At 39.5% G+C, this 144,179-nt stretch overlaps 2 protein-coding genes across 6 annotated transcripts; both read right to left on the bottom strand.

Annotated features, from left to right (window-relative positions):
• Positions 1-39,327: 39,327 nt before the first annotated feature.
• Positions 39,328-78,573, bottom strand: LOC148898836 (uncharacterized). Of its 3 annotated transcripts, XM_088993743.1 has the most exons (17): positions 78,143-78,573; positions 57,855-57,910; positions 57,607-57,719; positions 55,341-55,415; positions 51,510-51,647; positions 50,140-50,217; positions 49,882-50,033; positions 49,741-49,795; positions 49,574-49,648; positions 48,582-48,690; positions 46,464-46,985; positions 44,928-45,341; positions 44,739-44,846; positions 44,521-44,648; positions 42,871-42,922; positions 42,599-42,748; positions 39,328-40,698 (listed from the first exon to the last, which is right to left on the bottom strand). In XM_088993743.1, the coding sequence occupies exons 1-16, from the start codon at positions 78,232-78,234 to the stop codon at positions 42,612-42,614; spliced, it is 2,304 nt and encodes a 767-aa protein (XP_088849869.1). In that variant the 5' UTR covers positions 78,235-78,573; the 3' UTR covers positions 39,328-40,698; positions 42,599-42,611. The 3 variants fall into 3 exon arrangements, with proteins under 3 accessions (XP_088849869.1, XP_088849868.1, XP_088849871.1); XM_088993742.1 differs by lacking the exon at positions 39,328-40,698 and having other exon boundaries at positions 40,752-42,748; positions 78,143-78,569; XM_088993745.1 differs by lacking the exon at positions 39,328-40,698 and having other exon boundaries at positions 40,752-42,748; positions 44,739-44,828; positions 78,143-78,559.
• A 10,923-nt stretch (positions 78,574-89,496) lies between these two features.
• rhobtb4 (Rho related BTB domain containing 4) lies at positions 89,497-141,913 on the bottom strand. 3 transcript variants are annotated; one of them, XM_088993736.1, is made up of 12 exons: positions 141,688-141,913; positions 141,205-141,303; positions 112,458-112,659; positions 112,258-112,361; positions 107,507-107,692; positions 106,546-107,365; positions 105,430-105,649; positions 103,380-103,498; positions 99,716-99,866; positions 99,545-99,633; positions 98,451-98,556; positions 89,497-97,485 (listed from the first exon to the last, which is right to left on the bottom strand). In XM_088993736.1, the coding sequence occupies exons 3-12, from the start codon at positions 112,647-112,649 to the stop codon at positions 97,307-97,309; spliced, it is 2,166 nt and encodes a 721-aa protein (XP_088849862.1). In that variant the 5' UTR covers positions 112,650-112,659; positions 141,205-141,303; positions 141,688-141,913; the 3' UTR covers positions 89,497-97,306. The 3 variants fall into 3 exon arrangements, with proteins under 3 accessions (XP_088849862.1, XP_088849860.1, XP_088849861.1); XM_088993734.1 differs by lacking the exons at positions 141,205-141,303; positions 141,688-141,913 and adding an exon at positions 123,880-124,209; XM_088993735.1 differs by lacking the exons at positions 141,205-141,303; positions 141,688-141,913 and adding an exon at positions 123,648-123,806.
• Between the last annotated feature and the right edge of the window lie 2,266 nt (positions 141,914-144,179).

Raw genomic sequence — 144,179 nt, 5'->3', positions numbered from 1 at the left:
GGGAATGGAGGAATAAAAGCAGTCGGCTGCCATTTTGTTGTTAGAAGAACGCACGACATCACTCATTGAGGTAGCTCCGTGTGTATCCTAAAAAAAGTTTGTATGCCAAGGTGAAATTTTCATAAATTTAACGTTCATAAACGAAAGTTCGTAAGCCAAGGGGTTCGTAAATCGAGGTATCACTGTACTATGAAAGCAAACTGTAATATTTTCATCAATTTTAACCTCAAAATTAACATTGGAAAATAAAACACCTATCGCTCTGTCTGTCACGGGGCATGTTGGACAGTAGGTGGGGGACGAGAACCAAGACCGCGGTTTGACTCTATCATGTTGACAGAAATTGTCTTTGCACGACACATTTTTATCGTGTATCTATTGATATGGGATATTGTGTCACAGCCCTCATGCAAACTCAAGAGATGGAATTGTTCAATTTGTTTATGTTTATTTTTTCAGCTGCCTTTCTCATAAACCGAACATTTGTGGAACTTCATTCAGCATTGCTGTTGATACCCTAGAAAATGCGAAGAGAGTTTCATCACATCGGACCAGAGATGGAAGAAATGAATCGAACTTTATTATTTATCACCAGATTGGCTTTGCGAAATCGTGAACACAATATATCCATTTGCATGCTTCTAACATCTCCGTCATCTGTCATTGCCGACATTAAGAATTGAGCGCTGTCCCAGTCAACACCTTTTGAATCCCAGTAGCCTCGAAGGCAGAATGGATTCATTTTATACTGACTTGAGTCAGTAAATATAATTAGTTATTCCATCGAAGAAGTTTACCACTATAAGTTTTCAAAAATAAATTAGCTTAGTCACAAATGCGAGAAAATGGTGGTTTGATTTCCAGAATAATAACGTTCAAACAGACCATGTCAGTGAGATTAAAAATATTTCTATTCCTACAGATGAGTAAATCATAAACATTGGGTGTCATAACTGGTAAACCCGCGATGAAGTCGACGAGGAATGGAGTGAAGACATGCCAGACTTCTGATTGGCCTGAAGGCCATTTTCATCTGGCATCTGAAACTCATGACTTACAAGTTGACAGAAATGAATCACAGACCTTCGGAGTTTGGTACGTTTAAATTAAAATATAATTATGCCCTCAATTTTTGACAAGAAGCAGCGTGTAGCTGCGATAAATAAATAATGACGAGCAATAAATGTGTTCCATGCCATTCCTATAAGAGAAACAGTAGGACTTGGCGCAGGATGCATGGATGGATAGATGGATAGCAAGATAGCTCGCAAGGTAGCTAGCAATGTAGCTGGCAAGGTAGCTTGATGGATATCTAGGTATCGAGCGAGATGGATAGCTAGGGATCTAGCTAGCAGGATAGCTAGGTATTTAGCCATCCTGCTAGCTTTATTATTTATCACCAGATTAGCATCGCGAAATAGTGAACACAATATACCCATTTGCATGCTTCTAACATCTCCGTCATCTGTCATTGCCGACATTCAACACCTTTTGCCACCTCTACCGAGCAAGATAGCTAGGTATTTAGCTATCCTGCTAGCTAGATATCTAGCGAGGTAGATAGCTAGGTATCTAGCTAGGTATCTAGAGCTAGGTGGATAGCTAGGGATCCATCTAGGCATCTATCTAGGTATCTAGCTAGGTCGCTAGCTACGTTTCGAGCTAGCTTGCTATCTAGGTAGATAGGTAGCTAACTAGCTAGATCTAGCTATTTAGCTACATATCTACCTAGCTATACTACCATAGCTCGGTAGATAGGTAGCTAACTAGCTAGATATCTAGCTAGTTAGCTACCTATCTAGCTAACTAGCTACTATACTACCTGCCCAGCAAGCTAGCTAGCTACATAGCTAGCTAGCTAGATATATATTTTTAATCGGTGGCTAACGATATACAAGGACGAGCTTTGGTGTACAGAGAAAGGAGTAGAATAAGTGGTTAGCGTGCCAAGGAACCCTGAGTGCCAACATTTCTAATTGCAGTTTCCCTAGAGAACACAAGAGTCTTAAAACCTAATACAACAACGCAATCCATTTTTATTTCTAGCGACATCGGATATGTCATGCTATCACCCACCAGAAAACACATCGTGACATTGGGAAAAAAAACTAGACCAACTGCCGAGCCAAAGTAGGACATAATGCGAAAACCGTTGGCCCGACTGCAATGGGTTCTAAGTGGGACGCGGCCGGACTTAAATTAAAGAGAGGGATAGCAGTCGCATGCATGCACCAAACATTGAGGCCGGTTGCCTAGTCACAACGGAACAAAGTGCTGCATCCTGGTACCGCAGAGATGCTGAGTCAGCCAAATCCCTCAATAGCAGCCTGCAGTTGGCCTCCAGGAACACAGTGTGACCCACGTAGAATTCCATTGGAGGTAGGGTTCAGCCGCTTAAGCGCAAGACCTTACTTCAAGTCCAACCAAAAACAATTGTAGACATGGTAGCTCCAAAAGACGCAACATCATTCGGCTATACAGTGACACCTCGGTTTACGAACCCCTTGGCTTACGAACTTTTTGGTTTACGAACGTGACATTTATGAAATTTTTACCTTGGCATCCAAACTTTTTTCGGGATACACACGGAGCTGCCTCAGTGAGTGATGTGTCGTTCGTGAACGAGCCCGTTCTTCTAACAACAAAATGGCAGCCAAGTGTTTTTGTCCTCTATTCCCCGCCCCCAGTCTTCGGTTAAAGCCACATGATTGGTCAAGAACGCAGCAGTGAGGCGAGGTGGTTTAAACATTAAAGAGACAGGCAGACGACAGTGAGAGTTTCAACATTGATAGTTCAAAGGCAGAGTGTAGACAGCAAGGTTCAAATATGCCATCAATCAGGCTCCATAAACAACCCGCACAAGCCATCTGTACACTTGATGCAACCCAGCTAAACAGAACACAATTGATGGACCTTTATTATACATGAAATAAGGTATATTTTGTGTAGTTTTAAGGCTTCGAAAATTAGAAAGTAGAAAATTATGTTTTATGAGGACCTGGGAACGGATTATTCTCATTTTAATGGTTTCCTATGGGAAATGAATTTTTGGGCTACACACTTTTTGCCTTACACACTCTGTCTGGGAACTAATTAAGTTCAGAAGCCAAGGTATCACTGTAACAACAATACTTTTTGGGCCTAAAAGGAGATTTTAAGGCGACTCTGTTTGTATGAGCCATGTAGTTCCAAATCATCTCATTTAAACAGAATCATTTTAATTTGTCTTAGGTTGGCGGGTCTTTGAAGCTTGCTATTAATTGAGTAAATTGCCTTACCCCGAGACAACTGTATGTTCATCTGCAAGACGCTACTCGGACAATAGGGAGGAATTGGCGTGTTGCCTCAGGCTTTTTTCGCCTGTGGCAAGTAAACACGTAACAATCACTACCAGTTAACCGGTTCCAAACAGGAAAAAATACTGCAAACAGACAAGGGCTGGATATGTTATATTTAGAGGCGTACATGCAAGGCTGTGATGGGAACCTTCTCCATTCAGGTTCAGCATCCTGGCAAGAGGTTAGGCACACTTAATGTGTTCTTCTATTAAGAAAATATTTGCCCGCGGAGCATGGTTCAGGTAAGCTGCATCGTGGGGAAAATGGTTGAAATTGCCTTCAACTGGAGAGGAGAAAGAAGGAGGGGGGGTGGTGCAGATCAACCCTGGAGTGAAAGGCTTGTTAGAGCTCCAGATTGCCATCAAGAAGAATCCGAAGGAAGTCCTTGCAAGAAAAGTTCTGCTTGATCAGGAAAAATTTGCTCACATTTTTTTTTTCTGGCTATGATCATTTATGGCTAATTTCAGGGCGAACTGTTAGGACTCAACCGCAGAATATTGTTTTTGTGTGTTAATTGTGAGGATTGTGACTAAAGGTGCACCAAAAATGATCGTTCGATGAAAAGTTATCTTCAGCCGTCATCTGTACTTCTTTGAAGGTGTCGTACGTTTCGCTTCTCATCCGAGAAGCTTCGTCACCAAACTAAAATTTGCTGGTGGCTCTGGCCCTAGATATATCTCTAATGTCCAGAGGTGGCGCTCTGCTCCCGCCAACCTTAGAGCAGGGACCTATCAAATCAGAGGTATATATATACACACACATATATACACACACACATATACATATGCATATGCATATACATATACATATACATCAGTGACGTGCGGTGAGGTTCATGGCTGGTGAGGCACTGACGTCATCAATGACGTCACCGCTCGTCTCTACTTAGTATTTGAACGGTAAATTCAGCGATTTTGAAAAAATTCCTAAAACAGTGAAGTTAAATGGACAAGAACTTTAAAGTACAAATCACTAAATACATCTAACTGTTTAATTTATTTTTTTCATTTGCTATTTCCATGACAGCTTTCCATGATGACAGGTGAGGCACTGCCTCACCTGCCTCCAATGACTGCACGTCACTGATATACATATACAGTAAAGTCTCGTTATATCGATATTCAAGGGAGTCCGAAAAAATATCGATATAACCGGGACTATCGATATATCCGACCCTGTTTGCATGTAATTTCCCCTGTGCGTGCATAGAAATAGTATCGATATAACCGGGACTATCGATATATCCGATATCTATATAACGAGACTTTATGTACATATACATATACATATACATATACATATACATATACATATATAGGGCCAGAGCTACCAGCAAATTTTAGTTCGCTGACGAAGCTTCTCGGATGACAAGCAAAAAGGTCCGACACCTTCAAAGAAGTATAGATGACGGCTGAAGAAACGTTTTCATCGATGGACCACACCTGTACGATTGTAAGCTTACACAGACAAATTAAAATTCTCACCTGGAACAAAAAAAAAAACACATCTTAAAGCCCAAACAAAAAAAAAAGTTCAAAAATTGAATTAAAAAAACAACCCTTGGCTGTATCCTTTTTTTTTTTTGCAATTCTTCCTACGCTTTCACCTCACATCAAGAAGCAGTCCTCACCAACCAAGCAAGTCTCTCACGCCTGGGCCATCCACCTCCACTCTGTTCAGCAGCCGGCAGTACATGCAAGGCTGACCAACGTGGACCGTGGGCGGCCATGATACCATCATACACCGCTATCAATGTTTTTCTTTTGAATTGAATCTTACCCTGTGATCCAAGGTAACTCACCCTGCGACCTGAACAGTAACAACAAAGTTTGGGCAAATTCTCACATTAAATGTTTTCACAAAAAGGTTCTGACATCTTGTGGGACAGCATTCCGTTTTTTGTTTTGTTTTGTTTTTGCAGGCCATGATATGACGGTGATATAGGACAAAAATAAAGCAAATGGAAGCTTCTCTGTTTTAATTGTGGCTTTTTCATCTTGCTTCAAATGTTGTCATTTATCCCCCGATTGCTCGCTAGTTCAATGTTTCCCAATCATGAATGAGCCAAGGCGCCTTATTTGCCATAAAAAAAAACCTCTTGGTACATCAACAAACAAAAACGTGACTCAAGTACAGTAAAGTCTCGTTATATCGATATCGGATATATCGATAGTCCCGGTTATATCGATACTATTTCTATGCACGCACGGAGAAAATTACATGCAAACAGGGTCGGATATATCGATAGTCCCGGTTATATCGATATTTTTTTGGACTCCCTTGAATATCGATATAACGAGACTTTACTGTATGTCCCATAATTTTCGGATTATAATGCGCAATTTCAATGCATGACAGTTTTCCATATACAGTAAAGTCTCGTTATATCGATATTCAAGGGAGTCCGAAAAAATATCGATATAACCGGGACTATCGATATATCCGACCCTGTCTGCATGTAATTTTCTCCGTGCGTGCATAGAAATAGTATCGATATAACCGGGACTATCGATATATCCGATATCGATATAATGAGACTTTACTGTATAAGATGCACCACATTATAAGGTTTTAATGAATGACATATTTTTCAAGGAATTACATATTTAAAAATGTTTTCCATATGTAAGGCGCCTTGGATTATAAGGCACATCATCAGCTTTTGAAAAAAAAGAAAACTTTTAGGTGTGCCTTATAGTGCGGAAAATACGGTACAAAAACAACAATATTTACTGCATTCACTTATATATATAAAAGCACATATTGAGTCATTTAATGAAAAAATATATTCATGATAAATGAGCGTCAGCGCAGAGCGCCAATTCGTATGCAGAACTGTCGCGGCTTGGAATTGAAGCAGATTTACGTGGGACGGGAGATGTGAGACATTTTTTTTCGGCAATGGATACTATACAGCTAGCATTTGCTTTCAATATTTAGCTTGTAGCAGATGTGCACATGATCCACTGGTGAAAAGGATGCTTTGATCCTCTCTTCTGTCATCTAGAACTGCTTCATACAATAAAGATGGTGCAGAAAGTGCTTAAGAAAGAATAACTGTGTCTTTTGTGTTATGTTACATTATTTGTTATTTCGTTTTTGTTGTTGTTTTGACTTCAAAATGGTGCCGCGAGAGTGGATGCCTTTTACAGCAGCTTTGTATTTTGTTTTCTACTTCTACCTTTCCTTTACTCTTCCTTGCATAACTTTGCCACTGTGAAATGTGAATTTCTCCACTGCGAGACTAATAAAGGCTAATCCAATCCAATCAGGCACACTTATCTATCATTCTTCCAAAAAATGGCGAAGGCTAGGAGCGAACATATAACAAGGCAATTAATTGATGACAATGTTGTCGTTACTTCCGAAGAAGCCTTCTGTGAGTAATATTGCTCTGAAGGATAACTGTCATCGTTCAGATCAATAATTCAAGGTGTTGTTTGAGCAGTGAGTAAACAGGATCTAGCTCTAATTGGATAACTTGACCTCCATTATGTCATCACGAAGGTCATCGATTGATGGCGGACCATCGGCATCTGCCAAGTACAAGCGGCAGCGGCGGCTCATTTTAATAAGCACCAGACATAGATAGATGGATTCTATTTCAAGCTCGTTTAGAGACAGCTACACGGCTAATGCAAAACATCAAACAGGTAATGAGTGACATCATATAAACACGCAAGCTAAGACGACATTCGCTGTTTTATTTCTTCGTCTTAAGCGTGGAAGCTTATGTGTACTTTTCCATGCCAGCTTTAATCAGAGTCCTCGAGGAAAAAGTGTCATCTGGACTCTGTAAGGAAAACGGGTCTTAATTGTTAAAACTAACACTAACAACCTGCGCTGTGTTCTACGCGGTGAGCACATCAGCCGTCTGCTTCATTTTGTTGTCTCGTGCGGGACGACGCCAAGGAGGGAAAAAAAAACATGAATTTGTATCAAAGAAAAAAAGAGCATACAGTGATACCTTTACTTACAAACTTAATTGGTTCCCAGACAGAGTGTGTAAGGCGAAAAGCGTGTACCCCAAAAATTAATTTCGCATAGGAAACCATTAAAATGAGATTAATCCGTTCCCAGGTCCCCATAAAACTATTTACTACTTTTTAATTTCTAAGCCTTAAAACTGCACAAAATATACCTTATTTCATGTATAATAAATGTGCTATGGTATTATAATTAAAGAAATAAACTGTACTATATAATAAAGTCATTTTATTTACCTTTGTGATGGTTGTTGATGGCTTGATGGAATGGATAGCTTTTTGCATAAGGTGTCTCAAGGAGCTCTGGGTTGTACATCTTGGAAGTTGTGACATTGCAACCGCAACATATACTGGCAGACACACGAGAAACGTCATTAATAGCCTGTTCCCTTGCTTGTCTTTTCATTTCAAATTGAACTGATAGCTAGTGCGGGTTATTTATGGAGCCTGATTGATGGGAATTTTAACCTTGCAGTCTACACTCTGCCGTTGAACTATCAAAGTTGAAACGGGTCCAAATGTCAATGTTTTCTATCCATTTTGTCACACTCTCTCTGTTGTCTTCTTGTCTCTTTAATGTTTAAACCACCTCCGCTCATTGCTGCGTTCTTGACCAATCACGTGGCTTTCAACGAAGACTGGGGGCGGGGAATAGAGGACCAAAAAAAATGTCTGCAGCCATTTTATTTTTGTGTGAATGTCTTCACTCTCGCTGTCTGTACCCCCCCCCCCCCCCGCCCCCTCACTGCTGCGTTCTTGACCAATCACGTGGCTTTAACCGACGACTGGGGCCGGGGAATAGAGGACAAAAACACTTGGCTGCCATTTTGTTGTTAGAAGAACGGGCTCGTTCACAAACGACACATCACTCATTGTGGCAGCTCCGTGCGTATCCCAAAAAATAGTCCGTATGCCAAGGTAAAATGTTTATAGATTTAACATTCGTAAACCGAAAAGTTTGTAAGCCAAGGGGTTCGTAACCCGAGGTATCACTGTACTCTGTATTGTTAAGCATTGCAAACCCATGACAGTGAACAGAGGAGTCTGTGTGAGCTGCCTTTTATTCCCTCCACTACCCCCCCATCCATATAATGTTCCTCCTACCCCTGAATCCTATGAAATATGTACAAGGCAAACAGAGGTGGGGTTGATGCGCGGACCTTGCTTCTTCTATGACTAACCGCTACATGTCCAGTACTATTACTTATTCATAAGGCATGCCGTGTAAGTGCCGGAGTGGCCTCGCTTGCTTCCCTCCATGCCATAAGGGCACTTTCATCACATCCCTGTTTACATTTCAACCACCATGAGAGAAGTGATAACAAAAAAAAAATACAAAAAAGTTTAAAAAAAAAAAAGAAGATCTGCAATTAGTTACAGTGTCCAGAGTACTGGCGAGACAGTGATCACAGTGGAGCCAGTGAGAAATAGCAGTTGTCCAAGTCGTTGGCCCTGTGCTGGTCATCATCCAACGTTATTGGAGAAGATTAGCTGAATATTTGTTCATCGGGTCTCCCCGGTGGTTGTAAAATTCACAGAGCGAGAGAACCGCATGAATGGTTTACTTGGATTAAATACCCATTAAAAGGCCAAACTGTGTGATTTCATTGTACTGTAACAAAGTACAGTGGGACCTTTGGTTAAATATTTAATTTCTACTGGCGACTCGGTTAGCAAACTAAAATGTTTGCGAACTGAGGGAACATTTCTCATTGAAATGAACGCAATTGCGATTAATCCATTCCAGCCATGGTATGTTTTTTTTATGTTGGGCTTGGAAGTCAACCAACAGAATGTGACAGATTGCATTCAACTTTTGAGTTACAATCCAACAATATACAGTATTCAATAAATGAAATATAACCAAATATATATCACAAAATAACCCTATGACGATTTTTAGCCACACTTCAAAAACAAAAATGAATAGATTTATTCAGATTGTATATTCAGATTGCGGGTCTACATTTTAATTAACTAATTCACTGCCAGACGTGCAAAAATGTGTCCAGTCCAGTGCCAGGGTTTTTGTCATTGTCACTTGTAGTCCAGGACTCACAGAATATTGAGATTTAGGACTAAATAAATATTTAATACAGTGTAAGAAATCTTAGACTCTCTTTTTTCATCAGAAAAAAAATTAATTCCTAAATTATATGGGTTTGGAGTTACATAAACTTGAAATGAGGGCGGATGACAACACATTAATGAAAAGGTGGTTTTCAAATTTGTAGTCAAAAATAACTGTTATTATGGTTGACATGGGACAATTTGAAATTTTTGGTCGGACTTTAGCATCATGGACTTTAGCATCATGGAATTTCACAAGTTTGATTTGCTTTTGCAGACCGAATAAAATGGTGTGGCGGGCCAAATTTGGCCCCTGGGCCTTGACTTTGACACCAGTAATTTAGAGTCTTCAGTTCACCTCAAACAAATGTGGCCGAGAGCGACTAAGCTGTGACGCAGCGTCTAAGGGTTGGCAGCTAGTTTTCCGGTTGGCTTTGCTGCATTTCAAAATCCGGGGTTTAGCGACATAACATCGCGATTGTAAAAGCCAAACAAAAACGAGCTGCCAGAAGGAAATAAAAACAAATTATAAGTTTCCTAGTTTTAAAATTAAGCGAGATCCAGGAAGCCAGTGTGGCCAACGTTCTCACTCGTCTCTCTCTTTGTGGCAATCCGTTCCTTCCTTTACAATCAAGCCATGTTTTTGTGGTTCAATAAAAATGTTTTGGGAACTCGAGTGGAAGCTGGAGTCCACATATAAAACCCACGCTAAGGGGGGGGGGGGGGGGGGGACTGGCCAGCTCTATATAGGACGGCCTGAGCTGAGATGAGAACCTTGTCGACTGTGGCTGGTGGCGTGTACGAAGGCAGACAAATGCAGACACTGCAACCACGGCTCCACCCTGCTGCCTACATGACTTCACTCTTTATGTGAAACATGGATTTCAAATTCAACCAACTGAAGTCAACAGAAAAAAACCACATTTTTCCACCTACATTATTTCCCACACAGGGTGTGTTTGACAAATTGTATTAAATAAAGTCAGCAGGAACAAAATCTCAAACAACAAAGTCATCAGAAGAAAACGTCCAAAGTAGTAAACAAAACCATGAGTAAAACATGACAAGAATAAACAAATCTGACAGTATGAAACAAACATTGAACGGTCGGGAGCCCTTTTAACTCATTCACTGCCAGACATGCGCAAAAATGTGTTCAGTCCAGTGCCAGCGTTTTTGTCATTGTCACTTGAATTCCAAGACCCACAGAATATTGGGGTTTACTACATAAAAGTTCCATACAGCATTAGAAACCTTAGACTCTCTTTTTTCACCATAGAAAAAAGTTACTTCCTAAATTATATGGGTCTGGAGTTATATGAGCTTGACATAAGGGTGGCGAGACAAAATACAAATACATACATATTGTTAAATATATATAATAATAATACATTTAATTTAAAAGTGCCTTTCAAAACTCTCAAGGACACTTTACAGTCACAGGATATTTTTTCTGCGGGTGAGCAGAAGCAGCCACACGCGCCAGCGCTCACTCAACCCGGAAGTGAATCAAATAGATAGAAATTTAGCCAGCTAGCTAATAGATACAGTAATAATAATAATACATTCCATTTATAAGCGGCTTTCAAAACTCTCAAGGACACTTTACAGTCACAGGATATTTTTTCTGCAGGTGAGCAGCGGCAGCCACATGCGCCAGAATTCACTCAATCCGGAAATAACTCAAATAGATAGAAAGCTAGCCAGCTAGCTAATAAATACAGTAATAATAATAATAATAATAATACATTTCATTTACATGCGCCTTTCAAAACACTCAAGGACTCTTTACAGTCACAGGATATTTTTTCTGCAGGTGAGCAGCGGCAGCCAGATGCGCCAGCGTTCACTCAACCCGGAAGTGACTCAAATAGATAGAATATATAGCATTTTAACAACACCTGAAGCTGGAACAAAACGCTAACATGGAAAGAAAGGGAAATGCTGCCCCCCTTGTGGAAAAAAAATATTACCAGTGGCCATGACCAGTGCTTTATCGGCACCCAAGTATGAAAAAATAAAACCCGTAAAAATTCGGGAATGCCGTACGACGTCATATTTTCAATTCCCGAATAAATTCGTGAATAGCAGTGAATGAGTTAAAATTGTTTTGGAATTACTTGGAAGTCAAAGATAGCCTCTCCCAGAAGAGACATAATTGAGTTCTACAAAATTATGAAGCTTCCCTGCTGCCCAAATGTTCTCCTGCATTTCTCCTATAGGGTAATTAATGTAGGTCACATTTTCCTCAAACTCGGTCTCTAGGGTCTCACTACGAGGCGAGCCTGGCCCAATCTCTGAATGCCGCTAAACCCAGAGCTTGCACTACCTCATGGGGCACCATACATGCACTCTGACAGAAGTTGAGCCAGGGAAGCTTCAGACATGTTAGCGCGCTGCATCACTGTCTGGGACCTCCATTGCCGTTGTATCCCCAAACCGCTACACATAAGTCCTGCCTCAAGCCAGAACAGGCCTGTGATCTCGCCCAGACCTGGCTGACACGTCTACCCGCTTTCCTCATCAACTGCTGGAGTTCTCGTTCAACCCGAAGCTTTCGTTTCGCTAGCGACTACAGCCTGACAGCAGGCTTTGCTGCCTTCGCCATCTGCCGAAGCAAAGAGAGACAAACGGCCGTGTTCATCTGCCAGTCACCTAGCAAAAGACAGCGGTGTCCAAAAACACCACACATCCTGAACACACCGTCGCTGTGCCGTCCGGCGTGATTGATTTGAGCTATTTATTTGAAGCAACCGAGGCTGGAGGAGGCCTGGTCATTCGTCGGCCCTTCCGCTGCCCTCTCATTACAGTCGTTGGGACTTCCCCGGTCAAAAAGTGCCAGCTGGCCCAGAGTCCTTACATGCCGATCTATTTTGGTGATTCAAGCCTTAAATGACTGCACGGCTCATCTTCGGCGGTGATTCTTTTGATTAAACAAACATTTTAGAAACACGACTCACGGAAGAGACATTTTTGAGATGTTTGTACAGTGATACCTCGGTTTACAAACCCCTTGGCTTACAAACTTTTCGGTTCACGAACGTTCAATTTATGAAAATTTTACCTTGGCATCCGAACTTTTTTCGTACACAGAGCTGCCTCAATGAGTGATGTGTCGTTCGCGAACGAGCACGTTCTAACGACAAAATGGTAGCCAACTGTTTTTGTCCTCTATTCCCCACCCCCAGTCTTCGGTTAAAGCCATGTGATTGGTCAAGAACGCAGCAGTGAGGGGAGGTATTTAAGCATTAAAGAGACAGGCAGATGACAGTGAGAGTTTCAACTTTGATAGTTCAAAGGCAGAGTGTAGACTGCAAGGTTAAAATATCTAATCAATCACGCTCCACAAACAACCCGCACAAGCCATCTGTACACTTGATGCAAAAAGCTATCAACCAAGCTAAACAGAACACAATTGATTAAGAACTAGATAAAATTATCACGGAGAAAGCACCTACAAGGGATCATTCCTCAAGATGGTGAAAGAAGAAGGTTACGTTCATCATCAAGTGTTTAATGCTGAGGAAACCGGCCACTCCATTCCATCAAGCCATCAACGACCATTACAAAGGTAAATAAAATGACTTTATCATACAGTAGTTTATTTTTTTAATCATAATACCATAGCACATTTATTATACATAAAATAACGTATATTATGTGTAATTTTAAGGCTTAGAAAATTAGAAAGTAGAAAATTATGTTTTATGGGGACCTGGGAACGGATTATTCTCATTTTAATGGTTTCCTATGGGAAATTAATTTTTGGGATACACACTTTTCGCCTTACACACTCTGTCTGGGAACCAATTAAGTTCTGTAGCCAAGGTACCACTGTAAAGCAGACAAAGCTATCTGCATACTGCAAACATCTTGCATGCTAGCTAAAAGCGATATGATTGAGGTGAAACCGGCTGGCGTCTTCAGAGTAGCCAAGTCATTTAAGGTCGACGTGATTTGTTGTCATAGATGTGACGTTAAGCCGAAACATTGCTTTCAAGCTTTAACCGTGAACCAAAGTGGCATACCTTTTAGTTCCCAGTCCACCATTGAGAGGAGAAATTGGTAAGCTGAGTGGTTGTTAGGAAAGTTGCGTGTCCTCATACTTCAATATTTAAAAAGACCAGAGCGTTTTCTCTCGAACTTTCAAAGCACCTTTCCGGACACTTTGAATCTTTTTTTTTAAACTTATATAAGAACGCTCGCCCATCTCACTCACATCATTTGTCCAGTTTCTGCAGTTAAAAGCTGAAACATCTATCTATCTATCTATCTATCTACATAGATAGATAGATAGATAGATAGATAGATAGATAGATAGATAGATAGATAGATAGATAGATAGATAGATAGATAGATAGATAGATAGATAGATAGATAGATAGATAGATAGATAGATAGATAGATAGATAGATAGACAGACAGACAGACAGACAGACAGACAGACAGACAGACAGACAGACAGACAGACAGACAGATAGACAGATAGACAGATAGATAGATAGATAGATAGATAGATAGATAGATAGATAGATAGATAGATAGATAGATAGATAGATAGATAGATAGATAGAATGTCTGACACCTTCAAAGAAGGACAGATGATGGCTCAAGAAACCTTTTCATCGATGGACCACTCCAGCTTACACAGACAAGGCATAAAAAATGACATTTTTGGTTGAAAACCGAATTGGTCGACAACCGAGACGTTCAGAAACCAAGGTTTGACTGTATATCAGATCATCAAAAATATAGACTTGACAGACGAAAAAAAATGTCATTGTACTGAGATTTATTGTCATTGTATTTTCCCGCTATCCTTACCGGATCCCGGCACGGCAGTGTGACAAGCAAAGCAAACTCTTTATCTGGCCGAGGAAGTTGGAACGTGTGTCTATGTGAGCCGTCCAAGGACCACCACCATGGGAATATTTGACGCGAAGGTTTGGCTCGGAGGATTGTGGGAGCGCAGTGACAGTTGGGGGACTTTTCTCATGTGAAAACGACCCAGTCATGCCATAGAAAAACACAGCACTCCAAACAAAGAGCAACCGTGACCTGATAACAAGGCACTCAAAGTTTGATCATTTTAAAAAAGTAACGGCAGAGTCCAACCCCCCTGTGACCTTTTTTCATGCCTACTCCTGATTAATTTTTTTTCACGTCCAAATTCCCCTAAATATGAACCGCGTCTGTTATACAAGCGGCAAGGTAACACGAGCTGATATTTTGCTTCGCTGATACTAACCATACCGCAAAGTAAGTTTGAAGCGTGTCTCCAACAATGACATCTCATCACAGCACAGTATAAAAAATGATCTTGAAAGTTGAATGAGACTCAAACAAAAGCAGGAGGGAATTAGCGCATGCGAGGCACATTTCCAGAAAGTGTTTATGTTCCTCTTAAAGCCTTTCTCTGGCAGAAGCGATTACATGAACGTCTCCCTACTTATTTGTTTTCATCTGAACATTTGGCTGAGGGGTTTATCCATCTTGACAAGCACATAATATGGCTTTTGGTGCTGTGAGGGAGAAATGAGCAAGATTGGAGAAGAGAGAGAGAGAAAAAAAGGGGGGGTGTGAATGTTTAAACAGTGGCTCCATGGTGTGGTTCTATCACTTTTTTGTACTCTTCCCTTCCTCTCTTTAACACAATGCAAAAGATGCGTTGAAAGATGGCAATAATCCCCCCTCAAAATGACACGAGTCCCTTCCTCACTTTCCTCTTTTGAGTAGGTGGAATGTATCCCGAGCCAAATGAGTGAAGACACTCTAGGGTGTTGGGAGCAAGGCGATAAACGCAAAGTTCCCAATGTAATTTGATTAAGTCGAAAAAAAGTATACATATGGCATCGGTTTCGGGATGTCGTGCTAAGCCAATTACAGGGGACCACAAGTAACTGAATTTGGGCTCACAGGATACTTTCTAAGTCGTCACAATGGTAGTTTTCAACATATTACCAAAGGAGCGTCAGCGCAGAGCGCCGATGCGTATGTGCAACTGTCGCGGCTTGGAATTGAAGCGGATTTATGTGGGACAGGAGATGTGAGACAATGTCTTTTCGTCAATGGATGCTACAGCTTCGTGTTTGCTTTCAACATTTAGTTTGTTTTTAGACGTTCCAATTCCACCATGACGTCCCTGATCCACTGCTGAAATGGATGCTTTGATCCTCTCCTCTTTCATCTAGAACTGCTTCGTTTCATACATACAAAGAGGGTACAGCAAGTTCTGAAGAATGAATGACTCTGTCTTTGTGTTGTCATATTATTTGTTCTTTTTGTTTTTTTTTTTTCCCAAGATGGCGGCACGTGAACGCGCAGCGGCTTCCCTCTCCCGGCAAATTGCCGTTTTCATGTTTATTATGTTTGTTAAAGTCATTTTAAGTGCCTTACGTGCTGAGTCCGAGAGGACAGAAATTTCATTTGTGCTGTATGTCATGCATGTTAGCATATTTGACAATAAAGCTGACTTTGACTTGCCGGTGTATAAACAGTGTCTGAAACTCATGACAAAAAGTTAGCGGACACCCGGGCAGACAACTCTGAAAAGTTGCCTGCCCGACCATAAAGTTGCCTGCCCCATTTTTCACAACTTGAAATACAATAAGACGACTAATCACAAAAAAAAAAACATTGTTGCGAAGTATAAAGGATTTTTTTAAATTAAGGAAGTACCTACTACAAATGCTCCCTTGCTTAATTTATGGTAAATATCCCTTGCTGAAGATTTTGCTCCAGTTGTCGTTTGTCGTCATAGTGCACAATGCAATGTTTGCATTGCGTTTTCTGCTAAAAGCCACGTTGACTCCTCTTTCTAAGCGCCTCTCAAAACTTTCAAGTACACTTTACAGTCACGGTATAGTCCGAAGCACGGATCAGGCTTCTGATTGGCTGCCGTGCCGAGTCTGCAAATACTTGAAAGTTTTGAAAGGTGTTTAGAAAGAGGAGTCCATGTGGCTTGTAGCGGTTCGTTTGTAGCTTTTGCTTTATTGAATAAAACAAACGTTTGATTTTTAAAAAATGTTTTTTTTCTTGAAGTTGTCGGCCACCTGGGCCGAGATGTTTTGAAAGTTGTACACCTGACGTAAAAGTTGTACGCCCCCGGGCCTCCAGGCAGACGTTATTTCAAACACTGGTATAGGGCGCACCGGAGTATAAGGCGCACCCCCTATGAATGATGTATGACAAAAAAAATCCAAATATAATATGTACAATTTTCCAAATATCAGGCGCTACAGTCGAGCCTGGGGAACTTCTTCTACCGGGGGAAATGGAGTCGTCGCGGCTGACAGTAGTTGCGAGACCTGTTGTGGCTTTATATTACTTCACATATAAAGCGCACCGGCATATAAGGCGCAGAGTCATCTGGTGAAGAAAATCAAGACTTTTGGGGTGTCCCTTATATACTGGAAAATACGGTAACTTTGGTACACGCTTAACTCATTCACTGCCAGACATGTGCAAAAATGTGTCCACTCCGGTGCCAGGGTTTTTGTCATTGTCACTTAAATTCCAGGACCCACAGAAGATTGAGTTTTAGGATTACATAAACATTCAATACGGCGTTGGAAACCTTCGAGCATTGTTGTCAAAGTCAAGGCCCGGGGGCTAAATCCGGCCTGCCACATCATTTTTTTCGGCCCGCGAAAGCAAATGAAACGTGTGAAATTCCATAATACTTGCTAAATTCCTAACCAAAATGTCATATTCTTGGATGTAAACCACAATAACAGTCATTATTCTTGACTTCAAATTTGACTACTAGTTATTCATTCATTTGTTGTGCGCTCTATATGTAATATGTGAAGGGGATTAAACATTCTAATGGCTTCCCCAAATTCATAACGGCCCTCGAGAGGAAACCATAACATACAATGTGGCCCGCGGCAAAAAATGACTGTGACACCCCTGCCCAAGGTATCAAAGTCAAGGCCCGGGGGCCAGATCCGGCCACACCACATCATTTTATCCGGTCCGCGGAAGCCAATCATGGGTGTCAACTTTCATAATCCTTGCTAAAAACCAAACCGAAATGTCAACTTGTCATGGGTAATTAATAACAATGAGATTTTGCATCTGCCGAACCGAGAGAAGCCGTAACTCCGAATCGGCCCGGGACAAAAATGTGTTTGACGCCCCTGACTTAGGATCTCTTCTTTTATCAGTTAATTCTTCAATTATATGGGTCTGGAGTTATATGAGCTTGAAATGAGGGCAGCTGTCCAAAATACAATGCAATATATGCTTATTGGTTTATATAGCAGTTTACCAACAGCTGAAGCTGGAACAAAGCGCTAATATGGAAACAAAGGGAAATGCTGCCCACTTGTGGAAAAGAAAAAAACATTGCCAGGGGCCATGGCCAGTGCTTTATCGGCACCCAAGCATTAAACAAACTAAACCGAAAAAAAAATCGGGAATAGCATTCTACGTCATATTATCAATTACCGAATACATTCGTGATTGGAAGTGAATGAGTTGAAATGGGCTGGCAAGACTTTAAGTCCTAGCAAGGCTACTTTTCATGGCCTTATACTGGACTAGAACTCCTAATAGATACGTCAGGCAGAATTTCATTTTGCAGTTTGGCACTGAAGTCGAAATCTTTTTGCCTGGACCACTTGACCGTGACTTGAAAAACTGTTTTAAAAAAAAAGTAGACTTTTCCCTCCCAGCAACTGAGCCATCTTTTTTTACTCGTTCAAATGGGGAACCAGCCTGGCTGGAGAATTCAGTTACTCAAAATAATAGACCGCTGACTTCTATTTTTTTTTTCTTTTACCGAGTTACCTGCCTAGTTTGCACCTCCTGCGCCTTCTGACACAGCTCTAGCAACAAGGCCAGCACAGGTTTGTATGAGTGTTGCTTTTGTGTGAGCTCATCCACTTCTCATGACATGTTGGATAATTAGCCCCCTTATCAGCCGAGGGGACACAGCCATTGTCCTCTCTCCTGACAGGTCATGCAGCCCAGGACCAGCAGGAGCTAAGAAACGAGGGAGGTGTTCTGATGATAAGGCCACACCAGGAGTGACAAGCAGCAAAGAGAGAGAGTGAGAGAGAGAAAGAGAAAGAGTGAGAGAGAGAAAGAGAGAGCGAGAAGCCGAATAGTGCTCAGGAGGAAGGAAACAGATCCAAAAATGGGATGGGATGATGGGGGGGGGGGGGGCAGACGGAGGTGAAGATGTAGACATGGAGCAGTTAAAAAGGGGGAGACAGTTAGGCCCCGCAAGGACAGGGCAGCTGCCCTGGCCTATCAGCTCCACTATGAGATGTTGGCACTCATTAGCATAAATTCAAATGACAAATGTGGCTCGCTTTGGCAAAGACTAATTAATTCACTAAATGGGGGATGAGTTGGCAGACTAAGAATTCAAATCATTCAATGCCACGGGCGTGAACAAGTATTAGAAGAGAGATGGTTTTGGACCACTATTGTGTTTTGAAATTAGGACAGACCCCAAACATGGCCGATTTATATTTTCATTTCAGTATTTACAAGTTTGTAACATAAATTCAGCAGTGAGTTGTGCTAAAGTGTTGCTCTTAAGACAATACTCGTCCCCTGTGTGATGTGACGAGTGGTCCAGCTTTATTTTATTGAGTGACTTCCGTATTTCCTCACACGGAGACACACTCGTGACTATGATGATTTAAAAGTGGAACAATAGGCGAGAAAAGATTGCTTTACTCGACGGTGACAGGCTCCTGTGAAACGGCAGGGATAGGATAAGTGCGCCCCCTTGTGTTCACAAATCGAAGTACTTATTTTTGCCCCTTTACTGCATGGCGGTTTCAATTTCACCGTTCATGACAAACCGAAACAAGCCCTTCGTCACACGCAAAATAAAACGAGGAAAAGTATAATTTGTTCATAATTTAGTGTTAAACGTAATTTTAACCAAGAGTCACCAATTCTTAATAATAATAATAATAAATTTTATTTCTAAGTGTACCGTTCCGGGATAAAACCCGCAACCCAGAAGTGACGTCATCGTATGAAACATCAACCTTCAACGTTAACAGTTTAAAATTGGGGCTCAATATGAAAAAAAATAGCACCATAATTCACTGGAATGTGGAAAAAACGACAAAATATTAAAGTCACAAATAATAATGAGCACTTTGAATGACTTTTGAACAATAAATTACATTTGTGGGGGACTTACAAAGCTACTGATACAAACAGAATAAGATTGACCAGAAAGCAGCCCACGGTGGAATGTTTACAGCATAAGTAGCATACCTGTCAACGTATACGTTTTTCGCCGTATTTTATGTTTTTTTTTATCGTTTTCAAAAAAGGTAAGCATACATGTTAAGTTTCAAAAATCATAAATTGGGAGATTTTCATACTTGCGACTTTGTGGTGCGTGTTAAAATAATGTGAGCGTTACAAAAGTGTGAATGAGAAGTAAATAAAACACATAAATGCTTTCATTGTTTATTCATACATTCTGTAATTAGTTACAAAAGTAAAATAAAACACAAATGCTTTCATTGTTTATTCATACATTCAATTAATAGAAAATGTATTTTGTTTTTTTTCATATTTCTTTTATTTCACAAATGAACTGTCTGTATTACGTCAATAATTGCTTTATAAAGTATTGTGGTCAAAATCGTGAAACTTAACTTTATATGGGTATGGTGTACGACAAGTTTTATGCAGGAAAAAAAATACAGAAATAAATTTGAAAAATGTGAACCGGTCTTCCAAAGACCCATTTTGGCGGAAATCCAGTTGGTCTCAACTGCTGGTAGCCAACGACAATGCTGCCGTCGATCCGTGCTTCAGTCACGGCAAACCAGCCAAAGTAATCCTAAATTGTATATATAGATTTTTTTGCAGCATACGTAGAATTGATAAAAGCATCACGTACACATGTGTGGTAAGCTGTCTGCATTTTCACTTGTGTTAGTTTTTTTTTTTTTTTTTTTTTTAGCATTTCAAATAATGAACGGCGTACTACAACTTTTATATTAGCTTAAAGTTGACAGGTATGAAGTAGCAAAGAAATGTCATGAATCTGACAAAAAGAGTCTTTGTCTATATATGCAAACTCAGCCTTTTAATATTTCCTCAAGTTTTCATGCGAATCCCTTTGTTGGCGAAGTCTTGTTGCTTGGGGGAAGGGGCGACAAAAGAACCAAAGGTGCGTTTTCTTGTCAAACGTGTCGATTTAGACGCCACGTTCAATCACAGCATGCCGGTAAGTACGTGACAAATGTCATTGCCATGGCAGCGCTGGTCTTAAATAAATAAATGACTCTGTCTGCAGTGTAATTGCCCATCAGCGCTTGGAACTTTGCATGATTTTGTGATCTGCGCAACAAGGAACACGCTGTATTTTTGAACAGAGACCGTTTTTTTTTTCTTTTTCGTCTGGAAATTATCCAGAAGATATGAATAGTGGCTCTATAATAGTTGCGGCTTTTGAAACAGCAGTTGGTTATGGGGGTTGCTTTCAAATCCCTTAAACTGTCCACTGCTGTCAAGACCAGAAGCGCCCTGCGTACGTCCAGTAATGCCTTTTTCAGGCCGTAAAGGAGTCCAGGGATAATTGGTGATAGTCAGTGGCAGCAGGCACCCCTCACGCCACCTGGAGAATCACACTAGTCCATGCTAACCGCTGCCTCTTTAGTCCTTATGCACACACATACGACACGGAAAGATGTTCCTTGGAAACAGAAGCAGCGAAAGCTGGCTCTCGGGATGGGGATGTAAAAATACTCCTCACACTGCACAACATGTTCTGTTTTGATGTAATTATGGTGCGGGAAAAGCCTCGGTTTAAGGAGGGGGGCTCTCGAGCAACTGTTAAGCTCTTTAACGAGAGTGGGGGGAGTGCAAACGGTTGCACCTGGCCTTCCGTGATGTGCTTTAGGACCACGGAAGATGAGGCGACTGACATAAAGACGTACATAAAGCAAGTGATGAGAGACAGGAGCACCTGAACTCGATGTGGGCCAGATGTAGGAACTTCACTGCAAAGAGGTGACAAAGGGGATTGCACAAGTTGGGTCAAGGGGAATAGAGTTTTGAGATCTATGGAGACCATTTGGACCCTCGACGTAAATTATGGTCTCTGTTATAGTGATAAGCATTTTCTCGAAAGTGATTTTGCATCTCTGTTTGGGAGGAGAAATCGGCAAATGTCCTACTGTAACTTGTTCCAATTGCTGGTGCTAAACACACTCAAGACGGTAGGCATGATCATGGACTTAAGCGGACTTATGGAAATATCCATCACCACAGCTGCCCTTCACACTATCCAACTGCCTTATGTCAACCGTCGAGACCTTCAAGTTCCTGGGAATCACAGTCTCCCAGGACATGAAGTGGGAGATAAACACCAACTCCATCCTGAGAAAAGGCCCAACAGAGGATGTACTTCCTGAGGCTGCTGAAGAAGCATGGCCTACCACAGGAGGTGATACGACATTTCTACACAGCTGTCATCGAGTCCAACCTGTGTTCTTCCATCGCCGCCTGGGTCAAATGGACAAAATCCGACTTAAACGGACTGTTAGGACGGTGGAAAAAAAAATCATGAGCACCGCCCTACCCTCTCTGGAGGACATGTACACTGCAAGAATCCAAACAAGGGCGCGGAAAATCCTACTGCCTTCTTACCTGCCAACTTCTGAATTTGATTGGATGATACTGACCTCGGTTGGTGGAAAGTGCAATTTTGATTGGATGATACTGGCCATCCATGTTGAAACAGGTAAACACCCCTTTTAAATAAGTCTGACGAGTAAAAAAATGACAAGTATCGTACACATCAGGTTGAATGGACCTAAGGATTCGCCTTTGTGGAGAGAAAAGGTTCTGATTCTAATTTGCAATGAAACAATAGCATCGATGAAACAGTTGAATGTCGGTGGCACTTTGACAAGCCCCATGCTAATGCTAGCATCAATATACTTGTGTGATAAGTGCTGATCGCCTGTTCTCGTGTTTTGAATTGAAGTTGAGTATGGTACTTAATATTTCGACAATTTTGGATTTATTGTTTTTATTAACCCGTAACATGCTGTCACGGTTTGCGAGGTGGTGATGGTGGGTGCGGATCCCAAGAAGCAGGCAGGAGGGAGCAGGAGGTTGTTTGACAAATTGTATTAAAATAAAGGTCAGCAGGAACAAAATGTAAAACCTCAAAATGATCTGAACAGAAAAAAGTATCAAAAGAAAACCAAGTGTAAAAATCCACCAAGTTTAAACAAACACATGCACAGCATACAATGCATGCAACAAACATGCAGCAAACAATGAACCGACACCGGATGGTCGTGCCGGGTGTCCTTTTAAGTGTCAGTGATTAAAACGACCAGGACCTGTGAGGCTGCAGGGAGGGGTGACGTCGCTACCCGTTGGTCGCCAATCTGATCGGGACGACCAGCACCTGTGCAGGTGCAGGCTCGGCCGACAGCGCCCCCCCCCGTTGGTCGCCACCAGATCATGACACATACAATGGGATAATGAAAATCGTAATTTTTACGGAAAAACTGGTGTAGTTGGCAGGTATGTATATGGCCTGCGAAAAGCAAATCAAGCCTGTTAAATTCCATGTTACTTGCTGAAGTTCGAACCAAACATTTTGATTTGTCATATGTAATATGCGGCTGTCCTAACAGTAAAACTCAGAATAAAACAAAATGTGGCCTCCTCAGATGAAGGAAATATCCTGCTATCGCACACACACACATAGAAAGGGAGTCAAGGAATCAAGGGAGGGAATGATTCTATGGCTATGCTGACTGTTTGGATTTGTCTATTGGCAATGGGCATCGTCTGCTATCACTCTGACATGGTGTTGCTCTTGCCTTTGGCATGCATCCATCCCTTCAGAATGACACCCCCTTATACTCACACACACACACACACACACACACACACACACACACACACACACACACACACACACACACACACACACACACACACACACACACACATATATATTTTGCATTGAACTTGCCGTCCTGCGACCTCGCCGTTGTGTCTGACACGCCACCCATGATCCCTTTTGCCTGGCGGGCTGTGAGCTGTCAGACCGACAGGGATATGAGGAGGCTGACATGTGACTGCGCCAGACTGAGGATCAAATGTGTCATCGTCTTCTCAAACAAAGGAAGGAAGAAATGAGACATCCTCTTTTCCAAACAGTGTGCGAACGTATGCTTGGAACATCCTTACCAGGTCGGTGTTTTTCTACCTGTTTAAATTACTTTCACAATTGACATGTTTTTTTTTTGTTTTTTTTTTACATATTTTCCAGAGTATAAGTCGCACCGGAGTATAAGGCGCACCCCTAGAAAATGGTGTATTTTCAAACTTTTTCCATATATAAAGGCGCAACGGACTGTAAGGCACACCTTCAATGAATGACAAAAAGTTTTCCCCATGTAATATCTAAAGATATAATGTTAATTAATGTTTGGAAGACACTCTTTTCGCCTTACATACACTTTCTGGGAACCAATTAAGTGCGTAAGCTGAGGTATCACAGTATTTAATAACAATTCATGGACAAAATGTAATTAACATCAGTCTGTGATTCTGATTTTTTTAGGCCTGCAGAGAAGGCTTTGCAAGTCTTAACAAGTCATTAGTATTCTAGTGAACTGTAATGTATGAATTTTGCGTAACTATGTCTTGGTCCACCCCTCACCTAAAATTTTACATGACGTCCATATTTATTTTGTTTTAAATTCAAGTTCCACTTGAAATGCGTTACAGTGACACCTCGGTTTACGAACCCCTTGGCTTACAAACTTTTTGGTTTACAACCGTTAAATTTATGAAAATTTTACCTTGGCATACGAACTTTTTTCGGGATACACAGGAAGCTGCCTCAATGAGTGATGTGTCCTTCGCGAACTAGCCCGTTCTTTTAACAACAAAATGGCAGAGGACTGTATTTATCCTCTATTCCCCGCCCCCAGTCTTTGGTTAAAGTCACATGATTGGTCAAGAACGCAGCAGTAAGGGGGGTGTGGTTTACAGATAGAGAGAGAGTGAAGACATTCTCCAAAAAAATAAAATGGCTGCCGACATTTTTTTTCCTATATTCCCCGACCCCAGTCTTCGGTTAAAGCCACGTGATTGGTCAAGAACACAGCAGTGAGGGGAGGTGGTTTGAACATTAAAGAGACAGGCAGACGACAGTGAGAGTTTCAACTTTGATAGTTCAAAGGCAGAGTGTAGACTGCAAGGTTAAAATATCCCATCAATCAGGCTCCACAAATAACCCGCTCAAGCCCACTAGATGCAAAAAGCTATCAACACAGCTAAACAGAACACAATTGATGAGGAACTAGATACAATTATTGCAGAGAAAGCACCTACAAGGGATCATTCCTCAAGATGGTGAAAGAAGAAGGTTACGTTCCTCATCAAGTGTTTAATGCTGAGGAAACCGGCCACTCCATTCTATCAAGCCATTAACGACCATCACAAAGGTGAATAAAACAACTTTATTATATAGTACAGTTTTTTTTCTTTAATTATAATACAATAGCACATTTATTATACATAAAATAAGGTATATTTTGTGTAGTTTTAAGGCTTAGAAAATTAAAGTACAAAATTCTGTTTTATGGGGACCTAGGAACAGATTATTCTCATTTTAATGGTTTCCGATGGGAAATTAATTTTGGGGATACACTTTTCGCCTTACACACTGTCTGGGAACCAATTAAGTTCATAAGCCAAGGTATAATCAAACATAACACACCTACCATTCATTCCTTAAAAAAAAGTCATTTGAACAAATAGGGCCTCCCTCTAAGTCGGCATTCTGCCATGTGCTGTTGAATAAATAAATGCCACCATTTCGGGTAATTTAGCATACTCAAAGTGTGGACGTTCCAGTAGCATCGTCCAATCTGTCCTTTCGTGTCCAGGTCTCTGCTCTGCGAGAAGACCACACATCCACACATCAGTTCTTTATTGTTCCTTCCACTGTGGTAATGGAAACAGTCAATGTGGCATGGAGGAAAGGAAGCGCAAGCCAAGGAGCTGCATGGTTCCTCCACGGTTGGCATCTCATTACACTCTTTTACTCAGACACAACCTGTCTCTCTCTCTCTTGCTCTCACACACACATCGCCAAACAGGCCATTATGAGTTAGGAAAACCGCACAGTAGTGAAAACACACATCGCCCCTGCATCCTTTCAAAATGCGAGGAAATCCTGGACATGTCGAGCACATTTAGACGCATACTTGAGGTTTGTGAGAAGTTGGGATCACCTCATCTGAGAGTAACACGATGCTGCTTATATTAAAAAGAGGAGGGGTGTCCATATGGAAGCCATTGCGGACACATTCAAATCAAAGCAACTCCTGACTGGGCGCTAATGAGGGTGACTATGGCGTTTTCTTTACATTGTTATCCCATCTTAGGTAGAGAGTGAGGTGGCTTCTTTCACGCACACGCAGGGGGTCCGGGGGTGGTATTTTTTACAGCCTAATCACATTTTATGCTCCTTTTCGCTTTTGAATCAGGGGTATCAGTTGTGTACAAGGTAATGTGGATTTGTCAGTTTTCCCTGCTTGATTTTTTTTACCTGAGATGTTGATGTAGAATAGACAGAATAGAAATTATCACATTTAAAAGTTTCATGCTTAGAAGGCCCGCAATGGAAGCACAGAAAAGCTGGGGTCAATTTGAGGTGAATAGACAGCCTGTTTAACTGTCATCTTCATGTTGGAGATCTGGTAGCCTTGGACTAATTTACGACTTGGTAAACTCCTTCACAGGAAGAGCTCATTAGCCAGGTTACAAATCCATCGGTTCACGGAAAGGACAACCAATTAAAATGTCTACGTTCTGTTGTTTTATGGATGTTGGAGGTCCAGGGGTGTGGTATTCAAATCAAGAAGACTATATTTTACTAATGTGTCCCTTAAATTTGCATATACAGTGATACCTTGGCTTACGAACTTAATTGGTTCCCAGAAAGTCTGTGTAAGGCGAAGTGTGTATTCCAAACATTAATTTCCCATAGGAAGCCATCAAAATGACAATAATCCGTTCCCAGATCCCCGCAAAACATAATTTTCAACTAAATAAGCCTTAATACTCCACACAATATACCTTGCTTTATGTATAATAAATGTGCTATGGTATTGTAATTAAAGAAATAAACTGTACTGTATCATAAAGTCGTTTTATTTACCTTTGTGACACTCGTTGATGGCTTGATGAAATGTATAGCTTTTTGCATAAAGTGTCTCAAGGAGCTCTGGGTTGCACATCTTAGAAGTAGTGATATTGCAACAGCAACAGATGCCGGCAGACACACAAGAAACTTCATTCATAGCTGGTTCCCTTGCTTGAATGTTCTCTTCAAATTGTACAAATGCCTTGTGCAGGTTATTTGTGGAGCCTGATTGATGGGATATTTTAACCTTGCAGTCTACACTCTGCCTTTGGACTATCAATAAAGTTGAAACAAGTCCAAATTTCACTGTTTTCAATCCATTTTCTCATCATTCCACTTTTGTTTTTTGTCCACTTTTGTTTTTTGTTTCAAGCGCTGTCGTCTCTCTTTCGTGCGTGTGTGTGCGCGTTTGTTTCTCCAACCCCTTCCCCCACTCAATGCTGCGTGTGTCCCCTCCCTCCTCTAACACGGATCTTGACCAATCACATACGGCTTTAACCAAAGACTGGGGGCGGGGAATAGAGGAAAAAAAAGCCGGCTGCCATTTTCAGAACCGGCTTGTTCGGGAACGACACATCACTCTCTCATTGTGGGGGTTTATGTGTTTCCCGAAAAATAGTTTGTATGCCCAGATTATATTCTCTCGAATTTAACGTTCGTTAGGCAAAAAGTTCGTTAGCTAGAGCGTTCGTACGCCGAGGTATCACTGTACTCTCAATAAATAGCTTGGCAGAGGGCTGCAGAAGTTGGCCGTCGGTCATGAATAGCTGCGTCGCCTGCCGGCAGTAAAAGACAGTCTTTCTGTGTTCGAGCCTTTGTTCACAGTGTCCGACCGAACATCTCTGACGGCGCTAGCACACTGTGTTTACTGTGAAAATTCAAACAACATTCCATAACCACACATCAACAAACAATAGGCAAGTGTTTATTGCGCCATGTTCCACTTTCATATTACCTAACGGTGGGAATGTAGCCGTCACGGCAATAATTGTGTGAGCGCTGCACTCGACTGCTTTCAGAAAGTGTGTGTTTGTGCATCTGTGTGTTTACTTGAATTCTCCTGCATTATCAGTCTTGCTCAGGTCCCCACCCGGCCGTGCGGAGGTTTGTCTTCCCGTGTTGATGCAGCCTGTGTAATCAGGGTATTAATTATTAGATTTTTGCTCTCCATCATCCGACTCCCCAGGGGCGGGGCAGCGTGCCAAGGCCTTGCCTCGTGTGTCTTATCCACCATAAATCTGCACGATTAACATCTATATCACCACCACGGCAGCTTAAAACCCATGCACGGCTCTTAACACAATTACAATTGATTGAACTATAAAATGCAACGTGTGAAATTGTGTGCAAAAAGTGAGAGATGAAGATGAATGAACAATAGGGCTAATTCGGGTTCGTATGTCGCCGAAAAAGCAAAGCAATCCGAAGATTAATGTACCTTTTAAGGCAATGATTCTTAAAGTGAGGTAAGGTATGCAACATAAAAAAAAATCCAGAGTTTAGTTGCATTTGCACATATTGTTGAATTTTTTGATTTGTTTTGCCCCTTTACTTTTTTATTCAACTTTAAAATGAATTTATTTTAACCAGATCAGTATTTAAGTACATTTTTCTATCGTTTCCAACATTTACTTGATTTCTGTGAGACCAATTATGTCTTAAAAGACAACCGACGTCTCCGGACAAGTTGTGTACATAATTTGTAAAATGGCTTCAAATTACTTCTACTGAGCGTTTTTTCCACCGCATATAGCTATATTTTACGTTTTAAGACTCGCGCTGAATATTCAGGAAGTCTTGTTTTGAGTTGGTGACGAGTCCGTACGTGACGTCACTAAAGGACCCTCCTTGACCGTAAAAAAAGACGCATTGTAGCGGTCTTTCCATCACGTCAAGGTATTTTGCTGTACTTGTTTGGTCTGGGGACCTCGTGTTGCACCCAAAAGCCGCCAGAAGGCCAGAAGAGGGCGTCCAAGCGCCATATAAGGAATTTATCAGCCTGTGTAAACGGAGGTGGCTACAGGATGTCGCCATTTTGTGCCTCTTTTTTTTGGGTGAGAGATTTTCCCCAATGTTGCCTCAAAATGGCACAAATAAATTCTTTAATCGATTGCAAACATGTATGCTTTCCTCTTCAGAACTATTTAAATCATATTCATAACTGGCTGTGGAACAAGAAAGCATATTCTCCGAATCTGAAGCCATTGTTTTGATTCACAAGCAATGCAAGACGTCCTGGCGTGACGTCACGAACGGGGGGCGGGACTTTCTGAAAATGCCCAATTCGCAGCTCAATTTTTTGCAGATTTTGGACACTTTACGTCATTTTTTTGCATTTGACTAAAAATATCATACTGCGTGTTTTGGGTATTTTAGATGCTATCAAACGTTTTTCTGGTGTCAGTTAAAAAAAGAAAAAAGTGACGTCGGTTGTCCTTTAAAACATCTGCGCAAGCAAGCTTTGAGGTAACATTATCCAAAGGGGTGTTAAATGATCTTAACCATCTCCATATCTTCACAATAAAACATTCTTTAAACCCTCTCGTGACTTTACAGACAATTGTCGAGGACATAGTAAAAGTCGGTGGTAATAAAACACTAGCTTTGATAACAAGCGAAGGCAAGTATGGGCAGCTGGGCAGTCGACAGCTAGTTAGCTGGCAGTTAGCCCAAAAGGCCAACATTAGCAATCCACTATCTTTTTTTCTTCTGTTCAGGGTGGGCTTTCTTTTGGGAATGAAAAACATTTTAAAAAATACGCGACCACAAAGAAAAAAGGCAATGAATACGTTTAGTTTAAATGACTTTTCTGCTGAATGTGTGGCTTGAAGTGGACCAGGTTCTATTTAGCCGCATTTTTCATTGGTACATTCATTTACAACTTTAGCGTCGCTGCATGATTTGCAGAGCAGACTGTTATCACTCAAAAAAAGAAAACAGCTTACCCTGTTTTAATGCTTCTTCTTATATTTGCGCGGACTCCGACAGCCATTTCAACTAAAAAGTACCGAAGTTGATTCTTATTTTTCGGTTTGGGGAGTATAGTGTTCAACGCCGGTCGTTTTGCATTAGCGTCATTTTAATGGAGCAGGAACGTGCGAAAGTACTGTCAATGCCGTGATTGACTGATTGTCAATACATCCTCTCAGGTGATTGGCTAGACAACCTGTCACTCACCAATATAAACAGGAAATTGACACAGAAAAAAGGTAATGCTGTACCTATATAGCTTAGTTAGCATTGTATCAGATGATTGACGAGAAAACCTGTCACTCACCGAAATAAACAGGAAATGGATACAGGGAAAAAAGTTATATGTTTAATTCAATTGCAGTGCGTTCCTTGCACTGGATGTTTTCTTCTACGCTGAGAGTATGCGATTAGAGGGGACATTTGTTCAATGCATGGTTGCGTTTAGAGGGAACATTGGTTCTGTTACATCTCACGTGAAAGTAAATCTAAATGAAACATACCTTTCGTTGGATTGCCTCGGGCCGGAAACTTGTCTCGAAGGAAAAGGCAGTTAGCTATCTGCTACTGCTCCCTAGCGGTATGGAGAAGTACTACACGATTACACGAGTACTACGCGATTACACGATGTGTTTGTTTCGATATTTATTTATGTACATCTGTTGTGTTTGATAAGTAAGCAGGCAGTCAAGAGGGAGGGAGAACATAATTTTAGCGTTTGCTCAAGATGTGGTTGGTATTTTGAAAATAATAGATCATAAGAACAAATAACATGAATATATTTTATAAAATATATTCATCTGAAAACGCACAATAAACATGTTTCTTTATTTTATGTTTCTGAGAGCTCACTTTTATTTGGTACACACAATTATATTTTACTTTCCAAAACATATGTACTCAGACTATATACAACCTGAGGTCACTTAATTTCACTCATAAAAAATATATAATAATAAAATAAAACTGCGTCCCCATAGGCGTCGCTTAAATGGTGTGAGAAAAGATGTCTCACATTATTGACGCATCCGCAGGCAAGGCTGTGAATGAGACTCAACTCAACCTGATCCCAAGTGTGTCCTTTTCCCACACCGCCGGTGGCGCATGGCCATCATTCACTATACGCGCGCCTGTTTGTGTTTATTTGTCTCCTTGGAATGCCACCGCCGGCATCGCCCCTTTGGATGTACTTGTGAAATGAATTGTCGAAGCGAAAGTCACAGCATCGGCCGGTGATTGTGATGCTGCAGGCTGTACGTGTGAGGCTTGGTTGGTTTGTCACAATGATGACATGGCACTGATTAACCCGGGTGGTCTTTTACAATTGATGTCCCTCCCCTGTGACTGTACTCATATTCATGTATGGATTTTTACTTTAACCTGAAATTCATTTCCCTGTATACAAAATACAGTGATATTGTGCCTTATGAACTTAATTGGCTCCCAGACAGAGTGTGTAAAGTGAAAAGTGTGCATCCCAAAAAATAATTTCCCATAGGAAACCATTAAAATGAGAATAATCCGTTCCCAGGTCCCCATAAATTTCTACTTTCTAATTTTCTAAGCCTTAAAACTACATGAAATATACCTTATTTCATGTATAATAAATATGCTATCGTATTTTAATAAAAAAAAATAAACTGCACTATATAATAGTCATTTTATTTACCTTTGTGATGGTCATTGATGGCTTGATGGGATGGAGTGGCCGGTTTCATCAGCATTAAACACTTGATGAGGAACGTAGCCTTCTTCTTTCTTTCTAATTTTACCTTGATCCTAATCAATTGTGTTCTGTTTAGCTGGGTTGATAGCTTTTTGCATCAAGTGTGAAAATGGCTTGTGCGGATTATTTGTGGAGCCTGATTGATGGGAATTTTAACCTTGCAGTCTACAGTCTGCCTTTGAACTATCAAAGTTGAAACAAGTCCAAATTTCTATCAATTTTGTCACATTCTCTCTGTCGTCTGACTGTCTCTTTAAGGTTTAAACCACCTCCCCTCACTGCTTCGTTCTTGACCAATCACGTGGCTTTAACTGATGACTGGGGGCGGGGAATAGAGGACCAAAACAAGCCGGCTGCCATTTTCTTTTTAGGAGAATGGGCTCGTTCGCGAACGACACATCACTCATTGTGGCAGCTCCATATGTATCCCGAAAAATAGTTCGTATGCCAAGGTAAAATTTTCATAAATGTAACGTTCGTAAACCAAAAAGTTCGTAAGCCAAGGGGTTCGTAAATCGAGGTATCACTGTATTTTGGCAGGGTCCTGGAAATGATTGCTATGAACAAAAACTAAATCAAATCCAGTCACTCCCAAACAGTCGTTTTTGTTGTTGTTTTGTGGAACCACAACTGAGTCTTCTCAAAGGAGCAAAATTACACCATCCAGGATAAAGGCGAATGTCGATGATTCAATGCAAAAAAAAACCGTTTGTTTTCATCAGGAAAAATAAATCACTTGTACAGAGTCTGTTGTATTAATTAACAACTCCCAATGGTTCCCAACTGCTTTGAAGATTCCTCCACAATAGAAGAAGCGACTTAACCATGTAAGCACGAAATGGAGGGGGGGGGGGGGGGGGTTGAAATCCTGTGATTGGATCACAATGGCACATGTTGGTTGATTTGCAAGAGCAGCAATTGTATCGTAAAAAGAGAGAGAGATAAAAAAAAAAGCCTCTCGGGAATCTGGAGAGGAAAATACTACCAAACAATGTTCACCGTGGACTACTAAAAAGGAGATTTTTTTTCTTCTCCGCTTGAAGATAGCGAGATGTTCTCATCCTCTCTTCATTGTCAGAGTTATGTGAGACTGGCCGAGGATAATAACGTGTTTGATGGCGATGGAGGGTGTAAAAAGGGAGGTTTGCCAAAGAGGGCTTAAGTTAATGGGCCACGTTCTATAATCATAATAATAATAATAATGTATTTCATTTCTAAGCGCCTTTCAAAACTCTAAACGTCACTTTACAGTCGCAGGGCAGGGTGAGCAGCGGCAGCACACGCGCCAGCGTTCACTCAACCCGGAAGCTAGCTAGCTAATAGCTAGTTAATATGTAGCTATCTAGATAGCTAGCTAGACAGATAGCGAATAGATAGCTATTTAAATAACCAGCTAATTAGTCAGATAGCTAATAGACAGCAAATAGATAGCTAGCTAGATAGCCAGTTAGATAGCTAATAGACAGCAAATAGATAGCTAGCTAGATAGACAGCTAGTTAGCTAGATAGCTAATAGACAGCAAATAGATAGCTCGCTAGGTTGCCAACTAGTTAGATAGATAGCTAATAGACAGCAAACAGATAGCTAGATAGCCAGCTAGTTAGATAGGTAATAGACAGCAAATAGATAGCCAGCTAGATAGCCAGCTTGTTAGTTAGATAGCTAATAGACAGCAAATAGATAGCTAGCTAGGTAGCCAGTTAGATAGTTAGATAGCTAATAGACAGCAAATAGATAGCTAGCTGGTCAGCTAGTTAGTTAGATAGCTAATAGACAGCAAATAGATAGCTAGCTGGTTAGCCAGCTAGATAGTTAGATAGCTAATAGACAGCTAGCTAGATAGCCATCTAGTTAGTTAAATAGCTAATAGACAGCAAATAGATAGCTCGCTAGATAGCTAGCCAGTTAGTTAGGTAGCTAATAGACAGGAAATAGATAACCAGCTAGTTAGTTAGATAGCTAATAGAAAGCAAATAGCTAGCTAGCTAGATAGCCAGTTAGATAGCCAATAGACAGGAAATAGCTAGCTGGCTAAATAGCCAGTTAGATAGCCAATAGACAGCAAATAGATAGCTAGCAAGCTATTTAGTTAGATAGCTAATAGACAGCAAATAGATAGCTAGATAGCCAGTTAGTTAGATAGCTAATAGATTGCTAGATAGCCAGCTAGTTAGATAGCTAATAGACAGCAAATAGATAGCCAGCTAGTTAGTTAGCTAGCTAATAGACAGCAAATAGCTTTTTTTTGCTTGAAACTTGGCAGTTACGGAGAAAAATATATATTTTACCACTTCTCTGAGTTATAAAAATACAATGTACTCACTTTTGATGCCGGCAGTAAAATCTTGGCTATAGAGACATGAGGAGCGTTATCTAATTCATCCGTTTTGAAGATAATCTTTAAAACGGAACATAAAGAGACGTCTAAACGAACATGGTGGAATTATCATCAAGCTAAAGCAGATTTGTGTGGAGGAGGCGCCCATCGTTTGGACAATGTTCTTCCCAGGAGACATAGCCTTGAGAGGGTGTCAAAAGTAAACAAAACTTAACGGCGGATTTTGCAGCTGGGTAATCTTTGATCCAGCGGATGACAAGTTGCCTGAGGTAAACATTGCCCCGGCAAAAAAAAAAGGGATCCAAAAACAAAATGAGATCAAATTGCCTGCTTGCGAATGCCAACCTTTACTCCCAGCGAAGGCGAAAAAAACAAAACAGGAACTTCGTAGGTATTTTAAGAATTGTATGCTAGCGCGCAAACAACCGCCAAGTAGAGCACTTTGAATTGGTGGGTGGGGGAAAAAGTGTCCTTCCTGAACGACTTAGGAAGTGGGGTTAAATATTGAAAAGGCCGATTGTGCCTGTGTGCGCCAGAGCATGCGTATGTGAAACTGTCGTGGCTTGGAATTGAAGCAGATTTACGTGGGACAGGAGATGTGAAGCAATCTCTTTGTCAATGGATGCTACAACTTTCACCATGACGTCGCTGATCTAGTGATGGGCAAGTGAAGCTTCCTTTACCCATCACTACCCTGATCCACTGGTGAAAAGGACACCTCGATCCGCTCCTTGTCGCGCCGCTCCTTGCCGCGGCTTGAAATTGAAGCGGATTAATGCGGTACAGGAGATATCTTTTTTCGTCAATGCATGCTATTGCTTCGAGTTTGCTTTAAATGTTTAGTTTGAAGGAGACTTGCACATTTCACCATGACGTTCTTGATCCACCGGTGAAAAGGATGCGTTTCTCCGATGCATGTTTAACTGTCGCCATTTGGAATTGAATCGGATTTACTTGGGATAGTAGATGCGAAACAATCTCTTTTTGTCAATGGATGCCACAGCTTGTGTTTCCTTTCAACATTTAGCTTGTAGCAGATTTGCACATTTTGTCATGATGTCCTTGATCCACTGCTGAAAAGGAGGCTTTGATCCTCTCTTCTTTCATCTAGAACTGCTTCATTCAACAAAGAGGGTGCGGAAAGTGCTTAAGATTCAATGACTGTCTGTTTTTTTGTGTTGGATTGGATTGGATGTACCTTTATTCGTCTCGCTGTGGAGAAATTTACATTTCACAACAGCAAAGTTATGAAAGGAAGAGGAAAGAAAGAAGTAAAAAAAAACAAAATACAGGAGCTGCTGGAAAGGCAGCCACTCTTGCGACGCCATCTTGAATTCAAAAGAACAAGAAAAACTCAATAACAAATAATATGACAATACAAAGACACATTCATCAGCACTTGCTGTACCCTCTTTGTGACATGAAGCAGTTCTAGATGAAAGAGGAGAGGTTCAAAGCGTCCTTTACAGCAGTGGATCAGGGACGTCATGGCGGAATGCGCACGTCTACTACAAGCTACAAGCTGTGTTGTGTCACATTGTTTTTTGTTGTTGTTTTGACTTCAAGATGGCGCCGCAAGCGTGACAGCCTTTACAGCAGCTCCTGTATTTTGTTTTTCTACTTCTTCCTTTCCTTTTCTCACTTTGCTGCTGAAATGTAAATTATCTCCACTGCCAAACTAATAAAGGCTAATTAATCCCCCCAAAAAAGGATGCGACATAAGGCTGACCTTTGCCTCTCTAGGCCCAAAACAAAACACGCCAGGTGAAGAAGAAAGCATGAACACAGGCTTACGAGCGTACATAAACATAAACATAATTAATCACCAAAAGTTGCAGCAAAACATCACAAAGACAATGACAGGCCGGGGCTGAGGAGCAACAAGGAGAAGGAGGTTGCATCTAAAATGCGAGCTAAGAATAGTCTACGGTCCATATTACGCGTTTGTTTGTGTGTGCGTACGTATCTGCTTATCCTTTTCCCCCACCCTACAGGGTATCTTCAAGTTCTCCTGGGCTGTGTTAGAGAGAGACGCAACCAAAGGAGCCACGAGCCATCAGCAGCCAGGTCAGATTAGGTCGTTGTCGTTGGCCTTTGCGCTGATAACCGCGGCAATGAGTGGCAACTCCCAACCACCATTTCAACCGGGTCATCCCACACTTGTCAGTGCTCTACCGGTTAGATAGGCTGTGACAGTTTAAGTAAGAGATAAAGGGAATATCAGGGGTTTGTGTATGTGTGGTTTTGTAACAGATGAGGGGCAGAGAAGGAAGGGTAAAGCCCCTTGGGTACAATAAGGGGAAGGGGGACATTGACTGGCACATTAGTTGGTGTGTCCCTATTAGCGGGTTTAATGAGAAGAGACAAGGGATGTCTTGGTTGTGGGGATGAACATAGGAACACGGAGACGCAGGAACAGGACTCGGCTGTCCGCAACAATTTGCTTTACTTGTCTCAATGACCCCCCCCCCCTCCTCCGCTTACCCACCCCCCTTTCCCCCTTTTGTCTTAAACTGGACGTAGGCTATGACAATGTAACCCGAAATGCATTTTTTTTTCAAAATATGAGCAATAAGCCTGTTTGAGATATGAACGTGAGGCGCTGGCAGCAAATTGGACACACAGTAAGCACTGTAAAGGTAACCAGAACTATTTAGGAGTTTTTATATGATTTTTTTAAACAAATTTATTTATTTATTTATTTATTCATTTATTTATTATTTATTCACTGATTTATTTATTTGGGGGTTTATGTATGAGTTTATTTACAATAATAATAATAATAATAATAATAATAATAATAATAAAATAATGAATAATAATAATTTATTCATGTATTTATTTGTTTGCCTATTATTTTTTTTGTCTATTTTACTTATTTATGGGTTTGTTTATATATTTATGTCTGTAGTTGTCTATTTATTGTCTCTTATTTATGTATTTATTTGTAGGTTTCTGTATTTATTTATGGCTTTATGTATTTATTTATTTGTTTGTCTATTTATTTAATTTAAATAAATATATTTATGTATTTATATATTTGGCTTCACAGTAAGGACTGTCAAAGTAAGCATAACTATTTATGAGTTTTTAGATGATTTTTTTTAAACAAATTTACTTATTTATTATTCATATATTTATTCATTTATTTATTTATGTATTTATTTGGGGGTTTATGTATTTATGGGTTTATTTAATAATATAGTTTATAATAATAATAATAATAATAATAATAATAATAATAATTTATGTATGTATTTATTTGTCGATTATTTTTTTGTCTATTTTACTTATTCATGGGTTTGTTTATATATTTATGTATGTGGTTGTCTATTGTCTCTTATTTATGTACTTATTTGTAGGTTTATGTATTTATTTATGTATTTATGTATTAATGTATTTCACTATTTATTTAAATAAATATATATTTATAAATAGATACATTTATTTATTTAATTATCTTATTTATTTATTTGTGGGTTTATTTATGTACTGTTTAATTTGTTTTCCTATTTATTTATTCACTTTTTTATTTACTTGTCTACTTTATGTACTTATGTATGTGTTTGTTTTTATCATAATGTATTTATTTATCTTATTTATTTCTGGGTTTATTTATGTATTAATTAATTTCATGTCTATTTATTTGTCTATTTTATGTATCTATGTATTTATTTATTTATGTATTTATTTATTATTCATTATTTCTTCATTCAGTTATTTATTTATTTAAATTATTTATGTATGTATGTGATTATTTATTTGTGTATTTGTTCGTTTATTCATGGATTTATTTATTCGTTTGTTTATTTATTAGTTTATTTATTTATTTGTGTATTCATGGTAAATAACTAAATAAATATTCTGTCCATTAAACCCCCCCAAAAAAAGCATTCGTTGGGTCACAACTTTTGGACCCTGTCGGAGGGGGTTGGCTCGAAATCTCCGTAGTGGTTGATGCCAAAACCAAACCAATTCAAGTATCGTCAAACCTCGGTTTACGAACGTCTCGGTTCTCATCCCATTCGGTTTTCAACCAAAAATGTCATATTTTTTATGCCCCGGTATACAACCGAAATTTGGTTCTCAACCAAACTGAGTGCATCTGAATGCATCACTCGACTACCCTCTGCTTCCTTGTACGTCACTTCCTTAGATTTCACGTCTTCCTCATTGTCTCATTGTGACCGACGCATTAATATTGTTGTTTTATTTTTGCGAAAATGCAGACATATTTGGTTAAGAACTCCTGAATAGTATGATTTTAAAGCAAGCAGAGGATGGTTTGAAAAGTTAGTGTGCACTGTGTTTGCCCAAAGACAGCTGGGATAGGTGCCAACACGCCCCGTGGCAGATGATAGAGAGATTTTTATGTACAGATGTAAACAATTGCTGAAAATACGTTTTTTTTTATAGAATTTTACACATGACCTGTTCTATTATTACGTTTTTATCCGGTTTATGCGATGAAATAGTTGTTTTCTAGACTTTGAACGGATTAAGATTTTTTTTACATTGATTTTAATGGAAAGTGCTGTTTCGTTTTTTGAACAAATCGGTTTTCAAACTGGTTTCTGAAACGGATTATGGTCGAAAACCGAGGTATCACTGTATTCGTTTCAGGATGTGTGGCAAAATCACGTTGGAACAGACTGCTCATAGAAAGTCAAAAGCTAGTTGAAAATGTCTTGGTATACTGCGGATCATCAGTACAGTACAAAGCATATAGAATCATATCTGTGATTTTGAAAGCCTTGCTAAAAATAACAGATTGAAAAAAAAAAACATTTTTCCAAATCAGCCCATCTCATTCATCACCGATTTTTTTTTTTTTTGTTTCCCTGTGATTTTCTCGCAACCCAATTAGCATTTAATACAAAGCGTATCACCTTTTCCACACTCATCACTGATGATTCGCCTCGCGCAAGAAGCGTGACAGAGTCATCTGCTCAAGAGATGTATTCACTCTGTCAACAAGTATCATTTCAGGCAGGATTTCAGACCCATGTCAAACACTGACTTTTCTCTTCAAACACTGACACATCTGCTAACACTCTTATTGAACTGGCAGCTCAGGAGCGTAACCTAAGCCGACCCACCTCTCTTCGTCCCATAAATGTGAAAATTGTGTGTTTAAGAAATATTAACGTCACATTTAATCAATCATTATTACCCGAGTGATGGGGGAAGATATCCTATTTAAGGTTTAGCGGCATTAGCAATTTTTAGCTTTGGGATCGTCCGGATGTAACACTTCTAAAGAGTGACTGACAAAAAAAAGAAAATAAAGAAAAAGAAATATTTCATAGCCTGTCAAAATATTTAGCTTATTGTGCTGTGAGAAAATATTATCAATTCAGTTCACTTTGGCCGGATGGGTGAAATCGAGCATATTGGAAAAGCTATTGTCTCCATCTATCGGCAGTGATTTAAAATTACACCTAGAAATCTTCACAGCTCGATGCAAAGAAAATCGTTTCATGGCATTAAAAACAGAGGTGACAAAAGTAAAGATACTAAAAAATATAAATGAAAAAAAAAAAAGATGAAAATCAAAGTATTGCTTCAGAGTTGAAAATCTTCTTTCTCATGTATAAGCAGTGTTTGAAATAACGTCTGCCCGGAGGGCCGTGGCATAAGACTTTTACGTCGGGCGTACAACTTTTCAAAACGTCTCGGCCCGGGTGACGACAACTTCTTCAAGAAAAAAAAAAATAATGAAACGTTTGTTTTATTCAATAAAACAAAAGCTACAAGCAAACCACTACAAGCCACGTGGACTCCTTTTTCTAAGCGCCTTTCAAAACTTTCAAGTACACTTTACAGTCACGGTATAGTCCGAAGCATGGTTTTTCTTGCGGGGGTGCTGATAAAGCGCTGGTTAGACCTCTGGCAATGTTTTTTTTCCCCTTCCACGATGGGGCAGCATTTACCTTTTGTACAGCCGGCCCCATTTCAAGCTCAGATAACTCCAGACTCATATAAATTAGGAAATAACTCATTCTTTTCCTGATGACAGAAGAGAGTCTCAGGTTTCTAATGCAGTATTGAATGTTTAAAGGACAACCGACGTCTCCGGACAAGTTGTGTCCATAATTTGTAAAATGGCTTCAAATGACTTCTACTGAACGTATTTTACAAACATTCCACCGCAATTAGCTATATTTTACGTTTTAAGACTCGTGCTGAATATTCCGGAAGTCTTGTTTTTGAGTTGGTGACGAGTTCCGTCACTGAAGGAACGCCACTGACCGAAAAAAAGGACACATTGTAGCAGTCCTTCCATCACGTCAATGCATTTTGCTGTGCTTGTTTGGTCTGAAAACGTCATGGTGCACCAAAAAGAGCCAGAAGAGGGCGACCAAGCTCCATATAAGGAATTTATCAGCCTGTGGAAACAGGCCGATTAATTCCTCACAGGGAGCTTGGCCGCCATTTTCGGTCTCTTTTCTGGGACCATACATTGCAGTCCAGATGCCTCAAAATGACACGGAAGGACTTCTTTAATCAATTGCAAACATTTATACTTTCCTCTTCAGAACTATTTGAATCATATTCATAACTGGATGTGTAACAAGAAAGCATATTCTCCGAATCTGAAGCCATTGTTTTGATTCTCCAGCAATGCAAGACATCTTGGCGTGACGTCACGAACTGGGGGCGGGACTTTCTGAAAATGCCCAATTCGGAGCTCAATTTTTTGCAGATTTTGAACACTTTAAGTCATTTATATTGGTGTTTTGGATTTGAACAAAAATATCATATTGCGTGTTTTGGGTATTTTAGATGCGATAAAACGTTTTTGTGATGTCAGTTAGGAAACAAAAAAATGGTGTCGGTCGTCCTTTAAGAGTAGTCCTAAAACGTAATATTCTGTGGGTCTTGCCATTTGAGTGAAAATGACAAAAACCCTGGCACTGGAGTGGACATATTTTTGCACATCGTCTGGCAGTGAATTAGTTAATTAAAAAGTTTGCTTTTCATGTACTTTTTTTGAGCTTCTTATTTGTCTGTGTACACAAATTGACTACATACGTATCTTGTTATCGGCTCCCATCTTTTGCGTGTTGTTCCCGACTTGCATTATTCACTCCTGCATGGAAACAGATTTCCACATTAATTTCGATAAACACTCATAAAACGATGTCAGACAAACATTTTAATAAAACAGTTTGGAAATCTTTGTAAGTCTGGAGTAAATAAAAACAAAATAACCATAACCAACAACATTCAATAGACAACCCGAAAAGCAAATGTTTGTTGTCGCTGTACATTTTTATATACAGGTTGCGATTATATTCAAGCCGATTACAGTCTGAATGTTTTTCGGGGTTATATGACTTAATTAAAATTTGCGGGGGAGGGGAGCGGGTGAATGAAGGGGGCAACAGAAGACAACTTAATCAAACGATGTAAGTATAGACATCACCATGACAACAAAACACAGCATAACCTCCAAGATTGACGGAGAGCCTTTAAACTCCGTTGCCGTGTTCCGCGGCAGTCAATCAAGATATCAAAGACTGTCAGGAACAAATATAGTGCTGTAAAATATCTCGAGAAAGTTGAGGAGATGATTATAAGTTAAGATCTATGTGTATATATTGATTACGCTGTGTAGTTGTGAGCAGTGAAGTGAAATTTTTGTAATGTGGAATGAATGTTTTCTTATATGTTTGACTCCACAAGAAACTCATGTACACACACGCACACAAAATATAAAATCTGTTTGGTGTTTCTGAAAAGAAAAAGCAAGTTTGTGATTATTTGCCTTTGAGATGTGAACTGATCCCGCCCACTAATATTTCTTCAGTTAACTCCTGAGCAAATACGATATTTTGGTCCCGAATAAAAAAAAGGCTCCTTAATCTTTCGTTTACTTGTATATGAAAACATCATACTTGAATATGATGTTTTGTTACCACTTCAGAGTGAACATTTTTGATTTGTTCCCCCTTTTTTAAATTACCGTATTTTCTGCACTATAAGGCGCACCTAAAAGAAGAGATTTTCTTGAAAAACTGACCATGCGTCTCATAATGTAGTGTGCCTTATGTATGGAAAACAATTTTAAATGTTATTTGTTTAAACCTTATCATGCGGTGCACCCAATGTATGGAAAGGGTTTTAAAATGTCATTCATTGAAGCTGTGCCTTATAATGCAATGCAATGCAATGCATGGAAATGGAAAAGGTTTTAAAATATGTCATTCATTGAAGGTGCACCTGATAATGCCTTATGTATGGAAGGGGTTTTTAAATATGTCATTCGTTAAAGGTCCCCCTTATAATGCGGTGCACCTTATGTATGGAAAAGGTTTTTAAATGTCATTCATTGAAGGTGTGCATTATAATGCGGTGCACCTAATGTAAGGGAAAAGTTTTTTGAATGTCATTCGTTGAAGGTGCACCTTATAATGCGGTGCACCTTATGTATGGAAAATGTTTTAAAATATGCCATTTGTTGAAGGTGCGCCTTATAATGCGGTGCACTTTATGTATGGAAAATGTTTTTAAAAATGTCCTTCGTAGAAAGTGCGCCATATAATGCGGTGCGCCTTATGTATGAAAAACGTATTGAAATGTCATTCATTGAATGTGCCCCTTACAATGTGGTGCACCTTCTGTATGGAAAAGGTTTTGAAATATGTCATTCGTTGAAGGTGCCCCTTGTAATGTGATGCACTTTATGTCGGGAAAAGCTTTTTAAATATGTCATTCACTGAAGGCGTGCCTTATAATGCGGTGCGCATTATGTATGGAAAATGTTTTTAAATCTGTCATTCGTTGAATGTGCGCCTTATATTCCAGAAAATACTATATATTTATTTTATTAAATCAAGGGACATACAATAATATTTCTCTTGAAACATTATGGAAAGTACAAAGACTGGACGGGAACAAAAATGGTAAATCGTGAGGGATGATGGCGTCCCTGAGATTGCTTGTGTGTGTGTGTGTGTGTGTGTGTGTGTGTGTGTATATACACTCGCCCGAGCGGAAATGCTATATGGTCTCCACGTAATTGGCAGGGAACAAGCCTTGGCGTCCATCTTTGCTCCACCCCCGCCACCAAGCTTTATCCACCGTTTCCACGTCCCGGATGATGTCACCAGGTTCAAAGGAGATCTCAGATGCGTCCTCTATGGGAACCGCAAGATAATACGCTGTGAGAACCCGTTAATCACAGTCATTACAGTAAGTGGAGGCACTTTACGTGCTCAGGAGAGATTACCCCCTCACCCCCCCTTAAGTGGCATTTTACCTGCTTGGTAGTCGTACAGCGCTCTGACGCATAGAAGTTGCTCAGCTAATAACTTGAGTGGAGAGGGAAAGGAAAATCACATTGTAATTAGAAAAATCAATCATTCAATAACCCTTTGAATCAATTTCAGAAGTCAACGATTTTCTGATTAGTTGTCTCGAAAAACAAATTGAATTTATTCCATGGCCGTGCTCAGAACTGATAACACACACAATGATATTGACACTAAATCATCTATCCCCATTAAAATGAATGGGGATGCAATTAATCGGTTCCAGCCTTCTACCCATTGCTATCTGTGGCTACATTGGCTGATATTTTTTCACCCAGAACAATATTTTCTTAACACATTCATTGCCAAAATGCGTCTACTCCAGTGCCAGGGTTTTTGTCATTTTTACTCAAATTCCAGCACCCACAGAATATTGAGTTTTAGGACTACATAAACATTCAATGCAGCGGAAGAAACCTTAGACTCTCTTCTTTCATCAGAAAAAAAGAGTTAATTCCTAAGTGATATGGGTCTGGAGTAGTATGAGGTGTAAGGAGGGGCGGCTGTACAAAAGGCAAATGCTGCCTCCTGGTGAAAGGAAAAAAACATTACCAGACGGCTGACCAAAACCTGAACAAATTCGGGAATGGCGTTCCATGTCATATTTTCAATTCCCGAATATATTCGGGAATGGCAGTGATTGAGTTAATCTACTGTTCAGTTGACCGCTGAAGGGAAAAGCTAAAAGAAATATATCTACAGTTCAGTTGTATTTCACTTGAAACTGAAACGTGACATTTTTGTAGGTGCATCTTGATATATAATACAGTAAAGTCTCGTTATATCGATATTCAAGGGAGTCCGAAAAAATATCGATATTACCGGGACTATCGATATATCCGACCCTGTTTGCATGTAATTTTCTCCGTGCGTGCATAGAAATAGTATACTTTACTGTATATTTTGATTGAATGGTTATTAAGTGCAAAACATCTGAAATAAACACTTAGGTGTACTACATTTTTTAATGTGGAGTGAGATGCAGTCAAGTCATTTTTTTGAGGTGGAAACTGAGGTTTAAAAAGTTTGAGAAGCACTGTCCTGTGTTCAGCGAGAAAAATGAAGGGGTGGCTTGGTGTTGGTTTGGAACAAGGGAGGAAATATTAGGTCTGTTCAGCTTCATAAAAGAAAACAAAATAGAGGTACACATGAAAACCAAGTGTAGCTATAGAAACCTATTCAAGACATCATCAAACGCGTATAAATAAAATGTATAATTATCATTATCACTACCTTTATTATTATCATTATTAGCATCATTATCATTCTTATCATTATTATCATTATTATAAGATGTGTACTAAGTATGAAAAACCTAAAGTGTAGGTAGGGGAATAACAAGATTCATATTTTTTTTTAAATTGAGATGTAAATAATAATAATAATAATAATAATAATAATAATAATAATAATAATAATAATAAATTTCATTTATTCATTGAATGTTGATGTCGTCCTAAAACGTAATATTCTGCGGGTCCTGGACTTCAAGTGACAATGACAAAAACCCTGGCACTGGAGCGGACACATTTTTACATATAGTGAATGAGTTAATATCACATGTGGGATGATTTATCGAAAATCTTCAGGGTATTTACCTTTTCCCCATTTTCTGACGCCTCATTTTCTTCATGGATGTCATCACTCTCTGCGGCGTTGTGAAGGTCATAAGACCCGCTCAGCTCCGGTGAGCTGATTTCGGCATCAGACGGGCTCAAAGATCTCCCTGAAGAAAAACAGCGAAGGAAAGAATCACCGCTGACATTTCAAGTCACGTCGTTTCATTTTAAATTATTTTTGTGTTGTTCAAACAAACCGATGCCATTTTCTTCTTCTCTGTACGCGAATCCGTTGGTTGGCAGGACCGCCGTCTCAAGCTTGACGGTTTGACAAACGTGCTCCTCATCTGAAAGGATAATTTGACCTTTGACCTTTTTAATCAAATAATTCCTTGTTTGTCATCAGAACACTGAGAATGTCTTGCGACAAAGTGAAGCAAAAGTACCTGTTAGCTCAGACTTTTTGTCTTTTTCCGAAAGATCAGCGGTTTCATCTGGGATGTCCACAAATTGGTCATCGTGCTCTTGATCGTCATCATCACACAGCTCCTCAATTTTTGCTTCTTCTGAATGATCACCATCTTGCTCTGATTCCTCTTCGTACTCCTCCTCAGCCCGGACTGGCGCCTCGGTGGATTCCCAAGGCTGCTGTTGAACATCAGCTTCCTTCCCTTCATCTTTTTTCACTTTGTTCTTCTCCTCCGCAGTATCTTCTTCCCTTTCATTCACCGCCGTGTCTTCTAGGAATCCCTCACGCTCTTTTTCTTCTACGTCGTCGTCGTCCTCCTCGTCGACTTCCAGGAGTACGGCTTGCGCTTTGTAGCCGGTGTCAGTGCGCACAAACATGGTGGTGTGGAAGTCTGAAACATCGTGGAACAAAATACATATTGATACGGACTGTCGATAAAGTGCGTATTTTAACTTATTCACTGCAGGAGAATGTGCAAAAATGTGTCCACTCCAGTGCCAGGGTTTTTGTCATTTTCACTCAAATTGCAGGACAAACAGAATATTGAGTTTTAGGACTACATAAATCTTCAATGCAGCGTAAGAAACCTTAGACTATTTTCTTTCATCAGAAAAAAATAGTCAATTCCTAAGTGATATGGGTCTGGAGTTATATGAGCTTGAAATGTGGGTAGCTGTACAAAATGTACAAAATACAATCCAACACAGACATGTTGATTTATATAGCATTTTAACAATAGCTGAAGCTGTCACAAAGCACTAGCATGGAAAAAAATGAAATGCTGCACCCTTGTGGAAGGGAAAAAAAAACATTGCCAGAGGCCACGGCCAGTGCTTTATTGGGACCCAAACAAGAAAAAAACAAAAACTGAATAAATTCGGGAATGGCGCTCCACGTCATGCTTTTCAATTCCAGAATAAATTCGGGAATGGCAGTGAAAGGGTTACCGTATTTCCGGTGTATAAGACGCACCCAAAATCCTTCATTTTCTTGAAAAACATGACCATAATAATAATAATCATCATCATCATAATAATACATTTCATTTCCTTTCCGAGCGCCTTTCAAAACTCCCAAGGTTACTTCACAGTCACCGGACCGTTTTGTTCTGCAGGTGAGCAACGGCAGCCACATGCGCCAGCGTTCACTCAACCCGGAAGTAACTCAGATAGATAGAAAACTAGCCAGCTAGCTAACATGTGGCTGCAGCTTCTCACCCGCAGAAAAACTTGTGACTGTAAAGTGACCTTGAGAGTTTTGAAAGGCGCTTAGAAATGAAATGTATTATTATTATTTTTATTATTATTATTATTGGATTGGATTTGCCTTTATTAGTCTCGCAGTGGAGAAATTTACATTTATTATTACTTCATTTTTGAAAGATGAAGAAGTTGAAGATGAAAATAGATGACGGGATTCTTTTGGGCTAAGTAATAAGCCCAGGAAGTTGTTTGGTTTACTCAAAAAGTGCCATCATTCTTAAAATGTTCATTTTGACACATCTTTACCTTACCAGAGTTAAGTTGCTGTATCTCAGGAAGAGGAGATGATGGAGGCTGTGGGGGTGGACCTTCGAAGTCAAACGTGGAAGGCTCCGGCTCGACCGGCGTATTCGGGGGTGAGGATGGCGGAACTCTGGGGAGGGACTCGGTTGTTTCCGTGCCAAAAAATAAGGAGGCGTCCAGATGAATGGTGGCCGGCGGCGCAGAGGACTCTGGCGATGGCGCTTTGGTCTCAGCTACAGTCTGCTGGTTAGCAGGCGGCACTACAGGTACCGGCGCTGACTTCGGAGGGGCATTCCGGAGCGGGGACATGGGCGGTGACACGGGGGAGACTTTGGTCCTGGTGGGGGAGGTTAGGGGACGGAAAACGGGGCAGGTGGGAGGAGATGTGGCGCGGATGGGGGACGGAGGGGCCCGGGCGAAGGGGGATATAAAGGGAGAACTGAGCGGTGACGTTGGCGTGCTTCCTTCTGCTTTCGAGAAGATGAAAGCGGTATCGGTCAGGCTGCGCTGGTATCGGCGGAATGGCCTGCCTGGGGTCAACAGAAACGGTTGTTTGTGGTTAAGTGGAAGCTAACAATTGGGCCTCCCAACCGTCCGTTCATGCCACGCTCATCTTAACTCCGTTTTAAAAAGTCAACAGGAACAAATTCTCAAACAAAAAAGTCATCAAAACAAAAAGGTCCAAAGTAGTAAACAAAACCATGAGTAAAACATGACAAGACAAAACAAATCTGACAGGGTGAAATAAACACTGAATAGTCGGTTGGGGAGGCCTTTTAACTCATTCACTGCCAGACGATGTGCAAAAATGTGTCCACTACAGTGCCAGGGTTTTTGTCATTCTTCGCTCAAATTGCAGGACCGACAGAATATTGAGTTTTAGGACTACATAAACATTCAATACAGCATTAGAATCCTTAGACTCTCTTCTTTCATTCAAAAAAAAAGTTAATTCCTAGTTTTTATGGGTTTGGAGTTATCTAATGGGGGCAGCTGTAAAAAAATACAATACATACATATTGATTTCTATCACGCTTTAACAACATCTGAAGCTGTAACAATGCGGTAACGTGGACAAAAGGCAAATGCTACCCCCTTGTGGAAGGGAAAAACATTGCCAGAGGTGTGATCAGCGCTTTATCGGCACCACCCGCAAGATAAAAAAAACAAAACCCGAACAAATTTGGGAATGGAGCTCCATGTCACAATTTTCAATTCCCGAATACATTTGGGAATGGCAGTGAATGAGTTAAGTGGCCCGCCGTACTCACAAATTCACCCAAAAAGATTTTTAGGTGTGTATTTTCAGTTCACTTGGATACACACTTTTTACTCACTGTGTGTGTTAATGTGTGTGTGTGTGTCCGTGGTTAACGAGAGGAAAAAGTTCATACCACAAAAAGTAAAACGATATTTTAACCAAATTCACAACAGGGGTGAGGACTTTGAATGTACCCATTCAGAAACCCCACTCCTGCTGTTATTTCGTTTTCAAGTCCACTTTTTATTTCTTTGTTTTTAAAGAAGTTGAAGTGGGAAATGAGGTCACATTTAGTATTCAAATGGAACACTAGTTCTTCTCTAAACTTATCAGCAACGGTGGTCCTCACTCCTTATCTGGAGTTATCCGGACCGCACAAAACCATTGAAACAGGAATGTGTGTGTATGTTTGTGTATGTGTGTAGCGTGGCTCTTGTTCACATCACCTTACTCCGGTTCCCATTTAGAGAAAAGCGCTTAAATTCGCTCTCCAGAAAAAAAACATGTCTGTTTATTCAACCAACAAGGAAAGAACATTCAAGTCCAAAAAAAGTACAAACAAAAAAAAAATAATAATAATAATAATAATAATAAATAAAAAATAAACAACTAATCCTCATTTTGGGATCATAAAAATATGTTATTGGATTGGATATGCCTTTATTAGTCTCACAGTGGAGAAATTTACATTTCACAGCTACTTCAGATGTCCAAATGCGTATGTTTGAAAATGGTCAGGATGCCAGCTGCATTTTTTGGCGTGAATTGTATTTCAATTTTTATCCAATAATGTTTTTTTTTTGCAATTTTTTGGGGGTTATCAAAAATGTTAGAATTTTCAATTGAGACTGTGATTTCTACATACCAGCACGTGAAGATCCCGGGCTTGTTGGACTTTGCGATGACGACGATGACAGCTGCCTGAAGAACTCCCGAGGGTTCATTGATCGCTGGGACACTAACACCGCCGCCTCCTACAAATACAATGTCACGGATTGTCGACATTGACCGGTTTAAAGGACAACAGACGCCTCTGGACAAGTTGTGTCCATAATTTGTAAAATGACTTCAAATGACTTCTACTGAGCGTATTTTACAAAGATTCCACGGCATATAGTTATATTTTACATTTTAAGACTTGCGCTGAATATTCAGGAAGTCTTGTTTTCGAGTTGGTGACGATTCCTGCCGTGACGTCACATCAGGAACGCCCCTAACCGAGAAAGTGACACACAATGCATTTTGGGTACTTTGTTTGGTCTGAAAACTTCGCGTCGATCCATGTTGATGGCGAAATTGGAAAGAAAACACATAAATAACGCAATGGTGAATCGTTGTGTGTTGCACCAAGACAACTATTTGATATTCACCGACACAAATTCCCAGCAGACAAATAAGCCCATTTCCAACTTTAGCTCGGGCGCCATCTTGTGCATTTTCTGGGACGCTACATTGGAGTCCTGATGGCTTGAATTGATACGGAAGGGCTTCTTTAATCGATTGCAAACATTTATGCTTTCCTCTTCAGAACTATTTGAATCATATTCATAACTGGATGAGAAACAAGAAAGGATATTCTCTGAATCTGAAGCCATTGTTTTGATTCTCGGGCAAGGCAAGACATCCTGGTGTGACGTCACGAACAAGGGGGCGTGACCTTCTGAAACTCGGGATCATCGAGGTCATTTTGAAGTAGTTTTGGGACACTTTAACTCATTTTTATTGGTGTTTTGCATTTGACTAAAAATATCACCCTGCATAGGTATTTTTTGGGTATTTTAGATGCTATTAAACGTTTTTCTGATGTCAGTTAGGAAACAAAAAATGGTGTCGGTTGTCCTTTAACTGTTGACTTACCGCAGCCTTCTCGATGGACTCGCTCCTTCTCAGACGAGCCCTCATGTCCTCCTCGTGCTCTCTCTGCTGTTGTTGCTGTTCGCAATGACACAGTTTATAGACAATATTTCCGTTAAAAAGTTTCATGAATAGAATACAGTAGGAAAATTGAAACCCCAATTACTCACCCATCTAAATTTCTCCTTTCGCCGCAGTTCTTCCTCTTGCTCTGCCTGCTTTCGTCTGCATGACAATAAGACACACACATAAAATTAAAAAAAAAAAAAAAACGTCCACTCGCAATGTGAAAAGGCAGGTGTTATTTTCACCTTTGCTCCTCGATCAATCGCAGTTTCTCATTCATTTTTCGATCTCTCTCTTCTGATTCTTTACGTTCTTTCAAAACTCGTTCTCGTTCCAGCCGCCGTCTCTCATCAACGGTTCGTCTCCTCTCCTCTTCCTTCCTCAGTTCTTCTTCCCGCTGACAAAATGGAGAAGACTATATATGGGCTGCTTATATGACATTTCATCCAGCAATGCGCGGTGTTTGGGTCAAGAAAATCAGAGAAAAAGAGCTATTCAAATACCTCTGCTCGCGCCCAAAAAGAGTCTCGGTTGATGTGTCTCATCTCCATAGCAGCATTGGTCTTCCGATAGTTTGTACCCTCGAGAGTAACAATAAAGACTTTAGACCATGCGTAATATGGACATCACTTGATTGTGTTGTCATATTAGTAATTTTGTTGTTGTTGTTTTAACTTCAAGATGGCTGCCACTAAAGTGGCTCCCTTTACAACAACTCCTAGATCCTGTTTTTCTACATATTCTTGTTAATTTTCTTTTCCTTGAATAACTTTATTGGTGTGAAATATAAATTTCTCCAAATTGAGGCAAATAAAGGTATTCTCATCTCATCATCATGACTTTTTTTAATGCATCTACCAAATATTAAACTGCTTACTAGCTTGCTAGTGCTTATTATCTTGCTAGTTTACTAGCTTGCTAGTGTAGCTTACCAGAAAGGCGCTTATAAATGAAATAGGAATTTCTCCAATGTGAGATAAATAAAGGTATTTCCATCTCATCATCATCATGAGAGATTTAAAAAAATTGCCTCTCCGAAAAATTCATAAACTGTTGACTCGCTTGCTCGTGGTTATTAGCTTGCAATTGTTTACTAGCTTGCTAGTTTACTCTCTTGCTAGTTTACTTGCTTGCTAGTTTACTCACTTGCTAGTGTAGCTTACCAGAAAGGCGCTTGTAAAAATAAATAGGAATTTCTCCAATGTGAGATAAATAAAGGTGTTTTCATCTCATCTCATCATCATGAAAGAGATTTTTAAAATTTGCCTCTCCCAATAATGAACAAACTGTTTACTAACTTGCTCGTGTTAATTAGCTTGTTAGTGTTTACTAGCTTGCTAGTGATTAGTACCTTGCTAATAATTACTAGCTTGCTAGTTTAGCTTGGTCGTATAGCTTACCAGAAAGGCGCTTGTAAATAAAATGGGAATTTCTCCAATATGAGATAAATAAAGGTATTGTCATCTCATTATCATCATCATGAAAGATATTTTTTAAAATTGCCTCTCCCAAAAGTTAATAAGCTGTTTACGAGCTTGCTAGTGTTTATTATCTTGCTAGTCTTTACTAGCTTGCTCGTGATTACTAGCTTGCTAGAGTAGCTTGCCAGTGTAGCTTGCTATTGTAGCTTGCTAGTGTAGCTCATAAATTGAATTTATTATTATTATCATTTTTTATTATTATTATTATTATTGTTGTTATTGTAGTTATTATTAGTATTAGTAGTATTATTGTTATTCGCATTATTGTTAGTCGTATTATTATTATTATTATTATAAACCGAATTACTGGCATACAGTTTCAATAAAAGCAAGTTACAAAGTAGGTCTCTGCCGCCATCCTGTGGTCATGAGGAGGACTGCTAGCTACTCACAACAACGTCCTCCCTTTCTGAGAACCTGGAGCTCTTCTTGGCCCCCCGAGGATGAGCTTGAATCTTGTTCAGCTCGGCCCTTATCTTCTCCTCTGTCACGTCATCTTCTTTGTGAGCACTAATGAAGGTGTGTGCCTCCTACATGCGGGGAATAGAGGGCGAGCAATTAGCGTGTGACAAATACGCATATCATGTTACATAGGATCGCGGATCATGCGCGCACACGTAAGTCCCAACACACGAGAGCACAAATGGGGCCTTTGGTGGTTTTTACTTGGACGAATATTTATGCGAACTTGGAGCCAAACTGTTGTGCAACTAAGAATGGAAAGGGAAATTAAGTCTCCCCCGACTGTGAGGATGTGGATGTTTACAGACAGTAGAAGGAGTAGAAGGAGAAAAAATATCACAGGCCTCAAATGAGATTTAACTATTATGTCTGTTAGCTGGTGTTCACAAACCTGCCAATAATATTCACTTCGAACAGTGGTAGTCACTCTTTTTACACCGAGTAAGTAAAAATGTGTAGATTTATACTCATAAAAGCCTTCTCACGTATTACAGAATCATTCGAAGACCCAGATATAGTGATACCTTCAACTTTCACAGTTCAAAGGCAGAGTGTAGACTGCAAGGTTAAAATAACCCATCAATCAGGCTCCAAAAACAACCTGCACAAGCCATCTGTACACTGAATGCAAAAAGCTACCAACCCAGCTAAACAGAACACAATTGATGAGGAACTAGATACAATTATCACAGAGAAAGCACCTGCAGGGGATCATTCCTCAAGATGGTTAAAGAAGAAGGTTACATTCCTCATCAAATGTTTAATGCTGAGGAAACTGGCCACTCCATTCCATCAAGCCATCAACGACCATCACAAAGGTAAATAAAACTACTTTATTATAAAGTACAGTTTATTTCTTTAATTATATTACCATAGCACATTTATTATACATAAAATAAGGTATATTTGGTGTAGTTTTAAGGCTTAGAAAATTAGAAAGTAGAAAATATTTTATGGGGAGATGGGAACAGATTATTATCGTTTTAATGGTTGCCTGTGGGAAATTAATTTTTGGGATACACACTTTTCGCCTTCCACACTCTGTCTGGGAACCAATTAAGTTCGGAAGCCAAGGTATCACTGTACAGCAGTCTCTAATAGCTTGAGCACCATTGACATGGGAAACATTTGCATTAATTTTCAAATCTATTTATCGAACCTTGACAACCAGCCAGGTAGTTTTTCATGTCCCAAATCAACAAACTAACAATTGGCAATAAAACCACACAAGAGTCCATTAAGTGAGCTCCAAAAAAAGAAATAAAGGACACTCGAGTTCACTTATCAAAGTGCTTCCGGCGTCCTATTTTTCAATATTTTCATTTTGTACTTTGAGTACAAAATCTCCCATCGCACCTTGTGAACCTGGTGGCAATGCAACAATAATAAAGCCTAAAAGACAAATGTTATAAAAACATTTAGCTCGTCCTATGTGCTCATTGGCTATTTCTTTAGCCTTTTTCTATCTACCTTCTCATCAGCAATCTTTGTACTTGGCCTTGTGTGTGTTATTTGAGTTGAAATGTGCAACAATGGAAACATCTGCACCCTATTCACGTGCTAGCTTTCACTGCAGCAAAGTATGGAACACACCCAGGACTCGCCTTGATACAACTCCCCTTTTGGCCGGCTGAGACACGCAGTATTCAAAAAAAGAAAGAAAGAAAGATGGAGGGAGAGAGGGGGAAAAAAAAATAAGAATTCAGATGCAATCAAACTTTAAAGTTTTCACCAGTTCATTGTAAAAATAAATGACTGCAAATAAAATGTTTTTTTTTTACCACATTGCCTGTACAATTAACTCATTCACTACCATTCACAAATTTATTCGGGAATCAAAAATATGACGTAGAACGCCATTCCTGAGTTAGTTCGGTTTTGTTTTTTCTTGCTTGGATGCAGATAAAGCGCTGGTCAGCCCTCTGGCAATGATTTTTCCCTTCCACAAGGGGGGAGTATTTCCATTGTTTCCCATTTTAGCGCTTTGTTACGCTGTTGTTAAAGCGCTATATGAACCAATATGCATGTATTGCATTGTATTTTGGACAGCCGTCCTCATTTCAAACTCGTATAAGTCCAGACCCAGATAATTGAGGTAATAACTATTTCTGATGAAAGAAGAGTAGACGCCGATAATGCGCTGGTCAGACATCTGGCAATGTTTTTCCCTTCCACAAGGGGGCATCATTTCCCTATTGTACAGCAACCCCCATTTCAAACCCTGATAACTCCCAACCCATATATAACTTAGAAGAGAGTCCAAGGTTTCTTACGCTGAATTGAATGTTTATGTAATCTCGCGCTAATTAAGTTCACACAACATTTAAAGGTTAACATACGTAACACGCGCATTTGTGTTACCCGCTAACAGGTAACCACGACAACGTGAATAGAACAACGTGTAGGCAATCATCACAGACAATTTGGGTGGTTTTTTTTTTGTGGTTCTAACTCTGAAAAATGACAAAATAAATAAATAAATAAATAAATAAATAAATACATACATACATAACCTAGCTGGCTATCTATTTGCTGTCTATTAGTTATCTGGCTAGCTAGTTGGCTATCTAGCCAGCTGGCTATTAGCTAGCCGTCTCTCTAACCAGCTGGCTATTAGCTAGCTGTCTATCTATCTATCTATCTATCTATCTATCTATCTATCTATCTATCTATCTATCTATCTATCTATCTAGGCAGATAGCTATCTAGCGAGCTATCTCGCTAGATAGCTATTAGCAGGTTACAGAGCTTTCTATCTATTTGAGTTATTCCGAATTGAGTGAACGCTGGTTCATGTGGCTGCCGCTGCTCACCCACAGAAAATCTTATCCTGTGACTGGAAAGTGACATTGAAAGTTTTGAAAGGTGTTTATGAATGAAACGTATTATTAATATTCTTATTAAAACTCAATATTATGTGGCTCCTGGAATTCGAGTAACAATGACAAAAACCCTGGCACTGGAGTGGATGCATTTTTGCATATCGTCTGGCAGTGAATGAGTTCATAAAGCTTTTACCATGACCTGAATTTCCTGCGGGTGGAAAAAATAACCACTACCTTCGATTATAGTCATGGCACTGACACAATGTATGAGAAAAGGTCAAAGGTTATAATTCCCAAACTAGTGAAATAAATCAACAATTGTATATAATTTTTTATCAGTCTTCCACAAGCAATTCCTCTCACAAAAGACGTTTAGGGGGGTGTCAGACTGAAGCTCACAGACGTTCAGACTTGACAAAAACAACAACAAACATTCCACACAGTCGACTTGGTGATTCTTTTGTATGGACACTCCTTAACTTTCGGGGTCAGCCACCTTCACGGCTAAACAAACACTAATCAAGATGCATAGAGAGATGCTATAGCAACTATAGGACTGCTGGTCACCTTGTGACAGCGCTTCCTCTCTTGCTCTTCCCTACTGGAGCTTCGCGGTAAAGAGGAGAAATAATAAATCTTTTCGCACCAAAGCTAGTTTAAAATTTCTTCTGGTATCACCGGTGGCCACATTCCAGCAACAAAGGAATCGGACAGGAAGTGCCATCGACACAGGAAACTTACTAAACAATACACCAGTTTACTCAAGTGTGTAAATATAGAAGAACAAAGCTGAAAAAAAAATGTCTCTCCTGGGAAGGAATTTGGGGAAATGAGCGCAGTTTGGGGTATTTGATTCTAAGACACAAACGTACTAAGTTGGTTTGATACTCAGCGTCCAAAATATTTATAAATGAAGAATCATTTACTCTACTGAACCTTGAAGAAGTGTTTGATTGCTGGAATGTGTTGGGCACATTCCGTCCGGCGGTATTCTTCCACGTGTTCACCAACCTGGAGACAAAAGGCAGGAATCAAACACTTCCAATTCCAAACCGTGTCAAGTTTACTGTCAAACTAAACATCAAACAAGGACAATTTTGGCTATCTGCTAGCATCAGGCTATCATATGTTACAAAATGCCAAAAATGGTGGGACAAATATATTTGTGGCTGTGCTTTGATGCTTTAAAAGACAACCGACGTCACTTTTTTGTTTCTTAACTGACATCAGAAAAACGTTTTATAGCATCTAAAATACCCAAAACATGCAGTATGATATTTTTATTCAAATGCAATACACCAAAAAAATGACTTAAAAATTGAGCTGCGAATTGGGCATTTTCAGAAAGTCCCGCCACCAGTTCGTGACGTCACGCCAAGACATCTTGCATTGCTGGAGAATCAAAACAATGGCTTCAGATTCGGAGAATATGCTTTCTTGTTACACCTCCAGTTATGAATATGATTGAAATACTTCTGAAGAGGAAAGCATACATGTTTGCAATCGATTCAAGAATTTATTCCATGCCATTTTGAGGCAACATTGGGGAGAAACGATCACCAGAAAAGAGGCACAAAATGGCGACCTCCTGTGGCCACCTCCGTTTCCACAGACAAACAAAAACATATGTAAACAACTGTACTCAGTGGCGTATATTTTTGGGCGACAAAAGGAGTACCCTATTTTCCGGTGTATAAGGCACACTGGAGTATAAGATGCACCCCCAATCAATGGTGTATTTTCAAACCTTTTTCATATATAAGTTACACTAGACTATCATCAATGAATGAAATAGGTTTTCCAAATATAATATATAAATATGTAAAAGCTTTCCAAATATAAGGCACACCACATTACAAGGCGCAAGAGTAGGGGCTGGCGTTATACGTGACTTTATCCTGTGACTGTAAAGTGACCTTGAGAGTTTTGAAAGGCGCTTATAAATGAAATGTATTATTATATAATCTCAGGGGGACTAAGACCAAATTTATTATTATTATATCAAAAAGTATTATATTCATAGTTTTATTGTGGTTTTATTATTATTTTCATTATTATTATTATTATTATTATTTTAATATTATTATTACAATAGTATTATAATATTAAAATGTATTACAATATTAGTAGTATTATTGTTGTTTTAAGTATTATCATTGTTATTAGTTTAATATTATTAGAATTATAATTATTATTACTATTATAAAACACTATACAACACATATTTATTTATATATGAAGTGATTCGATGATAATATTATTAATATACTATTATAATATTTAAAAGGTAGTATTTTATTATTATTATATCAAAAAAGTATTATATTAGTAGTTTTATTGCAGTTTTATTATTATTTATTATTATTATTGTATTATTATTAGTTTAATATTATTATTACAATAGTATTATAATATTAAAAGGTATTATAATAGTAGTATTATTGTTGTGTTTAGTATTATTATCATTGTTATTAGCTTAATATTATAATTATAATTATTATTACTATTATAAAACACTATACAACACATATGTATTTATATATTAAAGTGATTTGGTGATAATATTATTAATATACTATTATAATATTTAAAAGGTAGTATATTATTATTATTATTATTATTATTATTATTATTATTATTGTAGAGGGGGAAATTGTGAGATTACTTCACATATAAGGCACACCTGCGTATAAGGCGCAAGGTCATTTTTTTTAAAGAAAATCAAGGCTTTTGGGTGCGCCTTATACACCGGAAGATATGGTAATATGTATAGAGAGGCTGACACACTTATTTGTGAAATTCGCCATTGGTACAGAGGCTTAAACGGATTAATGGCATTTCTATTCATTTCAATGGGGAAAGATGACTTAGGATGCAATATTTTTAATTGGAAGCGTTGTCACAGCAAATAATGAAGTATTAAATCAAGGCATCATTGTATATGTGGGAGTTGGCTGTCTTGGAGCCAAGTAAGGTTGCCTAAATCTTCAATTATAACTATGAGAGTGTATAATTGCATACCATAATTAAATAGATTTATTGCTAAATGAATACTTAAACACTCCATAATCAGAATTATTTTTTAGCTCATCCAGAAGTTTCCATGTGTGTTGTGAAAATTGGAATACGAATACCAATGATTAAAAACGCCACATCTCCGTTTTCTGTGTATATTATGTAATTATGTTGTTTTTTTTTTTACCCAGGCGATCATGGCAATGCGTGGACCTCCTGTGTCTGCACTTCCCACTCTGCACAGTCCATATTGTGGCTTGGATGCATGGAATTTGCTAGCCAACTCTGAAACACCACCCACTTTCACACAAAAAATAAAATACAATAAAACAGACATTTGTAACACATTCAGGCACAAGAATCTTTCAAAATCCAAACTTCTTCGAAATTCAAATGTGCATTTCTGACTTATTTGTCTACGACTGTGAAACTTACCCCCTGAGTCAGCTAGTTTGAGCTTGTTGGTGAGGCCTTCGTAAACAAATAAAGCCCTGTGGACACACACAACATAAGAAAAGTCATGTGACAAGGACGCGACAAACTTATCAGTTGCGCTGTTACATCCATAAATAAAGTACAGGTAAGTACAGTGATACCTCGGTTTACGAAAACTTTAGCTAACAAACTTTTCGCCTTACGAACATGAAATTCACGAGAGTATAATCTTGGCATACAAACTAGTTTTCGGTGGACAAACCAAACCAGAGAGTGCCACGGTGGCTGATGAACCAGTTTTCAGCAGAAGAAGGAGATCATCGAAAAACACGAACGAGGTGTGCGCTTGTGTGACTTAGCGTCCCAGTACCAGTACGCTAAGTCGACCATTGCTACGTGTGGCTAAGGGTGTTTCTGTGTTGTCTCAGCAATGGTGTCAGGCAATAGAAGAGGTTGAAAAACTTCTGTTGATTTGGATTAACGAAAAGCAGCGACCAAGGGACAGAGGCAACTACATCAACGACCATCACAAAGGTAAATAAAACAACTTTATTATACTGTACAGTTTATTTCTTTAATTACAATACAATATCACATTTATTATACATAAAATAAGGTATATTTTGTGTAGTTTTAAGGCTTATTTAGTGGAAAATTAGGTTTTATGGGGACCTGGGAACGGATTATTTTCATTTTTCATGGTTTCTTATGGTAAATAAATGTTCGGTAGACAAAGTTTTCGCCTTTCACACACTTTCTGGGAACCAATTTAGTTTGTCAGCTGATGTATCACTATAAGTGGAACGCAACACGTGCACAGATGTGCATGGATTTTGCTTCTTGTGGATTGCCCTTGCGTCTGGTAATTGCAAGGGCAATAAATAAACAAATAAATAAATACATACATACATACAGCAAAAAGGCATTGAAACTATACTTGGCAGAAGTGTAGCCATCTATCATCATCTTTGTTTTGATAACTCCTCAAGGTGACATTTCGATAGCTGAGAAGCCGATCAGAGTAAAAATGCAGGTTGGAACATTTTAAAAAACGTGTTTGGACCAGGAGAAGAAATGCATACATGTACAGAGATGAGACTCATTTTAGCATTAAAATGTGTAAAAGTAGCACTCGGACAATGATGCGTTCATCCAATCCCAATTTATTTGGTTAAGGTATGCAGCAGGGAAAAAAAAGAGCTGTCAAACCCCGAACAGAAGTCTACCTGTGTACATTCAGGAAGGTATGTCTCATATGTCTCATGTAGCAAGAGCATAAATATCAATAGTGCGCATTAATCCCAAGCTGTTTGGAATGTGCGTCTCTGCATCTGTCAGTGAATTTTTTAGCCTTTGACTCTTGAGGGGATTTCAATAACATCTGGAGTTGCCGAGTGAATGCACAAGGCCACTAGCAGCTATTACCAAGGGTCAAAAGTGAAGGACCTGTCTGTGCACGCGTGTGTGTGTGTGTGTGTGTGTGTGTGTGTGTGTGTGTGTGTGTGTGTGTGTGTGTGTGTGTGTGTGTGTGTGTGTGTGTATGCATGCATGCTTAAGTAAAAGGAAGTCTCTCTGAGAACTATTTTGCCTTATGAAACTGTCTAAAAAACTAGCAAAATAAGCTAATGTAGAATGTGTTGCAACATTGAAGAAAACATTTTTCCCAAATCACTTTCATAGTAATAATAAAATAATAATTATAATTATAATTATAATAGTAATTAAATATTAATAATTAAATAGTAATTATCCATCCTTGTTCCAGACTGCTTATTATTATTATTATTAGGCAGACTATTTGGACACAGATATTATTATTATTATTATACTAAGATTATATCAAAAACCTATTATATTAGTAGTTTTATTGTTTTTATTGTGATTATCATTATTATTAGTTTAATATTATTATTATATTATAAAATCAAAAAAGTATTATATTAGTAGTTTTATTGCTGTTATTATTATTTTCATTGTTATTATTATTATTATTAAAACCGGGATGGAGGACATTGATTCGTTGTAGCGACCCCTGAAGGGAAAAGCCGAAAGGAAAAGAAGATTATTATTAATTTAGTATTATTACTATAGTATTATAATATTAAAAGGTATAATGTTAGTAGTATTATTGTTGTTTTAGTATTATTATCATTATTAGTTCAATATTATTATTATAATTATTATTACTGTTATAAAACACTATACAACACATTTATTCATATATTAAAGTGATTTGATGATAATATTATTATTATACTATTATAATACTAAAATTAATATTATTATTATAGTAAATATTTTTTTTAAGGGGATCCTGGTGTGAATGCTTGTCTCTCCCCATTCACACAATCAGCCTAGAAAAGCTTAATTAGCATCCTGATACAAAAGGTCAGTCGGAGCACAATGAACAAAGGCCGACCAAAGTCAATCACTGTGTGTGTGTGTGTGTGTGTGTGTGTGTGTGTGTGTGTGTGTGTGTGTGTGTGTGTGTGTGTGTGTGTGTGTGTGTGTGTGTGTGTGTGTGTGTGTGTGTGTGTGTGTGTGTGTGTGTGTGTGTGTGTGTGTGTGTGAGAGAGAGAGAGAGAGAGAGAGAGGGCACAATTACCGTGTTGTTTGCTCGCTACATGCACAGAGCACGAAGACTACGCACCGTTTTTATTTCGTTTTATTGCTGCACTGGTAATCATTAATATTTTCATAGTACACAGATTGATAGGGCAGGATCATTCTAATCTACTTTTACACAACAGCCTTGCCATCAATCATGGCCTTCTACGACTTGCTGCGACGTCACTATGGATGGAATGGCAGATGCTGATTCATTCTTATTGGATGTTTTGGTTTGCGGTTTGCGGTTTGCGGCGCTGCCAAATAGTTGAATGAGCTTTTCAAAACAAAGCAATGATGGAAAGCTGGGTGTAAAAACACATTGGTGTATGTTTGATCTCCTAAACAGTCAATAGGACTAAAGTGCAATTATTGCTCACATTTGTGTTTGTTCGCTAGCACGTGCCGGGATGTTTGATAACATCGGGATGCCAGCGAGCATCTTGACAGCTGTCAATCAATTGATTTTCCAAACACATTCAACGGTCATCCAACGTCATTTAGCAATTTCCAGACAAGCGTCTCGAGCAAGCTTAACTGATGTCATGTTTCTCGAAAACAACACACTCCGTGGATGTATTAACCATAATTAAGAATCCAATCCACTGATCCTGCCAATTTGAAACATTCCAGAAGGTCATTGCCGACAAGAAGTCACGGTCAAAGGTCAACATCCATCTGAGGGAGTCTGAAATCCTGTGCGCGCATTCCACACCCACAGTCAACAATGTGATGTCGGGGATGATTTTTTTTTTTTTATCAAAATCAGATGTGAAAAGATTGTTTACTATCTAACTGCTTGTTTAGTATCTTCTCAAAATGAAATCAGTTTTCGGTTGGATTTTAAAGGACAACCGACACCATTTTTTTGTTTTCTAACTGACATCAGAAAAACGTTTTATAGCATCTAAAATACCCAAAACACGCAGGGTGACATTTTTAGTCAAATGAAAAACACCAATAAAAAGGACTTAAAGTGTTCCAAAACTACTTCAAAATGACCTCAGAAATTTTCAGTTTCAGAAGGCCCCGCCCCCTTGTTCGTGACGTCACGCCACTACGTCGTGCCTTGGTCTAGAATCAAAACAATGGCTTCAGATTCGGAGAAGATGCTTTCTTGTTACTCATCCAGTTATGAATATGATTCAAATACAGTAAAGTCTCGTTATATCGATATTCAAGGGAGTCCGAAAAATATCGATATAACCGGGACTATCGATATATCCGACCCTGTTTGCATGTAATTTTCTCCGTGCGTGCATAGAAATAGCATCGATATAACCGGGACTATCGATATATCCGATATCGATATAACGAGACTTTACTGTAGTTCTGAAGAGGAAAGCATAAATGTTTGCAATCGATTAAAGGAGTCCTCCCATATCAATTTGAGGCATCAAAACTCCAATGTAGTTTCCTGGAAAAGCACAAGATGGCGCCCAAGCTCCGTTGGAAATGGGCTGAATTGTCTGCTGGGAATTTGTGTCAACTCGTATCAAATAGTAGTCTTGGTGCAACACACAATGATTCACCATCGCGTTATTTATGTGTTTTCCTTCTAATTTCGCCATTAACACGGATCAACACGAAGTTTTCAAACCAAACAAAGTACCCAAAATGCATTGTGTGTCGCTTTCTCGGTCGGGGGTGTTCCAGACGTGACGTCACGTCAGGCATCGTCATCAACTTGAAAACGAGACTTCCTCAATATTCAGCGCGAGTCTTAAAACGTAAAATATAGCTATATGCGGTGGAATCTTTGTAAAATACGCTCAGTAGAAGTCATTTGAAGTGATTTTACAAATTATGGACACAACTCGGTGGCGTCGGTTGTACTTTAAATGATGTGGCTCATTGATACGTCATGCAGTTTGCTCAAATAACGTGGATGTAAAGCAGGCTTGGGCAAGATGGAAAAGAAATTATATGTAAGAAAAATCCTCACAATAAATCAAATATTTCCGTTCCTTAGGTGTTCTATGACTGTACAAATAGACGATGTCAAAACATGTTACAGAGCTTAATCCTACTGATCCGATTCACAAAAGCTGCTGTTTATTTAGGTTTTATGCACCACCAATAATTAGCGTTTATGACTACAAATGCGCACAATCCACCTTGGCAAAAAAAAAAAAATGTGCAAAAATCTCCCTCACAAAAAGAAAAAAAACACCCAGATGCAACGAGGCTGATGGGAAAAACAGAATCATCCGTGTAACCGAGCCAGCGATGACCTCAGAAAAAAAGGAAGGAGAGTAAGAAACCGAGGAAAAGAGGGAGTGGCTAAGGCGCGGAACATAACATGATGTCATGAACAATGATAAATGAATTGTGTGCACGCATGGCTACAACTGGCAGATTCTTTGGACTCGAAAAGCCATGAACAAATAAGTGGCAGAAAAAACATGAACGTAACACACGAGCACATGGACACAGGCAGATGAGACCACCCCCAACCCCCACCCAAAAAAAAAAAAACATATTTATGGTCCATGTTATGCTTCCTGTCCATAAATGACACTCTGGTATTCGTTTTTCGACTTTGACCACCACGTGTATTTAATCCATATGGTAGCTTTGGGCAAGTAAAGCAAATCCTCATGTTCTTACCTCATAATACATATTTCTCATCCGAGTTCACCCACCCTTATTTGGTAACTTCAACTTCAAAATGGACGACATCCCAGAGCCTTAAATGACCTGTTATGATTTCGATTGGATTGGATATTAGTCTCGCAGTGGAGAAATTCACATTTCACAGCAGAAAAGTTATTGGAAGGAAGAGGAAAGGAAAGTAAGAAGTAGAAAAACAAAATATAGGAGCTGTTGGAAAGGCAGACACTCTCGCGGCGCCATCTTGAAATCAAAACCAACGAAAAAACAATATAAATATAATAACAATATAAATAATATCTTGAAAGCAAACACGAAACGGGAGCATCCATTGACGAAAAGAGACTGTCTCACATCTCCTGCCCCATATAAATCCGCTTCAATTCCAAGCCGCAGTTCCACATACACATCGGCGCTCTGCGCGGACGCTACTTTCTTCTCATCTTCTCAACACAAAACGACAAAAGAAAACACAAAAACAAAAAAAAAAAATCAAGGGTCGTGAGAGCATTTGCTGACGGCCTCCAACTTGGGCGCTATCTTTGACTTCCTTTTATTTTCTGATGATTATGAATGAGATTTTGGGGTGTGCCGAGGTGCATTTTAGTTTGTTTCTAAATGAACAGAATGGATCATCCAGTAAGTAAAACTTGAAAATCAAATTTATTATTATTATTAGTAGTAGTAGTAGTAGTAGTAGTAGTAGTAGTAGTAGTAGTAGTAGTAGTAGTAGTAGTAGTAGTAGTAGTAGTAATAGTAGTACGAGTAGCAGTAGCCGTAGTTTGAGTATTAGTATTAGTATTAGTACGAATATTAGTATTATTATTATTATTATTAGTAGTAGTAATAGTAGTAGCAGCAGCAGTAGCAGCCTGTTATTGTTATTGTCACAGTTATCTTTAGCTATTCTTTCAAAACTATAATGCAAATATGCTGCATTCATATTTCATGAATTTACAAATTCAATGATCTCAACCTTTGCATGTCTTTTTTTTCAGTGGTGGACCGTCAGGGCCTTCTCTGGTGGCCTAACAATATCTGAATCACAGACTGATGTCAATTATATTTTTCCCTGAATTCTTATGAAATAATTCCAATTGGTCTTTCAGCTTCGTTTCATTACTTTTCCCCTGGTATGCTGCTGCCAGGTGTGTGTACAGTATTTGTATTCAAGCATTTAACCAATCATCTTTCTGCCATCATTTGTTACAAGGGTCAGAAATCTACCTGGATGCCTTCACAATCAGTTCTGCGGGCCCTGTCGCATCAAATGTGTTGATCGAACTGTTGAACCAATCAGATTACAACTTGTCAACCCAAAAGGGCTACCAACGCTTTCTTGAAGGCGCTGGTCAACATTAGAGTTTTCGCAAACTATGATCGGCTTGTGACATGATTGGGTAGTCACTAGCCAATCATAGTATCATAAGCCGCTTGTGACAAGGGCATACTGGCCAGAGCTAGCACACTGTATCGGTAGCCATTTTCAAGATGGACTTTTCAAGAAAAAAATAGACCTAATTAAGAAAGGTCAGTCAGTTATTTTCTAGCTAATGGTACCCTCTAGTGGATTTATAGTAAATAACACATTTTTTTCAATCTGGAATGATTCAGACGAAGCACTACTGAAGGCCTAGTGATGAAATCCACTGCTGTCAATGTTAATTCATCCCCCTCACAACATCAAACCTGGTTCACCCCTCAGTCTTGTTTTAGTGGCGACTTGAGGTCCCAGTACTATTTTTATCCGACGGTCTACGACACACGGCGTCTGTGTTTCGGTGGAAGTCTGAGACGTCCCCAACGGCATACAGACCTCATTTCCTCTCTCTAGAAATGGGCAAAAGAGGTCCCGTCTAAATCATTGCATGTCTGTCCTCTTTTTGTCTAGTGTGCTCCCCACATTACACCCCCCACGAGTCACATAATGTAGTGTCTATGTAGCCAGCCCAGCAGCAAAATGCATTCCTCTGTCTGGACTATACAGAAAAACGGTCGGAGAAATGAAAAGAGTGAGATTCGATAAGAGAGGAATGGAGTTGATTCATTTGTGGCCAAATTTTGACCCACGGAGAAGACCTACATCCACGACAAACAGCCAGAGGAGAATTTCTAGAGAGACAGACCTTGGAGGTAAAGAGAAGAAACATAGCGAGACCATAAATGAAGCATGTTAGGCCTTCTGAGCATTGAGTCAGGTGTACAGCAAACATTCAGGATGTGTAATCCTCCCAAGCCAATAAATGGGGCTTCTCTAGTGAAAGCTGCTGAGACGAGTGGAAACATACCGCCGTGGACTCCCAAAGGATGTCTCAAAATGATGAAACATGTATCAAGTCAGTTAAAAGGAGGCATAAAATACAACCACCATTTCAAGGCTTGCCACATACGAAGAAACTTGATGTCCATGTGAGGACGGTTATCGTTAACTTCAAAAATGGACTGAAAAAAGATGAAAGAGGCGAATATCAAAGCATCATTTTCACCAGTGGATCAGAGACATCATGGTGAAATGTGCATGTCTGCTACAAGATAAATGTTGAAAGCAAACACGAAGCTGTAGCAGCTGTTGAAGTCCCACATCTCCTGTCCCACGTGAATCCGCTTCAATTCCAAGCTGCGACATATCGACATAATATCATAGGAATCAAAAGGAAAACACATTCTTGAAATGGACTGTCTCAAATCCGCGGAGTCATTTGCTTTCGAGAAAACATTTTCCATAAACGGTCCCTTAAAGGATAAACCGACGCCATTTTTTTTGTTTGCTAACTGACATCAGAAAAACGTTTTATAGCATCTAAAATACCCAAAACACGCAGGCTGATATTTTGAGTCAAATGCAAAACACCAATAAAAATGACTTGAAGGACAACCGACGTCACTTTTTTGTTTTTTAACTGACACTAGAAAAACGTTTTATAGCATTTAAAATACCCAAAACACGCAGTAGGATATTTTTAGTCAAAGGCAAAACACCAATAAAAATGACTTAAAGTCTCCAAAATCTGCAAAAAATTGAGCTGCGAATTGGGCATTTTCAGAAAGTCCCGCCCCCAGTTCGTGACGTCACGCCAAGACGTCTTGCATTACTTGTGAATCAAAACAATGGCTTCAGATTCGGAGAATATGCTTTCTTGTTACACATCCAGTTATGAATATGATTCAAATAGTTCTGAAGAGCAAAGCATATATGTTTGCAATCGATTAAAGAATTTATTTGGGCCATTTTGAGGCAACATTGGGGGACAATCTCTCACAAAAAAAGAGGCACAAAATGGCGACATCCTGTGGCCACCTCCGTTTCCACAGGCTGATAATTCTTAAATGGCGCTTGGACGCCCTCTGGCGGCTTTTGGGTGCAACACGAGGTCCCCAGACCAAACAACTACAGTAAAATACATTGACGTGATGGAAGGACAATGCGACAATGCGTCCTTTTCACGGTCAGTGGGTGGTCCTTTCGTGACGTCAGGTAAGGACTCGTCACCAACTCAAAAACAAGACTTCCTGAATATTCGGCATGAGTCTTACGTAAAATATAGCTATATGCGGTGGAATCTTATTAAAATACGCTCAGTAGAAGTCATTTGAAGTGATTTTACAAATTATGGACACAACTTGTCCGGGGACGTCGGTTGTCCTTTAAAGTGTCCCACTACTTCAAATGACCCCAGAAATGCAGAGTTTCAGAAGATCCCGCCCCCTTGTTCGTGACATCACGCCAGGACGTCTTGCCTTGCTCTAGAATTAAAACAATGGCTTCAGATTTGGGGAAGATGCTTTCTTGTTACTCATCCAGTTATGAATATGATTCAAATACAGTAAAGTCTCGTTATATCGATATCGGATATATCGATAGTCCCGGTTATATCGATACTATTTCTATGCACGCACTGAGAAAATTACATGCAAACAGGGTCGGATATATCGATAGTCCCGGTTATATCGATATTTTTTCGGACTCCCTTGAATATCGATATAACGAGACTTTACTGTAGTTCTGAAGAGGAAAGCATAAATGTTTGCAATCGATTAAAGAAGTCCTTCCTGTATCATTTTGAGGCGTCTGGACTCCAATGTAGCGCCCCGAAAATGCACAAGATGGCGCACAAGCTGGGAATTTGTGTCAACTAGTATCAAATAGTAGTCTTGGTGCAACACACAATGATTCACCATTGCGTTATTTATGTGTGTTCCTTCTAATTTCACGACACAAAGTTTTCAGGCCAAACAAAGTACCCAAAATGCATTGTGTGTCGCTTTCTCGGTCAGGGGATTTCCAGACATGATGTCACGTCAGGCATTGTCATCAACTCGAAAACAAGTCTTAAAACGTCAAATATAGCTATATGCCATGGAATGGTTGTAAAATACGGTCAGTAGAAGTCATTTGAAGTGATTTTACAAATTACAAACACAACTTGTCCGCTGGCGTCGGTTGTCCTTTAAGGTCAAACTCAGGCTATGTACTTTACCAACATGAAAAAGCCCTCTTTCATTTGCATTCATCTGAAAAAAAAAAAAAAAATAATAACTTATTTTCAAGTACTGCGTATGTGTCTGAATGACCCACGCAGACTATGGTCCACCCATCAATTCAGAGTGACTGATACGCGCAATATTCAACTGGGTGGAGTACATAACATCATCCCCCGGAGACCATTAACAGACCATAGAGGCTATTTGAACAGAATGCTAATTTACTTTATTTTTTTTTAGAGGGGCGGGGAATAGAAAAAGCGATCCAAGATTGCAAGAAAGAAGAGCATGTGTAGAGAGCCTAAAACGCCTATGACCGTACTGCGAGGGCTGAAGTACTGAAAGGGCCTTGCCCTGGAATGCTCATAGGGGGGCGGAGGGAAGGAAGAAAGACTTTCTCAGTGAAATTCCATGTTTAGTCGTGGACAAAGAAAACAAATAAGTAATTAATTGAGTGCCAAGATCTGGCAGAGAGGGGATGTGGGGGACGGACGCAAAATGGCAGAATGAATGTTGTTTTTTAAACACGTATACCACAGATATTCTATCCTTATTGACGTTAAGTAGGTGACGAAGTCTGAGACTGGGCATGCTGTGCTGGATTGTTCAAACAGTGGCGTGCTTGTGTTTTGAGCAATGAGTTAATCCTCTGTTCACCTGGAGGCCATCACAAAGACCAATTAGATGGCTGACATGTTTCTTCTGTGAGTAAGCTAAAGCGAAAACAGTACATTTGGTCTTAGTCCCCCTGAGATTATATAATAATAATAATAATAATACATTTCATTTATAAGTGCCTTTCAAAACTCTCAAGGCCACTTTACAGTCACAGGATATTTTTTCTGCAGGTGAGCAGAGGCAGCCATACGCGCCAGTATTCACTCAACCCGGAAGTAACTCAAATAGATAGAAAGCTAGCTAGCTAGCTAATAGATACAGTAATAATAATAATACATTTCATTTATAAGCACCTTTCAAAACTCTCAAGGCCACTTTACAGTCACAGGATATTTTTTCTGCGGGTGAGCAGAGGCAGCCATACGCTCCAGTATTCACTCAACCCGGAAGTAACTCAAATAGATAGAAAGCTAGCTAGCTAGCTAATAGATACAGTAATAATAATAAAACATTTCATTTATAAGCGGCTTTCAAAACTCTCAAGGACACTTTCCAGTCACAGGATATTTTTTCTGTGGGTGAGCAGCGGCAGCCATACGCGCCAGGGTTCACTCAACCCGGAAGTAACTTAAATAGATAGAAAGCTAGCTAGCTAGCTAGCTAGCTAGCTAATAGATACATTAATAATAATACATTTCATTTATAAGCGCCATTCAAAACTCTCAAGGACACTTTCCAGTCACATGATATTTTTTCTCTGCGTGAGCAGCGGCAGCCATACACGCCAGCGTTCACTCAACCAGGAAGTAACTCAAATAGATAGAAAGAAATAGATAGAATATTAAATCCTGGACTCCTGGCACACATGAGATCGGGTTCTTCCAGCCATCCTGGTAGGAACACTTTTGCAACTTCACATGGGCATTCTTCAGGGTTCCTCTTGATTGGCAGACCAATGTTGAGGTCCCCGTCTCAAAGAAGTGGCAAGAAAATGGGCAAATACAACTACACGCTCTCTGGGAAGGTCAACTTGAAGGTCCTGGAAAGGAGTCGGTATGCAACAGTCAAACCTGCGAGTCAGGAGACGGGGGTGGGGAGCATTTCAGAGGGGCTATACCCATGACCCAGTTCACCCCAGGAGAAACAAAGACCAATGCACGATGGAAAGATGTAAATGGAAAAACCTGACAGCAGAATGAATTGATGGTTTCCAAGGGGGTGAAGCAGAATGTGTTTATTGGGCCGAACTGTTCTGATGATTTTACACAAGGGGCTTCAGTTTGTGACAGGGAGTGAGAATAAAATAGAAATCAACCATTTGATTGTTTTAAGATGATATCACAATGCGGCATGAATCATCAAAACAAGTTCAACGTATACAAAAAAAAAAAAAACATGATTTGTCACTGATCAAAAATCGCCTTCAATTGTCTTTGAATTTTAAACTTTAGAAGCTGCGCTGCAAAAAATACCTTGAAGGAATGGGGCGTGATGAAGAAGAGGAAATGGAGGGGGGTGAGTGAAGGAAATGAAGGGGAGAATGGAGTGATAAATTGTCTATAATCGTAGGCTTCTGGCATTACACAGGCATTTCCGGGACATGTTGTCTCACACTTTAGACGCATCCTCGAAGATTGGACCATTAAAACATCTTATCTTTAACCATTTCTATATAAACAAGAGCAATGTTTACATTTCTCGCTCAAACTAATCTTTCCTTCCTTGTCACTCCTCCACCTGTGCTCTCCTCCTTCTCTCGTTCTTCATCAGCCTCACATTTTCTAAGGACCACCCAGCATTTCGTCCCCCATGTGATCCTTTTCTCCAGATATTTGACTTGAGTGTGCTTTCATTTTACGACCGTTGCCTTAACAAATAACCAAAGGTACCCCACTCAGGTCGCCGCAACAACAGAGACCCTCCATCCCATCCTTGTCACTAACATTAAATTACGAGGCGCCGGTTAAGTTTGATTTTGCTGCATGATGGCAGGTGGAGTCTGGAGAGAAGCTTTGATGTTTAAATTATTTCTTTCAACATCAGCTTTTGGATAAAGTATGCTTATATTTGTAACTCATTCACTGCCAGACGATGTGCAAAAATGTGTCCACTCTAGTGCCAGGGTTTCTATCATTTTCACTCAAATTCCAAGACCCACAAAATATTGAGGTTTAGGACTAAATAAACATTCAATCAAGTGTAAAAACACCTGAGACTTTCTTCTTTATAATAATAATAATAATACATTTCATTTATAAGCGCCTTTCAAAACTCTCAAGGTCACTTTACAGTCACAGGGTGAGGTTTCTGTGAGTGAGCAGCGGCAGCCATACGCGCCGGCGTTCGCTCAACCCGGAAGTAACTTAAATAGATAGAAAGCTAGCTAGCTAGCTAGCTAATAGATACATTAATAATAATACATTTCATTCATAAGCGCCTTTCAAAACTCTCAAGGTCACTTTACAGTCACAGGGTGAGGTTTCTGTGAGTGAGCAGCGGCAGCCACACGCGCCCGCGTTCGCTCAACCCGGAAGTAAATAGATAGAACGCTAGCTAACCAGCTAGTAGATAGCTAATAGACAGCCAACAGATAGCTAGCCACCGAGACAGTTATATAGCTAATCGCTAGCTAGATAGTTAGTTAGTTAGCTATTACACTGAATGTGTCTATTAAATACACAGATAGAAAGCTAGCTAGCAGGCTAGCACATAGCTAATAGATAGCCAACAGATAGCTAGCTAGATAGCAAGCCACTTAGCTACTTTGTGTTTTTTTTTCTTTCATCAGGAAAAGAGAATTTGCCTTCTGCTTGCCACTTGCTGTCGACTGAAAATATCACGGTGACATATGCACATTAGCACATCACTCGCATTTTAACGGGTACACAAAATTGCTAACACCCCATTCCCTTGGATAACATTGCATGTCAGGTCAAATGTTTTTTTATGCCACTGGGCACAAAAACATAAACAAATATAAATAAACACATACATAAATAAACAAATAAATAAGCATAAATAAATAAACACATAAATAACTAAATAAATAAGTAAATAAATAAATACATACATACATACATACATAAATACACACATAAATAACACACTGAATAAATAACACACTAAATAAATAAAGAACACACCAAATAAATGAATAAAACACTACTAAAAAAAATAAATAAATGAACAAAACACTAAATAAATAAATAAATAAATAAATAAATAAAACACTAAATAAATACATACATAAATAAATAAAACACTCAATAAAACACAAAATAAATAAATAAATAAAACACTATATAAATAAATAAAACACTAAATGAATAAATACATAAATAAATAAAACACTAAATAAATAAAACACTAAATAAATAAACAAATAAATAAATAAAACATTAAATCAATCAATCTATCAATCAATCAATACGAACCTGGGTGGCCCGGAAATGGCCCGCATACCATATTTTGCTCTCCGGTTGTGCGCAATAAACTATTTTTTATGCAAACATATGCTACACTCTAAACCGCTTATACAGTATGTCCTGTCAGTTTTGGGAGAGACTGTACCGTCAAAATAAAATGTAGACAAAAGCTTGTAGTTGGCAATGTAAGTCAAATCGATATGACAGTAAATCAGAATTCCCCCCAAAGAAGGCCAGAGACATTGTATCGCACTAAAAAAAGGGAAGTCATAAAGTATGTGTCAGCCTAAAAAGGCAACGTTCTCATGGGTAGATAGTACAATGTTTCACATCGTATTCATCCAACAACAATATCAATGAATAAAGATGGGAATAATCATCAACTAATTGTTAAGAATGTGGATTCAATCTGAAAGTTGTCCAAAAAAGGAAATGCGGGTTGACAAACACATATGCTACGCTAACCAATCCACCATGCTGCCTCAGAAGTGCCCATTTTTGCTATTATTTTATTTTTTAATGCTTGGGTGTGTCACAGACAGATTTTCACCATTTTGCGCACTACATTTCCACTGTCAAATTCGTATTCTGTTTGCCTATGAAATCTACCTCACAATAACTACTGTCTGATTATGGGCTGTCATGCTCCTGTACACCTTCATCTCAAGAGCTCAGATGAGCGTAATTAGTGTTTGAGGCGGGGCAGAAAGCAGTTGTTTGGCAATTACGGCTTCCTGCATTTTCTCACTTCAAATAAACTGACATGTATATTATAGTTATTGTAGCCGTCACTCATTGTCACGCGTCTGCAACATGCCACCCACAGAAGGCCTGGAACAAGCAACTCGGTGGGCATAAGTTGATTGTTTTTCACGAGGAGTTTGTATTGTGACAGTGGAGATATAGGCGTTACTTGACATGCTATTTTTTTCGATTGATTTCTGGTGCTTTTATATAAGCTTTGGAAAATCTATGAGGAGTTTATTGCCGGACAGCCTTATACGAATGTCAACTATTACAAATGGTCTCAAGGGCAGCGTGTTGGAATGCAAAACATTCCAAGTGAAAATCATTGAAAATGCCTTTTTTTCAGGCACAAATATGCGAGTCATTTAAGAAAGATAGACCACCGCATATTTTCTCACTGCCTTGCAACCGTCGTATGTGGAACTGTTGCTGCTTGGAATTGAAGCGGATTTACGTGGGACAGGAGATGTGAGACAATCGCTTTCGTCAATGGATGCTCCGGATTCTTGTTTGTTTTCAACGTTTAGCTTGCAGCAGACGTGCACATTTCTACATGACATCCTTGAGCCATTGGTGAAAAGGACATTTTGATCCTCTCCTCTTTCATCTCGCACAGCTTCATACAACAGAGATGGTTTAGCAAGTGCTTAAGATTGAATGATTGTGTCTCTTTGTTGTCATACAATTTTGTTTTTTGGTTCTTTTGACTTCAAGATGGAACCGCGAGAGTGGCTGCCTTTACAGCAGCTCCTGTATTTTGTTTTTCTACTTCTTCCTTTCCTTTCCTCTTACTTTCATCACTTTACTGCTGTGACATGTACATCTCTCCACTGCGAGACTATTAAAGGCTAAACCAATGCAATCCATATTTTGAGAGGGTTTGCCTCCAGTCAAAGATGAGGGGATGTCAGAAAGGCAGTACAAAGTTTTGGGTGTGTTGGGAATAACCTTAAACGGGGACAAAAATGGTGTGGTCACCTCATTCATCCACACTTAACACAATAAGAAGTACAGATTTCAACATGTGAGCCTTAAAAGCTAACATTTTTTTAATAACTCACAAGCTTTAGTGTCATGAATGTCAATCATGACAGGTGGATTTATAAGGAAGTGACACAAAACAGATATTTTTATCACTTCTCTACATTTGGTTCCCCTTCGAGTGGGAAAATCACTTGTATGTGTGCAAACTAAACCATTGGTGTCGCAGGGTTTTGCCTCCCTCGCAGGTGCGTGTTCACCCGACCCGTAACTTTACACCCATTCTCGCTTACTCATGCATGAAGACGTGGCAAATCTAGCACGCAAACACATCAGTTCAAAGAAATGCTCCGATGTGAGGGTGCCATCGCCGGACAGGATGACAAAAGAGGACAAAACCTTGTTCATTCAATCGTCAAACAAAAATTATTTATGAACGTGTGCATGATTAATAGAATTTATAAGCTTGTCCCGCATCATGCAGTACTGCACAGGTAGAATAACAACATACTAGCTAGTCGAGTAATCGGAACATACAGTAAAGTCTCGTTATATCGATATTCAAAGGAGTCCGAAAAAATATCGATATAACCGGGACTATCGATATATCCGGCCCTGTTTGCATGTAATTTTCTCCGTGCGTGCATAGAAATAGTATCGTTATAACCGGGACTATCGATATATCCGATATCGATATAACGAGACTTTACTGTACTTTATCTTATGATTTACCCAAAAGTTATATCATGCTAATTTACATTTACCTTTTATATAAGTGTGAAGTGTAATGTATATATCCGAATAGCATGTCTATACTATTTTCAAATCCTGAGTCTAGGACTGGGGCATTGTGAAATAACAATTATGCCGCAAGCTGTGTGTGTATGTATTGTCAAAAAGAAAGTGTGACAGTGGTCATGTCACATTTGGCTCGATACAGCCCCCCCACACACACCCCCACCCTCCGCACCCATTTGTGATGAATACCAGGTCAAGCTAATCAGTGGCCTTAAATCAGCTTAGCACTGACACAATGCTGAAAACATTTCTTTCAGTTGATATACATATACGCACATTTTTTTGTGGCTAATCTGGTGTTGACCTAAGTGGGTTTACACTTGGCAGGAACGTATCTTTTTATTGGCAGGTCAAGATGAAAATGAATACAATGTGCAAAGCAAAGTGCTTTCCCAGGAATTCCAGAGACATGGAAAGTTAAAGACAAGGGACTGTTTGAATACCGGGCACGAATCTTTCGCTGCTGTGGTCATACAAGTGAAACATCTTGGCACGATAACCCAAAATGGAGAAACAGACTCAGAATCCATAAAATTCTGTTATGGGAGCTACGGTAGCACTAAGTAGGTCGCTAACTGTTGAGGAAAGCATTTGATACACGGCTAGAAATGACAACAACAACAAAAATACACAAATGCTAACGTTAGCTTAGCATGTTGCTGAATGTCAGTTGTGAACATCACCCCGCAGTCTCCACGTTAATAATAATAATAATAATAATAATACATTTAATTTCTAAGCACCTTTCAAAACTCGCAAGGACACTACAGTCACTGGATAAGAACACTGCTGCAGTGATTTATTTTTCTCAACGCCCTTAAATTGTGCAGGTGTGCCTCATCACGTGTCAGGTGAGTGTAGTAGAAGATTTATGAGACCCAACTAGATTCATAGTCAATCGCAGCATCTGTCAGGATATCCCGTGTGATTGTTTGCAACCTGACCACTTGACACCTGCCCATCTCCATGGTGACACATCAAAACAACACCCGACTCTCATTCTTTGCCACGTTCTCATTCTGTTTTTTCCCCCTTTCACATCAAATGCAGCGTTGCAAGCTTAAACGTCCCGAATTTATTTGGGAATTGAAAATGTTGACATGGAGCACCCTTTCCGAATTTGTTTTTTTTTTTTTTTTTCCGGGTGCCGATAAAGAGCTGGTCAGACCTCTGGCAATGTTTTTCCCTTCCACAAGGGGGCAGCCTTTTATCCATGTTAGCGCTTTGTTCCAGCTTCAGCTTTTGTTAAAGCGCTATATAAATAAATTTATTGTATTGTATTTTGTACAGATGCCCCCATTTCAAGCTCAGATAACTCCAGACCAATTTCATTTAGGAAGTAGCTCTTTTTTTCTGATAAGAGAACATAGTCTAACTTTTCTTCAGCTGAAATGAATGTTTATGTAGTCCTAAAACTCAATATTCTGTGGGTCCTGCAATTTGAATAATAATAATAATAATAATAATAATAAATTTCATTTATAAAAAAACTCTCATGTTCACTTTACAGTGACATGATAAATTTTTCAGTGGGTGCGCAGCGGCAGCCACACGCGCCAGCGTTCACTCAACCCGGAATAACTCAAATAGATAGAAATCTAGCTAGCTAGCTAATAGATAGCTACCTAGATAGTTAATAGTTAGCTAGATCACCAGCTATCTCGCTAAGAGATAGCTCGCTAGGTAGCCAACTAGGTAGCCAGCTAGATAGCCCGCTAAGTACCCAGCGAGATAGCCAGATAGATAGCGACACTGTAGCTGGATAGCTAGATACAAAGAACTGAAGAGCGGAAACTTTTCGCACACGCACCTTCACAACTTCACAACAATGACCAGGGTGGGTGGGAAAATGACAAAAACCCTAGCACTAGTGTGGAAACATTTTTTGCATATTGTCTGGTAGTCAATGAGTCAATAACAATAAGTACCCTAAATTAAAAGTTGTCACTCAGCCAAGAAATGCACCGCACTGGGGACGCCCGCCTTTTATTCATCTTCGTCGCTCCATGATGTCATGCAGACTCCAGCTGCATGAATGAAGCTTGTCCAGCTCAAATCTGGGGGGAGGAAGTAAGGGGTATGGGGATTCCCATCCATTCTTAATCAGTTTCCTTTCTTGGATGCATCCATGATCCCCGTTACCAAGTTCCATTCTCATCATCATATTTGATAGTCAATCCCGTGCAGCAATTGTATTTGAACTTCCACCTAGTCTCTCTTTGGATTGTTTAGAATTGTCATCTGCCGCCTGTCAAACAATCTCATGTACACAATCATCACTCATATGCCTAAAGGACATGAGTCATGCATTAAAGCAGACACAATCGGATAATGTATTTTAATTCTGCATGGGAATATATTTTGCAGACATAATCACAGTCAGATATACCACTAAAAATTACCCTTCAAGGTACGTATGAATGAGTATTACCTTTCACATTACCAACAATGAAATCTCTATTGACAAATTTGGATTTTGGAAGGGAAAGTACACTTCTCCATTTTCCTGCACACAGGAGTTCACATGAACTCAGCATATTTTGAGGCCTCCGTATGAACTCTTTTTCTTTTGTTGTTTAAAGGACAACCGAGACCATTTTTTTTGTTTCCTAACTGACATCAGAAAAACGTTTTATAGCATCTAAAATACCCTAAACACGCAGGCCAGATGCCAGATGATGTGCAAAAATGTGTCCACTCCAGTGTCAGGGTTTTTGTCATTTTTATTCAGATTTCAGGACCCACAGAATAATGAGTTTTAGGACGACAAACATTTAATACAGTGTTAGAAAACTTAGACTCTCTTCTTTCATCAGAAAAAAACATTAACTCCTAAATTATATGGGTCTGGAGTTATATGAGCTTGAAATGGGGGTGGCTGTCCAAAATACAATACAATAGATACATATTGGTTTATACTATTTGCTTTAACAACAAGCGTTAACATTGGAAAGGGGGAAATGCTGTCCCCTTGTGGAAAAGAAAACCATTGCCAGAGGTCTGCCCAGTGCTTTATCAGCACCCAAGCAAGATAATTAAAACAAAACCCAAATAAGTTTGAGAATGGCGCTCTAAGTCATATTTTCAATTACCAAATACATTTGTGAACAGCAGTGAATGAGTTAACAGTTGCTAACTAATTTCCATGCATTTACATGACGTGTATTTGCAAAGGATGTACTGTACAGCACTTGTTTCCAAATGCAAACGAGATGGATTCTGTTTGTTGGATCTTTGGAAGTATTCCGATCAGCTCATATAACTCCAGACCCATAGAATTTAGGAATTAACTCTTTTTTTCTGATGAACGAAGAGAGTCCAAATTTTATTATGCTAAATTAAATGTTTATGCAGTCCTAACGCTCTATACTCTATGGGTCCTGCAATTTGAGTGAAAAGTGACAAAAACCCTGGCACTAGAGTGGACACATTTTTGCATGTCTGGCAGTGAATGAGTTAAATGTCATCTTTTCGCAAACCAAACTTCTCACAGTGCTTTATGGTGAAACTGCTAATTTTCAGCATCAACTCGATTACAAATATGAAAGCAATGGAGCATCCCGTGGTGGCGATGGTGCGCCTGCTTCATGAAAGCGTGCCTTCATGAAACATTGAAGCAGTAGAAACCTGATCATGGTAGAAAAGAACACACGCCTCACGTTTCGTTTGAGCAGAGGAAACTATGGTGTTACATTTTGGGGGGCAGTGACAGTGAGTCATGTATCGAGGCTGCGTTTTGCGTGCGTAATGGACCAACATCACCTCCTTTCGTATCCTCTCAAGGGGGAGGTGAGAAACTCTGGTATACTTCTAAGTATCTCACTAGGAGTTGAAGACAATAGCGTGGTTAAAAAAATAGCCCACGTTGCGTGCACTGTCTTGCAAGAGCAACACTTTGCTCATTGGATTAATGGAATAAAGCCTCCGATTGCGCAACAGCTGTTAGTTTAGTTCCATGAAACTTAGCGCATTTATACACAGAACGTGATTGTTATGAACGTGAAACAAAAAAAATACCAGTTAGTGGAGGAGCGATGATTGAGGATATCCTCCTTAGCCGTGAGCAGTGACAGGCTGTAGGTATCGAGGTTCACCGTTTGCAAACTCATGGTGCGTTTAAGTGTCCAGACGTCTTCCCGCAGGCTCGTCTCTTCACTTGTGCTCGGGGTATGACTATTTGCTGGGGTGAGCCAGAGCGGAGGAGGAAAAAAAATATTACGAAGGTACGAGTTGGAAAATATAACAAAAGAAGAAGAAAACAATCCACGATAAGGGGTAGACGCAGGTTGCACGCAAACTGGGTTCAAGTTTCAAAGTGGAACGATCCGTCGTGCGGGCGCTGCTCACTCCCGGCGTGGATGAGACCGTTGTGTGCACACACTGAGCACACTGAGAGGGGGCAGCGGAATAAGTTTTCAACCCACACACACACACAAAAAAAGCCCCACCTCCCGTTGAGTTAGTGGAAAGCGTAATTCACTGGCTTGGGTAGCACAATAAACGCAGCCAACCTGAGCACCGTGTCGGCGTACATTCGTCATTGACACTCGCAATAAAAGCTAAACAGGAAATGACGGATTGAATACAAAATAAAAATAATCTTTTCAGTCAGAATTAAGTGCACAAAAATCGTGGGCACCCATCAACACCATTAAAAAAATAAAATAAAAATAAAATAAATAAAAGGAAAAAAGTACTTTAAAAAAGCAATAATAATAAAGACGTAACGTGGAGTCCCTGAGTATAGATACAGTGATACCTCAGCTTACGAACGCTTTCGCTCACGAACTTTTCACTTTACAAACATTAAATTCGCGAGAATATAATCTTGGCATACGAACTAGTTTTCGGCGGATGAGCGCCAAACCACACAGTCGAACAGCGCCACAGTGGCTGGCGGACGAGTTTTACACACACTATTTGAGTGCAGACGTGGTTTGCTATCGAGTGGAGTACATTTGCTATTATGGGACCGAAAAAGACCCAACCACAGGCTATTGTTAAGCCAAAGAGGACACAAAAAAAATTTACGGCCGAGCAGAAGAAGGAGATCATCGAAAGACACAAACGAGGTGTGCGTTTGTGTGACTTAGCGTCCCAGTACCATTATGCTAAGTGGACCATTGCTACAGGTGGCTAAAGGTGTTTCTGTGTTGTCTAAGCAACGGTCTCAGGCAATAAAAGAGGGTGAAAAACTTCTGTTGATTTGGATTAACGAAAAGCTAGCAGGGGACAGTAGGTCACAACAACTTCACTCGGATATCATCAAGAGGCAACTACATCAACGACCATCACAAAAGTAAAATGACTTTATTGTGCAGTACAGTTTATTTCTTTAATCACAATACAATAGCACATTTATTATAAATAAAATAAGGTGTATTTTGTGTAGTTTTAAGGCTTATTTAATAGAAAATTATGTTTTATGGGGGACCTGGAAATGGATTATTCTCATTTTTAATGGTTTCCGATGGGAAACTAATTTGGAAGCTGGAACAAAGTGCTATCATGGGAAAAAAAGGGAATGCTGCCCCCTTGTGGAAGCAAAAATACATGGCCAGAGATCTGGCCAGTGTTTTATCGGCACCCAAGCATAAAAAAACGAACAAACTCGGGAATGGCAGTGAATGAGTTAAGTGAAGACTTGTTCAATCAAGTTGTTTTAAAATTCTGTCACACGGAAATGTGGTTTAAGAGACGTATGGCGGCAATGTGGTGTCTTTGAACACAAATTATCCAGTTTTGTTTTTTTTTTAACCCCAAACGACCACAGCAACGCCACACTCACGTGTCCAAATGAAGCCATTTACTGCAAAAGAAGGAGAAATTTCATGGGAACCAAGCCTGAAGAAGCCTTTTGTGTCATAACACAAAGCGCAAAGGGGAGCTTGTATGGCTGTCTGATTGTGACGCATGCGTCAGAAAACTGGTTGCACAATCTCACACAAACATTGCCTTGAATTGATGCTCAGACATCTTGAGCACAAAGCCTGAACTCTGGACAAAGTAAAGCAAACACACAACCATACACACAAAGTCGAAGACTGAATGGGCCTGTACGTGCTTTTTGTGGATTTTCAAGTACCTACTCTATTGACATCTTTCTTGTACAATCTGGGAGTCAAGGGTTCAAAAGACAGTTTGGATTTGACAGACATGACAACAGGATGCAAAATTGTGTTCTGGTTTAGTTTGCGAACATTCGTACGATTACCAATGATCGCGTGGTCTTGTGTCAATGGCGGACCGTCAAGGCCTTCATAACCTTCTCTGCTGGCCAAAAAATATCTGAATCACTGACTGATGTTAATTAGATTTTGTCCATGACCATGATCATGATTAGCTAGTCACTAGCCAATCATCGTTTGCAAACACTGCTCTGATCACAAGCCGCTAGTGACAAAAGCATACTGGCCAGAGCTAGCATACTGTATTGGTAGCAAATGCATAAGCAAATACTGTATATTATGTTGATTTAATAGCAGTTTTGTCAACCCACAATGGCTGAAAGAGAAGACATTGATTTGGTTGGTGATTTACTGTTCAAGCCATTTTCAAGACAGACTTTTCAAGAAAAAATGGATATTGTTAAGAAAGGTCGGTCAGATATTTCCTGGCTCATGATAGCCTATAGTGGACTTGTAATAAGTAAGTTTTTTTTTTTGTTCTTTTGAATTCAAGATGGTGTCGCGAGAGTGGCTGCCTTTCCAGCAGCTCCTGTATTTTGTTTTTCTACTTCTACTACTACTACTACTACTACTACTTTCTTTCCTTTCCTTTCCTCTTCCTTTCATAACTTTGCTGCTGTGAAATGTAAATTTCTCCACTGCGAGATGAATAAAGGTACATCCAATCCAATATATAAGATATCTACAATATAGTAATACTAATACTAATAATAGATAGCTATATCTAGCTATCTATTAGTTATCTATGAGCTAGCTAGCTAACTTTATATCTATTTGAGTTATTCTGGGTTGAGTGAATGCTGGCGCATGTGGCTGCCGCTGCTCACCCGCAGAAAAACTGATCTTGTGACTGTGAAGTGACCTTGACAGTTTTGAAAGGCGCTTAGAAATGAAATGTATTATTATTATTATTATTATTACTATTATTATTATTACACCACACTTTTTTTCAGTCTGGATTGATTCAGACATAGCACTACTGAAGGCCTACTGATGGAATCCACAGCCCGCCACAGTCTCACGTCCAACTGTGGTGCTGTGTTAATTAAAATTGAACTCTTAATTTTGTACCTGCTCAATTTGGACACAAATTTGGGTTTGGAACTCATTCATTGTTAGCAAGTGTGCCTTATTTTGAGTTAGGTTAATGAACATTTTTATTATCATCACATTTCGTGAAGAGAATAATTCATTTTCAGGGAGGACAGTAAAAATGCTGGCCAACCACAGTGGATGGCACAACTATGGGTGGGTCCCAAAAACAAACCAGTTGTGGGGTGGATTCAAAGTTCCCTATTAACGCCACAAAAGTGCTTCCATCTAGTTGAGACCCAAGTGCATGATAGCATTTAAAATGAATTAAAGTAGCTACTTGGATTCACCACGATTGAATTCAGCTGGGACGACTCCCTAAGTGGCGCAGCCCTCCCTTTGGAAAAGCCACCAGCCTTTGCTCATCTCCTAAATGACCAACAAAATAGAGCCTTTGGGACTATATTTATCTATTCTACCAATTTTTACACAGCTTGTCCTCATTAAGGCCTCTTCTAAGGTTTGGGAGAAAGTCCACTCAAGTATGAACAGAATATGCAAAGTCCAAGATGGCGCCATGATGTCCCTGATCTAGTGATGGGCAAGTGAAGCTTCATGAAGCACGCGTGATAGTTTTTGACTCCTCTAGATGGCACTCTTGGTTTAAAGATGATTTTTTTGTAGATACAGTAAAGTCTCGTTATATCGATATCGGATATATCGATAGTCCCGGTTATATCGATACTATTTCTATGCACGCACGGAGAAAATTACATGCAAACAGGGTCGGATATATCGATAGTCCCGGTTATATCGATATTCAAGGGAGTCCGAAAAAATATCGATAACGAGACTTTACTGTATTTCGGGAAACACACGGAGCGCCACAATGGCTGGCGCACTAGTTTTCGGCAGAAGAACACCACACCATGGCTGCCGGACTACTTTTCCACACCCACTTTCTCTGAGTGCGTATGTGGCATACGTGGTTTGCTATCGAGTGGATACTTTTGATTTTTTGTGACCGAAAAAGACTAGTGTTTAGTCAAAAATGACACAAAACAAAATTACGGTAGAGGAGAAGAATGAGATCATCGAAAAACACGAACGAGGTGTGCGTTTGTGTGACTTAGCGTCCCAGTACCAGTATGCTAAGTCGACCATTGCTACATGTGGCTAAGGGTGTTTGTCTGTTTCCTAAGCAATGGTCTCAGGCAATTGAAAAGGTTGAAAAACATCTCTTGATTTGGATTCACGAAAAGCAGCTCGCAGGGGACCGTGTTAGTGAGGATATTATCACAGAGAAAGCATGGCAACTTTACTCGGATATCGTCAAGACGCAACGACATCAACGACCATCACAAAGGTAAATAAAACGACTTTAATATACAATACAGTTTATTTCTTTAATTCTATTACAATAGCACATTTATTATACATAAAATAAGGTATATTTTGTGTAGTTTTAAGGCTTATTTAGTAGAAAATTACGTTTTATGGGGACCTGGAAACGGATTATTCTCATTTTTAATGGTTTCCTATGGGAAATTAATGTTTGGAAGACACACTATTCGCCTTACACACACTTTCTGGGAACCAATTAAGTTCGTAAGCTGAGGTATCACTGTATAGTAAATATATTCCCTCACGCTCAGCTGTGTGATGCTTTAACACATCAAACATAATGTGGGACAAAAACTGGGACATTCACATCCACTGTGCTGTTCTGGATCAAGCTTTCAGGAGCAAAGGGGGTGGTTTGGAGGGGCGGAGGGGCAGTTTGGGGGCTTCCGTGACAACCTCATACTGCTATTATTCTTACAACTTCCTGTTATTAGAGGCGCCCCTGCCCAATCCAAGGCTCTTCGTCCATATCTGGACATGTGAACTCCATCCGGCCCTGTTGGACTGGACTTGAGAGGACTCTGGAATTTCCTCTGCAAGGGTGCGGCAGTGACCATTGGGTCAAAATCTGGGAATGTGCTGGCATGTCCATTGGGACACATACAGTGGTACCTCGGTTTACGAACCCCTTGACTTACGAACTTTTCGGTTTACGAACGTTACGTTGATGAAAATTTTACCTTGGCATACGAACTTTACCTTGCCATATGAACCTTTTTCGTACACGGAGCTGCCTCAATGAGTGATGTGTCGTTCGCGAACGAGCCCGTTCTACTAACAACAAAATGGCAGCCGACTGTTTTTGTCCTCTATTCCCCGCCCCCAGTCTTCGGTTAAAGCCACGTGAATAGTCAAGAATGCAGCAGTGTGGGGAGGTGGTTTACACATTAAAGAGACAGTCAGACGACAGTGAGAGAGTTTCGACTTTGATAGTTCAAAGGCAGAGTGTAGACTGCAAGGTTAAAATATCCCATCAATCAGGCTCCACAAACAACCCACACAAGCCATCTGTACACTTGATGCCAAAAGCTATCAACCCAGCTAAACATAACACAATTGATGATGAACTTGATACAATTATCACAGAGAAAGCACCTACGAGGGATCATTCCTCAAGATGATGAAAGAAGAAGGTTACGTTCCTTATCAAGTGCTTAATGCTGATGAAACGCCACTCCATTGCATCAAGCCATCAAGGACCATCACAAAGGTAAATAAGACAACTTTATTATACAGTGCAGTTTATTTCTTTTATTATAATACCATAGCACATTTATTATACATAAAATAAGGTATATCGTGTGTACTTTTAAGAATAAGAAAACTAGAAAGTAGAAAATTATGTTTTATGGGGACCTGGGAACGGATTATACTCATTTTAATGGTTTCCTGTGGGAAATTAATTTTTGGGATACACACTTCTCGCCTTACACACGCTGTCTGGGAACCAATTAAGTTCGTAAGCCAAGGTATCACTTTATTTGCTTGCGCGGATGTGTATTTGTGTCTATTAAAACAGCCATTTTCTCCAAAATATCTCCTCTGTCACTAATTTCCACAAGCTCTTCATCCAGCCCCCCTCCTACCGTCCTTCCTGAGAGTCTAGAGTAGACCAACAGCCTGTGCTCGACAGCTTGTCAAGAGCTCCACCAGCGCACAAAATCCTCTCCTAGCCTCTTAGAGTTCACTTAATTCACCTCCCATTCACCAATAACACTCTTAGATCATTCAATGACTTGTCTCAAGCGGATCTACGCTGCGATCGTTTAGGACTGCAGGCTTTGTACCTTCAAAATGACAAATCCGCGTTCAGTGAATCATTGGAGGGTTAGTGCAAATAAAGTTTAAAAAAACACAACATTTTAACTCATTCACTCCCAGACGATGTGCAAAAATGTGTCCACGCCAGTGCCAGGGTTTTTGTCATTTTCAGTCAAATTCCACAATGCACAGAATATTGAGTTTTAGGACTACATAAACATTCAATAGACTGTCGTCACTGATATAATATAGTATCCATCTTCTTGCACCCAATGATCACTCCTCTCATTTTAATTTTGTCCGGTCAACCCACATTTTTGTCGAATCTTGAATAATGGGTGATAGCAGTATATCCTTTTACATAATATGGAATGATGACTTATGAAATAGCTCCAGAATAAACAAAGCAATTACAGAGATACATTGGCTTACAAACTTAATTGGTTCCCAGACAGAGTGTGTAAGGCGAAAAGTGTGTATCCCAAAAAATAATTTCCCATAGGAAACCATTAAAATGAGAATAATCCGCTCCCAGTTCCCCATGAAACAATTTTCTGCTTCCTAATTTTCTAAGCCTTAAAACGACACAAAATATACCTTATATTATGTATAATAAATGTGCTATGGTAATATAATTAAAGAAATTAACTGTACAGTATAATAAAGTCGTTTTATTTACCTTTGTGATGGTCGTTGATGGCTTGATGGAGTGGAGTGGCCGGTTTCATCAGCATTAAACACTTGATGAGGAACGTAACCTTCTTCTTTTACCATCTTGAGGAATGATCCCTTGTAGGTGCTTTCTCTGTGACAATTGTATCTAGTTCCTTGTCAATTGTGTTCTATTTAGCTGGGTTGATAGCTTTTTGCATCAAGTGTACAGATGGCTTGTGCTGGTTATTTGTGGAGCCTGATTGATGGGATATTTTAACCTTGCAGTCTACACTCTGCCTTTGAACTATGAAAGTTGAAACTAGTCCAAATTTCACTATTTTCTATCCATTTTGTCACTCTCTCTGTCGTCTGCCTGTCTCTTTAATGTTTAAACCACCTCTTCTCACTGCTGCGTTCTTGACCAATCACGTGGCTTTAACCGAAGACTGGGGGCGGGGAATAGAGGAAAAAAATGTTGGCAGCCATTTTTTTGGGGAGAATGGTTTCACTCTCTCTTTGTCTGTAACCCCCCCAACCCCCCCACTCACTGCTGCATTCTTGACCAATCAGGTGGCTTTAACCGACGACGGGCGCGGGGAATAGAGGACCAAAACAAGCCGGCTGCCATTTTATTTTAGGAGAACGGGCTTGTTCGCAAACGACACATCTCTCATTGTGGCAGCTCCGTGTCTATCCCGAAAAATTGTTTGTTTGCCAAGGTAAAATATTCATAAATTTAACGTTCGTAAACCGAAATGTTCGTAAGCCAAGAGGTTCGTAAACCGAGGTATCACTGTACACTGAATCACCGTGTGTGTTTGAGTGACGCAGGGGCCGGCACGTGTGAATGTGTGCATGTTTGCAGCAGGCCTCCAAATGAGGTGAATGCTCTGCTATGTGCCTTGACAACAACCTTGAAATATCTACCCCTCAGGCTATGTGTGTGCGTGTGTACGCGTGTAGGTGTGTGTGTGTGTATTTTTGCATTGTTATCATCTGCCATTTTGTTATCATCTGCCATTTTGTTATCATCTGCCATTTAGTAGACAGATCAGTGAAATTGGATTAATAAACCCAGAGCAAAGACCTCATCCAAGGGTGTCAAAGGCAAGGCCTGGGGGTCGAATCTTGCCCGCCACATCATTTTATTCGGCCCACGAAAGCAAATCAAGCATGTCAAGTGCCATGATGTTTGCTAAAATCCAAACTAAAATTTCAATTTGTCATATGTAAACCACAATAACATTCATTATTATTCACTTCAGATTTGAAAACTAGTTATTCATTCATTTATTGTGCGTTATGTATGTAATATGTGGAGGAGATGAAATATTTTAATGGCTTCCTCAAATTCATAACGGCCCCCGAGAGGGCCAATTCCAGTTTTGGAAATGGCATCCATGTCATTGTTAAATTGCTTGAACTAGCAATTATCAATGGAAGAAGCGAAGCTGTCATCTGATGTTGTCGCTCACTAAACTCACCAAAATTACATCCACGGAAAGGTTGGGGAACATAATCCATTCATGAGTTGATGATGAGGTGTGTCTGGTTGTCCCAAGCACAAAAATTGTCATCTTATATGCCCGTTCTTGTCTAGATGTTCAAATCACAAATCTTTCTTCCTTCTTTGGTGCTTAAAATCTAAATGTTTTCATCTCCTGCTGAGTCAACCATTGATAATAAGAGCCAGATGCGATGATGTCACAGCACCACATGTGTGCAGGGGGAAAGCTAGAACACGAGGCCGCCAACATTGTCAAGCGCCAGTCAGTCCATGTTCATAACGGAGATGTGTGAAAAATGCCGAGGTGGCGGCGACAAATACCGAATATCGATTTCTACGTCACGCCGCCTCAATGCAAAACTTGGATTAAAATGAAAGTGGGAATGAAAGTATGAAATGTTGTCTGGAAAGGTCTTTTTTTTTGGCGCCGCGAGAGTGGCTGCCTTGATAGCAAGTCTTGTATTTTGCTTTTCTACTTCTTCCTTTCCTTTCCTCTTACTGTCATCACTTTGCTGCTGTGAAATGTACATTTCTCCACTGTGAGACTAATAAAGGCTAATCCAATCCTATCCAAAATACTAAAGTACAAATATCCGAAAAAATCTACTTCAGTACTCTTAAAGGACAACTGACGCCACCTGACAAGTTGTGTCTATAATTTGTAAAATCACTTCAAATGACTTCTACTGGGCGTATTTTGCAAAGATTCCACCGCATATAGCTATATGTTACGTTTTAAGACTGGCGCTGAATATTCAGGAAGTCTTGTTTTTGAGTTGGTAACAATACCAACCGTGATGTCACTGACCGAGAAAGCGACACACAATGCATTTTTGGGTACTTTGTTTGGTCTGAAAACTTCGTGTTGATCCGTGTTGATGGCGAAATTAGAAGGATAAGTAATGCGATCGTGAATCATTGTGTACTATTTGATACGAGCTGACACAAATTCCCAACGGAAAAATCAACCCATTTCCAACTGAGCTTGGGCGCCATCTTGTGCATTTTCCGGGACGCTACATTGGAGTCCTGATGGCTCAATTGATGTGGGAGTACTTCGTTAATCGATTGCAAACATTTATGCTTTCTTCTTCAGAACTATTTGAATCATATTCATAACTGGATGAGTAACAAGAAAGGATCTTCTCTGAATCTGAAGCCATTGTTTTGATTCTCGGGCAAGGCAAGACGTCTTGCCGTGATGTCACGAACAAGGGGGCGGGACCTTCTGAAATTCTGCCTCTCCAAGATCATTTTGAAGTAGTTTTTGGACACTAAGTCATTTTATTGGTGCTTTTCATTTGAATAAAAGTATCAGCCTGCGTGTTTTGGGTATTTTAGATGCTCTAAAACGTCTTTCTGATGTCAGTTAGGAAACAAAAAAATTGTGTCGGTTGTCCTTCAAGTACAGCCTAAGTGGTCTGTGCACGTGGAATACATCAGCAAACATTCCACATCCTGTAACCACGACCATCCCTTGTTCACCCCTCCTGAAGATCATCGACCACATGACAAACGTCACGATGACGACCACGGTTCCCCATGTGGCTTCTTCTGATCCTTCCACAGAGCGCCTTGATTAAAAGTTCCAGATCACCGTGCGTGCAACTCAATGAGTCATCACTCAAGGGAGTCAGTCAGTCACCTTTCTTTGCTGACTCGCTCACTCTTAACACTTTAGTAGTGACACTTTTCCAATGCTGGAACTGATGCTTGATATTGTTTTAATCTCAATTTGATGGTCCAGTTTTGTTTAAGCCAATATAGAGAGAGACCCAGTGATGTATAATATCCATCTATATAAATAGTCTAATAATAAAATAAATAAATAATAATAATAATAATACAAAAACGGTGGCAGTTGAGAAATGGGTCCATTCGTGTAGTTATTTGGTTAAAAAAAGAACACCCAACGGATTAAAATTGCTCTTTGGCTTGATGACTCATTTGATCCGCTAGAGGGGAGTGTTGCACCATAATTTTTCGGACTTTTGACGTGAGAAAAAAAGAGACAAAAACAGTCCTTTACTTATTTTAAATGATTATTTTTATATCACGGCACCCCGTAAATATTTAAACGAAATGACATTTGAATCAAAATAACACCCACACGTCGACTAACGAATGGATTTATGAAAACAAAAATTATATTTACCTAATTGAGGCATGGGGGGGTCAACATGTCAGGGCGTCGCCTTCTCGTGTGCCGTTTGCATGTCTGCGTGGGTTTTTTTCCAGGTACTCCGATTTACTCTTGCATTCCCAAGCCACGCACGGTGGTTAATGGAAAACTCTAAACCAGGGGTGCTCAATACGTCGATCGCCATCTCCAAGGTACTTTCGGTCATTGCATGACAAGGTGATTTGACATTGTCATGAACTGACGCTATACAAATAAAGTCGAGTTGTTTGGTATCAAAACTAGACGTCAGCCTATCAGCCATCCTTTCATTTGATTGATACACCAGATAACCAATCATATGAGATCTCATTATGAGCTACACTGAGCGTGCCAAAGTTAAAAAGCTAGTGGTTAGCTAGATCCTAATTTTTCGCGTGTTTTTTTTTTACTCTTAAACGCCAGATATGTTGAGTTGCGTTGTGTATGCGGTTATACATCAACATAATTTGCAAGGTTCCACAATATATTTCTCAATAAATATAACGGGTAGATCATTTTGACTTGGTCATTTCAAAAGTAGCTCCCATGCTGAAAATGTGAGCCTCGTGCTCTACGATTGGCTGGCAAGCAGTTTAGGGCGTTCCCCGCACACCTGGCCGAAGACGACTCATTTATGCAGTAAACCAAACACACGTGACACAAGTTGAAAAGATTAACAGTTTTAATAAAATCCATGTCAAACATCAAAATACTGAAATGGCAAAAAAAAGGTAATTTTTATACAAATCATAGCGGTTCAAAAAATATATAACAAACCGTTTGAAAACATCTTTGCAAACAGTAGCAAACATTCTGATTGTTTATTTTTTCTTCTTTATTTTAAAAAGCCCTTAACAGTCAGTCAGAAGTAAAGGTGGTACGTGTGCTCTTCGTTTTAATGGGAATACACATGAGCAGTGGAGGTTAATAAAAGTCACGTGGGAACAAAACCGCACCGTTATACTATTCGGCTAATCCTCCTTAGCTTTCACATGACATCTATCTTCCCAAATACTGAAGTTCACTTTGTATCACAAGTACAGTGAGACCTCAACTTACAAACACCTTATCTTACAAACTGTTCGTCTTACAAACGTCAAATTTATGAAAATTAAACCTTATAATCAGCACTATTTTCATAATACACACCCACCACGGCTGGCGGAGTGATCTTCGGCGGAAGCACATGACCAAACAGCACCAGTGGTTAAGTTACCAACAGTCCTTATGGAAGGTGACGCTCCTTCTATAAACCATCAACGACCATCAAAAAGGTAAATAAAACTTTATTTTACAGCACAGTTTATTTCGTTATTTACAGTCCTCATGTAATGCGCCTCTCTTTCCAAACAGCAATTCCCTTTGACCTTCGACCTCCAACGCCATTCCATCAAGCCATAAATGACCATCACAAATGTAAATAAAGTGACTTTATGATACAATGCAGTATATTTCTTTCATTACAATACAATAGAACATTTATTATACATAGAATAAGGTATGTTGTGTGTAGTTTTAAGGCTTATTTAGTTGAAAAGTATATTTTATGGAAACCCGGGAACGGATTATTCCCATTTTAATGGTTTCCTATGGGAATTTTTTTTGGAGATACACACTTTTCGCCTCACACACTCTGTCTGGGAACCAATTAAGTTTGTAAGTTGAGGTCTCACTGTAGTTGAATTCATTCAAGCAAGCATCATTTTACACATAATGGTCACGGCAAAATGTTGGCATTGAAATCCTTACTTGGTTAAAGGACAACCGACGCCTCTGGACAAGTTGTGTCTATAATTTGTAAAAATCACTTCAAATGACTTCTACTGAGCATATTTTACAAAGATTACACCACATATAGCGATATTTTACGTTTTAAGACTCGCGCTGAGTAATCAGGAAGTCTTGTTTTCGCGTTGATGACGATGCCTGATATGACGTCACGTCTGGAACGCCGCTGACCGAGAAAGTGCCAAGCAATGCATTTTGGGTACTTTGTTTGGTCTGAAAACTTCGTGTTGATCCGTGTTGATGGCGAAATTAGAAGGAAAATACATAAATAACGCAATGGTGAATCGTTGTGTGTTGCACCAAGACTACTATTTGATACTAGTTGACACAAATCCCCAGCAGACAAACCAGCTCATTTCCAACGGAGCTTGGGCGCCATCTTGTACATTTTCTGGGACGCTACATTGGAGTCCTGACGGCTCGAATTGATACGGGAGTACTTCTTTAATCGATTGCATACATTGATGCTTTCCTCTTCAGAACTATTTGAATCATATTTATAACTGGATGAGTAACAAGAAACCCTCTTTCCCGAATCTGAAGCCATTGTTTTGATTCTAGAGCAAGGCGAGGACGTCCTGGCGTGACGTCACGAACAAGGGGGCGGGACCTTCTGAAACTCGCCATCTCCGAGGTCATTTTGAAGTAGTTTTGGGACACTTTAACTCATTTTTATTGGTGTTTTGCATTTGACTAAAAATATCAACCTGTCTGTTTTAGGTATTTTAGATGCTATAAAACATTTTTCTGATGTCAGTTAGGAAACAAAAAAAATGGTGTCGGTTGTCCTTTAATCACAACTCATCTGAAGACTTGGAGCAGGAATATGGAATGCCGATGACAAAAGTCAAAACAGTCAAAAGCTTGTTGAGAGAAATACTTGTGCGTATTGATTACAAAAAAGGTTTCATGAAAGGCTACATTTTACATAGAAAGTGCAAGCACCTCATAGGAAGTGAAGAGACCTCAGTTGAGAACAGGGGAAAAAAAGTACTGCTTTCCTTTGCAAAAACTACCTAAAAATGTCCGTGTGGGGTTTACTTTTTGGCTTAAATAATTGACGTGAATTGGAGCATGGTGGTGCTGGGTTAGCCTGTACAGCGGTTACAAGTATGGATATTTCACCCAAGGCACATGAACGGTTACGCGCGACGAGGTGGTTGCTTCCCAAGAGTAAAAACTGCGATGACGACAAGGACGTGACATCATGGGCAACAGGGTCACTTTGGCCTGTCAGATAGCTGACTTGACACTCACAATGTTTTTGTTGTTGTTTTTTTTTCTGAATAGACATTCCCCCATGAGCATAACTAAGTGACGTTGGTTCCTAATAGGAAAAAAAACCCTCCTGGATGGTGAGTGGAGACCCAAAAATAACCCACACGCGCACCCACAATTTCACTAACATTAACTGCATGCAAATCCAATTGTACTTCCCATTCAATTGTTTACAAAAGGGAGGAAGAGAATTCGTCTCAGATACTACAAAACACTTTTTAACTCATTCGTTGCCATTCCCAAATTTATTCGGGAATTGAAAAATTTCAAAGCCTTTTCAAAACGTTTTTATGAATGTCCCTGCATATCATTATTTTTAACGACAACGTTAAATATGTATTCCAATGTGCTGAATGAAAGTGTACTAAAGTCAAGAGCTTGTTAAAAAAGAAGGGTGGTGAATTTCGGTCAATCCAAAGTGAACAACCGTTTTGCTACAAACATCTGGAACGTGTGATGCTACGCACAGAAAGGTCACAGACAACAAAAACACCAATGAACAAAGAGATGCTTTCCTTTGTAAAGTGACATTATGGAATACAGTAAAGTGGCGGCCCCCTTCAATCACATGTTTCATTAACTCGTTCACTGCCATTCCCAAATTTATTCTGGTATTGAAAAGCATGACATGGAGCGTCATTCCCGAATTTGTTCAGGTTTTGTTTTTTCTTGCGAAGTTCCGATCAGACCTTTGGTAATGTTTTTCTATTCCACAAGGGGGCAGCATTTGCCTTTTGTACAGCCACCCCCATTTCAAGCTCAGATAACTCCAGACCAATTAACTATTTTTTCTGATGAAATTTAAGTATCTAAAATTTCTAACGCTGTATTGAATGTGTCTGTAGTCCTAAAACTCTATTTTGTGGGTACTGCAATTTGAGTGAAAATGACAAAAACCCTGGCACTGCAGTGAACACATATTTGCATATCGTATGGCAGTGAATGAGTTAAATAACAGTGTCCATTAAAATATACTGAGAAATTCACTTCAGAAATCAGCCTGGAACTATTTTCTTTTTTAATTTCAACCACTCTATGACCTTGTGTCCATGGCGTGAATCTCCATCCAAATAATCCACATAAAAAAAACAATAATCTGGGGCCATGAGGTCACCGCAGAGATTATTTTTTTTTTTAAACTCATCTGCTTGGAAAATGAAGTTGCGATTCTACTATGGGCGAATGTCTGACCCGCAACCTATTTGACAGAAATAGCCTGCTACCCGAAGATTGACTCATTTTTACCCGATATAAGGCACAGAGACTGAGAGAAGAGGCTAATTGGGCCATACCAAGAATTCAAGAAGACAAATACAGTGATACCTCGGTTTACGAACACCTTGTCTTATGAACGTTTCGGTTTATGAACGTTAAATTTATGAACATTTTACCTTGACATACAAACTTTTTTTGGGATACGCACAGAGCTGCCACAATGAGTGATGTGTCGTTCGCGAACGAGCCCGTTCTTCTAACAACAAAATGGCAGCACACTGTTTTTGTCCTCTATTCCCCGCCCCCAGTCTTCGGTTAAAGCCACGTGATTGGTCAAGAATGCAGCAGTGAAGGGGCCGTGTTTGAAACATTAAAGAGACAAGCAGACTACAGTGAGAGACTTTCAACTTTGATAGTTGAAAGGCAGAGTGTAGACTGCAAGGTTAAAATATCCCATCAATCAGGCTCCACGAACAACCCGCACAAGCTATCTGTACACTTGATGCAAAAAGCTATCAACCCAGCTAACCAGAACACAATTGATGAGGAAAAATATAAAATTATCGCAGAGAAAGCACCAACAAGGGGTCATTCCTCAAGATGGTGAAAGAAGAAGGTTACGTTCCTCATCAAACCGGCCACTCCACTCCATCAAGCCATCAATGACCATCACAAAGGTAAATAAAACGACTTTATTATACTGTACAGTTTATTTATTTAATTATAATACCATAGCACATTTATTATGCATAAAATAAGGTATATTTTTGTAGTTTTAAGGCTTAGAAAATTATAAAGTAGAAAATTATGTTTTATGGGGAACTGGGAACGGATTATTCTCATTTTAATGGTTTCCTATGGGAAATTAATTTTTGGGATACACACTTTTCACCTTACACACTGTTTCTGGGAACCAATTAAGTTCGTAAACCAAGGTATCACTGCAGTAGACATTAAAATCTGTTCAATTCCCAAATGTTTTGGTCACTTTTCAAAATTCCCTAAAAGCCTTGAAATGGGACGAATGCGAATGATAGAAGGCGATGTTTGCCTTTCACTCTCCTTTTTTTCTGTCTCACCCCTTAGTGAAAAATGCGTTTGGTTCTCACTTGTCTCTCGTGAGATCCAACTCAAATTCTATTTCAGGACGTTTATCGCACCTCGTTTGGAAAACGGGGACTTGCGACCCACGTGACTCAAACCGTCACATCGAAATCGCTTTCCAAGCCAAAAAAAAAACCTCTTCACGCAACCACTGAAAGTCCAAAGTATACAACAAACCAACACATTGTCAAATCTGAACGCTACACATTCCAAAAAAAAAATGAATTAACATGTTTTTTAAACACAGATTAAGTACATGTACAACTAAAAAAATTCTTGCAAACTTGCTTTGCTTTTCATGAAGCACACACTGAACACCAAAAACTGTGTTGTATTATGTTGTCTTGAGTGAGTGAGTTGTCTTGAGCACCATTTTGGATTCCAGCGAAGGGAACGGAAGGCAAAGTGATTTTTTTTTCGTCACCCCCTTCATACAACATCCTGTGCCATGCACTATCAACCACTTATCCACCGCATCGCCGTCTTTGCAACAATGGATGCAAAAGAACCGGGAGTGAATAAAAAAAGTGGTGAAGAAAGAGAATCACAGCTTTGGTATTTAGAGTGAGGTGTAGACAGTTCGTAAATGCACTGAATAACATAACGTGTCGCGCGTGCTCTTGGTTCCTTTGAACAATCCTCACAACACTGCACATACCGACAAAAGGAGTACTTGGGCCAAATTGAAAACAAAATGGAGACTATGAGAAGAAATTCATAACCCGCTGGTGCTTTCTACTATCTTTGTGACTGCTTTATTTCCTGTATAGGATAGTTTTCCATGTTAAGCGCCTTGTTACAGCTTCAGCTGTTGTTAATGCGCTATATAAATCAACATGTATGGTATTGTATTGTATTGTATTGTATTGTATTGTATTGTATTGTATTGTAATATCGAGAGATGAAAAGTGGCGTTTGTCCATTTTAACTCATTCACTGCCAGACATGTGTAAAAATGTGTCCACTCCAGTGCCAGGGTTTTTGTCATTGTCACTTGATTTTCCAGACCCACAGAAGTTTTTTTAGGATGACATAAATATTCAACACAGCGTGAGACACCTTAAACTCTCTAGTTTCGTCAGAAGTTAATTCATAAATTATATGAGTCTGGAGTTATATGAGCTTGAAATGGGGGCAGCTGTACAAAGTACAACAATATTGTCATTGTCTTTGTGTCGTCATATTTTTTGTTTTGTTATCTTGACTTCAAGATGGCGCCGCGAGAGTGGCTGCCTTTTCAGCAGCTTGTGTATTTTGTTTTTCTACTTCTTTCATTCCTTTCATAACTTTGCTGCTGTAAAATGTACATTTTTTCACTGTGAGATTAATAAAGGTAAATCCAATCCATCCAATCCAAAACATATAATAATAATAATACATTTCATTTATATCACGCTTTAACAACATCTGAAGCTGGAACAAAGCGCTAACATTGAAAAACCAACGTGACCAACATTGTATCGGCACCCAAGCACGAAAAAAAAACAAAAAACAAAACCTGAACAAATTCGGGAATGGCGCTCTACGTCATATTTTCAATTCCCGAATAAATTTGTGTATGGCAGTGAATGAGTTAAGTGGACGGCAGAATATACTAAAAATGGCATTTATTTTTATTTATTTGTGCCTTTCTATCTATTTGAGTTACTTCCGGGTTCAGCGAACCCTGGCGCGTGTGGCTGCCGCTGCTCACCCACAGAAAAAAAAGACTGGAAAGTGACCTTGAGAGTTTTGAAAGGCGTTTAGAAATCAAATGTATTATTATGTGTTATTTTTTTAATGCTTAAAAATTAGTTTTGTACACTACTTTTTTATAAACTTTATGTTAGTTCCGGGTTCAGTGAACGCTGGCGCGTGTGGCTGCCGCTGCTCACCTGCAGAAAAAATATCCTGTGACTGTAAAATGTCCTTGAGAGTTTTGAAAGACGCTTATAAATGAAATGTATTATTATTATTATTATTATTATTATTATTATTATTATTATTATTATTATTATTATTATTATTATTACAAAGCTTTTCAAAATACACAAAGATGCAAAAAATGACGTGGGTAAATACTACTTTACTCAATATTTTTGTGGAAATATTATTTGTTCCATGTGACCTTAATACTCCTTGTAATAATACTAGCGCTAACAACGTATACGTTACAGGCAGAAAAAGTGTAACTGTGTAGTGCTTTAAGGGGCGGGGCCCTGAGCATTGCTGCCCCCAGTGGTGCAGTGGTGTAAAGGCAGGTTTGTAGAGACATTTCCACAGTGATGAACGTGACAGACACTTGTGTTTAATACTGTATCCGTCATTCCTCCAGGAAGAGGCGTCAAATAAGGCTGCGTATCTGAAATTAAGTGGTCATTGGGAAAGTCTCTCAAGCTCAGTTAAACGAGTCATCAAGGTAAGCTTGTATTTTTTTTTTTTGAGGGGGGGGGGGGAGGTAAGGTGCAGTTTGTAGACAAACTGGATGTTATGAACTTCAAGGGTGTTTTTTTTTCAAAAAAAAAAAGTGCTCCAATTCAACAGTCAAGACAATCATGGACCCTTCCTTGCACAAAGTCGATTGACTTCCGTCGAATGAGAGTCGTTTAAAAAGGTGCAAGGGATTTACAAAGGAAAAAAAAAAAGATTTATCAAAATACTTGGTTACATTGTGTCACTTCCTGGATATCTAGTGCTGGTTGTCGAAAGGTAGATCTTGGTCAAAAAGTCTGTGTGTGTGCACGCTAACAGTCTATATAGTAGACGTGGAAGGCAAAAGTGAGATGCAAACCCCTAAAACCGATCTCCCAAGTCAAACTAAAAACCCAAAATGGAGCTGACCAAGACGGAAGGTTGTGACGAGGAGAGATAGACAGCCCTTGAGGGGGTGACCAGGATGAGTGTGCTGCTTCTCCACATGCACCCTCGTGGTTTCAAGGAAGCATTTGGCCCTAGCGACGCCATGACATAGGCAGAACTGCACCCTTCGCAGTTGTAAAGAGGCACAATACTGTACATTCCCTCTTACCACTGAGTCTGGTTTGCATCCAGAGAGAGATTTTAGGGTGCGGGTAGAGGGATGCCTGAACCGGAACCTCTTCTATCGTGGCTTAGGAGACGTGCGGCGAAGAGGACGGCTGTCTCCAGAAGCACCATCCTCGCTTGGTGTGTTGCTTGCGCAAGATCTCCTCCTCGTGCTCGCGTTCCTTTTGCGAGCGCAAGTAGCGGTCCTCCTCCTTTAGGAACCAAACGGGAGGCCAGCGCTGCTTCTCAAAATGTTTCTGGTTCTCTGTATATTGACACACAAGTAGACAGACGTGTTTTCTCCTAAATGATATTCATCCCCCCCCCCCCCAAAAAAAAAAATCACCCTAAAATATTCCAGCTTAATGAATTATTTAATATTCAGGGTTTTTTTTTGTTTTTCTTTTTACTTTATGTTACTTCCGGGTTGAGTGAAAGCTAGCGCGTGTGGCTGCCGCTGCTCACATGCAGAATAAAAATCCTGTGACTGTAAAGTGTACTTGAGAGTTTTGAAAGGCGCTTATAAATGAAATGTATTATTATAAATAAATAAATAAATAAATAGACAAAATTAAAAATACATCAAAATAATTACGTAAATGCATAAATAAATAAATAAAGAAGGAAAGAAAGAAAGAAAGAAAGAAAGAAAGAAAGAAAGAAAGAAAGAGAGAAAGAAAGAAAGAAAGATATGTGCAAATACATAAATAAATACATTCATTAATGACTAAATATATAAATAAATAAATTGGCAAATAAATAAATAAATAAATAAATAGATAAATAACCAAATGAATAACTAAATACTTAGACAAAAAATTAAAAAATACATCAAAATAAACATAAATAAGTACATAAATAAATAAATGAATATTTATAAATGACTAAATATATAAATAAATGGGTAAATAAATAAATAGATAAATAACCAAATTAATAACTAAATAATTAGATAGACAAAAAATAAAAAATACATCACAATAAATAAATAAATAAATAAAATCAACCATCTGATATTTTCTCCATGTTTTATCCACATTCACATTGCTACTACAGAGAAAATTATATTCCAAATTTCAGCCTTGTATCTGTAAAATCAGCTGACTCAATAACCAAATAGCTTCACAAATAAATCATGATTTCTTTTTTAAAAATTCTAAAAAGCACGACGTCCCGTTATTTGCCAAAAAGATCATTCTCAGGCAGGAAAGGCAACGCGTGTGCGTTTACCTGGAGACATGGCCTTCATGTCTTTGGGAAACTTGCGGCAGATGCTGTTATAGTTCGTGCAGATGTGATGGAGACACCAGGCAGATAGCTGCTTAGCATTGTGGAACTTAAACAGGGGAAATAAAATGACATGAAAGCAAAAATTTGCCAACTTCAACACATAATTGACATCATGGATTCCTTCCCGATACAGTGATACCTTGGCTTACGAACTTAATTGGTTCCCAGACAGAGTGTGTAAGGCGAACAATGTGTATCCCAAAAAATAATTTCCCATAGGAAATTATTAAAATGAGAATAATCCGTCCCCATAAAACATAATTTTCTAGTTTCTAATTTTCTAAGCCTTAAAACCACACACAATAAAACTTATTTTATGTATAATAAATGTGCTATGGTATTATAATTAAAAAATAAACTGTACTATATAATAAAGTCATTTTATTTACCTTTGTGATGGTCATTGATGGCTTGATGGAATGGAGTGGCCGATTTCATCAGCATTAAACACTAGATGAGGAACGTAACCTTCTAATTTCACCATCTTGAGGAATGATCCCTTGCAGGTGCTTTCTCTGCGATAATTTTACTATGTTCCTCATCAATTGTGTTCTGTTTAGCTGGGTTGATAGCTTTTTGCATCAAGTGTACAGATGGCTTGTGCGCGTTATTTGTGTAGCCTGATTGATGGGAATTTTAACCTTGCAGTCTACACTCTGCCTTTGAACTATCAAAGTTGAAACGAGTCCAAATTTCACTGTTTTCTATCCATTTTGTCACTCTGTCTCTGTCGTCTGCCTGTCTCTTTAATATTTAAACCACCCCCTCTCACTGCTGCGTTCTTGACCAATCACGTGGCTTTAACCGAAGACTGGGGGCGGGGAATAGAGGACAAAAACAGGCGGCTGCCATTTTCTTGTTAGAACGGGCTCGTTCGCGAACGACACATCACTCATTGTGGCGCTCCGTGTGTATCTTGAAAAATAGTTTTTATGCCAAGGTAAAATGTTCATAAATTTACCGATCGTAAACCGGAATGTTCGTAAGCCAAGGGGTTCGTAAACCGAAGTATCACTGTATTTTGTTCAACCGACCTGGGCAAGGTCCAAATAGGCCAAGACGTGTCCATCGATGTCAACTCCTTTCCCGGCTAACTGCAGAAGCTCATCAACAGCGTGCTGCTCTAATAACGCATACCGACATAAATAAACCCGTTAGTATTTACTGTCTCTCAGTTTTGAACTATGACTGCCGAATATCCTTACCGGTGAGGGCAACCAGGCGTGGTAAACAAAGTCGGTTGGCCACTACTATTAGTTCCATGGCCTCCAAATCAGGACAAGGTGTTAACATGGCACAGTACAGGAACTCCAGAACTCCTCGCATACATGCTGTACTCGTGGTCGGGATGGGCACCTGGGATAAGGAGGAGAAATATACAAGATGAGTTGGGAGGTAGTATCAATGTTGCTGTCACTGTGGCTGTTATGAACACTTGGGCCTACTACGTTACTGTACTTCAACATTCGTCATTATGTAGGTGGAGGTTTCATTATTTTCTGAGTTATATTTACTGATATGAGTTTGAAAACCACTAGCCTCGGACGACGTCAATCCGCGGGAAAGAACGCTTGACGATCAATACAAAACAAAGGAGAATGGTTTAAAAGGGCACAGGACATCCTGTCCTGTTCTGGTTCGGCTTGCCATTCTTTTTGATCCCAGCTCAATTTAAAGCATTGACGGTTGCTAATCGAGTGTTGTGCGTGGGAGGGTGGTGGTTATGGTACAAAAGCTATTTGCTATCTAGCAGCTATCTGGCTGGCTAGCGAGCTATCAAGGTCGCTATCTATTAGTTATGTAGCTGGCTAGCTATCTAGCTAGGTTTCCGTTGGCCATCAATTTGCTAGCTAGCTAGCGTTCTATCTATTTGAGTTACTTCTGGGTTGAGTGAACGCTGGCGCGTGTGGCTGCCGCTGCTCACCCACAGAAAAACTTATCCTGATACTGTAAAGTGACCTTGAGTTTTTTTAAAGGCACTTATAAATGAAAATTATTATTATTATTATTATTATTATTATTATTATTATTATTATTATTATTATTATTATTATTATTATTATTATTATTATTATTAATCATAATATTATAAAAGCATGCAGGGACACAGGAAGCACCATCACAATGGGAATCTTGAGGACATTTGTGACCAGAATGCTTATAAGAACATGGAAATGAGTACATGCTGACAGTTCTCTATGAAAAAAAATAATAATGATACATTTTTTGAGTTTTGGTAGAACTTAATTTTGAAGTGTTGACTTTTTGCAGTGTATACTGTATAATGATTTCACACAAACCATCTATTAAAGCAAATAAATACAAATGAGCAAAGCTGTTTTTTCTTCTTTTTTTATAACTGCCACTGCGGTTTTGCAGCACAACTGGAGACTGTTTCTTGGTGAAAGAGGCAACCCGCACCCTAACCAAACCGCTGAGCGTACCTACCGAGACCCTCTTCAACTTCCATTTCTCAAAGCAATTAGGAGAATGTCAGCTTGGCAAGACCTCTCGTTATGACTAAAAGTCACAACACCAACACCGGGGTGGTCTCGGGAGGTTTGCAGCCTCCAGCTGAGGCTATTGAACATTAATGAGAGGTCACACTCAAATTTGTGGTGAGTAAATGTAGGCAGTGTATTGACATGCATATGTGCTGCTATGGGAAAATAAATAAATAGACACATAAATAAAAAATAAAACAGGGCTCTAATCATGTAAATAAAAATGAAGATGAACATAAAAATAATAAATAAATACCTGAATAAATAGATAGATGAACTATAAATGAAATATACTATAAATAAATACTAAATAAAAAAGATGAATACTAAAAATAAAGATGAAGATGAATAGAAAATAAAACGCAATACAGTACATTATAATTAACATACATTAAAATAAATAAACAAAAAATACTAAATAAATAAATTTATATACAGTAAAGTCTCGTTATATCGATATCGGATATATCGATAGTCCTGGTTATATTGATACTACTTCTATGCACGCACGGAGAAAATTACATGCAAACAGGGTCGGATATATCGATAGTCCCGGTTATATCGATATTTTTTCGGACTCCCTTGAATATCGATATAACGAGACTTTACTGTATATAAATAAAGACGAAGATGAAAATAAAAATAAAAAATACTAAATATCTGAATAAATAAATAAATAAATACATACATAGATAAATAAATAGATGATAAACTAAGAATAAATAAATAAATAACGGTAAAATTTTCATTCATCTTGATCTTATTCTTTTATGTAAAAATCTGGCATCAAAACATGAGAGTGAAGATATATTAACTGTTAATTACAACAATTAATTGGTTTGGAATGTAAATCCATTGTTCACACTGTTGCGCGCAGATGGCGTGTAGTCATGATATCACGCAGTGAAATGCGTGAAGCTAAAAATACAGAGGAGGAAGTGTGACATGAATATGAAAATAGAACAACACACTGGCTGATCAAATGCTGCTTTCACAGGTTGAGGAGTTTTTCCTCAGGGGATGATCTGCCCCACCCTAGAATTTGTGTACTTTGCTGTCATGCTACCTACTGATTTGGATGCACTTATACGAACAACATCACTCCGGGTGCTTCCAGAATAGATTTACTCTCTTCTTTCAAAATAATATTTGCAACCGCTCACACTGTATGGGTTAAGATGGACTAAAACCCATGAGCATAATGTGGAAAAAATATCAAAGAAGGTCTTTATGAGGGTCTAAATTCGCAAGTCACTGAAGAGTACCATATCATGTGTTGCAGATTTGAGATGCCTGGTTCTGCGGAGTGAAGTGACCACAAAATCATTTCCTCTCAACGAAAGGAAGGAAACAACACACATGCAAAGCAACGAGTCTTGCGAAGTTGGTATTGCAGAATTATTCTTTTTGTGCCAATATATTGAGATGACGACAGCATCTTTTGAAATGATGTTAGTGTTGACACTAACTCATTCACTGCCACACGATGTGCAAAAATGTGTCCAATCCAGTGCCAGGGTTTTTGTCATTGTCACTCAAATTCCAGGACCCGCAGAATTATGAGTTTCACGACTATGTAAACATTCAATACAGTGTTAGAAACCTTAGACTCTCTTCTTTCATCAGAAAAAATGATTTAATTCCCAAGTTTTATGGATCTGGAGTTATCTGAAATTGAAATGGGGGCAGCTGGAACAAGGCGGTAACATGGAAAAAAGGGAAATGCTGCCCCCTTGTGGAAAAGAAAAAACATTGCCAGAGGCCATGGCCAGCGCTTTATCTGCATCCAAGCGTGAATAAAAACAAAACCCGAACAAATCCAGGAATGGCGCTGTACGTCATATTTTCAATAACCAAATACATTCGGGAATGGCAGTGAATGAGTCAAGTAACTTGATATTAGTACCGATCGCGAAATTCACCATAGCATTGTTGATGATATCTAGAAAGCTTCATTTAAGTTACGGTTTCCTCTCAAGGGCTGTTATGAATTTGGGGAAACCATTAGAATGTTTCATCTCCTCCACATATTACACCCAGAACGCACCACAAATTAATGAATAACTAGTTTTCAAATCTGAAGTCAAGAATAATGACATTTTGATTCAGACTTCAGCAAGCATCATGCTACTTGACATGCTTGATTTGCTTTCATGGGCCGAATAAAATGATGTGACGGGCCAGATTTGGGCCCCGGGCCTTGACTTTGACACATGTGATTTTAAAAAGTTAGGTAGTTTTTCTTTTCCCTGTTGTCAGAAAATGTTCTAACGTACTAAAACGCTTATAAATGAAATGTATTATTATTATTATTATTTTTTTTTATTATAAAACATCTCCATTGCGCTTGCTTGTTGGGCCTTACCTCCTCAATATAGCTCTCCATGAACGAGCCACGGAACATGGCCGCCATCCAGTCACAGCTGGAGATGAGCAGGGGTTTATGAGCCGGGAGAAAGCCATCGTCCAGCCGAAACACCACATCTAAAACCGGGGTGGGAAAAGAGCATTCATCTCGTGGAATGCCACAGAAGCCCAAGCTACAGAGAAGGGGAAAGACGGACGAGGCAGACAAACACAGAGACATAGAGACACATGTAGACAAACAGAAAGGTAAATTGACAGAGGGACAAAACAACTTTTGAGAGCAAGGGAAGGAGAACAGACGACGTAAGGTATTGGAAATGAAGTAAATTGTGTATTTGGACATGTGTTGACATCTATCCAAACAACTGTTAACCATCAGCCATCATCTGTACTTCTTTGAAGGTATCGGACGTTTTGCTCCTCATCCGAAAAGCTTCGTCAGCGAACTAAAATTGTATTGGTAGCTCTGGCCCTATACAATAATAATAATAATACATTTCATTTCTAAGCGCCTTCCAGAACTCTCAAGGTCATTTTACAGTCACGGGATAAGTTTTTCTGTGGGTCAGCAGCGGCAGCCACACGCGCCAGCGTTCACTCAACCCGGAAGTAACTCAAATAGATAGAAAGCTAGCTACAACTAAAATTAAGGTAAAAAAAATATATATATTTTTTAAATAAATATATATATATATATATATATATATATATATAAATATATATATTTTTTTTAGGGGGGGCAAGAAAAGCACCTCTGATGATCAAATTTTCGTAAAAATCAACCCGCCTTGTAATATTCCAACTTTATTTTCTTTGTGTGTGTTCCCGATGATTATCTGCAGTAATCGTGTATAGTAACAATGTATTCCCAAGTCACACCAACGGCCCCTTTCACAACGTCCATCATTGTTGTCCTCGTCTGTGTGGAAGGTTGCAAATTGTAAAGGTGGGTGGGGGGGTGAAAATCTGATTTTTGCCCATTTTTAAAATTCATAATTCAGCACATTTTATACTGTATATCCCGAGTAGACAGAGGTGGCGATGCCAGAACTCTGCTCTGATAGGTCCTTGCTCTATTCTACCAGAGCGAATGGGGCAATCAGGGCCAGTCATAGAACATAATCAGACAAAACAAAAGAAGTAATCAGATTAGTTTCAGGGATTAGTTTCAGGGAGTTGTCCACTGCTTTCTCACCCCCCCCCCCCCAACCTTAGAGAAGGAACCTATCAAAGCAGAGTTTTGGCAACAATCAAAGCAGAGTTTTGGCAACTTCACCTCTGTCTCTCCATTAGAGAGAGATATATAGGGCCATAGCTACCAGCAGTAATTTTAGTCTGACGAAGCTTTTCCGATGAGGGAGCAAAATGTCTGACATCCCCAAAGAAGTACAGATGACAGTTTAAGAAACCTTTTAATCGATGGACCACACCTGGACTACTTAGATCTTACACAGACGTATAGCTGTTAATCATCATATTATTTGCCTGATCTCTCGGTTTCAGTTCTAAATAGACAAAACAGGTCGTTTTGAACAAGTCACCAAATAATTATTCAGTGAGGGGAGCTCTCGCTAGAATTACGAGAAAGACTGGCTCCATCGCGACGATGACGACGACTGAGAATGAACACTAAGGAGTGAGACACAGCAGATGCATAGCGTTAGCTGCGATAGCATGCTAGCACAACAGCTTCAGGGGTAGGGGTGGGGGAGCAGACAACAACAAAGACAAAGACGGCACGAAAGGATAGAGATGAGGCAACCAAGCAGAGTGAAGCGTTAGTCAGTCATCAGGTCATGTGATGACTTCTTATACGCTTACGAGGAAACCAGGAAATACCAAATGCATATTCTCTTGTATAAATACAATGTCGAATATACAGTACATCGATATCAAATGTACACTTTTATGTACATCGTGGGACTATCAAAGACAATGCTTGCAGTTATGCAACTTTCACTCCCCGACAGCAACGGATGCATTATATGGAAAGCACATCTGCGATGTCACCCGATGCTTCTGAAGGTTTAGCAAGCACAGTAGATTACCAGCAAAGGTGCCTTTGTTAAGACACTCCTTGATGCGATTGGCCCTGCGGACGTGGAACGCTTTGGTTATCTCCTGGTTCATGAAACTCTCCCTGTTGAGTACATTGGCCACCATCATCCGCAGGTCAAACACCTCGAGGAGCTCAGCGATGGTGGCCACCTGCATCAGGTCTCCTCGACCTTCGTCAAGACTGCCAGTGTATAAGTACTGCAGCACGGCCTGAAACGAGAGTAGTGGGGTCAAATAAATGCATCTTAGGTGGATGTGCTTCACAAACTCAATAAAGTTGTATTGACAAAGGTGACAAATTAAGGTCTGGAAAGTACAGTAAAAAAATAGCATGTTGAATTTAGTTACATTATTATGGCAGCACACAACATCTTGACTACCGTATTTTCCAGTATATAAAGGGCACCCAAAAGCCTTGATTTTCTTCAAAAGATGACCCTGCGCCTCATATGTAGGTGCGCCTTATATGTGAAGTCATATTGACTGTCAGCAGCTACCGACTACATTTCAAACTCCTGTAGAAGTCGTGCATAACCCCAGCCTCTACTGTAGCGCCTTATAATGCGGTGTGCTCTATATTTGGAAAACGTATAAGGCGCACCCCCAATGAATGGTGTATTTTCAAAGTGTTTCCATATACATATATAAGGCGCACCGGACTATAAGGTGCACCTTCAATGACTGAAAAAAAGTTTCTCGAATATATATATATATATATCGATATATCGAGAATATCGATATAACGAGACTTTACTGTGCATATATGTATATATACACAGTAAAGTATAGCTGGCTATACTTTATATAGCCCAGCTATATATATATATATATATATATATATATATATATATATACACACACAGTAAAGTCTCGTTATATCGATATTCTAGGGAGTCCGAAAAATGGGACTATCGATATAACCGATATCGATATAACGAGACTTTACTGTATATATATATATATATATATATATATATATATATATATATATATATATATATATACATACATACACACACACACACACACACACACACACACACACAGACAGACACATTTTGTAGATAGTAGTTCAATCCCCATAAAGTGACGTTGAAGACCGTCACCTTGAATGGTTCCTCTTGTATAAGCGCATCCATGACGACCACGGTCATTAGTCTTGGTCGTCCAGTCATGGGGTCATCAACATGCTCCAGACAAACACTCAAGAACCCTCTTCCCCATCCCGAAAGTGCTCGACCACTCACGGGAGTTCCCAGAGAGAACTGGGCTCGAGAGGGGAGCGCATTATCACTTTGGGAAGTCCGTAACGAGCCGCGCTGGAGCAACGGAGGTCGGTTCAGATCCCGCACGCCGCCGTCCGCCCCGTCTTTATCAATGTCTAGGCTCTTAGTGCGCCCAGCTTGCTCCTTGGCCCCTCGTCTGCTCAGCTCGTCGTCCTCCCCGCTGTCTGAGCTTTCCTTACTTTTCTCCTGCTCCCCTTGTGGCGTCGCGCAGGATGCATCGAGTTCAAGGGTGAATAGGTCATAGAATTTGGAGCATGAAGTAGCCAGATATACTTTGTGCGCGAAAACCCGAGTGGAGCCGCCCTCCAGCAGAAAAACAACATCCGCGCAGAGCGGGTGGCAGAAAAGGGAATCGGGACCCTCGCCGTCGGTGGGAGGGGGGTCCGGAATTCCCACGATGGGACGTGGCGGGCGAGGAGGCAGAAAGGGTGCCTGGAGAAGAGGTCTTTGGACTTTTTTCAAGTGAGATTTCCAGAACTGCAGGTGACGGCGGGAGATGAGGGCAGCTCGGATGGCATTGTCAAAAACATCCTTGACTCCAAACTGGGCAACGATGCTGGTCTCGTAGTAGGGTATCCCCAGCTCCTTCGCCACCTCCTGGCCTCTCTCGGGAGGCAGGATGTCCGTCGGTTTGATGGGTCTGCGGGTCGGAAGAGATCATGACGGTATTAACGCGAATGATGGAAGGATTATGCCCCCTTAAAACCACTCCAAAGACCTGACAAAACTAAACTCAGATCAAAAATCTGTCCATTAAGGACGGATACGGAAGGCTTCTCACTTGGCGAGGGGTCGGCGGGCACGATTAACCGCATCCAGGTCAGCGTAGCGGAGATCCAGCTGGCAACCAACCAGGATGATGGGCGTCCGCGGACAAAAGTGCTTGATCTCCGGAAACCACATGGTGCGGACATGGCGTAGGGAATTGGGATTAGCCAGAGAGAAGCAAAGCACCACAACGTCCGACCTGGAAATCGGGAAGGGAGATAAACAACCGTTGTTCCATCTGCTTCAACTGAACTGAGGTCAAAGATAAGACGCGAAAGATCAAGGGGACGGTGTCAATATGCCTTTCTTGATACTTGCACTATGTACAGTTTTTTTTAATAAAACGGTTTAACACATTTACAGTATACAGTAGACATTTTTATTTTACTATGTTTAGAATACAGTAAAGTCTCGTTATATCGATATCGGATATATCGATAGTCCCGGTTATATCGATACTATTTCTATGCACGCACGGAGAAAATTACATGCAAACAGGGTCGGATATATCGATAGTCCCGGTTATATCGATATTTTTTCGGACTCCCTTGAATATCGATATAACGAGACTTTACTGTATCTTGTTTTTCTATCCTTTCACCTCACCCCACCCCATCCTCTTTCAAATTGCTGCTATAGACTGCATTTCTCCATTGTGGGACGAATAAAGGTTTTCTGATTCTCATTCTGACATTTTCGCTTTGTATTAACAAAGGCATTATTGGTCAGTGATGCTGTAACGTGTGTGTGCATTTGTACAAAGCACTTGCATATACACACACATGTCTCGCAACTACCGTCAGCAGCCACCGACTCAATTTCCCCCTGTAGAAAAAGCAGTGTGTAACCCCAGGATCTACTCTAGCGGACGATGGCTCCCGGTTATATCGATACTATTTCTATGCACACACGGAGAAAATTACATGCAAACAGGGTCGGATATATCGATAGTCCCGGTTATATCGATATTTTTTCGGACTCCCTTGAATATCGATATAACGAGACTTTACTGTATATTGAAAACATGTATATATTTATATAATATATTTGGGAAACTTTTTTCATTCATTGAAGGTGAGCCTTATAGTCCGGTGTGCCTTATATATGGAAAATGTTTGAAAATACACCAATCATTGGGGGTGTGCCTTATACTCCCTCCAGGGCACTTTATACACCGGAAAATACAGGACTAGAAAAGGCTGACTTAATTTTTTAAAAGTTTTTGAAAAGTTTTTTTCTTTCGCCATTCACCGAGGATACATTGGTATGTATACGGCCAGAGCCACATATAAAAAGGTATTTTATTGACATTTTGTTTCTGTGACTTTACATTGAACCACATCCAAAGGCAGTCAAGTGACCATCTACAAGGAGATATCCCAAAAATGAGACCTGAAACCGTTTGAAACACAATGTGTGGAAATGTGTCCACTTCAGTGCCAGCGTTTTTGTCATTATCACTCGAATTCCAGGATGAACACAATATTGAGTTTTAGGAGTACATAAACATTCAATGCAACGTAAATAACCTTAGACTATCTTCTTTCATCATAAAAAATGAGTTAATACCTAAATTGTATGGGTCTGGAGTTATATGAGCTTGAAATGAGGGCGGCTGTCCGAAAGACAATGCAATAAATGCATTTTGATTTATATAGCGCTTTATCAACAGCTGAAGCTGGAACAAAGCTCTAACATGGAAGAAAGATAAATGCTGCCCCCTTGTGGAAGGGATAAAAACCTTGCCAGAGGTCTGCCCAGCGGTTTATCGGCACCCCAGTAAGAGGTCTGTGTAAGCTCTCAATTGTACAGGAGTGGTGCATCGATGAAAAGGTTACTTGAGCTGTCATCTGTACTCCTTTGAAGGCATTCGACGCGAAACGTATCAATACCAGAACAAATGGCGTAATCAGAGTCAGCCATGGAACATAATCAGACAGAACAAAAGAAATGAAGTACAGATGACGGCTGAAGAAACCTTTTCATTGACTCCCCAGTCAGAAAAACGAAAACAGGAATTGCGCTTTATGTCATATTTTATGTCATATTTTCAATTCCAAATGAATTCGGGAATGGCAGTGAATGAGTTAATCACATTTTTGTTCTTTTTTTTTCCTTTCCCCACTGAAATCTCACCTAAGCTCATTTTCCCTTTCACATACAATCCACCAGCAAGCCATTACATCACCCACGGACAAGCAGCCAAGTCTTACCACCACGGATTGGATTTGTACACTAACAGGATCAGCGGCATTGCCGTCCGACCACACTACGCTGGTGGCTATCGTGAGGAATTGCGACTCCAAGAAACATTTGTTTCATAAAAATCATTCTCAACTATGCTGATATTAAGAATGTTTTCCACGGTCTGTCTGTTTTCCGGGTTATGACTGTTCGAGAATAATAGAAATGCTTTGAGTGGATTTAAATACCACGTTATGGCTAATAATCGACCGCCGGCTATTATGTGACATAAAGGGGGACTGTCAGCATTGCATGTGTTTATGTGTTGCATCCAACACTACAAAGGTCACCAGTGTCTCGATTATGTAAGGGGAGAGGCACACACACACACACACACACACACACACACACACACACACACACACACACACACACACACAGGCCCATACAACATGTCCTATAATAATTCCGATTTTTCGAAATAGAAATGAAACATGTGTACTCATCTACTGTGACATAATAGCCCTCCCATGTAAAAAAAAAGTCATGCTTCTAAATCAGCTTTCCAGAACAATCCGTCGCGAGTAATCGCTTTAATGAGCAGGAGATTTTCTTTCTTTCTTAATTATATCGGTTCAGATTTAAATGACAAAAAAAACAGAGTTGAGGCGAATGTTAAGTGTGACTTAGCCTATTTTCGGGATATGATCCCCCGCCCCCTTCGTTCCGCTCCCTCCTCACCTGAATTTTCCATGCCAAACAAGGCATGTGACGATACTTGATGTAATGTTTTGAGTTTTGGTATCAACAAAGAGCGGAAGATGATGTGCGACTGTGAGCTTAGTCATGGGTTCATGAGAGAGGGGGGCATGTGCCGTGTGAGGTGATGAACAAGTGAATGGACAAAGGAAAGGAAGACACGAAATAGGAGGAGGAGGAGGGGGAGGAAGACGAGAGGTTGATGCAGATGTCAGGCGGGCAAAAAAAAAAAACAGCTGAGCTGGCGATGCGTCTTTATCAGCTGACAAAGCATCCGGAACATTAGGGAAGGTGTGGAAACATACACAAACAGGGACAGAGTCGCAAGAAAACACACTCATAAAACAAATGAAATAACAACAGAAGCAATATGTCACAAATTCAGACGCTCCCCACCTTACGAACGGGATACGTTTCCGAGCGGTCGTTCGTAAGTTGTTGAATCGTAGAATACATTCACACCAACTGTAGTACAACGACATACAGTGATACCTTGGCTGATGAACTTAATTGGTTCCCAGACAGAGTGTGTAAGGCAAAAAGTGTGTATCCCAAAAATTAATTTCCCATAGGAAACAATTAAAATGAGAATAATCCGTTCCCAGGTCCTCTTAAAACATAATTTTCTACTTTTTAATTTTCTAATCGTTAAAATTACACAAAATATACATTATTTTATGTATAATAAATGTGCTAGGGTATTATAATACACTGGACTGTATAATGTCGTTTTATTTACCTTTGTGACGGTCGTAGGATGGAGTGGCCGGTTTCATCAGCATTAAACACTTGATGAGGAACGTAGCCTTCTTCCTTCTTTCTAATTTTACCTTGTTCCTCATCAGCTGTGTACTGTTTAGGTGGGTTGATAGCTTTTTGCATCAAGTGTACAGACGGCTTGTGCGGGTTATTTGTGGAGCCTGATTGATGGGAATTTTAACCTTGCAGTCTATATGATGCCTTTGAACTATCAAAATTGAAACAAGTCCAAAATTAACTGTTGTCTATCCATTTTGTCACTCTCTCTCTGTCGTCTGCCTGACTCTTTAATGTTGAAACCACCTCTCCTCACTGCTGCGTTCTTGACCAATCACGTGGCTTTAACCAAAGACTGGGGGCGGGGAATAGAGGACAAAAACAGTCGGCTGCCATTTTCTTGTTAGAACGGGCTCGTTCGCGAACGACTCATCGCTCATTGTAGTGCTCAGTGTGTTTCTCTTAAAAATAGTTTGTATGCCAAGGTAAAATGTTCATAAATTTAACGTTCGTAAACCGAAAAGTTCGTAAGCCATGGGGTTCGTAAACCGAGGTATCACTGTATTTGTAAAACGTTTTTCATTCATTGAAGGTGCACCTAATCATCCGGTGCCCCTTATATATGGAAAAAGTTTGAAAATACACCATTCCCTTATACTCTTGTGTGCCTTATACACTGCAAAACACGGTACTATAATGACATCCACTTTGAAATTGGCTCATACATAAGAAAACCGAAAACTATCAAATCAAAGACCGCTCGCTATAACTTGACATTCTCTTTGCCCATTTTTCAGAATGACGTTTGCATTTCATGCCAATAACGCAGCTTTGATCCCGGCATGCCCGTGTAAGAGGATCAAGCCATGATCCAATCATGTCTGCTGGAGGACTGATACAATAGCCGTAGGCCAGAGTTCTGTTGCTGGGGTCACCGAGAAAACACTGTGTAAATTCTCTGACCCCGTTGGCGCCAGATTGGCAGTTGAGTTATGTCACAACCATGTCAACAACCCCAACGTGAATTCTCTTTAGGCCTCGTCAGAACAGTGTTTGCGGTCTCACCTGCCGTAGGCGAATCTTCTATCCTTGTGATGATCCCCGAATGTGTCCCAGAGCCTCAGGGACACGCTGACCTCATCCACAACATCACGAGATCTCTCTAACACCTGTAAGCATAAAAAGGCAAATGTGCAAAACAAGCCTCAATACCATGTGACTTTATTCGAGGCATTTATTTCCTTCTCGTGGATGTGAGTGCCCACCTCTTGGCATACACGATACTGGTCGATGGCCCAAACGGTTGGCACGTGGGTGGCGAGCAGCTGATACTTTGTGAGGGTGGCGTTGCAAGCCCGGGCACATATGAGCCTGGTTTTGCCCACTGCGTTGTCCCCGACAACCACGCATTTAATGGTCTCCACATTGGGCCGCTCATAGTCCGTGTCTATATCCATGGAGAGGGCCCTGGGTGGAGGGTGAAAAGAGGGGTAAAGGGTCATTTTCCATGCATATTTTACAGTGGTGGACCGTCAAGGCCTGCAAAGCCTTCTCTGCTGGCCTAAAAATATCTGAATCACGGACTGATATTAATTATATTTTGTCCATGACTTCTTATTAAATAATTCCAAATTGACTTTCAGCTTCCTTTAATTATTTGTCCCCATTTGCGCTGCTTCCAGACGTGTGTTTTCGCATTTAAGCATTGAACCAATCACATTTCAGCCATTATTTGTTACCAGGGTCAGAAATCTACCTGGACGCCTTCACAATCAGTTCTGCAGGCCCTGTCGCATCAATTGTGTCAATCAAACTGGTGCTTTAACCAATCAGATTTTGAGTTGGCAACCCAAAAGGCCTACAAGACGGTGTTGGTCAGTATGCCAAGATTATATTCTTGCGAATTTAATGTTCGTAAGGCGAAAGCTTTGTTAGCTAAAGCGTTTGTAAACCGAGGTATGTAGACATTAGTAAGAAATATTGTGCTAAATCAATTCTCTGTCTTTTCTGTAATCCAGTACAATAATTTTATTGGTATGAATCATCACAGGGACAGTCGAGGCTGTTGGCATGCCGGCGCTTTGGCTTCTAAATGCAAGCCAAGCGAGGGACGCTTTGTCAAGACTCTGAGCGTCACTGACCATTTTTTTTTTTTTGAGAACTCTGCCAACTCCTCTCCAGAACACATGGAGGGACTGCAGAGCTATTTCTGTAACAGTAGCCAGAGAAGGATGGAGGAAAAAGAGAGATGACGTTGTCTGAGCGCACTGTCCTTTCATCACCTTGCATATCTAAACTGGTTTCGAGTCACCTTGCGTATGGTGGACAGTGTGTTTTATAGTCCTATGGGATATCGGGGGACGTACGTAGACGATGGCTCTGAGCTAAGCGAATGGCGAGATAAAAGAAGATAATAATTGTCAAATTAATACATTCTTGACGTCCACTGTAGTTTGAGTATTTTGTTTAAAAGTGGGGGTTTAGTGGATCCAATGTGTTTTTTTTTGTTTTGTTTTTTTGTGGTGCATTTTTAATATTTTTGTTCTCCTTCCCATCTTACAAGCACACTTTGATGTGGAGTATCCCTCATATGGGAAAGCATGAGTGCACTTTTCATATGACGTGACCAATATATTCACATTATTTATTTACTTTATTAAGTCATTAACTGCCAGACAATGTGCAAAAATGTGTTACAGTAAAGTCTCGTTATATCGATATTCTCGGGAGTCGGAAAACATATCGATATAACCAGACTGTCGATATATCCGATCCCACGGCATGTAAATTTTCTCCTTGCGTTCATAGAAATAGTATCGTAATAAGCAGTACTATCGATTTAACCGATATCGATATAACGAGACTTTACTGTAACTCCAAGTGCCAGGGTTTTTGTCATTTTCACTCAAATTGCAGGACCCGCAGAATAATTGAGTTTTAGGACGACATAAACATTCCATGAAGCGTAAGAAACCTTACAATCTCTTCTTTCATCAGAAAAGAAGAGTTAATTCCTAAGTTATATGGATCTGGAGTTATCTGCGCTTGAAATGGTCGCGGATGTCCAAAAGGCAAATACTGCCCTTTCGTGGGAGGGAAAAACATTGCCAGAGGTCTGACCCAAGCTTCAAATGCACTCCCACTCCACCGCAAGAAAAACTAAAACCTGAACACATTCGGGAATGGCGCTCCATGTCTTTTCCAATTTCCGAATAAATTCAGGAATGGCAGTGAATGAGTTCAATGCATATGATCAAACATTTTTTTTTGCCATGAAACTTCTGTTTCACATTTCAGACCACTGTGATTGCATAATGTATACAAAGAGGCGCGTCTAGGGGTTATCATGTGAATAAACATGTTTCACTCTTCTCTTACACAAATTGAACAAAGGCCAAAAGTACTACTTTCTTCCCGCTAAGTCTGCGCCATTTTGCCCAAATGCTTGCTGAGAGACTCCATTCCACAATCGATCTTCACTATCCAATACAATACAATACATATTGATTTATATAGCGCTTTAACAACAGCTGAAACTGGAACAAAGCGCTTCACATGGACAATTATCATATCCAGGAAAATAAAGCAGTCACAAAGATAGTAGAAAGCACCAGGGAGGAAAACTAAGATCTGTCAACAAAATAGGTAAACAATGCAGATCAGTTGGTCCCGGGCTTCACTTTTGAAATATTTTTTTCTGAAGACTACATTTCTCCTTTGCCAAAACCACAAAGCAAATATTTGAATGCCAATTTTGTCCACGCAGCCCTTGTAGAATCTTCTCTTGTTGCATAAGCATCCCACGCAAAGAGTTTTACCGATCCAACAATCCCTGAAAGTTTTTCAAACAACCACTCAGGGGACTCATGAATATAGCCTATGAAACATTCATAAAAGGCCCCTGCTTGGTATTCCATTGACGTGCTCGTCTTTAGTTACGATCGGCTAAAAATGGCATCCATTCACGAAATGAGCCACACGAGTAGACCTGACCTGCACTTTGTGTCGTCACACATCTACAGCCTGCTTATCAATCCACAACCGCTATTTTACAAACAGAGGGGTGGCACCCATTGCATCGGTTGGACCTTTTTGATATGTTTTAAGCAGTTCAATATGAATCCAAAAATCTGCCATTTTACAGTAAGAGACATGAGAGAAAAAAAAAATCGGTATTTTAACTTATTCACTGCCAGACGTGCACAAATGTGTCCACTCCAGTGCAAGGGTTTTTGTCATTGTCACTCGAATTCCAGGTCTCGCAGAATATTGAGTTTTTGGACTACATAAACATTCAATTAAGCATAAGAAGTCTTGGACTATCTTCTTTCATCGGAAATAAAGAGTTAATTCTTAAATTATACGGGTCTGGAGTTATATGAGCTTGAAATGAGGGTGGCTGTCCAAAATACAATGCAATACATACATTATTGGTTTATATAGCGTTTGAATAACAGCTGAAGCTGGAACAAAGCGCTAACATGGAAAAAAGGGAAATGCTGCCCTCTTGTGGAAGGAAAAAAAATTGCCAGAGGCCATGGCCACCGCTTAATCGGCACCCAAACAAGAAAGAAAAAAACAAATTCAGGAATGCCGCTCACCGTTATTTTCAATTCCCTAATTTGTGAATGAGTTAAATAAATTGTTTGCCATATTTTGAAGAAAATACATAGTTTGAGCATGTGATGAGAGTAGGATTAAAATCCCATTTTTAAAACTATCGAAATGCGATGACTCATACTTTGTTCACAAATTATCTCGGGAGATGCGGTGGGTGGAGGGACAACGATGAATCCAATGTGTTCAATAATTTCTACCATAACAATTTATTCATGCTTGAAAGATTAGCTAGATATAAAGTTAAGACAGTAGAAAAAATAGGGGGGAGTGGATGGCGCAGCGGGAGGCCGCATTTCTATCAAAGGGTGGTGCAGATACTTTTTGGGGAAGGGAATCAGATTGTTAAAAGTGTCCTTGAGAAAGACACCAATACAATCCATTTTGATTTATATAGCGCTTTAACAACAGATGAAGATGTAACAAAGCGCTTAACATGGACACCTATTATATACAAAAAATAAAGCAGTCACAAAGATAGTAGAAAGCACCAGGTATTGAAACCAAGATCAAGTCGGAATCATGCTGAGTCGAATGCCAAAAGACCTCAACGACTCGGGAATAAGAAAATGCTAACCCTCACGTTGACCACTGGAATGTAAACAAGATGAAACTAGAAATACAAGTGTCCTTGAGAGTTTTGAAAGGCGCTTGAAAATAAAATGCATTATTATTATTATTATTATTATTATTATTATTATTATTATTATTATTATTATTATTATTATTAAATCAGATGTGTTGAATGGGATTTTGATAGAGAATAGACATAATAGAAATCATCATATTTATTTCCTAAATTATATGGGTCTGGAGTAATATGAGCTTGAAATGAGGGCGGCTGTCCAAAATACAATGCAATTCATGCTTAGAAGGCTCACAATGGAAGCACAGAAAATCTGGGGTCAATCTGAGGTGAACAGACACAGCCTATTAAACTGTCATCTTCATGTAGGAGATCTGGCCTTGGACTAATTTAGAACTTGGTAAACCCCTTCACAGGAAGAGCTCATTCGCCAGGCTACAAATCTATCAGTTCATGCAAAGGACAACCAATTAAAATGTCTATGGTCTGTTGTTTTATAGTTGTTGGTGCTTGGAACATCCAGGGAAGTGGTATTCAAATTAACACTATGTTTTACTAATAGCTCACTTAAATTTGCATATACTCTCAATAAATAGCTTAGCAGAGGGCTGCAGACATTGAGCGTCGGTCATGAATAGCTACGTCCCCTGCCGGCAGTAAAAGACAATCTTTCTGTGTCCGAGCCTTAGTTCGCAGTGTCCGACCGAACATCTCAGACATATTTCCACAGAGATGATCCAGAAAAAGGATTATTTGAGTTTGAGGCAAGAAGATAGCTCTGTCACCCGCGATTACAATCAGTCGGGCATGCCATAGGGATAAACAATGCAAAAGCAACAATAACCACACAAAACAATTCAAACTTTATCATCACAAGAAAAGCCGCCGGTGCGTTGAGACACTCATGGGGGGTATCCGGAGCAACCTATCCACGTGGTCTTACGTCGGTCCCGGGTCGCCCGTGGGTCAACAGCTCCAACCTTATTATCTCCTGGCGCCTTACTGACATGTTAAGCGCCCGCTATCTGGTCTGTGTCTGAATGCTAATGAGCTTATCCAGGCGACCGACAATTATTTATAGGGAGAAGCTGAGCAGTAATAAGGGTGCAGCAGTACAGCGGAAAGAAAAGCCGTGAAGCTCTGGTTTCATTTTTAGCCAATGACCTGTCGTGAACTCGACTTGATCTGTTTTGCCAAGTCATCACCCCTGCAAGGCAGCAAGGATGATTTCTGGGACGTGTGAAGTAAAAAGGAACAACAACCACAAAAAAAAAAGACAGTTCAAGCCATGAGGGAAAGGGCGAATTTTCCACTGGGTTGTATGGCATCCGTAAATGGGATTTTATGGACATGTACAAAGGTGGAAATGAAAGTTGTGTTTCGTGTTGTTTTTTTTGGGGGGGCGGGGGGTTGCAATGTTTTTGTTTTAGGATGAAACAGAAGATACGGAAGAGGATTAGGGCCAATAAATAACAAAAATTAATCAAATTGTTAGGATTGTCACTTTTATAATAATAATAATAATACATTTTATTTCAAGCGCCTTTCAAAACACCCAAGGACACTACAATAAAAACAATAAAACAAAGCACATAACAATAAAACTCAGAATTCTGACTTTAAAATGAGAATCGTGACTTTCATCTCAGAATTTAAAGTCCGAATTCTGACATTAATCTCAGAATTTTGACTTCAAAGTGAGAAGATTAAAGTTGTTAAAATTCACACTTTCTATTTATTTATTTATTCATTTATTTATTAGTTGATGTATTTATTTATTAATTTATTTGTTTTTATTTATGTATTTATTGATGTATTTACATATGTACGTATGTACGTATGTATGTACGTACATCAGAATTTTGACTTCAAAGTGAGAAGATTAAAGTTGGTAAAATTGTCACTTTTTATTTATTTATTTATTTATGTTTTTATTTATGTATTTATTGATGTATTTATGTATGTACGTACGTATATCAGAATTTTGACTTCAAAGTGAGAAGATTAAAGTTGGTAAAATTGTCACTTTTTATTTATTTATTTATGTTTTTATTTATGTTTTTATTTATGTTTTTATTTATGTATTTATTGATGTACAGTAAAGTCTCGTTATATCGATATCGGATATATCGATAGTCCCGGTTATATCGATACTATTTCTATGCACGCACGGAGAAAATTATATGCAAGCAGGGTCGGATATATCGATAGTCCCGGTTATATCGATATTTTTTCAGACTCCCTTGAATATCGATATAACGAGACTTTACTGTATTTACGTATGTACGTACGTACATCAGAATTTTTACTTCAAAGTGAGAAGACTAAAGTTGGTAAAATTCTCACTTTTTATTTATTTATTTATTTATTTATTTAGTATGTATGTATGTACATATGTACACCTGTACGTGTATGTATGCATGCATGCAGGTAGGTAGGTAGGTAGGTAGGTCGATAGGTAGGTCTGTCTGTCTGTACGGAATTCTGATAATAAAGTCAGAATTAAGATTTTACCATCAGAATTCTGAGATTAAAATCAGAATTCAGAGATTAAAGTGAGAATCTTGCCAACCGTGTTTTTTTTTCTTCGTTGGTCCTAATCCGTAGGAAGAATATTAGGGCCAATAAAGAAAAAAAATAATGTTGGTAAAATTCTCACTTGAATCTCTGACTTCATTCTCAAAATTGTCACTATAATATATATATATTCCTTGTGTGTTCTACATACTTGGCAATAAAGATGATTCTGATTCTGATTCTGATAAAGTCAGAATTCTGAGATTAAAGTCAGAATTTTGCCAACCTTGGTTTTTTTTCATTGGCCCTAATCTTTATTCTTTTCATCTCATTCTGACCATTTTTAGATAGTTTTTGTCCGAATTTTAATGTCAGAATTCAGACTTTTAGATTAAAGTCACAATTTTGAGAATAAAGTCAGATTTCTTTCTGCATGATGTTAAGCGTCATTCCCCGAATTTGTTCGGGTTCTGGCTTTTCTTATTGGGTTGCCGATAAAGCGCTGGTCAGACCTTTGGCAATGTTTTTCTCTCCTCGCATTTGCCTTCTGTATATTATACATTTACTTCTGAGTGTTTTATGTTTTAGACACTGGGTAAACTGCTAAATATGTTTAATTTTCAAAACTTTTTTTGGTGGGGGGTTGACACAGCTGTGCATCTTGTTGCTCCTGTGCTTCCACTTCCTCCTTCAAGTCTTTTCGTTCATCCCTCTGCTGCCGCTGAGTTTTGTCTGGCTTCTTCCCAGCTGTGCCCACTCAACCACTCCTCTCGTCTCCCACACAAGTGAAAACTCCCCCTCTTTCCTTTCTTTCTTACTTCAAGATATTTTGTGATTGGAACGCTCTGATAGATACTCACTCACATCCATTTACAAATGTATCAATCCAGCTCCGGACGTCCCATTTTACTGAAAGAAAGCCAAGAAGCAGCATTCGGATGATCACCCATTGCTTCCACACCCACTTTTAGCCCTTCCTCACCCACCCACCCTGTTCTGTCTGCCTCTCTGTTACATAACACATTTCGGGACCCACTGGAAGCAAGCAAGCACCTTTTTTGAGTCCATTTCCTTCTGCCTTGAGTTCATCCTGATCACATGACCCTGTCTAAGCATCTCAGCTTGGCAAGACGTGACCTCACTTTACCGCTCACATTATGCTAAGAAGCGATCACGGCGGCTTAAAAACAACCCGGGCTTGACTTTGATTTGGAAGCGTTGTTGATGGAAATGGGGCTAACGCTGTGTTTATATACAGTAAAGTCTCGTTATATCGATATTCTAGGGAAAATATCGATATAACCGGGACTATCGATATATCCGACCCTGTTTGCATGTAATTTTCTCCGTGCGTGCATAGAAATAGTATCGATATAACCGGGACTATCGATATATCCGATATTGATATAACGAGACTTTACTGTATATATACGCATATGCAAGTTATTCTTCTTAATTTGAGACATGCTCATGGACAATTTTGAATCCTCGATTAAGGATACAGGATGCCAGAGTAGCCGTAGAAAACCACACGGGTAGAGGGGCAGATGAACTTCAACATTCCACAGATGATCAAACCTCAAATCTCTGAATTATGAGGAAAACGTCTGTTAGACGGCATTTTTTTCCGCGTATAAATAAATGATGTGCAAGGAGGAGTAAAAATAAAAGGCCGAAAATTAAACAACCAGAGCGTCGATGCGTATGTGGAACTGTCGCGGCTTGGAATTATTATTATTATAATTTGCTAGCTATTTGCTATCTATTAGCTATCTGGCTGGCTAGCTAGCTATCTAGCTAGCTATCTATTCACTATCTAGCTGGCTGGCTATCTAGCTAGGTATCTTTTAGCTATTGATTGGCTAGCTAGCTAGCTTTCTATCTATTTGAGTTACTTCCGGGTTGAGTGAATGCTGGAACGGGTGGCTGCCGCTGCTCACCCACAGAAAAAAAAAACATATCCTGTGACTGCAAAGTAATCTTGAGAGTTTTAAAAGGCGCTTATAAATGAAATTAATGTATTATTATTATTATTATTATTATTATTGAAGTGGATTTACATTGGACAAGAGATGTGAGACAATCTCTTCTCGTCAATGGATGCTAAAGCTTTGTGTTTGCTTTAAACATTTAGCTAGTAGCAGACGTAATTAAACCACCAAAGCACCGATGCATATGTGGAACTGTCGCAGCTTGGTATTGAAGCGGATTTACGTGGGACGAGAGATGTGAGACAATCACTTTTCGTCAATGGATGCGACAGCTTTGTGTTTGCTTTTGACATTTAGCTAGTTGCCGATGTGATTAAACCACCAGAGTGCCGATACGTATGTGGAACGGTCGCGGCTTGGAATTGAAGCGGATTTACGTGGGTCAAGAGATGTGAGACAATCTCTTTTCGTCAATGAATGCTACAGCTTTGTGTTTGCGTTCAACATTTAGCTTGTCGCAGACGTGCACATTTCACCATGATGCCCCTGATCCACCGGTGAAAAGGACACTTTGATCCTCTCCTCTTTCATCTAGAAATGCTTTATACAATAAATAGGGTGCAGAAAGTGCTTAAATTTGAATGGACACAGACAATTATTATTATTTTTTTGTTCTTTTACTTCAAGATGACGCCGCAAGAGTGGCTGCCTTAACAGCACCTCCTGCATTTTGTTTTTCTACTTCTTCCTTTCCTTTCCTCTTCCTTTCATCACTTTGCTGTTGTGAAATGTCAATTTCTCCACAGTGAGACTAATAAAGGCTAATCCAATCCAGTCCAATCTGTTTTTTTTTTATTTTACTCCGCCTCTAACATGGCACGTAAATGACAGAATATTCCACAGGCGCTTAAAAAAAAAAACATTTTTGAATGTAACACATCCCCGATATCAACCACTATTTATGTATCCCTGCTACCACAAGGTGTGTTCATTCCAACGATGACATCAGCACATCAATAAAAACAAAACACGCTCCATTACCTGAGCTGACCTTCCACCTCAACCTGATATGGGGGCATTGAGGCCATCCACATCAGTCACGTCATGCAGGCTGTCAGGGTTCGACCAGGGTTATGCTATCCTAAGTCACAGTAAAGTCACTAGCATATTGGCTTTGGCAACACAGTAGGCAATGTTAATTGTGTTCAAGTACCAATGCAAGTCACGGGAGGTCAAATTTATTCAAATTTACTCACAAAGACTTATTTTCACAAAGAACGACAACAAATGGTGAACATGTTGCTATCCTTTAAAACCCTTTCGATACTGACGGTACAGGAGTACAACCATAATTTTTTTACTCGTAGATAATAAAGGAGAGTATGTTTCGCTGTCGGTACAAGTTCGTACCCCATTCTTCTGATATCTAACGATATTTGTTATTTATTTATTTTCTTGTTCTTTTGACTTCCAAGATGGCGCCGCGAGAGTGGCTGCTTTTCCAGCAGCTCCTGTATTTTGTTTTTCTACTTCTTTCATTCATTTCATATGTTTGCTGCTGTGAAATGTAAATTTCTCCACTGCGAAACTAATAAAGGTAAACCCAATCCAATCCAATCAAGCGACATGTAGCATTTTTTTAGCTGTCAACACAAGATTGCATCAGAATTACTAAAAATCAACATTTCGGATTATGGTATCGAAAGGGTTAAAAAGTGATGTGATATCCGAAATTATTCAGAATAAAAATGTCTTCCAAAAATCAACATTTCGGATTATGGTATCGAAAGGGTTAAAAAGTGATGTGATATCCGACCAATCGTGATTCAACTGGAGCTTTACTCAAACTTTAGTGAGTTGGGACACAGATTTCACATCAGAAATGTGTTTGTAAAATCCCACCTAAGATCACCTATCAAACTGTCGCAAAAAAAATGGTACTTCACACAATTGAACCTACAACTACAGAAATAGGGTTTCATTCTTTTGCCTGTTAACATAAATGGGCCGCAAAGATAGATGACCATACATACATTATTGGAGTACAGTATAAGAAGTTACGTATACGTTAGTGCACTGAATAATCTCTCTTGGAACACTATGGCTAACTCACACTCTGGATATGAAAAATAAAAATAAAAAAATATATAATTGGGCCAAAAAACAGATTGCAAAATATGAATCTTTTACTTCCATGAAAAATAAATAGAATTGATGAACTACTAACAGTTTCCTTTTTTGAATAAGGTGCCTTTCATTCCACTTAGCATGCATACTCTGTTACCATCTGTCACCTGCGTAATGCAAGCCATCTGCTGACGTCATAGCCACAGCCTCAACATTACCCCCGTGCGTGTGCGCAAGCACGTGCTATCAAACTACGTATAACCTTTCACGGCAGAACAAAAAAAGGACTGCCCTCGTCACATCCCAACTGGGACTGGTACACGCACACGCTTCTCCATTGATTAGCGCCTCCTGGCAGAGAATGAAATCCCACTAATCAATGAAGCACCATGTCCCATTCATAAGCACCTGGTTCATTCATAATTTTAGAGGGAAATTGAACGCGCACATCATGTTAATAGCACCCTGGAGTTCGTATTATAAAAAGCAGGTTCAAACTGTAAATAAATCATCATATCTTTAAGCATCAAAAGAAAGATATCATCCCACACGCCTCTTGGATGCGGTTGATAAGCCTTGCATAACACGCCAAGCCCATCCGCTGCACAAAGACACGTAACACCTCGGTAAAAAAAAAAGCAGACAGCGCATCAATAACATCACCAGTGTAAACATACCTGCTTGCAAAAAGACGCGATGCATCCATTGGTAGTGGTGGTATTAGTGACGAAAGAAGATTAAAACCCCATTGAGTACACACAATGGGGTGTCAGGATGATACAAATAAAGCGGGGTTAACTTTTTGGGGCAAATGAAGTGATTGATGGGATGGAATTGGGAACGTGTGGTCGTTTTTTTTTTTTTTTTTTTTTTTTTTTTGGGGGGGGGGGGGGGATAGGGGGTCCCTACCTTCCGACGGTTCCGGAATTGACCCACATGCCACTCTGGTGGTGTGCCGGTCTTGCGAACCGGGCAGGGGGGCACGCAGGGAGAAGAAATAGTTGGTCGTATTCAGGTCCACTTGGAACAAAGAGCATATGATGTGTAGTTTATGTAAAATGGGCCAAAAAAGGACCTGTGCCTCTCTTTTCCTGCTTTCCGTGGCCGCCTTATCAAAGCTTCGCGAGTTCAGTTGATATCATCCGCTGGTGACAAAAGACGCTTTTGGAGCTCAGAAGTGCATTTTTATACTTTGAAAATGTACACATTATTGGCCCAGACACTCGGTTCCAGTCTGAGCCACCTCCTTTTCTGTTGTTGTTTCCCCAGCTGATTTCATCAAAGGACACACCCCCGCATAGTGACGTCACTGTACTACTCGCCCAACTCCTGCCGTGCGGCGTTCAAGTACTGTCAGAAAAATAACTCACTCTGAGTGAACGTTCACTCTGAGTGAACGTGATTCTCCGTCACGTACAAAACGCACAAAAGCGGCTAAATGGCCCATACCTATCTATTTTTTTTATCGTGCAGGCTTCTCATAGAAAAGAGGTTTGATTCCTAAAAAATAATTTTGTAATTTTAATTGTATTTTAACGCACTGTAACATTCAGGACAGTTTGAACATGAACACTGGGTTTAAATTATGGACGGCATCCAGTATTTTTCTCTTCCGGGTCTTGAACGCGACAAAGAAAACCATTCATCAATATATTTTACAATGTCAATTAAAACGATTTAAGTGCCGCTACGCATATATAAATGTGAATGTAATGTGAATATAAATACAATACATATTGTTTATATAGCGCTTTAACAACAGCTGGAGCTGTAACAAAGCGCTTAACATGGACAACTATCATATTTTAATGTCCCGTGCTTGTTATTCACCGAGAGGCATTACAATATACTGGAAATAAATGTAAATGTGAATGTAAATGTAAATGTAAATGTAAATGTAAATATTGTTTAGGTAAGGCAATTAGTTCAGACCACTTTTGTTTCAATTCAAAAAGGAAATGGTGGTGCAATGTCTTCTGTTATTTGTTCAGCCGGGATGTTATGCAGTCTCCCCTGCCAGTGCCATGACATTTCCTTCGCACTTGTGAAAGACTGAAGGCAGACATCTACTGGCATGTGCTGGTACTGAGCTCTGACAACAAAGGGCACCATCAACTCCCTCAGCCTTCAATGATGTCAATGCAGCAGCTAGAAAGTCGTAAACTGTGCCATAAAGCGGGTTGCAAATATCCCTTTCTTGCCAATGGGCCTTAAGCCAAGAATGTGATTAAATATTTGACCTTTGGTCAGGCTTCTTTCTGTTGACGTCTAGTCTTGCATATGACACTGACACATTTCCTAACTGGCCATAAAAGAACAACCGACGTCACTTTTTTGTTTTTTAACTGACATTAGAAAAACGTTTTATAGCATCTAAAATACCCAAAACACACAGTATGATATTTTTAGTCAAATGCAAAACACCAATAAAAATGACTTAAAGTGTCCAAAATCTGCAAAAAAATTGAGCTGCGAATTGGGCATTTTCAGAAAGTCCCGCCCCCAGTTCGTGACGTCACGCCAAGACGTCTTGCATTGCTGGAGAATCCAAACAATGGCTTCAGATTCTGAGAATATGCTTTCTTGTTATGAATATGATTCAAATAGTTCTGAAGAGGAAAGCATACATGTTTGCAATCGATTAAAGAATTTATTCAATGCCATTTTGAGGCAACATTGGGGCAACAATGGATCACCAGAAAAGAGGCATAAAATGGCGACCTCCAGTGGCCACCTCCGCTTGCACAGGCTGATAAATTCCTTATATGGAGCTTGGACTCCCTCTTCTGGCGTCTTTTGGGTGCAACACGGTTTTCAGACCAAACATGTACAGCAAAATACATTGACGTGATGGAAGGACGCTACAATGCCTCTTTTTTATGGTCAGGGGGCGGTCCTTTCATGACGTCACGTACGGACTCGTCACCAACTCGAAAACAAGACTTCCTGAATATTCAGAGCGAGTCTTAAAACGTAAAATATAGCTATATGCGGTGGAATCTTATTAAAATACGCTCAGTAGAAGTCATTTGAAGCCATTTTACAAATTATGGATACAACTTGTCCGGAGACGTCGGTTGTCCTTTAAAGGAGTCAAGGGTTTGTTTCCACAACCGTCTTCTCCCTGCTCTCTCCACTTTACATCATAAATCATACCTGTCTTAATAAAACAAAGTTGACGCAAAACCCCAACTCCATCGAGCACATTTAAAATGAACATTGGCGCAGCAGAGGAGCCACTCTCACAGTCTGTCAACATCACTGACAAACACGGAATACGTTGTATGACAGGTTAAATCTAGATAAAGACACTGCCTCCACGTCATGTGGACATAGTTAATACTCATCATCAATGCTACCGTTGAAACTATGCGAAGACTTCACTCTTGAACTCACCCAATAGACTGTTTGTGTACTTTGGTGTTGCTGTTTTTGTTTGTCACAGAGTTCAAATGGGCTCAGCAATTCAATGAATGTATGATTAATAGCGTCTCTGTCTTTTTTTTTTTAATCAAACCAGTTTAGTCTTTTGCACCCTGAGAAAACAGTGCCCCCTGACCTGGCTGGCAGGGGCAGAAAGAAGCAGCATGAAAGATGGTGAGGAATGCCATGGGATAAAGTAGGCCTTCAAGAGCACTGGCACTGCAAAGGGCTGAGAAATGTGGAGAGCATGCGCCCCTTCTTTGTTTGGACACTTGTGAGAGAACTATCAAGGAGCACAGTCTGATGGGACATCTGGCCTTTTCAACCACGGCTCTACAAAACAAGTGGAATGTGCGCTTGGAATTATGAACGTTCTCACTGTTGAATCTTCTATGTGGGAAGTTTGCTCACATTGCTTTGCAGTCTTTCACAAGGTGTATCCTTGACATCAGGGGTTTCAAACGTACAGTAAAGTCTCGTTATATCGATATTCAAGGGAGTCCGAAAAAATATCGATATAACCGGGACTATCGATATATCCGACCCTGTTTGCATGTAATTTTCTCTGTGCGCGCATAGAAATAGTATCGATATAACCGGGACTATCGATATATCCGATATCGATATAACGAGACTTTACTGTATTTATTTTTGCCGCGGGCCACATTGAAGTTACGGTTTCCTCTCGAGGGCCGTTACGAATTTTTGGAAACCATTCATCTCCTCCATATATTATAGACAGAATGCACAATAAAATAATACATAAAGACAGTGTTTTCTGGAGTATAAGGCACACCCCCAATGAATGGTGTATTTTCATACTTTTCCCCCATATATAAGAGAGTAGAAGGCACACCTCCAATGAATGAAAAAGGTTTTCCAAATATAATCAGTGTCTAAAACAATGTCTGCCCGGACGCCCGGGGCGTGCAACTTTTACGTTGGACGTACAACTTACAAAACGTTGGGTTTTTTTTCTCGTTTGGGTGCCGATAAAGCGCTGCCCATGGCCTCTTGCTATGTTTTTTCCCTTCCACGAGGGGGAAGCATTTCCCTTTTTTCCATGTTGGCGATTTGTTCCGGCTTCAGCTGTTGTTAAAGCGCTATGTAAACCAATATGTATGTATTGCATTGTATTTTGGAGAGACGTCCTCATTTCAAGCTCATATAACTCCAGACCCATATCATTTAGGAATTAACTCTTTTTTTCCAGATGAAAGAAGAGAGCGTAAGGTTTCTTTCACTGCATTGAATATTTATGTAGTCTGTGATATCATGAGAGGCTAGCTCTCATCGGGACGGGACAAGAAGTGCAATCGACGACAGGTTTGGATACAAACAAAAGGTTTTAATCAAGGGTTCCAGGGGGAATTCACAAGCAACAAAGGTTCGAATAGTGTCTCTTCCAATACTTGTCAAAATAAAGTCTCTTTTGCTACTTAAATCCAAATAAAGTCTCTTCTGAGGTAAAACTGAAGACGGAGTTCTTTACAAGAGTCTCTAGGCCTCACCCCTCTTGACGTCCTCGTCATGTAGCCTAGCCACCTTAGCTAGGTTCAAATCCAGTGTTCAGTCGTGTGGTCCCAACTGGCAATGAGTTCCACGCAGCAATCAACTTCTCCGCAGAGCACAGCAATCGAGCTTGTCTTTCCTCAAGCTGCACACTCAGAGGCTCTCTGCCTTAAGAGCCCTGCTTTCCAATCAAGCCCTGATCAGCTGCAGGTGTGTGGGTTTAATTGCTGCCTTCCACCAGGTGGGGCCAAGACTCTCTCTGGGTGGAGCCATCTTAGGGGAATGTATTTGCCTTCCAGGACACAGCCTCTCGTGACATCACAAGTCCTAAAACTCAATAATCTGTTGGTCCTAGAATTCAAGTGACAATGACAAAACCCCTGGCACTGGAGTGTTCCAGCTTCAGCTGTTATTAAAGCCCAATATAAACCAATATGTATGAATTGCATTGTATTTTGGACAGCCGCCCTCATTTCAAGCTCATACAACTCCAGACCCATATCATTTAGGAATTAACTTTTTTCCCGATGATGATGATTTTTTTGCACATTGTCCAGCAGTGAATGAGTTAATTTGTTGAAACACCTTACAACTTGCTCAAATTTATGTGGCAGAGCTAATTCCGCTACTTCTGAGAATTTACTCTCCTGTCGAAACCACGTCATTGCCACCATTGATTCCAATTGGCTTGTGATAGTCCTAAAGCTGTCCAAACAGCCAACTTCTCACACCACACGTGTCCGTTGAGAGTTTGCCTTCAACCCACACCAACAAGTGTGGTAATAAACAGACACACATACTATACACACACACACATCCTCAAAGAAGAGGGGAAAAAGTGTGCATGTATCACCTGTGCGCTGATGCAAGTGGGTCAGAACCACAGTGGGTCTTCAAAACAGTTCCAGCACCGTGTTCAAGGATAACAGTATCAAGGATTACATTATAAAACACACAATCACACACAATGCAAAACATTACACGGGATATGTTGTCGAGCATAACTACAGGTTTGAGATTCATTTGTTTTGTTTTTTGTTATGCGGGGAGGAGTTTGGTTCGTGTGTTTGATTATTTGTTTGGTTGACAAATCTGGAATTTTAATGTCGTCCCATGAGCAGGTCAAAGTTCAAGGGTATGAATAGAATGACTGAAGGGCACCACTCACAAGTGATCTTGTGGGAAACAGTAGAGTATTACCGACATTCCTAAAATATGCACATCTAGTGGAATGTTGGAATCGCTTTGCCTTGCTTCTTAATCTTTTCTCACACTGACTATAACTCGGAGAGCTACATGAAGCGTGTGTTGTAACGACCGGCCTATTTGGCGATTGGTCATGAGTGCAAGTCTGTCTAAGTGGAAAAACACTGAAGACTCGATAAGGCTTGTGAGCAGAGGACACGACTTCTTATGTTTTATGTAGATTGTCCTATCTCTTGTGTAGCCAGATGTTGGTTCCTCATTATAACCTAATGAAGACGTATCGCTATGTTATTGCGAAGTAAAAATAAACAGTGCAGGCTAAGTGTCAGAGAGCTCCTGATTGGGCTATTTGTTAGGCTTTAATTCGTTATGGAGCGAGAGAGGTTTGTTTCCTGCTAGCGAAAAAAAACACATTAGTTATTACAAAGAAGGCCCATGAGCATGAGTGGCTCCAGGAAAAACGACTTCCTTTCTTTTAAATGCATTTTTGTTATGAGCAGTCAAAACATATTCATGGCCTCTGACTCAACGCCAGAAAAACCACAAACAAAGAGTGAAAGAAAGTCAAGTAAAATACCGATAGGCAGGAGTTATATCGCAATTTTTGAATGTCAGGAAGAGGTGGCGGTAGGAGTGTTGGCGTTTCGAAACAATGCAAATTAAATTGCAGGTAAAAAGACACATGTACACAAAAAAATAAATATCTTAAAGGGACAAGCGAATGTCTACATGTACAAAAAAAACAATAAATGATGGATCTCTTTCTGGACATCTGAACATCAGCATGGACCAAAGTGGTGAACAAAAAAGATGACTTCATTCTTGTAGACAACACAGAGACATGTCCGGTCAACGTAGGAAAGCCAAAAGAGGTAGAGCCGCGCCTTTCACCTGGTTTTATACATACAGCGGTGATGACATCATTTCGACCGGGCCTATCAGCTACGAGAAGGGTGAAATATGATATTAGACTAAAAATAAAGATAATAACGGTACACACTACAGATACGCAAAGTAATCAAATAAACTACATACATCTATATATAGACTAAACTAACATACAAATGAGTTGAAATGAAGTAACATAGGATGTTTACGGATGTGTATATAAAAACGTTCTATCAAACAAACAGGAACTGAACGAAATGTAATTACAGAACAAAAAGACAGCAGGGAAAGACAGAAAGGCAACGGAAAGAGATAACAGATTGATACAGGAGCCAAACAAAAACAGACTCCAAGACATGACAGACAGAAAAGATAAGCACACCTTGAAAACAACACTAAATCAAACAACTGGCAGATTAACATGACCAAAATAAACAAATAAGTCGTCCTGCAGAAGTAGTCCGGGACAAAATATTTCACCAAACAAAAAAAAAAATCAGACTTCAACGGACAGTTAGAACGGCGGAAAAAAATAATAGCCAGTTTCGAGGACTTGCACATTACAAGAATCGAAACAAGGGCACGGAAAAATCCTACTGGACCCTCCGCACCTTGCCCACTACATTTTCCAGCGACTCCCCTCAGGCAGGCGCTACGTATCCAAGCGCGACAAATGCGCATCTTTGCAAGTTTTTTTGTAATGCAGCGTGTTCTACCGGAGACAAAATCCTTGTACATACATACTTGACAATAAAGTCAAAGTCAGCTTTATTGTCAAATATGCTAATATGCATGACATACAGCACAGATGAAATTAATGTCCTCTCGGACCCAGCGTGCAAGGCATGCAAGGCACTTATAACGTGGATAAAAAGACATACAATTGACAACAGACAATACATGTAATTTCTGAATGTAGTGTGGTAGTGTCATCTGGAAAGTGAGGTAGTGACGTATGTAAAGTGAGGAAGTGACGTATATAAAGTGACGTAATGTAGTAATACAAAAACAAACAAGAAAGGGTTGAAGTGAGGTATTGCAGAAAAAAATGAGAAAGAACAAAAAAAAATGAGTTCAGGATGATAGTACAGCATGTAGCGTGTACTCAGAGTTCGGTGAGTGTGGCAGTGGGTAGGGGCAGGGTGGGCAGGGCTGGGAGGGAGTTGATTAAAGATGATTCAGATTCTGAAAAATGTTCTCAAGAATTTCAAGCACTCATGGGAAAAAAAACAAGATGGTGAACCAGGGTGGCGATTGGGCGTGATCAGAATCAGAATCATCTTTATTGCCAAGTATGTAGAACACACAAGGAATTTGTTTCAGGTAGAACACGCTGCACTAGTATCGTCGTCAAAAAAACTGGAATACAGTGATACCTTGGCTTTCGAACTTAATTGGTTCCCAGACAGAGTGTGTCAGGCAAAAAGTGTATATCCCAAAAAATAATTTCCCATAGGAAACCATTAAAATGAGAATAATCCGTTCCCAGGTCCCCATAACACATAATTTTCTACTTTCTAATTTTCCAAGCCTTAAAACGACAAAAAATAGACCTTATTTTATGTATAATAAATGTGCTATGGTATTATAATTAAAGAAATAAACTACAGTATAATAAAGTGGTTTTATTGACCTTTGTGATGGTCGTTGATGGCTTGATGGAATGGAGTGGCTGGTTTCATCAGCATTAAACACTTGATGATGAACGTAACCTTCTTCTTTCACCATCTTGAGGAATGATCCCTTGTAGGTGCTTTCTCTGCGATAATTGTATCTAGTTCCTCATCAACTGTGTTCTGTTTAGCTTTTTGCGTCAAGTGTACAGAAGGCTTGTGTGGGTTGTTGGTGGAGCCTGATTGATGGGATATTTTAACCTTGCAGTCGACACTCTGCCTTTCAACTATCAAAGTTGAAAAGACAATATTTCTGTGTTCGAGCCTTTCTTCAAAGTGTCCGACTGAACATCTCTGACACTGGAATACTGCACTAACATGGGAAATAAGGGGAAACACTGCCATGGCCAGAGCTTTATCAGCACTTGATTAATATGAATCCTTCCTGCAAAGCTCAAATTCATGAAAATGTGTCATCATAAAAAGTAATTGAGAATGGCAACCTGATGAGGTATTGACAGTCATTAATGCTCATTTGTGATCCATCAAAATGATTTTGTCCTGGCCAACTATTCTTCGATTTTGCTGCGACCTGAAGTGATATGACACTGTAAACTTTGACCAAGGTTTAAGACCAGACAGCAAACAGGAAAAAGGTCAAAGAGGATAAATTGAGGGATTGGACAAAGAGTGGGGGAAAAGTTAACTTTGCTTTCAGTCGTCTAATGTGAACTCGACAAAAACGCATGGAAACTTCCTTATCAGCAGTGTAGTTTATCATAAAAATGCCATTTCAGATCTACTAAAACAGAAATGGAATCATATAATCCCTTTGCATGCATTATTACATAATGCAAAGAGTATAATAGTCCAACTTGTGATGAGGAGTGCGATCTGAGTGTCCTCAGTGCAGGTTGGTCAGAATTCCAGAAAGCGACCGATCAAACAAAGAGGAAGGCCAAGTCAAACACTCCTGGACGTCAGTCTGGTTCAGACAAGCTTTTCAGTCCGGGCATTTGGACACAAGTCATACCCGCATGTAGCACAAGGGTTCAAAATTTCCACTATGGACACCGTAAAATAATATGAACTTAATCTTGTGTTCCGGTTGTGGTTTGCATCAGCGTGATATTTCACAGGTCGCCATTAGACCCCGAAAGTTGAATACAATCCAGTTTGGGATGCGAAAGACAAAACAGATACGCACTTATCAGTTATCACTATTAAGCAATGGCGGGCCGTGCATGTCACTCCTAGGCCTTCAGTAGTCCTATGTCCGCTGCTGCTTTGAGTTGAGTTCAAATACCCTCATTGGATGTTGTTTACCAACTTCTGCTGTTTATTGCGGTGAAGTAATAAAAAACAAACAAACACACACAAAAACAAGGTCTTCCCCAATAAAAGCGACTACAATACCTCAGAGTCAAACACTCTTTTAAACAATGTAATTTTTCAAACCATTATGGAAAAACTCAATTTTGAGATAAGAATAACATGAAAACTGCTCTAACCAGGACTTGCGGGAATATGATTAAACACACAAGCTCATCTATGTGCAGTAGGTGTCCAGAAATAGAGTGATGGAAAAATCTATACTGGTGTCGGGTTATATCCGCCAGACTGCTGCATGCGCGGTGGCCTGTCCAAACAACTGCTGGACAATGGTCACTAGGACCGCATATCAGTCACTGCGCCACGTAAGGCTTAAAGTATCCGAGTAAGGTCAATGGTCAAGTGGGTAGAGGCTCTCTGGGATGGTGCATGATCCAAAGCTAATCCGCTGGTGAAAAGAGGTTTTGCAATGTTAGTTCAAAATCACATGCGCGATTTTGAGTTGCAATGTTGAGTCGAGATGTACAGCACATTATCTCCCAGCTGGACATTTGATTGCTGCATTAAGAGGAATATAAGTGGCAATAAAAATAATGTGTCTTTATGACAGGAATAGGGCATAACAACACACAAATCTTACTTTGAATGCATTAGTATTTAGAAGCCATACATTGATGTTAATTATTAATGTTAAGATGAGAGCAGGGAAATCATATGAGGGGCAGAGAGACAGACAAAGATGCCCCCAATTTTTGTTTATATAATATAATATAATATAATATAATATAATATAATATAATATAATATAATATAATATAATATAATATAATTTTCCCCTTATCAGACGCCAGAATCAATTTTGAATGAAATACTGTGACGATCAATGATAAATATTGCTCAGGGGACCGGGCAAAATGTGCAAATGGGCCATATGCGGGCCACGGGCCACAGTTTTGAGGACTGATGATTTCATACTACTACTACTACTACTACTACGACGACGACGACTACTACTACCACTACTACTACTACTACTACTACTACTACTTGTACTACTACTACTACTAATAATAATAATAATGATAGTAACTATATTAACAATAATAATAATAATAATAGTAATAATATTAACAATAATAATAATAATAATAATACCGGGTTAGATGTTAGATGGAGGACATTGATTTGCTGTGGCGATCTCCGAAGGGAAAAGCCGAAAGGAAAATAATAATAATAGTAATCATCATCATTATCATTATTATTATTATTATTATTATTATTATTATTATTATTAGTAGTAGTAGTAGTAGTAGTAGTAGTCGTAGTAGTAGAAGAAGAAGTAGTAGTAGTAGTAGTAGTAGTACACATTTTATTTTTGTTTTTACTTTAATTTTACTTTTAATTTTATTATTTAATTTTATTATTTTATTTATGTATTATTAAAACACTAATAACCGTTATTATTATTATTATACATTTTATTTCTACGCGCCTTTCAAAAATCATTTAAATACAATTTTTCCGGAATGAGGCATCAAGGTCAAAGGTCACGTGTCCTCCCTGGGCTCATGTCAGTGTCTCTTTGTTACTGTCTCAATTTCCGAAATTATGCACATAATTGGGAATGGTCAATAGTTGTTTGTTGATAAAATATATGCCTTATGATTGACAGGTGACTCGTCTTAGCATATCCCACTACCACTTTCCCAAAATCATCTCAAACTTATTAAGTTGCATTAAAAAAATACATGAAGAGGCTTGTGAACAAGTTGCAAACCCCTTTTTTGTTTTGTTTTAGATTTTCGGAATGTCACCAGATTAAACCCGCACTTCCTAAAAATAAAAACGGGCCGCATCGAGCTCCTTGAAATAAGAGTGGAGTAAAAGTGACTCACATGGGTCGAAATGGGCTTGAGAGTGGCAAACCAAACTGCGCATTGCACGGTGATTCAGTTTCACATTTCCATGTGGGATGAGAACCACAGAGACAAACATTGCAGATCTCATTCTAACTTGTCACACGGCACTCAGCCCGGCCCAACGATTCTCCCATATCTGTGTGCGTCGTTTGTATGTGTTGGCGAGACAGAGCGTGTGTCAGCTGGTTTGCATCAGCCTTCTCAAACTGCAAAGAAACAATCTTTCACCCCGACAACAATGTGTTTGTATGGAAACAGATTCTACGACTGGCGAAGCACCTTGGAGTGAGGGTTAATGTGTATCAAAATGCTCCCTGACCTTGATTAGTAGCAAATGGATGTTTATCTCACTTCAGATGAGTTAAATCCGACATGCGATCCATGGGTCGCATGCCATTATGGCTTATTCAAGTGTTCAGGCTTTTCTCTATTTTTCTCGTGTCTGCAAATGAGAAGGGAGGCGAGGATGATATTTATTTATTCGTGGATTTATGTAATTGTGTATTTATGTATTTATTTATCTATTTATTTATTTATTTATTTATTCGTGGATTTATGTAGTTGTGTATTTATGTATCTCTCTACTTATTTATTTATTTATTTATTCAGCCATGTATTTATGTAGTTGTCTATTTATTTATTTTTGTTCATGTATTTGTGTCCTTATTTATTTTTTATTCGTGTAGTTTTAAAATTAAACCTTTAAATGTTGTATTTATTTATTTATTTACTCACTCATGGATTTATGTAGTTGTGTATTTATTTATTTTTGTTTATGTATTTGTGTCTTCATTTCTTGTATATTAATGTAGTTGTGTATTTTTATTTATTTTTTTATTCATGTAGTTGTTTATTTATTTATTTATTTATTTATTTATTTATTTATTTATTTATTTATTTATTTAGTTATTTACGGTGAGACCTCGGTTTACGAACACCTTGCCTTACTAAATTTTCGGTTTACGAACATCAAATTTATGAAAATTAAACCTTGAAATGTTGTATTTATTTATTTATTTACTCATGGATTTATGTAGTTGTGTATTTATTTATTTTTGTTTATGTATTTGTGTCTTCATTTGTTGTATATTAATATAGTTGTGTATTTTTATTTATTTATTTATTTTTAATCCGCCTATTTATTTATTTATTTATTTATTTATCTATTTATTTATTTATCTATCTATCTATTTATTTATTTATTTATTTATCCGTCTATTTATTCATCTGTCTCTTTATTTATTCATCTGTTTATTTATTTATTTATTGAGGGCGGGTTGACATTCCGTTGTCTCAATTCGAGGAAGCCAGTTGATGAGGAAATTAATTTAACAAAGCATATTAATAAATGGGCAAATTAAAAAAAAAAAGGATTTGCAGGCGGTGACGCAGTGCAACATTGCTGAACACATGAGAGCTGCTATTTTTTTGCTGTGGTTTCATCCAAACAAGGGAAGTGGTCAACATGCAAACCCAAATGTTCAACCACACAAATTCATCGCGATGTACTGCAAAAGCATGAGAAAATTCAAATATTAAAGTGAGACACTCAAGTCTTGGGTTGAAGCACTTTTTTAAAGGCCTAGAAGATCAGCTTTCGGGGGCTTAATGATACTAGCAGATGCTCAACAAGGAAACACTGCTATAAACAAAGCAAAACACAAATTGCGGCCAAGTAAGTCAGCAAAAAAATGAGAACAGGGAGAGTGGATCATTTATATTAAAATTAAATTAGATTATTAAAATAGATAGTTCTCATGGTACTGGTTGATGGCCATTATCACAACTGTGTATTTATTTATTTATTTATTGATTGATTTATTTATTTGTCTGTATGTCTGTTTATTTGTCTATTTATATGTTTATTTATATATTCATTCATTCATTTATTTGTTTATTTATTTACATATTTGTCTGTCTGTTTATGTTTGTTTATTTATTTATATGGAAGCATAGTTATTTATTTATTTATTTATTTATTTATGTTGACTTGATTATTTATATATTTATTTATTTATTTGTTTATTGATTTATTCATTGATTCATTTATTTACAGATTTGTCTGTCTGTTTATGTTTGTTTATTTATTTATACTGCAGCATATTTATTTATTTATTTATTTATTTATTTATCTATTTCAGAATCAGAATCAGAATCATCTTTATTGCCAAGTATGTAGAACACACAAGGAATTTGTTTCCGGTAGAACACACTGCGCTAGTATCGTCGTCAAAAAAAACTGCTAAGTTGCATTATACAGTTCCATTTTGTTTTACTTTTACTGTTTGTTTATTTATGTTTGCTTGATTATTTATGTTTTTATTTTTTTATTTTTTTATTCAATCATTCATTTTATTTGTCTGCCTGTCTGTCTATTTATATGCTTATTTATTTATTTATTCATAAGTTCATTTATTTATTTACATATTTGTCTGTCTGTTTATGTTTGTTTGTTTATTTATTTATTCATACGGCAGCATATGTATTTATTTATTTATTTAGTTTTGCTTGATTAATTATTTAGTTTTGCTTGATTATTTATTTATTTATTTATTTATCAGTGAAAGTGAAGCGTCAATCAAAGTGGCTGCAAATTGTTCCCCTGCAATCAGTGGTTAGATTCTACAAATTGTTTTTTACATTGTACTGTACCAAAAAAAGTTAGTCGTACAAAAGTAACATTGCAACAGTGTAACGTGTTACCGTCCTCACCGCTGAGCGCTAACGTATTCCATTTTATGCTATAAACCGCAAATATGAAGAAAGCAAGTTGTGCACAAATCCAGATGTGGTAAACCTCTGGCCCTGGAACATTGCCCTCTTTCACCATGTCCTCTATCACTCGACAGACCCCTCCGCCTTTCTCTTGCGCCGGTCCTCGGTTAGCAGACATGCTGCTGGCTATTCCCGTGGGTTCTCTTATCTCCTATTGCCCCTCCAGTCTTGCCCAGCCCTGCCCATTCCTGTCTTCACTGGCGACACCTTCTTATCCAACTCTCTTGACACACAGACATGGTTGACGATGCTGCATGAGGTGTTAATAGAGTGATCGGAGCGGACTGTATATCAGCCAGTGGCGGGCCGTGAATTTCATTGCTAGGCCTTCAGTAGTGCTATGTCTGAATCAATGCAGACTGAAAAAAAGTGTGGTGTGATTTACTACAAGTCCACTAGAGGGTAGCATAAGCCAGGATATAACCGACTTTTTTTTTAATGATGTCCATTTTTCACTTGAAAAGATCATCTTGAAAATGGCTTGAACAGTAAATCTGCAACCAAATTTCATTTCTTAATTCTCCTACTTCAGCCATTGTGGGTTGACAAAACTGCAATTAAATCAACACAATATATTTGCTTATGCAGCTAGCTACGAATACATTATGCTAGCTCTGGCCAGTATGCTCTTATCACTCGCGGCTTGTGATCACAGCAGTTTTTGCAAACTACAGTTGGCTAGTGGCTATCCAATCATAGTTTACGAAAACTCTGACGTTGACCAGCGCCTTCAAGAAGGCGTTGGTACCCCTTTTGGGTTGCTAACTTGAAACCTGATTGGTTAGAGCAACAGTTTGATCGACACATTTGATGCGACAGGGCCTGCAGAACTGATTGTGAAGGCTTCCAGGTAGATTTCTGAACCTGGTAACAAATGACAGCTGAAATGACAGCTGAAATGTGAAATGCTTAAAAACAGGGGAAAAGTAATGAAAGGACGCTGACAGACAATGGACAAAATATAATTAACAGCAGTCCGTGATTCAGATATTTTTAGGCCAGCAGAGAACACTTTGCAGGCCTCGACGGTCCGCCACTGATATTACAGACATTACAGTACAATTTAGAGCACAGGTGTCAAAGTCAAGGCCCGCGGGCCAAATCCGGCCCACCACATCATTTTTTCGGCCCGCGAGAGCAAATCAAACTTGTTAAATTCCATGATGATTGCTAAAATCAGAGCCAAAATTTCATATTTTTGGATGTCAACCACAATAAAAGTCATTATTCTTGACTTCAGATTAAAAAACGAGTTATTCATTAATTTGCTGTGTGCTCTATATGTAATATTTGAAGGGATTTAAACATTCTAATGGCTTCCCCAAATTCATAACGGCCCTCGAGAGGAAACCATAACTACAATGTGGCCCGCGGCAAAAAATGACTTTGACACCCCTGATTTAGAGCAACTGGGACTTCAAAACAAGGACCACAAGTATTTTCAAAAGGAGACCAAAAGACATTAGCACCCGGTAGCTGAGCCTATACCAACGATCCCCTTCACGCAGAGCCTGGGTTGTAGTACCAGGCCTCTCGAGAGGGGTTGGACCATTTTATACACTGAAGATGTCCCTGGTGAGAGGTGCAGGTCAGATATGGGCCCCCCTTGAGCCCCCTCATCATTCTCATCTCTTTAACAGTCGCAATGGCTGTAGTCATTAACATTGGCCATGCAGACCGACTAACTTCTCTTTGTCTTTCTTAGACACCCCCCCAACGACTTGGTGTTCTCACTCTGTGAAACTTTCCCAAGAAGACAAAAATCATGTGGTTCAGGGAAGAGGAGGTCATGCTGTGTCACGTCTTTGTTACTTCTTTTTTTTTTTATGTGCACATGTCCTGCATCCAAGGACCCCCGCTTTTGACTTTGATTAGTTTGCCCTTGCACACGTGTATTTGCGCACACACACAGACACACAAGGCTCCCCGAACCGATTGCACTGCAGCATATTGGCAGACAGCGGGACAGCCTCACCCTGAAGGCGTAAAAAAAAAAAAATGGTTCAAATTCCACAGCTGATAGAAAAATACAAGAGCGAGACAGAACAGACTGAAGGATGTCAAATTAATCAGATCATCAAAAAGCACGACCATCCCCTTTCTTCCACTATTCTCTGCGCAAGTTGACATACAGGGGGAAAAAAAATGCTTGTATTGAACATGCCGAAGGTTGAACGGTTTGGATTTTTTTATGCGGCTCCCATCAAGCTTTAAAGTTAACAACACACAAGCAGATGGTTTATTGTTGACTTTTTGGCATCTTTTTGATGCATTTCGTAGCAGAAAGGAAATACAGAAAAGGTCATGAAAAAAACAACATGGTGTCACTTCTTCAAATGTTTAACTCAATCACCGCCATTCCCGAATAGATTCGGGAATTGAAAATATGACGTAAAGCACCATTCTTGAATTTGTTCTGTTTTTTTTTTTTCATGCTTGGATTCCGATAAAGTACTGGCCATGGTCTCTGGCAATGTTTTTTTTTTCCTTTCCACAAGGGGGCACCATTTTCCCTTTTTCCATGTTAGTGCTTTGTTCCAGCGTCAGCTGTTGTTAAAGCGCTATATAAACCAATATACAGTAAAGTCTCGTTATATCGATATCGGATATATCGATAGTCCCGGTTATATCGATACTATTTCTATGCACACACGGAGAAAATTACATGCAAACAGGGTCGGATATATCGATAGTCCCGGTTATATCGATATTTTTTCAGACTCCCTTGGATATCGATATAACGAGACTTTACTGTATATGTATTGCATTGTATTTTGTACAGTCGCCATCATATAACTCCAGGCCCATATAATTTAGGAATTAACTCTTTTTTTGATGAAAGATGAGACTAACATTTGTTACGCTGCATTGAATGTTTATGTAGTCCTATAACTCAATATTCTGTGGGACCTGGAATTTGACTGAAAATGACAAAAACCCTGGCATTGGAGTGAACACATTTTTTGCACATTGTCTGGTAGTGAATGAGTTCACTTCTTTTTACACGTCTATTGAAATGACCAGCGTGCAGGAATGGATTATTTTCAAGATTAAACTTTCAGTGGTGCAAAAGTGACACTACTTCACGAGTTAAAATAGCTAAAGTTTTTTTTCTACTTCTTTCTTTCCTTAGTTACGCACACAAAAAAAAAAAAACATAAAACAATTACAAAGTAATTATAAGATAAAAAGCAACATGCATTCTTTGACTAGGGAAACGCCTTAAGGACACGCATACGATATTTCAGTCAGTTGCTTCACGTGCACACACCCACTCGAGTTTGATGAAATGTGTTTTCCTCCTATCTTCAATCTATCATGATGACTGGAAAGCCGCATACAGTAGATGTGGAGAACAGATGTTTTGTTGAGATAAAGTACAACTTATTCTGATAACGTGCACAACTTTTTTTTGTTGAAGCGAACCGTTACATAACTCCCATTCGCCTTCTATAAAGTTTTACTGCGTGCACAAGCACAAAACCACGTTGTTGTCAAGTTGTTTTTGTTGTTGGGTGAGTTTGCATAACAGCGTGTGTGATTAAAGAACATCAAGTCATTCCTACCTTTAAACGGACATCCACCACCAAGAATCACTTCGCGTCTCTTTCTCCTCGACGTCCACTTGCAGTTTTAACACCTTCCGACTGCTCGCCTGCTTCTCTCTGCAAGCCGCACAAATGCAATGATGAGGGGGAGAAGGAGAAGGAGGAGTAGGAGTAGGAGGAGGGGGAAGAGGATGACATCTAATCAGAACCTTTCTGCCCTTGATACGCTTTGGACTCGCGTGTGGTGTTGACGCGTTTTTTTTTTTTTTACTCCTCAAGTTGTTGTGTCCCGTGTCTCGCTGTCCCACCCACACAGCAGACACTCTTGGAAAGTCAACACACGCTGTTGCTTTCTTATTTGGGTTTAAATATCCGCGTGGTTAAAATATAAAAAAATACGGTTCGCAAAATTCCCAGTTACTCTGAACGCATCCGATCACAAACTGGAACAAAGTCAATTTCTTGTTTTTTTTTTCTTCTTTTTGTCCAGTTTCTTCCTACCTTAGGAAAGCGTATCCCTTTCCTCTTGGTGGTTTTCGTGCCCTCTCTTCGCAGTGGTCTCGCCCACTTGTGTTGATGTTCAACTCTGGGCCAGCCTTCAAGTGCAACAGCAGCAGCAGCAGCGCCTGGACGTCAGCCGCATCTCTCGTGGGCTGCGAGCCACACCCCATCCATTCATTCATAAAGTGCAGAGAGTGCCAGTAGGTGCTTGTGCACGGGCACGCGCACGTATCAGTACGTACAGCAGTTGACATTGAATGACACTGGAAATATATGACAGCAGCAAGTAGTTCTGCTCAACCGGGAGATCCAACGGAAGAAACAAAGCTTTCAACAAAAAAAAAAAAACCTGCTTTTGAAAAGACATCCTGTACTGTAATGAATTCTATTGAAACACTTAAGTAGTCCCGAACAATCCAATCCATGAAGCAGGGATGAGATTACCTCCCTTTGCAGAGATTTAGAGCAATGGATTATTATTATGGTTGTACTTTGCATTACGGTGAGGTGCCTCGAGTATTTTCCCGCTCCCAAATTATCACGCTATACAACTCACCATCAAAACCGTAGTAGTCCACCGCATAATTAACAACAAGAGTTGAACTTTGCGCCGTCAGAATTCGGGATACAATGGATTTCATTGCCGCTAATTTTCATAGATATGCCGATCTGTTTATCAAATCAATGGAATTAACACATACGGTGATACCTCGGTTTACTAACCCCTTGGCTTCGAACGATACATTTATGAACATTTTACCTTGGCATACAAACTTTTTTTCGTACACGGAGCTGCCTCGATGAGTGATGTATCGTTAACAAACGAGCCCGTTATTCTAAAAAACAAAATGGCATCCGACTATTTTTGTCCTCGATTCCTCACCCCCAGTCTTCGGCTAAAGCCACATGATTGGTCAAGAAAGCAGCAGGGGGGGGGTAAACATTAAAGAGACATACAGACGACAGTGAGAGTTTCAACTTTGATAGTTCAAAGGCAGAGTGTAGACTGCAATATCCCATCAATCAGGCTCCACAAACCGTACAAGCTATCTGTACACTTGACGCAAAAAGCTATTAACCCAGCTAAACAGAACACAATTGATGAGGAACTAGATAAAATTATCACAGAGAAAGCACCTACGAGGGATCATTCCTCAAGATGGTGAAAGAAGAAGGTTATGTTCCTCATCTAGTGTTTAATGCTGATGAAACTGGCCACTCCATTCCATCAAGCCATCAACGACCATCACAAAGGTAAATAAAACCACTTTATTTTATAGCACACTTTATTTCTGTAATTATAATACCATGTCACATTTATTATACGTAAAATAAGGTATAATCTGAGGCTTAGAAAATTAGAAAGTAGAAAATTATGTTTTATGGTGACCTGGGAACGGATTATTCTCATTTTAATGGTTTTCTATTGGAAATTAATTTTTGGCATACACACTTTTCGCCTTCCACACTGTCTGGGAACCAATTAAATTCGTAAACCAAATTATCACTGTACATGGTAGACTACAAGGTGTCAAAGTCAAGGCCCGGGGGCCAAATTTGTCCCGTCACATCATTTCATTCGGCCCGCGAAAGCAAATCATACTTAAATTATACAAACATTCCATGATGTTTTCTAAAGTCCGAACCAAATTGTTTCATGTAAATCACAATAATAGTCATTACGTGTTAGGTGTCCTTGAGCGTTTTGAAAGGCGCTTAGAAATTAAATGTATTATTATTATTATTATTACTTCTATTTTGCAAACTAGTTAGTCACTTTGCTCTGACAGTCTGCGGCTGGATGGATGCATGGCTTGAGGAGCCCACGCTGAGAAGAAAGGAGCGTAAGCGCAGAGCGCAGATGCGTATGGAGAATTGTCACAGCTTGGAATTGAAGTGGATTTACGTGGGACAGGAGATGTGAGACAATCTCTTTTCATCAATGGAGGCTACAGCTGCCTGTTTGCTGACAACATTTAGGTTGTAGTAGACATGCACATTCCACCATGACGTCTCTGATCCACTACTGAAAATGATGCTTTGATCCTCTCCTCTTTCATCTAGAACTGCTTCATACAATAAGGAGGGTGAATAAAAGTGCTTGTGTTGATAAAAGTTTTTTTTTGTTGTTTTGATTTCAAGATGGCACAGCGAGAGGGGCTGCCTTTCCAACAGCTCCTGTATTTTGTTTTTCGATTTCTTCCTTTCCTTTTACTTTCATCACTTTGCTGCAGTGAAATGTGAATTTCTCCACTGCGAGACTAATAAAGGCAAATCCAATCCAATTCATTTGTTGTGCGCTGTGTGGAAGGGATAAAACATTCTAATGGCTTTCCCAAATTCATAACGGCCCCGGAGAGGAAACCGTACCAACAATATGGCCGGCGGCAAAAAAAATGGGTTTGATACCCTTGTGGTAGACTATTACATGTGTGATTTTTCAACGTGACTTTTAGTGTGAAGAATACACTTTTAAAGCTACTACAAAGGTT

This window comes from Hippocampus bargibanti, linkage group LG04 (genome assembly GCF_051943395.1).
Source record: "Hippocampus bargibanti isolate YZ-2025 linkage group LG04, ASM5194339v1, whole genome shotgun sequence".
NCBI lineage: Eukaryota > Metazoa > Chordata > Actinopteri > Syngnathiformes > Syngnathidae > Hippocampus > Hippocampus bargibanti.
This window is presented reverse-complemented; position numbering and strand designations above follow the sequence as displayed.

What these genes read in the sequence shown, in the direction of transcription:
- LOC148898836 (XM_088993743.1), bottom strand. Translation starts at nt 78,234, where the DNA reads ATGAGTTTGCAAACGGTGAACCTCGATACCTACAGCCTGTCACTGCTC. An exon ending in GAAAGGAGAAATTTAGATGG is followed by an intron (nt 49,649 to 49,740) that starts GTGAGTAATTGG and finishes CATTGCGAACAG; the next exon opens with CAACAACAGCAGAGAGAGCA. An exon ending in CCCGGGATCTTCACGTGCTG is followed by an intron (nt 46,986 to 48,581) that starts GTATGTAGAAAT and finishes TGTTGACCCCAG; the next exon opens with GCAGGCCATTCCGCCGATAC.
- rhobtb4 (XM_088993734.1), bottom strand. Translation starts at nt 124,007, where the DNA reads ATGCTCTTTGTTCCAAGTGGACCTGAATACGACCAACTATTTCTTCTC. An exon ending in AGTATCGTGTATGCCAAGAG is followed by an intron (nt 112,362 to 112,457) that starts GTGGGCACTCAC and finishes TTATGCTTACAG; the next exon opens with GTGTTAGAGAGATCTCGTGA. An exon ending in GCCCGCCGACCCCTCGCCAA is followed by an intron (nt 107,366 to 107,506) that starts GTGAGAAGCCTT and finishes TCCGACCCGCAG; the next exon opens with ACCCATCAAACCGACGGACA.